General features: G+C 39.2%; 8 protein-coding genes and 1 pseudogene across 15 annotated transcripts; 6 read left to right on the plus strand and 3 right to left on the minus strand.

The window, feature by feature from the left end:
* Window positions 1-16,404: 16,404 nt before the first annotated feature.
* Window positions 16,405-27,715, minus strand: LOC109478223 (neuropeptide Y receptor type 5-like). Its single transcript, XM_019779681.1, has 6 exons — window positions 27,672-27,715; window positions 20,487-21,027; window positions 18,493-18,720; window positions 17,946-18,152; window positions 16,709-16,923; window positions 16,405-16,555 (listed from the first exon to the last, which is right to left on the minus strand). The coding sequence occupies exons 1-6, from the start codon at window positions 27,713-27,715 to the stop codon at window positions 16,405-16,407; spliced, it is 1,386 nt and encodes a 461-aa protein (XP_019635240.1).
* Window positions 27,716-49,183: 21,468 nt separating this feature from the next.
* LOC109478303 (bis(5'-nucleosyl)-tetraphosphatase, symmetrical-like) lies at window positions 49,184-51,407 on the plus strand. Its single transcript, XM_019779783.1, has 2 exons — window positions 49,184-49,397; window positions 50,545-51,407. The coding sequence occupies exons 1-2, from the start codon at window positions 49,304-49,306 to the stop codon at window positions 51,165-51,167; spliced, it is 717 nt and encodes a 238-aa protein (XP_019635342.1). The 5' UTR covers window positions 49,184-49,303; the 3' UTR covers window positions 51,168-51,407.
* A 255-nt stretch (window positions 51,408-51,662) lies between these two features.
* LOC109478299 lies at window positions 51,663-64,802 on the plus strand. 7 transcript variants are annotated; one of them, XM_019779773.1, is made up of 15 exons: window positions 51,663-51,733; window positions 53,549-53,755; window positions 54,017-55,235; window positions 55,414-55,464; window positions 55,836-55,901; window positions 56,334-56,565; window positions 58,049-58,090; window positions 58,735-58,815; window positions 59,277-59,366; window positions 59,493-59,573; window positions 60,374-60,434; window positions 61,700-61,771; window positions 62,343-62,413; window positions 62,627-62,658; window positions 62,960-64,802. In XM_019779773.1, exons 2-15 carry the CDS (start codon window positions 53,602-53,604, stop codon window positions 64,767-64,769), a joined length of 4,062 nt encoding a protein of 1,353 aa, XP_019635332.1. In that variant the 5' UTR covers window positions 51,663-51,733; window positions 53,549-53,601; the 3' UTR covers window positions 64,770-64,802. The 7 variants fall into 7 exon arrangements, with proteins under 7 accessions (XP_019635332.1, XP_019635331.1, XP_019635334.1 ...); XM_019779772.1 differs by having other exon boundaries at window positions 51,665-51,733; window positions 53,525-53,755; XM_019779774.1 differs by having other exon boundaries at window positions 51,707-51,733; window positions 53,544-53,755.
* Window positions 64,803-68,270: 3,468 nt separating this feature from the next.
* LOC109478309 (Werner syndrome ATP-dependent helicase-like) lies at window positions 68,271-86,213 on the minus strand. Its single transcript, XM_019779788.1, has 31 exons — window positions 85,894-86,213; window positions 85,468-85,512; window positions 84,804-84,920; window positions 84,534-84,633; window positions 83,012-83,087; window positions 82,789-82,856; window positions 82,500-82,608; window positions 82,046-82,120; window positions 81,710-81,798; window positions 81,352-81,458; window positions 80,899-81,005; window positions 80,683-80,760; window positions 80,373-80,455; window positions 80,002-80,093; window positions 79,296-79,477; window positions 78,959-79,060; window positions 78,472-78,552; window positions 78,159-78,276; window positions 77,978-78,031; window positions 77,736-77,791; window positions 77,503-77,534; window positions 77,059-77,240; window positions 76,810-76,907; window positions 76,407-76,542; window positions 75,778-75,890; window positions 75,140-75,290; window positions 74,665-74,763; window positions 74,308-74,404; window positions 74,062-74,127; window positions 69,002-69,138; window positions 68,271-68,531 (listed from the first exon to the last, which is right to left on the minus strand). Exons 1-31 carry the CDS (start codon window positions 86,176-86,178, stop codon window positions 68,313-68,315), a joined length of 3,354 nt encoding a protein of 1,117 aa, XP_019635347.1. The 5' UTR covers window positions 86,179-86,213; the 3' UTR covers window positions 68,271-68,312.
* Window positions 83,472-84,509, plus strand: LOC109478305 (annotated as a pseudogene).
* Window positions 86,214-87,261: 1,048 nt separating the features above from the next.
* Window positions 87,262-92,606, plus strand: LOC109478301 (hypoxia-inducible factor 1-alpha inhibitor-like). The gene is made up of 8 exons (XM_019779781.1): window positions 87,262-87,423; window positions 89,576-89,823; window positions 90,197-90,345; window positions 90,681-90,826; window positions 91,305-91,411; window positions 91,641-91,704; window positions 91,994-92,104; window positions 92,303-92,606. Exons 1-8 carry the CDS (start codon window positions 87,307-87,309, stop codon window positions 92,393-92,395), a joined length of 1,035 nt encoding a protein of 344 aa, XP_019635340.1. The 5' UTR covers window positions 87,262-87,306; the 3' UTR covers window positions 92,396-92,606.
* A 2,386-nt stretch (window positions 92,607-94,992) lies between these two features.
* On the minus strand, window positions 94,993-99,868 carry LOC109478304. 2 transcript variants are annotated; one of them, XM_019779785.1, is made up of 5 exons: window positions 99,810-99,868; window positions 98,469-98,756; window positions 97,815-97,931; window positions 96,875-97,027; window positions 96,393-96,500 (listed from the first exon to the last, which is right to left on the minus strand). In XM_019779785.1, exons 2-5 carry the CDS (start codon window positions 98,631-98,633, stop codon window positions 96,393-96,395), a joined length of 543 nt encoding a protein of 180 aa, XP_019635344.1. In that variant the 5' UTR covers window positions 98,634-98,756; window positions 99,810-99,868. The 2 variants fall into 2 exon arrangements, with proteins under 2 accessions (XP_019635343.1, XP_019635344.1); XM_019779784.1 differs by lacking the exon at window positions 99,810-99,868 and having other exon boundaries at window positions 94,993-96,500; window positions 98,469-98,633.
* Window positions 99,869-101,114: 1,246 nt separating this feature from the next.
* LOC109478307 (EF-hand calcium-binding domain-containing protein 6-like) lies at window positions 101,115-112,667 on the plus strand. Its single transcript, XM_019779786.1, has 16 exons — window positions 101,115-101,568; window positions 104,446-104,561; window positions 104,931-105,106; window positions 105,356-105,532; window positions 106,185-106,322; window positions 106,718-106,926; window positions 107,336-107,484; window positions 107,675-107,871; window positions 108,280-108,396; window positions 108,625-108,801; window positions 109,011-109,146; window positions 109,299-109,423; window positions 109,731-109,974; window positions 110,360-110,532; window positions 110,886-111,057; window positions 111,450-112,667. The coding sequence occupies exons 1-16, from the start codon at window positions 101,220-101,222 to the stop codon at window positions 111,711-111,713; spliced, it is 2,919 nt and encodes a 972-aa protein (XP_019635345.1). The 5' UTR covers window positions 101,115-101,219; the 3' UTR covers window positions 111,714-112,667.
* A 1,173-nt stretch (window positions 112,668-113,840) lies between these two features.
* LOC109478302 (mucin-5B-like) lies at window positions 113,841-119,660 on the plus strand. The gene is made up of 7 exons (XM_019779782.1): window positions 113,841-114,053; window positions 115,694-115,843; window positions 116,163-116,395; window positions 116,543-116,652; window positions 117,389-117,583; window positions 118,006-118,164; window positions 118,548-119,660. The coding sequence occupies exons 1-7, from the start codon at window positions 113,996-113,998 to the stop codon at window positions 118,618-118,620; spliced, it is 978 nt and encodes a 325-aa protein (XP_019635341.1). The 5' UTR covers window positions 113,841-113,995; the 3' UTR covers window positions 118,621-119,660.
* Window positions 119,661-144,179: the final 24,519 nt, after the last annotated feature.

Raw genomic sequence — 144,179 nt, forward strand, 5'->3', positions numbered from 1 at the left:
TTCAGGGAGGTCGGTGTTTAACGTGACCTAGCACAGTTAGCTGCCAATGTAAGATTGCAATAGAAGCAATCATCAGCGATGGCAAGAGATGGAAGCAATGGTTGTATGTTAAACGTCTTCCTAGCATTTGGCTTTGAAAGCCATTAGAAGTCCGTATCTGTATCGGTATAGCCGGTATAGCCTTCGGCGTAACACGCCAGCTTCGCAGGCACGCGGCGCGTCAGCAGCTAGCTATATAACACCGACCGACTTGTTACACCCAATCTTTGCACATTAAATTTAAAACTTTTTAGTGATGATGATATGCCCCAACTGTGCTTGATGGCAACAAGTTCCGCTCTACAATAGTTCTTGGAAACCTTGTTGAAGTTCTTGGTTGATAACTCTGATATTTGACGGCATGACTGTTTCTTGCCCTTTTTGGGGCTGGTATCAGATACTAAATGGTTCTTACGTCCACCAGTTTATTAGTCATTTTGAACATTGTCGCGCACAGCAGGATAGGTGGTATATAGCTCTGGATGTGCAGCACGGTAAACACTTACTTCTCGTTCATGTTAGTTGCCAATTTGGTGGAGTAAGCTGTTTCATGAACCAAACACATTTCAACCTTCCAATATGATTCTCTTATCGCTATATGAAAGACACCCCACAGCTCTAAGTGAATTTGCTCTGGATGAACTGATTCGTACTTGGTTTTTGTACTTCTATATATTTTATACATTTTAACGTTATGTCAAAAAACCGTGAATCGCTTGTATCTATCAATAATCTTTGTAAACGTTGGCGGTCTCAGACACTATTTAACCCTTAACCCGGTATGGCACCTGAGTTTCATTGCTTTAAATTGCACGTCTAGGCATGGTTTTGTTGTAGTTAGAAAACTTTTATCACCGTGTCTGAGACATAGAACGTGCGTTGCATGCGCTGTTTCTTTGGGTCAAGGGACATGTATACGCTGCATTATACTCATATACTTGAGCACGCATTATTGTGCATTCATGAAAGTTCACGTTGGATCAAAAGGTTTAACTTTAAACACGCTTTATCATACTTATGTTCCATGGTAATGTAGCATTTTTGATAAATACTTCTACGAACAGAGCACTATGGACTGTTGCCGTCGTTGATATTCTTCATCAATTATTCTATCTTTATAATGCCAGAATCTTCGACTTGCAAACGATGTCAACCAACAGAGAAGAGATTTGTACATTCTAGATAATGCTAGTAAACCCCAAGAGACCCCAAATAACTTCAACCGTTGATAAAAGTAACTTGATACAAGTATAGTTCTGCCTAAGGAGAAGGTGAGCACAGACTCTAATTGCTTAATTATAATGTGGCCTGCGGCTGGATTTACAATTAAACTTTAGAAGAATTGATTTACAGTTTCACTAGCCGCACATTGAGCTACAAGCTTCCTTAGCTCCGGGCGATTTTGTAATTAAGTTACATGTATTTAAGGACACATGCCAGGCTAATAGGGGTCCTTGCACAATTTGAGAACATTTATTAAATGTCAACCTCATATACGTCTACGTTATGTTGCCTTCGAAAACTATATTCCTATGTTGTTTATTCTATGCCATCTCTTACGATCACATTCTCTCTGTTTATTTAACGTTTTTCTCAAATGACAACTATAGAGACATGAGGAAATTAATTTTCCAGTACTTTGTAACGTTAATACAGCGCTGAGCCTTTAGGCTGTCTGTATGTTTCTTGTATTAGGGTTTCTACCAGGATCCTTGTGTAAAGCGATATCGTCAACGTCTGATGTGTAATGAGACTTAGCCCGAGGACAAGCAAAATTAGCTTTATGAATCATGTTAATGTCACAACTATACCACAGCTTGTGCATTAAACTCATCAGTTACGAGAACACCATAGCACTTGTAACTCCGCACAGAACTCTGCGAAATAAGGAACACATTTTAAACTACCAAATAAAATTCCAAATGATACAGGTTTCAATGTGACAATTAAGAAAACTCAGTGTGATTGTGCATTCGTTCTTTGGTTCAAAATGATAGGGTTATAAAAATTGGATTGACTGAACTGGAAAAATATAATACCTAAGTTGGTATCTGGGACATCACATGTCGTTATGTGTGCTGTCCACTGGCCTAAATAGGCATGAATCAGAGGCGAAATACTTGATATCAATCGCTGCCGTCCTCTCTTTGCGTATATTCATTGTAACAGCTTGTATGCACCTCCTTTGAACTAGATTGGTTTGATGTCAGATATCGCGTGTACAAAACATTTCAATTATAAGGATCCACGTTTTAAGGATAAACAGACCCTCTTGTGTCCAAACTGATTATTAGCAGAATATCATATATACAAAGGTAGCGAAATGAGAGTACAAAGGTTTTGATTGGCACTGATTGCTATTGAAAGAACTGGGTACACGTACATGTACATGTCATCATTTGATGCCAGCCCACGCAGTAACAACGGTGTGCCATACGTCATTCTTTAGTGTTACCTGAGCGGGTTTAGCATACATTGGTACAAGAAGGAAAATACCGTATTTCAGATTTACACCATTCAACTTACATTAGATCACAGTAGTAGCCATGTAAATAGCTTGGCAAGTAGAAAGAAGTTGGAAAGTACATAATACGATGAATATATCGTCACACAGTCACAGGTTAAACAATAATTTGATATTGTGTAGCTGTTACATTGTAGTGTTGTATATATTGTAGGTATCAAGAATGACGGTGGATAGTTATGTTGTATCATTATGATGTTGTTTTTTTAATGTACAGGAATCCAGGAAGAGGAACTGTTTTTTTTTTTTTACTAATGGAGTTCTTTTAAGAAACATAAATATAAATATAAGCATGAACCGTATTGAATTCGGTTTACACCATCGTTGAGCATCAATACGTTATACGTTAAGAACATACAAGGGGGATTTTTTTAACGCTTTCGATCTTATACATTTTGCAAGACAGTTTCATTGTATGGCCGATTTTAAATATTTTTCACCAATGTAAGGTGAATTGGACAAAGCATACACCAGAAACTACTCCAATCCTTTATTTTCTATGTCATGGTTAAATTCATCTTTGAATGATTCCTGAGGTTATTTAATTCAAAATATGAGGGGCAGCATATGCCATATCAAATGTATTTCCTGTTTTAAACTATACAATTTTACTGCAGTAGACATGCTGCTAGAAATACTGACCTCTGGATTTTTTTATTTCTGATTTGCCTGCTTCTTTAAGCTTTCCGGAAGGATAGCAACCGTTTAACCTCAATTGATGTATAGCGTGTAATGCTTAGTAATTATCTTAGCAATCAGAACACACAAGCTCTGCTATCATTCTAAAGTGTTCTAAAGTGTGTCGCTGAAGCCTTGGCCAGCGGAAGATGTTGGAAGTATTTTGAAGCACATGAGGCGCCGTGGCCTGAATTCACATCTGTTCACATGTGTTCCTTTTAACAGTAATTGGATGGTGAGGTCCAGCGATATCAAACAAAATGGAGTGTTAACAACGTCGACAGACTGCTGTCACCACCTACTGCTTTACAGGCATCCAATGCGATTTCAGGGCAGCAAAACTGGAAATATTCTGAATAAGGCAATCTTTATGATATTGACACCTACACACTAGCATATTTCAATCAGTATTTCATACTTTGGGTATTTAAAGCTGCAGAAACAAGCCCCAAGATGAGTCCTTCATTTTATAGGTGGTACCCTAAAAATCAGCCCAGGGCCCTTCCAGTAACTATTTTCCGTCAGAATTTGGGGTATTTTTGCTCCATGAATGAGAGTCAATAAACATTGGGATAGTGTGGTTTCAACCCAGTATGTAGATAAGTGACTAGAAAATTGAGCTCAAAAATCGTGTTTCCGAGCCCTAAAAACGGCATCTGATACCTTTAAGTAGAACCCAAGTAGAGATTTGTAATAAAGTATGGACAAAATTAGGTCGGTAGTATCGAAGAAAGAAGTAGAAAGATTTTAGGAGGCATTTTATCCAGTAGAAATACGCCACTGGAATTTTACATCACACTTTCGGGAATCATTTGTCATGTTCCCTCGGTTTATCCAGGCTCAGGAGCGTTTTTTTGCGTAACTAACATCTAACCAGCAGATGTCCAAACATGAATGTTAGACAAGTGATATTTAGATAAGCTACTCATGTTTTACATATTTAGTATCATTCCAAAACGGCTAAGGTTCACAAATCTATATTATAAGTGCCTTCAAGCATCATCACTGAGAAGAGCATCCTCTTTCCGTTTTTTATCGGTGAATAGCCTCTGAGTACAAACCTGTGTACGTACATTACCATCAGCATTCGTTCCTAATCATTGACATTGTGGTCATGGACACGCACGCCGCGACTTTAGTACTACAAATGATGTTTGACGCAAATGTTACCTCCGGGTCTTAGATAAGTAATAAAAGCACAACCTAGCTATAAATCGGTGTTTTAGGTACATGGCAGCTACAATGTATATCAGGGTTATCAGAAGGTAAGCGTGGTTACAGGCTTGCTTTCTAGAAATTACGTTTATCAGCCTGGTTACCAGACCTATTATAGCTCCCGAGTCCTACATCCTCTCTGCAAATAGATGTAGGACTCGGGAGCTATAATAGGTCTGGTAACCAGACTAATGTTAATTTCTACCTTATATGATAGGAATATAGAAAAGGACACGCTAATGCCCTTTTTATGGGCAACCTACCGACAATTTCTATAAGCGGTATTATGGATTGAAAGTTAAATTGCCATGAGCTGTTTCTGGGGAGTCCAAACTTACGTTTTTATATCCGTTCTTTCATACTACCCTAATCTAGCGATGTCAGTATTTGTCATTCATTTAGTGACCACCAGACACATTTGGTTGACGGAAAATGGGTCATTCATTGAAATGCAATTTAATCAGAAGAACGGGACGAATTCTAATGCCTTTGCCTGCAGCTATCTATCAACAGGTACATATCAAAGGGCTATACATATTGATTCTCACGACTCTACAGGTGTCTGTTTATAAATCACAGTTAACTAAGAACAACATTTTATCATCATAATATTGCTAGGACCATAAGCTGTAAAACTTACCTCTATTCCTAAGGTGTTCGCTGGTGAGCAGTATTGGAGACGGTTGTGGGAAGAATGAGGAAGGGTCTACCTCTCTCTCTGGTAATATTTCCCTGAACACGTGACGCATATGTATATGTGTGGGCGGTGACAATACCACAAACTAAGCTACCGTAAAAAGTCCGCCCCATCCCAGAGCCTAATCTGCTTATTCTGCACCATTATTTTCCAACAATACGACAAATTTTACCACGAAAGCACATATAATGACTTTACTGTGCATGGATCATGTAATTCTTGTTCTGCGTGCGTAACGTCTTTTTGTCATAAGCCAGGACCCGCTGTATTTACCTTTACAATGGGTGTAATTTGTGAATAGCATGCTGTATTTGTGAACAGATTTCATCAGTTTTGTTTCTTTATTCAGAAACAAACTGATAAGTACAAATGAAATAAAGTTACAACTTATATTCTCGCAAATCAGTTTGGTTGCAAGATAATTTCCGCTGCAATTTTAATTTTAGGGTAGTAATAACTGGTTCTGCTTTCCCAGTAAAAAGTGAAAATTCTTGGTTCAATATTGGTTCAGAAAAAAAATCAGTATCATTCAGTACATTAAGTCTCTGAGCGGTAGGTGATTACTGCAATCACGCGGTGACAATCTTTGTATACTCTCTATTTCTGATTCCAATTGAGCCGTAGGTGGTAATATGGTTGTTGCAATGATGTGTGCATAATTGAGTGGAGCTAGAAAGTTGAATTGGATCACGTTGTTGCATGGCAGTAGGTTGTTAAGATGTGAGATCATGAATATTCAAGAGATACTTCAATAAAGAGAAATAATTCACTCAGCAATTTCACGGTGACTCTTTGATGACAGAGCCTGATGCTGCAGTATAACAATGACTTTTTTTATTTATTCACATATATTTACTAAGAGTGAATCACAGTTGCTTATATGACACCTTCTACTCAAAAACATAAAACGAGAGTAGAACACAATGAAAAAAATACACACATAATTACAAAATGGTTAAAAGAAAAATGAGTATAAACAAGACAAGTTGGTGATCTTGCAATTATGAGAATCTACCAGTACAGTGATCTTTGACTCAAATTTGATTCTACTCGTATAGAAAGGTAAGACTTCTCCCGAACTATAGTCAATCTTGGTCGGATGATGTTCGGGGGAAGGTTCTGTGTGTGTGACAGTGGAATTAGATGAGAGTTGTGATTCCTCGCAACGCCAACGCACACTAAACTAGGGCTTTAATATATACATGATTTTTACAACGTTTTAGAATATCGCGAGGGAGTTGAGATGTCAACCACGTAAAAATAGCTAAACCTCTAGAAATTTAAATCAATTTTCTATTCTTCGTTTCAACAGAATCACGCCTCCATAACGCCTCCAAAACACTATTATGCTCGTTTTGTTAAAAATATCTTTATGTAGGAATCATATTTGATAGGGTAATACCGGCACACGCTGTGTTTACTAATGATGTCCATGTGGACCTTGTTTACTGATGACCAGCGGGTGTGGATCGCAGACGGCCGGACGTAGGCGCTCTCATGTAGAGACCATAATCATATAGCACGTTAAGAATCCATAATACCTAATAAGGCTATTCAAGTACCAACGTCTGCAGCGTGCTATTGACATTTTTAAAAATTTCATAAACATACAAGTTTTATATTTTCATAATTCTACATGTCTTGCACCTAATAACATTAAAATTTTTGGTGAGTCTCTTTCTTGTGTTAGAATAGAGCTTTTCAACTATGGATTCTAACAAAACAGATGAGCTTTTATTCGGAAATTCAAAATTTATGATATACGTAGATTGTAAATTTCAAATATGGTATAAGAAATTTTGAATTCTATTTCTTGGAACAACCGACGCACATGCTTGTCACCAATTGAAACGAATTGCGACATCACATCTTGCTCAATTATAATTCCATGTGAATATTATAAAGGACAGTTCAATGTTTCTTGCAAAAACTGAGCATGCATATACATGTACATGTCCCTATATGTTGTGTGCTACTAGACTAATATGTCATAAATTGGGACATAACTTGGCACACTTGTTAGGTATTAATATATAATTGCAACTCTAATACTTGAAGGAAAGTGGGCCAAGGACGTACTGCTTCTCGGAATTTTCAGGGTGTTCGACAGATGGTTGGATCAACGCTGTACCAGTTGCATACGATATCTTTTCTGACACAAATTTCAAGACAGATAGACGGGAAACCACACCTAAATAGGCCAATTTTCTTCTTCGCAATCTCCGAAGAGAACTATGCTTCCCGTCTTTTCCACAGACAAACACACTTACCGTCACGAATGTACCAGTCATACCTGACAAATTTTAAAACAAGTCATATAGACAGAAAACCATACGTAATTAGGCGAATTCAACGTTAAAACGAAGCATCATTTTGGTGACATGAATATAAGCATTTTGCTTGAGTGCGTCACCACTATGTATTGTATTTTTTTTGTATAAATGAATAATAAAAAAAGCATTCTGACATAGTGCAATGTACGGGTTTTGTGCACGCAGTATGTTCTGCCAAGGAAATACATTTGTACTAACCTTATATAATACATACATGCGTATGTCTACATTTAAGTTAAATTCAGACAGTTAGCAACATTTTGCAAAAAAATCATTCATATGGTGGACGTCGAGGTAAAATAACCTGAATTATCACAGGTAGTTCAAAAAGCACTATGCAGCATAGACAATAATCTAATTACAGGGTCCTTGGTCATACACATCCGATTTTGCCTCCAGACGGTGAAACGGAGCTTATATAAACAAGCAGAGACATGGCTAATCCCTCTAAGTTAGTACAGTTACCATACCTCTGGGGGAAGGTAAGTAGAGGACATCGACAATGATTGGAGACAGCTGCCATGAAGTGCAATAAAAAAAGAACATAGATCATAGAATACAACCTAGACAGATTGACGCTTTATAGAAAAATCAGCTTAAGTGGAAATGAACCCTTAATTATCTGGTAGTACATGTAGCACAGACAAAATGTCTGGGGTCAGATAACTCACGCTGATCCACTTAAGACTGGATGTTGGGACGTTCCATTCCCATTAGCTTCCCACTACTGATTAACATAAAGGCACTTAAAGGTATCCAGTGCAGTGTTTAGGTATTGGCCTGGCATGCAGTCCTTACAAAGTGAAATTATCACAAAACCTAGTTACATGTTAGATGTCAAGAGACTTCCTCTCGAGCTTTCTGTGGAAAGACAATCTCTCAATTCTTCAGTCGAACTATAGTAAAGAAATAGGGATTTAATTAGAGTGTTATATTCAAGGACATTCGGAAGAGATCTAAGTAAAATGAATGTAATACTCAAATGCGACCTGCTGGTAGCCTAACCGCCTACGTTCTTTTAGTTTTGATCCGGCCTTAGGCCACACCGACTTAATTTTATGGATGACTAGTGAGCTCGGGAGAATAAAAAAAAATTCGACCAAAAATTTAAAAAATGCTACTAAATCACAGCAATAAAACGCTGGTATTGTTAATTTCGGCAATAGTTAGCAACGTATACGACAAGCCAGCACATGCTGGCTTTTTGCGGCATTTATGAATTGGCACTGTACGTAATGTAGAGTTCTTGAGTCGTGGAGCGTCGGAAGCCTGGGTGCCCGGCTCCGTATTGTCGCTAACTACCATGAACTATCCAGGCCTAGAGCTAGGCCAGAGCCTTGGTGGACGTGATCTTTTTTTGAGAGAGAGAGAACAGGCGAAAATCAATGCGCGCGCGGATGTCATCCATAAAATTAAGTCGGTGTGGCCTTAGTAAGAAAAACAAAATCGTACGCTAGCGGCAACAGAGGGTGGCCCTTAGGAATGCTATGATGAAAGATCAAAGCATGATTTTCACTGTTCCTCGTCTCGGCATAATTGGTCTACTTGGTAATGGGAAGTGGAAAGTGGGGAGGGGGGCAAAGGGGCAGGAAACGTGCATTAAGTCTATTCCCATCTCTACCATTGTCACAGCATGCAACTGTAGCATGGATGTATTTATAGGCATGAGATAATTCGTCATTTTCCATTGGAGGCTTTTGATGTCATCCCGGAACATACAAAATACCTTGAGAACGGTACAATTACTCTGCTTGAGGTAACAGAACACAGTTTTCGCCCTATGGGGATTTCTATAGTTAAGCAACCCAGGGTGACTCACTTCGACGCGGTAAAAATTATAGTAGGGTGCACTAGAGAGACACGGCCAAATAATATGTTGAAATATACAGTATAATCTACAAAATAACTGAAAACAAAAATGTTACGATTTTTAACATCGTGACCACCTTTTATTTGGCCACCTGGCGAGGTAAACGGAACTGCAGCCGGCTCACCCTGGAACGCAGTTGCGTAATGCCGCGCATTTATACACGAACAGTGAAATCTTCACCGTAAAAATCATACGGTGTACAAGCCGATACCTTTCTATGCCACACAGCGCAGTTTACTCTTGGCTACCTCTCACATAATTCGCTCTAGCTAGTTTTCGAGACCTTTGTCTACACTACTTTCTATACCCGCGTCATAGACCCGGGGGTCACCCATTAATACTGTGTTCTGCGATCTTAACACTCAGAACTGACGAAAGAGTTTGAAAGCTGAACACTTAACGTAGACTGACCCCAGCTTTACCTGGAGTGGATGGACAACGGTGTGACCCAGGGGATATAGAAATGGAGATGAGAAAAAGTTTGAACATTTGATGGAGGTTGCAACATGAATGATATTCTTGTCGATGTCTATCATTTATCTCTTCCATCTAAGCACAGCGGGATAGCCCCTTTCGCTTTTAAAAGTAGGGTTCCAAGGGGGCAGCATACACAGAACAAATAGGTCACATATACAGTGGTGAGGACAAACAGTTGTATAAAGATCCATTGCGTTAAAATAGAATCATTGACCCTAACTCAATGTCTTTCCAATGTCAACATCACTAAAGGCTTAAGTAGACGTCAGAAGGCAAGTTCACATGAGTCGCGCATTTCAAGGCTACTTATATCATAGATAAACCTGGAGACGGGCAAAGGTCAATATTTCCCGCACAGAAGGCCCATTTTGAGTACCGTTTGGTGAGTGCATCCAAACCAACTGTTAACAGACTTTTCTTGGCATATCTTGCTATTTGCTGGTCTTTTGCTGCTGGAGGGTTTTTTTATTTTTACTTCCTTGAAAAGCAAACTGACCTTTATGCTTGGTTTTGATGCTGGGTAGAGCTCTAGAAGTGATGCTATGTTGTTATGTTCAGGGGGGTCAAAGGTCATTCAGGAAATCCTATGACGAGGTTGTGCCGATACAAAAATAAGAATTTGGGCCTAAAAGGACAATTTGAAGGTCACACTACCCCGTCAATGTGATTTTTCAACAGTTGAACGCACAAGTGGGTGATTTTTGACAGCTCAGTTCTTAGATGTTTACAATATATTCCAATGGTAGCTAGAAATGGTGGTCTGCGCCCAGAATTATATAGAATCATTGAGAAACACTGAGCTCAAGAACCATGACGAAACATTGAGACTCATAGAGAAACCTGGAGAATTATTAAGAACCATGGAGAAGCTTTGAGAATCATAAACATGGAGAACCATGGAGAAACATTGAGAATCATAGGGAAACCTGGAGAATTCTTAAGAATGATGGAGAAACACGGAGAACCACGGAGAAACATTGAGAATCATAGAGAAACCTAAAGAATTATGAAAAATCATGGAGAATCTTGGAAAAACAACATGTAGTGAGATAGATGGCTCATGTTGTTGGTCGTTCTGTAATGCAGTATACTGTTTGGCCTTAGAATTAGCTCAGCATGACTTCCTTTCAAGATAAGCGTCACTGTCAATCAAACGTTAGCCCTCTGAGCGGTCCCACAACCATCAAATACAGAACTAGAGTTCCACGATCTCATACCTTCGCCAAATGATGTTAGCCTTTATGACTAAGAAATTATAGATTAATCCCCCTGATTGTGCAAATAGGATCCTATATTGCATCAATTATATCTGTTGATCATATTCTACACCAGAAGACAGTCTTATCTTATCAATGCATGCCATTATAGCATGTCCTCATAAATTATGCAAATGAGGTCCTTATTTAAATAAGTTATGTTTAATTATGTTCACCTTCACATAACTTTCAAATATCCCATGTATGAAATTCCAGACATTACCAATATGTAATTATAACAGTTTCTCATTAATTATGCAAATTAAGTCTTCATTTGCATAATTGATATCTGCCTGTATTTCTGCCGTTCTGAATTACATGTCACAAGCTTGAATAGTCCTATCATGGAATGCAGCTGATTTATAGAATTTCCTCATTAATTATGCAAATTACATTAATATTTGCATAATTGTAATATCATTATGTCAAGCATCACTTCAGCTACCTACATGCCAAAAATCACGACGATCCATCAATCGGTTCTTGAATTATCTACCTTTAAACATTTTTCAACTAATGCACCTGCAGTTCCAGAGCAAGCTGCTAGGGGGGCCAAACTCATGTCACTTGTTCCCCAGCACCAAAGCTACCTACTATTCAAATTTCGTCAGCCTAGCATGTCTAGATCACGAGATACCAAAACTGGAAGTTCAGCTGCAGTACCATAACAAGCTGCTAGGGGGCCCAAAATCTAATCAGTTCCACGTCTCATCAAGACCTACCCACCTACCAAATATCAAGACAATCCATCCAGGCGTTCTTGAGTTATCGTGCTCACACACACACACACACACACACACACACACACACACACACACACACAGACACACGAACGCCTCTGAAAACATAACCTTCTTGGCGAAGGTAATTAATCCACATAAAGTTGTCACTAAGCTAAGGACTGGATATCACAAATTGACTACAGAATAGGAAGGCACCAGAAAAGTTGTTTGATCATTTAGGCCAGAATTTGTGGAGGATGATTTAAGTAACTGAAGGCAATCATTAACTCTCTACATATGTCACTGAATGTTCTAGTTATAATGATATAGTAGTACCTAATACATTTTTGCATGTTTTGTCGTTTTCGACTGGTGCGACTCTTTTCCAGTCGAGTCCAGACCCAGGCGCTAAATCAAAACTTAGTCCAAATCGCTGTAATGAAACGTTACATGTGATGAAGCTTTTGTTGTTCATTCCATTTATTTAGTACTTAAAAGTATTTTGTTAAAAGAAACGTGCTAACTACTTTTACATGGGATAGCTATACTATATTAGGTAGAAAATTTTATCCCACTATACCGCCAAGAGTTCGTACAACACTCTAAACATTCTATTTAGAAAAATTCATTCTTCATTTCCTTCTGGTAAATTAATGGAAAAGTAGAACGAAAAAAACGGGATATACGAATAGCACACACTTATCCCCATATTGCTAATTAGCACGTTTTTTACAGTCAAATACTTTTCAGTTCTAAAAAATTGGGATAAATAATCAGATCTTTTTAAAAATGTTACATGATTTTTTCACGTGTCTTCCACCTGTAATTGCTGTCCCTTCACCCGTAGTTGTTATAACAAGTTAGACCTTATTTTCAGCATGCCTATTCCTCAGTCCACTTCACTCTGTCTACTTCTATTATATATACCGAGTGGTCAAATATGGAACAGTCACAAGCTATTTCATATTAATTTCTTTGAAGTCACAAAATGGGGCATGACAAAGACTGGACAAACTCTGAGACCAAAACTTAGGGTGGTTATTTCTTAACCTGCCGGAATACAGCAGGTTATTTCCAGGGCTCACGCAGGCCAGATCGTCGGCTCAAGGCTAGGTCTAGCATACCCCCAAAAAAATGCTGCCTCAAGATCAGCCGCCTTGGTATTTAATTTTTGCAGGCAAAATCACCGGGTTTAGTTTAGTTGTCCAGACGAGAAGAGAAGCGTACAGTTCCAAGGAAGCCCACTGTATAGACCTGGTGACCCTGTTGTTATTCTTTGATGTTGACAAGTAGATTATTTGTGGCCATCTTGAATCTTGTGTCTTTTCAAGATTAGGTATTCCTTGTGTTGATTTCCTACATTGCCATGTACCAGTAAAATGCATATAGTATAGCTTCGAGGACGTAATCATGGACTAATTTTTAGTTGACCAGACGTAGTTCGCAAACTGGAGCTATGAAAAGACTAGTTATATGATCTGTAAAGACTGGTATTGTAATCTTTAAAGCTGAATGTGGATCCAAATAAAGTCAAAGTCATTGTACATGTGGAATTTCAGCTGCCTACCGTAGCTAGATATATAGTTCAGTTTCAGAATCATTGATGAAAAGTCTACCGGCAACAGCTAGCTTCATGTACGTATAGGGACATGAACAACCATCTAAGTCTACCTAACTCTGTGATCGTTCGGCTAACCTTGCAGAGACCCCTGGCGAGAACATCGATAATGGCAGTAAGTAACAAGCTTCCCTTTCAACAGTATTTGCAATGCATGACGTCAATGACCATATTATTATGAAGAGGCGGCTCGCATCAAATTAAGACCATCACAGGACGTCGCAGAATATACTGCTCCTGCACTAAACCCTTTTCACGGTTTTCGTTGATTGTTTGGTCAACGTTGCATCAGAATTTTTCCTGTTGCAGACGATATTTTCACTTTCCTACATAACATTTGGAAACTACAACGGAGTGTTAACCTTATATACGCGAGTAAGACCTTTTATGAGACGTTTTGCCGATCAAAGCGCTATGCACAATACATAGTCATCAACCTCTTGTCTTTTATTCCTTTTATTACCGTTAAAATTATGCCTGCTTTTTCTAATAAAAAACGACACCTATCATTTAGACCTAACGTTACTTACGTATATGATCAATTGTGTCATTTAATTTCTTTCGAGAAATAACTTCATTTTAGAGATAACCTTCTGAAAATTGGCAGGGTGACAATGTGGTTATTTCAACCAAGCCATGGAAAATTCTTCAGCGAACTATGCTTGAATGTGACCAAATAAGACCTATATAAACTTTAGTAAGCTAACCTGAAAACCCTAGCTGCAGTGTTGTCATGACAAGATATGATGATGATAACATTTATGTTCCCAATTACTATATAATACATGATAAGTCATAACCCAAACAATATACACATTTGCAGAGAAAAAAAAAACTTTATTCCATTGTTCCAGATAAATATTTTTCTTAGGCTTGATCCGTCAAAAATTCTGCCGTCAGTAAGGCCATACATGTATGTGTGGCTAAAACTGGAGTCATTGGTTGATGATACACCAACGCCCTCTTGCGGTCAAGACTGTAGTTACAGACAGACATGCGTCAGGCCTCAAAGATAAATCCTTAAATCCTATTCAAAGCAATATATAGACTTAAATTGTTTTTTGTACACAATGCACAGCATGATTATAAAGTATCCTTGTCAATATTTCCAAAAGTAGTGATTTTCTTACAGACTGTCACTGAAGCCAAGAATATATCTATAACAAACTGTGCAGAAAAAAATGTATCTACTATTCTTGCGTACTTCTATTGAAACCTACTATTCTATTTCCTTACTAAATACTATTTCTTCATTCTTTATTCAAACAATGGTCAACATACGTTTACATAAACAAAGACAATTATGGACTACCGAATTGTATTGACCTTACATGTACGTAAAAGTACAATGCGGGCACGAACACTATTTGTTAACTGCACATGGTACATATCCATTCATATGCAGCTCACCTACATCTACTTCACACTACAAACCATATTATAGAACAATTATATTGACACAACAAAAGTACCGTGACTTTCGTAAAGTCTTTAACTACATGTAAACATACAGACAGATACGTGGGTATAACAGAAATTAACCTAGTACATGCAAGACAATAGATGAATCAAATTATACTACTAGTACTTATTCTAAGGTCTAAATATTCCTTGATGTATGTACCAATCTGTACATAGTAAGGGTTTCTACCTCCTAGAATAAAATTGAATTTATCTATAGCATTACATATAACAAATTCTGTTTAGCAAGCAGAAAGAAGAGCTTTGTGTGATTATATCGTCATATAGCGGGCAATCCATAATAGATGTTGTTCATCTTCAAACTCATTAGGACAGAATAGACAACAATCTTGTCGCGGTTTTTTTTACATCTTCCTAATTTTTACATTCGATGTATGGCTACAAATTCTCATATTTGTAATATAAAACAGTTTATCTGCATTTCCGGCACAAATCTGCACTACATACCATTCATAGGTAACATCACGTATAGTAAAAGACAACATATTTGTTCTGAGCATCATTTTTAACCGCTGCCTAAAGACGAACACATATGAAGTTTACCTTAACTTTTTTACTTAATTTTTTAATGTTAAAATCAACACTTCACGCCAATGTGAATATTTAGAACGTTGCTTTTTCAATCATTCTGTTACAATAGAAATATCACATCATTTTAATTTTTTACGTCTCAAATAGGTAACGTTATTATATTGGTATCTTACTTAACATAAATACACTTACTATGTAAAGATCAAGTTAACAATATTTAATTTTTATGTACAGTAAATGTATCTTGAGCATACTTTGTTCATTCATTAGCGAATTGCGCTAAATGGCTATTCACAAAAATACTCTCTTAACCTCACAATGCTTATATATACTTTATACAGTCAAAAACATTTTAAGTCATGAAATCCGAAAATCTGTACAAACTAAATATTCTTCACCGTCCTCTGCATTTGCCTTTGAACAGAAAACACATTGTTTTTACTATACTCCTTATGTTATTTGTTATCTATATTTAGGAGATTTTCTCCAGACTACATTAAGTGCCCCTTTTAGGTGACATGGTTCTTTTCTTCAAATCACTAAACTTCAAACTTCAACCTATAGCTATCGCGCTTGCGACAAGTACAATGTTAATGGCTGGAAATCAAAGCCAAAATCGGATTGTCATTTCTATACTTGGTACTTGGCCGATAATGCATTGTGCAATTAGATCCAAGAACTATACAAGAACGTAATCCAATGAAAGTTCTATCTCTGGGTGAACTAAAAATGGCAAAGTATCCTCCATAACCAAACTGCGGTCTCACACTGAAGTTCAAACTGCGTCTCCTACTGAAGTTCAAACCGGGGTCTCACGCTGAAGTTCAAACTGCTGTCTCATACTGAAGTTTAAACTGCGGTCTCACACTTAAGTTCAAACTGCGGTCTCACACTGAAGTTCAAACTGCTGTCTCATACTGAAGTTTAAACTGCGGTTTCACACTTAAGTTCAAACTGCGGTCTCATACTGAAGTTCCGCAGGCTCCTCCGTCCTGATGGACAGAAACCTCGTGGCTAAGCATGGGCTGTGTACCATGGCCGGAAGTTCCTCCAGATGACCCCTCACCCTCACAGTCGGCCTGGGGGATTTGGAGTACGCAACCGACACCAGCGCTACAACAGAAAAATGGGAAGTTTTAGCACTTTTTCTTTACTTCATAACCAAAACGCTAAGCTTAAGGCTTTCGGCAAGAAGGTGCTTGCTCGTGAAATTTCCCAAGACACAGATACACTGAACCATGGCAAACTAGCTGGATATTGACTCACCCTTTTTCACTTTCTTCAATGGATTGTTCGTCCGATGTTGTCTGGCGCTTGTTGGTGAACCTAATCCTGGTTCCCCGGGTAATGGTGACGTTGTTCCCGGACCAGTGGATGGTGACGTTCCGCCCAAATCCGGAGTTCGAGCTCGTCTTCGTCGATGAGGTGCGCAGCCAGCGAGCCCGCGAGAGATGACGGAGGCACAACCATTTAAGATCTGTCTGAGGAAGCGAAACAACAGGGTTCTTAAGATGACATCTACAGGAATCTTACTGAGACAAGATTAGAATGTAGAAAAGTACAGCAGATTTACATTTTTTTATTTGATTTGATTATATGCATGACATTCTCTGGGAACCCCAAAACTGATGCAAGCGTGCGAATAAAAAACCTTTGGCGAAAAAAAGTTGCCTTTAAATTAACATCGCCTTATAAAAGAAAAATAGACTGTGTAACTGTGTACATGTACATATGCATGAACCATTTAAAATATGCCTGAGGATGCAAAACAACAGGGTTCTAATATTGGAAGAATCCTACTGACGTTCAAACTTTTCCTGGCCACATTTTCTAGAGTTAATCCTTTGTTTAGTCAGATCTATAATATCAGGCTGCTTTACAGAAGCTTCCACACATCCCATAATGTATTTTCTGCTTTGAAATAGTGTGAGATAGGCATGCTATTACTGAAGGTGAAAGGGATGTCAAACCAGTTTAGCTCATGCTCACTGAAGAGATACGATTCCATTCATGTTGACAGGAAAGACGGATGATACATATAAACTCACTGTAGCGGGAAATTCCCATATCTCTTTTCTAAGATACAGTGAACACTAGACCATGGCTCAACGCCGCATCTTCAAGTTAAGAAACCCTTATTAGTATTGTGCATCCCATGATGACACGATGAGCGACAACAGCCGGGATTGCTCCACACACACACATTTTTCTGGAACTGTCGCAAGGGTCTGTTTGGCTGCCATTCGGCGCTACCAGTACAGCTCAAGACTACTTTCCCCAACCGAAGTTAGGTACCCATAGACACCTGGGTGGAGTGAGGAAAGTCGTGCAAAGTGCCTTTCCCAAGGGCACAACGTCGGGGCGCTTGTCCAGACATGTCCCGGGTGCAACTCGGGATCGAACGCGGGTCTCGTCGTTTCATAGTCGAACGCTCTACCACTGCCCCACCCGGCGCCACAATCACTGGAAACCGTAGAAAAGAAACTAAACCCAATGCACCCACCCTGAAGGAGTCGTTGAGGAAGCCGTAGATGATGGGGTTGACGAAGCTGTGGGACATGGCCAGCCAATGGGAGCAGAAGAAGAACACCATCACCGTCTGTCGGCTGCTGAGGATGACGTCAGGATAGAAGTCCAGCACGATGCTGAAGATGTGGATGGGCAGCCAGCACACGGCGAACAGGCCCACCAGGATGATGATCATTTTCACCTGATGGAAAATGATACCTTTACATCAGGGCCCAACAACAGCCCACGCTTAATGCTGAGGTCACAGTTCTAAACCAGGGCCCGGCCGGGCAGTCTTAGTCTTATGGAACGAAGTACGATAAAAGAAAACCAGTGCGCGTGAGAAAATGGGCCAAACTCCTGATGAAAAACCCATGAATCCCACCACCATCTGATTGATAAACAACATGACAGATATATGCCAACATTGCGAACATTTGTACACATCTACAACTTTTGATAAACCATTACTGATTAATTGATATGCTAGGACTTAGCCTCCTTTTACTTGGGACTCTGTAGGTCTCTAATATACTACTCACCTTTCTCTTGCAGCGTTCGTGTTTGCGCTCACTGATGTCCTCGAGGCTGTATATGGACGATGGCGAGTGTCTGCCCCACAGTTTGACGCCGATCTTGTAGTACGTGACGGCCAGGATGGACAGCGGCAGGACGTACGTCACACAGGCGAGCACGATGGTGTACCCGATCCGGTAGTTGATTCCGGGCCACAGGATCTCTTCACATCTCTTGTACCACGTGTCGCCACTCTGGACCTAGTACGCAGAGAGGTACATTTGTTTCATGATCATAATAAGTGGGTCAAACCTTACAGACCAGTGAGAGGGGCAGTGTGGCGTAAATGTGTTTGGCTAAATACCAAGAGGTCCCGAGTTCGAATCCTACCCATGTCACACTCCACGTACGTTAAAGAACCCAGGTCATGAAAAAAGTACTACTAGGTGCCCTTTCCTGTGTGAGTGGTTCAAACTTTACAGTCCGGTCTTGTGCAGCTTGTACTTACATGTACAAAACTGGTGTTTTTTTATATTCAAACGTGGTGGGGACACAATCAACTTATATCAATGCCGCCACCAACATAGGCCCAGGGGACAATACAATACTCATTTTCATGTGAAAGAAACTGTTAATGAAAAATTTCCATATCTACGAAGTAATAATCATATGTATCATCGTTACACTATTCTTCATTGCTAGCAATTCTGGCCATAGGCCATGCAGCAGCCCCAGACAACGTATGGATTGATATCGGAAAATGCAGAAGGTACATAATGGAACATGTCGGCATCCAGCGTTTCTCGTAGTTATCCCATTAGTTCAGAAAGAAATCTACAAGTACACGCGACACCGTGATGACAGAGGCGAAAGGAAGTCAGACAACGCGCAGTGATGTGTAAGATTAAACCGTATACGAAATGGCACACGCCATCCGGAAAGAGGGGGAGTGAAGCGCGGTACGTGTAACTAGATTAAAATGACGGAAACAAGTTTTTGCTTACACCAGGACTGTGTGAAAATGGCAGATTCCTCAGGTTTCCACGCAGCAGGTGATCTTTTTTCGGCAGGAATTTTGTGTGTACCACTTGTAGGATAGCCATGCTCTATTCTCCTACGGTTTAAACATCTTTGGCACAAGATATGAGAAGGTGGTGTAATCACGACATTCTCAGTTGCCAGTACTTAGAAATCAGGGTTTACCGTCACAAAACGTAAACCATAATGTCATACAAACATGCACATCTTGAGCCATAAACATAATATATAATATATAGAAATATCCGTAAACATTGCTTCACTAATATTTGCGCACTACACAGCAACTTTCGAAGTATTTACTAGATACACATTGGGTTCTTAGGAACACAACCAAAAGGATTTTATCTGCTTGCATTTTAGAAACTTTCGGATATCTTCCCTTGACTCAATAAAATCTACGTCTGTGTCTGCATCTTTGTGATCAAAATACATGCATTTAGATTTTTGGTAACCAAAGGACGCCGGTGTACCAGATGGGGTTTCTTTCACTGGTTGCTGCAAAGTAACACTAATCAGTCTCTTGTCTTAACAGATGATACTACATCACTTTTAACATGATTAAAAGTGCTGTCCATGACATATCATATGTCACCACATTCTGCCACCCTCCAGATGAAGCCTCAGTGGGCGTCACACCCGTTCATCACACAAACTGAACCCTCGCGCCTGCCATATATGATTGAACTGCTGAACCGCAGTGAGACATTCGTTTGCTCTTGACTATCTGTACCAATTATGCCCCATAGTTGGCCTGTCGAACTTTAACCCTTTTAATTTTTGGAACTATTCTACTTTTTACTAGTATCTGTTCATCTGGCAAAGTTTGTATAGATTGTTCGTATTCTAGTGTTTTACATGTGAAGATGTCTCTTACTGAATTTGTCGTCATGTCACAGCACAATAAAGCAATTCTGGCTGCTATATTTGTGACAATGTCGAAATAATGGGCGGAATTACTTACCTGATACACCCGGCATACGGCAAGCTGCACAGCGGCCAGGGCGAACGACATGATCCAGATGATCGCCACCACTTGTTTGGCCCGGGATTTGCTCATTCGCATCCTCAGCGGGTACATGACAGCTTGGTACCGATCCACTCCGATCGCTACTAAAGTAAAGATACTCACAGACACAGACAGAACTTGAAAGAATCGAACCAGCGGACACATGACGCTTCCAAACAGCCACTGTTGCAGCATCACGTCCGTGAATGTAAAGGGCATGCAGAAGACTGCCATCACTAAGTCCGCTACAGCTAGATTGATGAGGAAAGTCCTCAGCTTAGTCCCCTTGCTCAAGTTCTTAGCCATGACCATAACGACCAGAATGTTTCCGATCAAAGACAAAAGGATGGCCACGGAATACACGACAACGATGGCGATTTGGGATCTGGTGGACAGCACGTATTCAGCAAGATCGAAGTACTCTCGGTAGAGAAGATCTGTGTAGTTCAGCTTCTCTAGTAGAGAACTGTTCTGGAATAGTTCCTCCAAGCGGACATTCATGTTGCTGCTTTCTCTAGGTCACTGTCACCGAGTAAAGAGTGTTGGCGAGTCTCGACATCTTCCTGGAATGACAGAAGAAGGTTATGTGTAGCTTTCCCCTTGGTTGCATTTGTAGAGTGAAACTAACCAATGCAAGTGCGTCGGCGGTAACCAATGTAGGTAAGGCCACAGCAAATAAATCTTATGAATGACGTCCTCCGCAGACTCCAAATTTAATGATACAGGACGAAAAAAAAAACAAGGCGGGCACAAAAATATTCATACATTTTCAACTTTTGTGATCACAAACCTTGTTTTGAGGCGACAAAACATGATATAACAACCAAAACAGGTCTGTCCTTGTAGATGTGTATACATCTCAATTAATAATTGTAGAAGCTATTATTTAAACGCGATGGAACACCTTAGACATGCCATGGAAGCGAGCACTTGTGTCTCAAGTTTGCTGGATCACTGACGGTCTCTGAACCGCTGGACGGACGTTTACAAAATTTCGTCCATTTTTGGCATGTTGTCCACCGTCAGTGACCAACAAAATTTCTATCTTTTTTTGCAAAATCAGTGAAAATTAATGCGCGTGCACGTGATGATGTCATCCATAAAATTTACGTGCAGTGGCCTAAAGAGTGTTTCCATGTTTCGAAATTTTCCTGGAACTGACAGAAAAAGATTTTATGTAGCTTTCATCTCGGGTTCTTTCCAGACAGAGCGGTCCTTCCTTTGAGAAACGTTAGTCGCGTTGGCTTGAACTAATCGATGCAAGTACGCTGGGGCTCGTACGTTGGCGGTAAATAATGTAAGGAAAGATTGTTTCCATGTCTCGAAATCTTTGTAACTGACAGAAAAAAGAATTTATGTAGCTTTCATCTCGGGTTCTTGCCAGACTGAACGATCCTTCCTTTGAGAAACCGTTGTCGCGTTGGCTTGAACTAATCGATGCAAGTACGCTGGGGCTCGTACGTTGGCGGTAAATAATGTAGGGAAAGATTGTTTCCATGTCTCGAAATCTTTGTAACTGACAGAAAAAAGATTTTATGTTGCTTTCATCTCGAGGTCTTTCCAGACTGAGCCGTTCTTCCTGTCAGAAACCTTAGCCGTGAGAACTAATCAATGCACGTACGTCGGCGGTAATACAAAGCGGGTTTCACGGTGAATATAACACGCACAGCCAACATCCTTCCTGTGGCAGTCTTCCGAGCCTCTAGGGTTGAATAAGCTTAAGGTGTCAGTTCTGCATATACATGATAGCGATCTAATGTATGGAACGGAGCAAACCGATACGTCTCGGACAGATAATAATCCACATTACACATGCTTGTGATTTCAGGATGTACGTCAATGCAAGAATTGATGACATTTCGCTTCAGAGCCCATTTTATAAACCGGGAGAGATTAGATCACACCAAGGAGGTTTAAAATCTTGTATTTAACCCCCTTGATAACAGCAAGCACATTTTGAAAAAAAAACACACGAAGTTTCTAAATATTTAGATATTTCTATAGATCTGTCTGTTTTCTTCTTTCTACACACAGACGATCGTTATAACTAATGTGAGAAAAGTACAAAATGTTACCTGATTTAAGCAGAGAAGAACATGTTCTCCACAGCTCCGGATCTCTGTTTTGGCACTGTTTTGTTTTGGCACTGTTCCCTTTTGCACATTGTCCTTACACGCCGCACGGTCTGTCCCCAAGCGACTGCTAGCTTTTCTCGCCAACGCTCGTAGTTCATCAAAATACAAAGCAGGCAGCGAAAACCATTTCTTCTGCTCCCAACCTCTAAGTGGAATTAGACATTTCTGTCAAAGATACATGCCTCTGTCTTCACGCAAACTCAAGTTGTTCAGAATGTTTAGAAAGACGAACAATCTTCTGGCTCCTTATCCTCTGAAGCTTGTGGCTTGTGTGGTGTAGTCCTTCAGGATCTTCGTGAATTATGAGAGAGTAAGCCACGCCTATTAACGAACGTCAGCCAATCAGAACGAAGGTGACATGATGAATGACAGGTACCTTTACGCTATGTATAGGCCCCTTTCAAAATGCGAACTCGCAGCGTTTCTTTTACCAAAATTGATGATCTGTCCACAAACGTTACTCGTATCTCTGCATTCCAGACTAATGTCCGGAAGAACGTACTAAGTATGTTGCAGTCTGGTCAGTGGAGAGTCCTGGAGAAAAAGGAAAAATACGGTCGCATCCACAAGATATAAGTAAGAAGGCGTGCAAATCTTACACCAGTAATGTCTTTTACAAATTAACAAATTAACAGGGTCATTTTAATAAAAGAATAGTCAGATAGAATAGTCAATAGGTCCATACCTTTCAAACCTATAAACACAATGAAAAACAACGCATGTAGTGTCTTTCACATAAATCATTGATCTTATCTGAGCAGCAACGTTCGCAAGTCCCGTGTGGACATGTTTTCTATTCAGATAAGACGACTGTCTGTAAAGTACACGCGTGACTATTCCGCTAAGGCAGCATTGGAAGGTCACAGCAAAACCATTTGTTCAATTATTGAAAGCTTTCATTTTCCGGTGACCAATGAATGTTGTAATAGTTCTCAGTAAACTTAGCACAATATGGGTATAATTTCTTGTTTAACAAGGTTTATGATGTCAAAATTTGAAAATGTAGGAATCTTGCTTTTTGGCTCGCCTTGGTTTTTTTCGCCCTATCGCATTAGATTTGGAGTCTGCGGAGGATATCACCTATAAATTTTATTCGCTGTGGCCTAAGTATGGAGCACATGTTAAGTGTTTTATTGTATTTCAAATTATACTTTCACATCGTGAATCATAAAACCATTATTCCTCCTCAGTAGGCTGTTGCGCAGTTTACTTCCCTCTCTCTTGTTGCGAGCAAGGCTCTAAATCTGTGTCATTGAGAGATAATTATTATTGTAATCTCCCATGAGCTGTTGGATGTAATATAAGTAAGCGGTAGGCTGTCGTCTTCGTTTGTGTCCCATGGCTCAGATCATCGATACTCAGGCATACTGAGAGCGCGTCTCAGAAATATCATTATAAAACCGTAGGAAATACACTAATCTAGATTCATTGCCTCAATAGTGTTTCTTAATGGTCTTCAACTTGTGATATCGAGCTTTACTAAATCCTGAAGCAATGTAAACACGTTCGTAGGCTAACTTTTATATTGGCCTCAACTGTGTAATCATCTATCTTCCCGCTGCGATGCCAAGCGTGTGCAGCATACACATTGGCAAACATGTCACAAATCCGTTCAATGTGGAATCTCGCCAACCACGAAAATTACCCGTGTTGAAAGACATCCCCGCGGATTTACACACTATTTGATGTCTTTGATGGGTTCTCCTAACATAATTCCAAACGAGATATGATCGTAACAGGCAAACAAATGTAATTTTCTTCAGCGCAACTGTCAAAACATATCGTTACTTCTAGACTGCAAATTGTGTAGACATAAGCTTGTTGAAATACTAGTAAATTTCTTCTCTTTTAGGTCAGACAAATGCACTTTACTGTCAATAACCAAGATGTATAGCAGAATTTTATTCGATTTAATCATAGTTACAACATAGAAATCTGGTCCCAAAGGTTATTTTCACTCTCCTATCCCGAAGTTGATAGGAAATAACACAAGGCATGTATTCAGCAGACACCTCGAAGACTGCAGATTAGGTATTGTAGGCTTGTTTTCCAGATTACTAAGTCTGCATTTTAATCTCCCGTGGGTTTAATTTATATACGTAAGTTTAATAAGAAAATTTTGTGTGTCATTGAAACGTCGGCTGTGAATAAAACACCTCGTTGTGTAAAAAGAGTCTCTTTACCCAATGACTTAGGCCACACCAAGTAAATTTTATGGATGACGTCCTTTGGAGACCCTAAATCTAATGCGAGAGGGCGAAAAAAAACAAGAAGGGCCCAAAAAAGCAAGATGCCTAGATTAGAAATATACTAAGAGACGACAAATGTTAGGACACAAATTGAATGAGGTGACACAGTGTAACAAGCAAGAAGTCTTTTATTCATCATCAAAACAGCAATAAATCAGGTGGAACAGCAGTTGTCGTTCTGTCCTGTTCTCGCGCGTTACGGGTTCCACATCAATCTGACGATTTGCAGCACTGTCGTGACTCTTTGGTCATAGTTACAGGAAGCGTAATTTCTTGTTTTTTTTCTAGGAACAGGCCAAAATCAATGCGCGCGCGGACGTCATCCATAAAATTTACTTGGTGTGGCCTTACCAACCTGATGAAACTGTTGAAAGAAAAAAAATGGTCATTAATGGTTTGCTCAACAATCGATTACCGCCACATGTGTAGACGTCTGACAGATATTCCATGGAGTATGCACGCAGGAAGAAATAATGACATCGCAAATGCAAGTACATGTAATGTAAAGTACTTTGACAAAGCGTGTAAGGCGCATTTACTGAAGATGCTTTCTCCGCACTGCCATAACAGGTGTGCCGTGACTTGCTCCATGCGCGTTAAATGAATATTACACCCCTTATCTTTTGAACACAGATGGTACAACACCTTAAAGATGACACCCTCATAAGGTTCAGACACCTATCTTGTGATGTAACAGGCTTTGTCTAATGGGGATACTGATGAGAATAAATCGATACAATTCTTAGAAAAGGACTTAAACCATAACAGTTGCGACGATAGATTTGACAGGTACAATCGGTGCTGTAGTTATTTGTACTTAACATATGCATGTCTTTTTCATCACTGGAGTCATGGTGTAGGTAGGGCTGATCCTTTCATGCCTATTTAATAGGCGCTGGGCTATTTGGAATGCATGGTTAGGACAGAGTGAGTGAGTGAAAGGAGTACGTAAATAGAAATTTAAAACTAGAAAGGTAACATTTGCAAAGCAAATGCATAATGTATATCTTCGCATATGGTCTGCTCTGTTTATTCCTACTCAAACACATTCATATGGTCAGACAAGAGTCTAAATCCCTCCTGTTATAAACTTGCAACATGATGTAACCCAACACCAGTTACCATGGTGAGAGACATGTGGTTCAGGTCATTGACCTTTTTTTTTTAGAAGAAAAGGAAGAAGAAACAGAGCAAAAACAATATGTTTTCTTTCGGTAAACATAATAATATATATTCTATACGTTATGTCCGCCATATATGATTTGTATTTTGAAACAAAAGTTCAAACTTTCAAACTTTCTTCTGTTTGGGTCTGCTTTTTTGATGTTCTACTTTTCGGAATGTCCAGTCTGAATAGTTACATCGGGCGAGGGCCTGTTTTATGTGTTGTATCTCCTGTTGTCTATCTGATTCGTCCGTTACTACTGCATTGCATCTGTCCATCAGTGTCTGGATAACTCCTAGTTTCTGGTGAAGGGGATGGTGTGAGTTGAAATTTAGGCATTGGTCAGTATGTGTCTTCTTTCTGTAAATCAACAGTTTCACTGTGCCGTCTTCCTTTTTCACCAGCAAAGTATCAAGAAAAGGCATGGCGCCGTTCTCTTCTACTTCGTGGGTAAATTTGATGCTGCCTGTGGTGTCAATAGTGTTTAGGTGGTCGGTGAGTTCACGCTCAGTTCCCTTTTTTACTATGCACCAAGTAACATCTAGTGTCAGTGCACAGTAAACCAGTCAGGATTGCCCTGATGAAAATGACAGAAGGTCATCGAAACGTCGGCTTGAAAAGTTATACAAGTTTACATTCAACACCTGGCCTAGGTTGAGGACACGACTTCAGATCAGAGTTTGAGAACCCGTTTTATCTTATTCAGCTTTCAGTGCGCGCGTAGGGATACTTTTGCAATGCATGGCAGTTTGCGGACAGTTGAAGGGGTATCAGGGTCAGGTTAGGTGAAGCCTTCACATGTTAGATTACAGGGTGTGGAAGAGGATATTCCTGCAGTGGATTCATGTTTACGAACTTGTACGGTCACGAACATCTCAAGAGGTGTGTTCTGGACGCAACCCTTGCAGAGATATTTGGCCCCCGACTGTGCCTAGTGTTCCTTTAAGTATATATGTCAAAGCTATGCGTCTAAGCTTTTGAAGTTGCAGAATATAAATCACCACTACTCCTTTTGAAGATGAAAGGAAAACCTTCTCGCTCTTGCATATAGTTTGATTGATTAAGTGCTCTTTTCGGGTATTTTAGTCATACTAAATTGGGCTCTTGGGTACTTGAATGTTTTGGAAAATCACTTTGTTGTTGTCATTTACAATACACGAAGTCCTATCAGTATTCCTGATGTGACCACTAACACTCTACACACAGAGAATGTAGGAATTCTATTTTAAGACAGCACACGAGGGCCGTGGCTTTCAAAATGGACTGTACTATGTATTGACAGCAATATGTTTCGAATGTTTAAGCGTCAATATGTTAATGGTCATTGCGCTTCATAGTTTTCCTTAGTTTTTTTAGGGATCCCAGGATATCTACCTAGATCTGAGATCGAGAATTTCCCCCCTTTTTCTGGTAAACTTAAAAACATGGCGGACACATATACAGTCCAGTGCGCTTGCGCAGGTGGCTACAGCCACCATGCACAGCAGGTCGACAGAAAATACTGCGCATGCGCAAGACCACGATGTTTGGTCAATGTCGCGTCAAAAAAGTTGTCCGTTGCATAAGATATCCTTTCCGACACAATATTTGAACAGAATGTCATTCTTACAGGAACACGACCTTGAACGATGACACATTCTGCAGAAGTGCCATGCTCGTTACGTGACGGGTTTCGCGTTCTGCCTACGTGTTATCATGCGTTAAGTGTAAACAATAAACCGGAACATAATCTCTGTGACGGCCAGTGCATACAGATCATTGTATGAAAGGGTCCAAGATCCCAGAAAATCACGTAATGGCATCATTTCCGTGTGCGGTTTCCTGTCAGATTAACCCTGAATGAACACACCTTGACCTCTAACGAGGTAACTATAGGCTCACTGCACTTCAAGGCTATCTGTCTAATCGCAGCATGATGTTGTGAACACGATTTTGACCCAGCAGGGAACCGGAAAATCTAAACTAATCACAACTGGCTTTGGAAGAATGCATCCGTTATCGGTTGATGAAGTTGAGTACACGTGGGAAAAGGTTTGAGATTGGTTCTGTTGTCAAGTTAGTTGACAGGCTCATAAACTTGGTTATTTTACCATTTTACGCATCGTTGATCTGATTATATGGATTACATCCTCTGGGAACCCCGAAACTGATGTGAGCGTGCGAATAGAAAAAAATTGGCAAAAAAAGTGCCTTTATTATGAAATCTAGGTGGTCATGAAGGTAAAACAAATGACTAAACACACAGAGTAATATTTTATTGGCATGGTGAATAATAGAGTCTTCATTTTCATTCCTTCAGCTTTTCTTCTTGTCCTTTGAAATGGATTTTGGCATTCTGCAACATAAGTATCGTTTTCCAATTCACGGCATATATTTGCTCATTTTGCAACTACTTTGTACGATTTACATCATCGTAGAAAACTTTTTCTGAAACGTTTGACTTTTTCTCTAGAGGCAGTGGGAGATTAATTTTTCGACTCTGAAAAATAAATGGGTTGGGAAACTTAAGACTGCATAAATTACCAGATTTACCTATATTACTAAACTTTCATACATCTGCATGAATTTGCATAGATGAATAAAATTCAATTTGCATGGATTGATCTGGACTACCATCTCCACTACTTTTGGTACGACTCATCTGGGGTTTGAACATACGGTCACCCGAGTACAAAGTAATCACTATACCTCCTGGGTTTTTGCATGTCTGAGTGCATGTCGTGTGGAACGGGTACTGTCGGTATTAGTCACTTTACTTAGTCGCTTCCAATGAGAGTAGACCTTTGCTCCTTAGTTGACTTAAGTGGTTCTTACGTAGGCGTAAAAGCCACGCAATGAAGAGCACTTTACCCCCCGCATCTTCTTCTTAGAAATGATAAAGCAAAGGTATGTCAGCATCCACTTTAAGACTCACCTACGTTCTGCCATTCAAACTTTACCGACCAAGTCAACCTGACGAAGTACCGCAGTTTTATTCGCCCACTTTACTACTTACACACAATTAGAACCCATTCGAACAGACTAATTCATATAACTTTGTTGTTTGCAAAATTATGACGGTTTTTCAGTTTAAGAGACACCTACGCATACTTATTGCCAATTCACTGACAGCTCAAACTTTACAGTTTCAATCTGACAATGTGACTATACTATTCTTACGCCTACTCTATACTTTTCTTGCCGTACCTTTTCTTGCAAAGATTTCTGAATGTTTAAGGCAGTGTAATACGAAACACAGTGTCATAGATGTAAAGAATAAGGTGTCATAACCTTTCTTGGGCCTTAAAGGCATCCAATGCAGTTTTTTGGACTTGGAAACCAGATTTTTCAAAGCCAATATTCTAGTCACTTAACTTCATACTAAGTGGAAAAATCACACCATCCCAATGTATAGTGACTCTCATGGAGCAAAATCACCCAACATGCTGATAGAAAATGGTTATTGGAAGTGCCCTTGGCTGACTTTTAGGGTACCACCCATAAAATGAAGAACTCATCTTGGGGCTTATTTCTGCAGTTTTGAATACCCAAAGTATAAAATACTGAATTAAATGTGCTAGTGTGAAGCAGTATGTGTCAATATCATAAAGATTGCCTTATTCAGAATATTTCCAGTTTTGCTGTTCTGAAATCAGTAGATTCAACTTGATAATCCACCGTGTCTTGGGCCTGGTATTGGACGGCGCAGCCCATCCCTCCACTTCAAGCTAGCTACCAATGTACACCTGAGTTGAATACGGATTGAATGAGGAAAGTCATGCCTTTCCCAAGAAGAAAACGCCCAACCATCAGTTCCTGGAGTCGAACCCTTGACCTATCGATCCCATGTACACCAACCCAATCACTGGGCCATCGGAGCCACTTATACTGTACTGTGAAATGTCGCATACCGTATTGAGTTGTGATTACATGGTCATGGTAATATGAATGCATCAACAGCCAAGACTCTATGAATAATGGAAATATTGCCTTTGGACCAGCAACAGGGCCCCTCATCGACCTAAGTTGTCTGCTATTGACAATCGCACATAACGTATGGTTGTCGCCAAGGTGTCGCCAACGTTGATTGCAGATGAATGATCTTCGGAATGTTAAACTGTGTGCAAACGTCCAAAGGTTTATGCGTGAAAGACATGGATGAGTGTTTGCTTGTCATGTTCATCGTGCTTGATTGATCAACCTATCTGATGGAGTCTAGGCTGATGGAAAACAACATCCATATCTGCCATGATGCTACTGGTTAGGCCATACTGTCTTTATGGATGACATCCTCTGAAGAACCCCAAACAATTCAGAAAAAAATGCTTCGAAACCACAGGAATACAAAGCTGGTATTGTGAATTTGTGGTAGTCCATAGCGACCACAAACCGGCACATGCTTGCCTTTTGGGGCATTTATTGAGTTCTTGAATTCTAGGAGCAGGTTTTTCGAGAACAGGAGAAAATCAATGCGCGCGCGGATGTCATCCATAAAATCAAATCACTGTACGTGGCCGTATGGTCTTTTACTGTCGTGGGAAAGTTACTGAGGCTCGCATTCCACCTACTGAAGACCGTTGTCTGATCGTTGGATGATGTATGACTTCAAAGTTAAATATGACAATTGAAGTAGACGTCTAATTTGAAAGACAATAAAACGAACAGAACTTCTCTTCAGTAAATTCGAAATTAATTTGTTACAATCATTGGCATCTTTTGTCTATCAACGGTCACCACCTTAGTTCGTAACTTTAAAAACTTTTCTATTCAAACTCAAACGTTTCTACCTCTATAAGTCGTTGCAATATGTATATAAATTTGTCGTTCAATGTTATTAAACTAGGTTACGGTGATTAAATGACAATGACAATGAACTTTATTGCATATTCACGCCCTACATGGGCAAAATGCACCACGTTAGATAACTGAGGTACAAGGGTAAAGCGACGGTCACAACTCGCCGTGCGTGCTTTTTGTCCGTACATTTTTGTCGTGGCTACGTCTGCTACGTTTTTTCTGCAAACGTAGGGTGGCCGGCCGAGGGAGTACGTCACTCGCAAGGTGTACGTACGTGGTCTGCACGACACGCCTGGCCGTCAGCGGTTGCGTGCATCGTACGTTGCGCAAGTGGTAAGTGAGTTGTACGTGCTTACAACGTACGATCTCTGTGCGATTGCCACGTTGCCGCGTACAGGCCGTACCTACACGTGCGGCGTGCGCACGATTTCCTTACTCACTCGCACGTTGTAAGTGCGTGCACCTCCTGTTAACTTCATCATCACTAGCCGCCCTGGTGTCTTCCGCGGCCCGTTTCTTTGGACCTTGTCTGGTAGACTTCTTTTGAGCCTTCCTGGGCATCTTGGAGACGAGTTGGCAGTCGCCCGTCAAGTCGTCTTTATATACTGTAGAAATCAGGTGCGTTGCACGTGCGTTGCACGTGCGGTGCACCTAGTATGGTGCACGTGTGTTCTGCGTGGTCATTGAGCAGGTCAACTGGGAAGTGAGGAGTAAGCACGGATGACGCAAGCGCCGTGCGTGGCACTCACGTGCTTCGTGCGCTGTCCGTACAGCAATTGCACGTGAGAATAGTGAAGTTAGACTCACGGAGTCCGTACGTTGCACGCTCATAGGCTGTACGGAGCACGCGCGTCGCACGTGCTCGCACGCACGGGTGGTAAATCCGCAGACCGCACGTAGAAAAAGTATTACATGCACTTAAGGTTCTACGGCGTGTCTGCGTGCTCCCAAATCCGTAGGATTCCGTACGGAGGCGGTACTCACCACGCACGGATGCCGTACGTTTGCCCACGTTTTTGCACGTAGACAGCACGCAGAAGCACGTACGGCGAGTTGTGACCGAGGCTTAAAGGAGGAATAAGTGTTACATCTCTGTGCTACATCTATATCTACAGGATCTCTTCTCTCTTTTTGAAACAAGCATGGACAGATTCACATAAGATTAAAGACATACGCTGAACCACACATGGCACTTGACATGGAAGTCAGTGAGATAACAAGGAGTCAATTCTGCTCGTGAAATGGTTACATATTACCTACTGAGGAGTTCAATAGATTAAATCTAAAATATTTCAATCGATATAAGTAAGCCATATGAAATACCATACCGCATAATGATTGTATTGGAGATAGGTACTGTTTGATAACCTTTGGTTGCATTGCCGCTTCATAGGGTAATGTAAACCCAAGTCACGTCTAACGAACCATACACGCTCAGAAAGTGTGAAGAACTCGTGCATTGGTCACGCCTTTCAAATCTCTGTGCTATGCAATTTAAGAGAACTCAGCTTCAAACTCAATTGGCAGAAAGCCAATATAGCGAGCAGTTAAGAATTTAAAGAGTGACAAGCGCGGCAGATTATACAGCACTTTGAATTCATCACCACCTTTATGTAGTACATTTGCATTAAATCTGGAAAAGGATCTGTGGATTACTTTTCGTTGAGCTTTTCGGTGGTGAAAAAGGTCCCTTTGATGGAGTGTTGCAATCTAAGAGCGATTTAGTTCTAGAGAGGATTGGAGTTGTTTAACAGTGTGTGAAATTCCCTTCTTTAGTGTCCATCTTTGAGTTGACGATTCATGATAGCGAACACAGTGGGTAGAGACAAACGTGCAGTGGGGAGGTAACGAAGCGATCATAGTTGAAAAACGACCTGTGGTTGTATAAGTTCTGAGAAAAGTGAAATGTATTCGTGGTAGTAAAAACGCCTGAGAGAGGAAACACATTTCCGACGCTTGCAGCATATGTTCCATTACTGGCAGATGTAAATCCTTATGACTCCTAATGGAGACAAACTGCATTGGTGACTACTGCGTTTAGATCCTCAGCCCCAAACGACAGATATTTCTTATTCTTTTTGATGCGATTGTAGACAAGGGTACATAAATAAGGTTACCAACGTTACATGCAATGATAGACGTTTATCTGCCAACAAAGATTATAACTGTACTCTTTTTCCGTATGACTCCTAATGGTGAGAAATTGAATTGATGACTATTGCGTTTAGATCCTCAGTCCCAAACGACAGATATTTCTTCTTTGATATGTATAAGATTCACCAATAAGGTTACCGACGTTACATGTATTGATAGACGTTTATCTGCCAACGAAGACTATAACTGTACTCTTTTTCCTTATGACTCCTAATGGTGACAAATAGCATTGATGACTATTGCGTTTAGATCCCCAGCCCCAAACGGCAGATATATCTTATTCATTTTTGATGCGATTGTAGATCAAGGTACATATTATGAGGTTACCAACGTTACATGCAATGATAGACATAGACGTTTATCTGCCAACAAAGACTATAGCTGTACTCTTTTTCCGTATGACTCCTAATGGTGAGAAATTGAATTGGTGACTATTGCGTTTAGATCCTCAGTCCCAAACGACAGATATTTCTTCTTTGATTGAAGATAAAGATTCAGAAATAAGGTTACCGACGTTAGGACAGACGTTTATCTGCTCACAAAGACTATAACTGTACTCTTTTTCCGTATGACTCCTAATAGTGACAAATTACATTGGTGACTATTGCGTTTAGATCTTCAGCCGCAAACGACAGATATTTCTTCTTTGATAAGGTTCAGTAATAAGGTTACCAGCGCTGCATGCTATGATAGACGTTTATCTGCCCACAAAGACTATAAGTGTACTCTTTTATTGAAAACGGGGGGGGGGGGTACATTACATGATTTCACCAGGCAGCGGTAGTTTGCAGAGATATGCCTAACTGTAGGTAAGTAGGCAGGTCTTCTAGCTGCGATAACAGATACTACTGATAAAGCCAGGTATAAATGGGCCCTTTAACTTCCCTCAAGTTAGTAAACACCACAAAAAACACATTTAGTTGCACATATTTTGTTGCAAGATAATTTCAAAACTCTAAAAGAAGAAATGCCTGTTTCTCGTGTATCAGAACCATTGTTGTGGAAATATCCTAGACAAGTTATACATACGTATTTTGTTTGTTTGTTTGTTTGTTTGTATAGTACAGGATATCTATTAGTGTGAATTTCACACTAATCTTCCTGGAGTCCGTAGTCAATAATCAGATAAGTATTTGGACCATCGCACACTGGGGCATGCCCCTACTCTTTTACGAAAGGTGTGGTGGGTTCTTTACGTGGGTTTGAGGTTCTTTAACGTGCGTGGGTGAGGTCCCGTGGCTGTCCAAAACACAGGACCTCCTTTTAACGTCCCTAACCGAAGCTAGGTGCTCATTTTCACCTGAGGTAAGTGAGAAAGTCGTGTAAAATGCCTTTTCCAAGAGCACAAGATCTGTGACAAGGTAGCATTCGAATCTGGAACCTCTTTGTTCAAGGTCGAACACGCTACGGCTACGCCACACGACCCCACCCCAGTATTTTCTAGGGATACAGTTTCCTAAATCAAGATGCCATACGTTGTACCACAAAAAGTTCCTGAGAAACGACGTTCTTACCAATATGGGTGCAATAGTTGCCAAACTACAAGTATGTGACGCTAGAGAAATTGAAGTATATGCATGAACAGATGGAGATTCTCCTCGCTATATATACCTGATTGTGGTCCGGTACCCAGGGGACGTTAGGAAGTGCACATCTGTATTCTTAGCCCCGCGAACATATGAGTCTATATTTAGGACTATCTCGCAACTCGAAGGTAATAACAGTTATGTATGAGTGATGGCCTAGGTAGCTGGTGAGAGTGAATTTGCGTGGGCACGAAACTAAATGTTCAAAAAACATATTGCCTGCTGTACAAGGCTTCGACCTCTGCATGCACTATACGGTTATGTAATTTCTACAGAAAACCCCCTATCTACTGGTATATTTCAACGATAAAACAAGGCTTTTGGACAAGGAATTTTTTTACCTCCAAATTGATAAGAAAAAGACTTGTAGACCTCTGTTCCTTTGTTAGCCTAAAATATCTCATAGCAAGGAGAAAACATATTTTTGATATTTTCATTTGATATGAATCGACAACCGTATATTAAGTAGGCCCTTGGATATACTCTTACCACAGATTTTGAAAGAATAACAGCTGAAATGAAATGCTTCACTAACCTCATGAGTAGATCTGCGTGTTCCCAAAGTACGCATTTAACGCCAATTGCTTTTAACATTTTGGCAGTAAAGCCAAAACTAAAGATCAGCACTTGACGAGAGACCATTACTGTGCGTGTTTAGTTTGAGATAAACGCTCTCCTCAGACCTAATTTACCACCCACCATAAATCTTCAGATTCTGAGGGATATTCTGCTGAGAGAAGTTGTCTCCCAGGACTCAGGTTTAGCTTAACTATTGCAATGATAAATCATATTTTTCGTCTAAGGTTTTTGAACCTGAAAAACTATCTGCTTCACTGTTGTTGTATTTTTTGCAGAAAGTTGCGGCAGCTACAAACTCCAGTGTCTCAAGAAACATAAGTCAGTTTGTTACCACTATCCCCATAGTCTAAAAACCAGGCCGTCAAACCCATGACTTAGCACCCCCCCCCAAGACAGACGTCTTGCTGTTTTGATGCTACTATTAGCAGAATGTTAATGCACTTTAAAATTACCAGGCATCTTCCAGTAGCCTTACGGCTCCAAAAAGGCCATAAGACATTTGTAGCCCATGCCTCTAGTGTATATATGCTACCCTGCTTCAAACTGCCCTATGTGCCCGAGTAAACCAGACTGCCCCAGAGATCGAAGTTCATGCATTTTGAACTTCAGAAGAGAACATGATGAAATTCCCAGACTAAAATGCCACGGCACCGCTAGTTAAGACAAATTGCTCTCTGCCTAGAGTTGGCTCTGGGCTATTACACATGCCTAAACCCAAGACATTAAGTAAGGTACCTGAAACCCTTTGACAAATGAGTCATGTCTACGGATATCTTCATTCGCATTCAAGGCAACATTGCTATATCAATCTTCCTCTTCGTCCTGACACGAACTCGCTCTCTAGGGTGACTTCTTATGACTGTAGACTTGTCTGTAAATTGCTTGAACAAACCATTATTCATCCAGGCGACATATCCGATTAACACCACTTCTGCAGGTAATGTAAGAGTTCTTTAGTGCAAGTTCATGCCCGAGGGCTAATTGCAAACAGACATTGACAAGAACGATGAGTACAGAATGTATTGAGGAGTGGTATAAAACTATTATATGCTAACATGAAGTTCTACGATCTACTTAATATCTAACTTACTATCTCTACTTAAAACTAGAAATAACGTTAATATACAAGATAAAGAGTTGATTATGCAATACATAAACAGGTAAGAGAAACACGGTAACTACTATTCTATTCTATTCCATTATATTCTATTCCACTCTCATCTATTCTATTCGACTATATTCGACCCAAGCTATTAGACGGTATGACTTCTTCTCATGAGGCAATGGGAGATGAATTGTCCGACTCTTTGAAAAATAAATGTAAGTGCAACACAGACATGTTAAACTCATCTGTCAATAACTTTGTCCCCCAGACATGACTATGAGCAGTCCAAGAAGCTTGTCAAAGCGTCAGGATATATTGAAGATATTTTCAAAAGTAGTGTAAAGGAGCACTAACATCGGGGGATGACGTTTTTTGTCAAATCATCAATGTATACATAATTAGCTGACTTTCTGCAGAATTCCACTTGATGTCGGGTGTTTTTAAAACAATATTAGTATCCCTTCCCTCATAATACACACCCTATCCAGGCATTCCCTACGTGTTTACTCAACTTAACCGTGGATATTTTCTGTATAAATGCTTAAGTGCTCCTTTAAACAACACTGTATCGTCCTTTTCCAAAAGAGTAATCAGCACCGAAAAGTTCACTTTTAGAATTGGTGATCAATTGTTACAATATGTCCTGCAAGGCGACACCTTTTCCATGTTCAACTTTTCTGAGGACGATTAAGTGACCACTTACTATGTGCATGCTATGCATGGCTGTCAGTCCTAAGTTTCTAATGAGGTCCAATAACTATAATTCACGTCGCTTATATGTATTTTGCATTTCCATGAATTACAACTTTCCACAAATTCTCACTCCAGCTATGTCATCAAATCCAGTAACATATTACCTGGCTACACCTCTTTGCCTAAGGTACTCTCATGAATTATAACTTTCACCAATTACCTTCTGTACGTCTTGATAGCAGTACTTTGTCAAAAGACTGTTAAAATCTACGTAAATACGAGAAGCTTAGGGTGTTAGCTATTAACACCGTGCTAGAAGGTTCCAAGCTTTAAATACCTTTTAGTACAGTAAATACCTCATGTACGCTTTGATAGCACTACTTTGTCAAAAGACTGCATCACGAGAGAAGTTGTAAATTTTCAAATTTTGCAGACAAAATCATTTTAAAGCTAGAACCTTAAAAGGTAACATTTGCAAATCAAATGCAAAATGTTTACTTTTGCATATGGTCTGTGCTGTTAATTCTTACTCAAACACGTTCATATTTATGGTCCGACAGGAGTCTAAATCCCTCCTGCTATGAAACTGCAACATGATGTAACCTAACACTAGTTACCATTGTGACAGACATTGGTTCAGGTCATTGACCTTATTGGTTTGGAGAAGAAAAGGAAACAGAGCTACAACAATGTTTTCCTTCGGTAAACATGAAAAGGAACAGAAACAGCTTTATGAAAATGACATTTTTGCAATGATACTACGTTCACCCCACAAGAGCCAAAGACACCCACCTAACGATACGCTTATTATGAATTCAATTTCACACTAAATTTCTAGAAATACACATTCTTCTCCAGCCAGCCAACTGCAGTCAAATGACATATTTCCGCCAGACAGTAAATGTCATGTCTAGACTGCTTGGGAGCTAGTTTCGAGGGCTTATTTTCAACCTGTCATTGCTATTTGCGTCCGTAAAGCTGGTCTGTCATCTTGAGAGTCTATATAGTACAAAAGAACGTTTGGTAGTCTATATAGTTAAAAAGAACCTTGTCTAGACAGAAGGATCTGTCTCCTAGCAGCGCTACGACTTGAAAACCTCTTACACATCTCAAAGCTTACTTTGCCCTAATCTCTAGTACTTTAAAAAAACATGAAAGGGGCATTTTCCAAGAAAAGCTGAGTGTAAACCTTTTCTCGTGTTACAGGGTGTCAGGGTGGCAAGAAAACAAGTTTTTCATAGAAAGGAAAAGAATGCTTCACTCTTCCAATGCAAATGGCATAGACTTTGAATTCACTTTCAATGATTATCACGTACATGAGTTGGCTTAGTCGACTTTGCCAATTATTTCTTGTTGTACATAGTTCAATGCACCTCGTGGGCGACACTTAACAGATAGTCTATTTGCTTGGTAAAAGCCCGTCTTTCCATACCGTTCCCTTACAGCTCATCGTTCTATAGCTAGTCTCTGGGCGGCTGCCAGTGTGTCACTATTGCTAGGATGATGGATTGTTCTTCCTTTCTACGACGTACCTTTGAGACACTAAGGTTGTTTTAGAAGCCTGTGTTCTTATTGAGTTACCAATTAATAAATCTATATATCAACCAACCAATCAAAACGTTGCGTGATTTTAAGCCCTATGGACTCTACTACAAGGGGTAAGTCAGTTGGAGATGATATATTTGCCCCGAAATGTAGGCTGTTTTCCCGGATGATTATTGTATTGATTGATTAGCTGGTTATCTTGGAGGCCATCAACCTTTTTAAAGCCCTTCTATCTGAAAGGCATTTCTAATTCCGTAGAGGTGAACACCCATTCATTACCATAGAAGTATTAACAAACTGGCAATCCTCCAGTACTAGTGTAGACAGATGTAGTGTGGGCGTTGAAAGATGTGGAAAGTTTGAAGTGTTTCCCGAGCACGCAGACTACCCATTAGGCCACAGTAAGTAAATTTAATGGATGACATCCTCCACAGGCTTCAAATCTAATGCGATAGGGCGAAAAAAAAACAAGGCGGCCAAAAAACAAGATTCTTACATTTTCAAATTTTGACATCATAAACATTGTAACAGTAAATTTGAAATGATACATTCAATGTACGTTGTGCTGTAAGTTTACTGCCAACTATTATTATTGCCATTGAAACAACTCTGAAAAATAAGTTTTTAAACATTGTACAACTGGTTTTGATTCAATGGGAACTTCACATACACACATATATAAGGTCATATAAAAGGAATAAAACACTTCACTGCATTGAAGTAAAAGACAAAACAATAGAACAGATCCTTGTCTTGTCTCCTCTTTTCATATTCATCTGCTATCCATGTTCCAGCACGGCAACAGACATCTTTGCCCACTTTTTCAACTGTTGACCACCGTCAGAGGGAGACAAAGTTTCTTGTTTTTGTTTTCTTCAAAATCAGGCAAAAAGCAATGCGCCCGTTGATGTTATCCAAAAAAAATTACTTGCAGTGCCCTTACGTGTCACCCACGACGTACATTGATGGTAGGGCTCAGCAAACGTGAACTAATCAGCCACGGGGGTCGTCTCCTAGACATGATGATCATTGGCAGTGAAGTCAGCAAATGGCGCCTCTTGTCCCTGTATGTGTTAGTGCTCAGCTTTTAGCTATAGACTTTCCAAAGTACGCCGCTCACAAATAACTATGACTACAATGATTTGAGTTTTGGGGGTCATTGATGGAAGATGTCATAGTATATCTTGACACCATGAACGTTTAGATGTATACTTTTATTCCAATGTGAGTTTGGGAACTTTTTGAATGACGTGATTTAGTAACATTACACGACAGTATATAAAAATTGGGGACTTGAAAATAATGTTGCGTTTTGAAATAAACGAGGTAAGAGAACTTCAGGTTTATGCAGAATAAAAAAAGTGGCAGCGACGGAGGCTGTCTTCGAATCAGCTTTGACTGATAAAATATTACTAAGGATGTTAGTGTTCATCTTCACCTTGTCCAATGCTCATATCTTTTAGTCATGGACTATGGTAGTTTCCATCACGTTCCTTTCATACGACCCAGTTGTCACTGCAGAGTAGCGCTTGGTTAAGTCTGAATCAATTCCAGACAAGTCGCTTTAAAGTCGTTTTTAAAGTCTACGATCAGATCATAAGGTTATTGGGTCATCGTGTTTTAAATCGGCTACGCTGACGCACTTGAAAGAGAGGTCCAACTTTAGTTTGAATATGAAATTGTCAGCGACTCAGACTGTCTGCAAAACATCCTTAAGCTTGGCGTTATAATGTAAATGAAGTTGCCAGTGTTACGGCAATGGGGGATTAGTTTATAGTCAGGTCGTCTGAAAAGGTGTTAAGCCACAGACTGGATGTGTTTTTCCTTGGTAAGGCCATGCTTATTTGATTATATGGATGACATCCTCTGGGAACCCCCAAAATAATGCGAGCGTGCGAATAAAAAAAGTATGACCAAAAAAATTGCCTTCATTATGAAACCTAGGTGGCCATGAAGATTGAACAAATGACTAAACACACAGAGTCATATTACATTGGCGCATTGCATGGTGAATAATAGACTTTTCATTTTCATTCCTTCACATTTTCTTCTTGTCCTTTAAAATGGATTTTGGTATTTTCGACATACGAATTGTTTGCTCATTTTTAGACACTTTGTACGATTTACAGTATGGTCTTAAACTTTTTTTGTAAACGGACGAAAATTCACGCGGATGCCATCCATTTAATCAAATCAACGTGGCCTAACGATGCCTACGTTCAGACAAAGGTTACAGGGTCATCATATTTACATTAGCCCCACTGGCACTAGCGCTTTTTGAGGTACTTATATCCTATAAAACTCAGCGTCAGACATCATAAACACAGCTTGCATGGCAATAATTTTCAAAGCTGTTTTGCTGATATTATGATTATTACGCTCATGCGTCTTAATTAATATATATAATTAAATACCATTACATTTTCCAAGAGGCTAAAAGGTGTAGAAAGGACTTCGTGTTCAGCTGTTCAAAGAGGCTCTCTGATAGCACGGCAATTAGCCCGGTATTAGACGTAATGGCCTCATTATCACAATCATTCTAGACGTATTACACATCTCCATTGCCGTTGTTATGGAAAACCATGCATCATGATATTGTTGAAGTATTGGCGTAACGTCTGCCTATGATAGTAACTAAGGGCACGGTCACATTTCCAAGCCGGGGCCCGGCCGGGTTGTTTGCGTGAACGAAAAATAAACAACTTGTATTAAGAGCATACACAAATAGTGCTCATGGTTAATTTTCTAAAACTTTTTTTTGTGTTATGCTGTCTTATATCATAATTTTCGTTCCAAACGACTGCCCGGCCGGGCCCCGGGTTGGGAAATGTGACCGCGCCTTAAGTAGGATTAGTTACTGTGGGTGCTGACAAACTACACAATGCTAAAGCTTGTTTTAAACACCGGATTCTAACATTTTCATTGTCGCTGAAATAAAATAAAACATAAACGTTATAACTTATTATACATGAGTGTTTCAATCTCTCAAGTTATTGTTGAACCATTGCCGTTAAGTTCGCTTAGTATAGTGAATATATAAGGTTAATTGGTGATAAACTATACGATACTTTAGCTTGTTTGAGACAACTGCCGTAAATCACTAGATAATAATATCATAATTTCCTCGTTATGTTGTGCAACACCGTCGTCTGTGTGATTATGTCTAGAACATTTAATGTTATCTCTATCAGAAGTCTGAATAAGGGCGTCATAAAAAGTGGATTTAACTAACTGGGGATGTAGTTATAATCTAAACACTGCACAAAAAGTTGGATTTACTTAAGGTAGTAAACTCAGGTTATGTCTACTTTGTATATAGTATCTGGCTTTACAACGGTAGTAAATAAAAGTCAAATCCAGTAATTTCATTCACAACCCTTGTTATGAAGTCCGGAATCACCGTACTTGACTTGTATTTACTACCATTGTAAAGTTCAGTAGTGTCTATTTCAAAAAAAGGAAACACTACTGGCATTTACTGCCATTGGTAAATCAAAGTTGTCGTGCAGTGTTAGTTCAAACAATTCATGCTACGATTTGGTCACAGTTCGTCTTAGCTATATAGATTGTCGTGCAATTTTGATGTCGCATGTAGGTAACAAGACAGATGAATTTGTACGACACATACACAAATATCCCAATAATGCTCTCACACTTTTAAAACTACGACCGGTGCTCGACTATCCAGTTAAATGACTGTTTAGACTGTTGTGTACCCTCACGGCGCTCGCTGCGCGCTCTCACTGCGCGCTCTCACTGCGCTTATTGTTGGATACAGTCGCCGAGGCTCTGAACCTTGGCGATCTCTGGGCGCTTTCTCCACGCTCCGGCAAATTTCAGGTCGCGGAGAGAGCCCGGTGAAAGCGCCGTGCTAGTGAATTGGGGCTTTATAGAAATATGTCGCGATGAAATGCGCTTAAATCATAGGGACGTCAGAGCCGGGAGACATTATTAACATTTTATGTGCCACGACAATGCTGCTGTTTAAAGAATGATACGCCTCTCACCGTAACCTTTTAATTTTCCGGTTGAGGGCAGAAAGAACAACTAGATATTGAGCTGAGTGTGTGTGCATCTATCTAGATCTGAACAACTCACCCGGAATAACAGTCTTTTATGACCGTCGTACCATGCAAGATTTGTTGGGAAGCACGCGGGGGCGGCTGGTTGTATGGCATCAAATTTGACATTCGTAAATCCCAAGGCAATAAGATACAGACACCTGTGCAGGCGTAGTGTGAAATAAAAACAACACTCCGACAGCTAATATAAGCTGAGGGCAAGTGTCAACACAAAGAAAATAAATCTAACGTCCAACGTTGTCTCATACAATTCGTAAACTTGGCCTGCCTTGGCCGGGTGACATTGACTGTACGAGTTATACATACTACAAAAAAAAGAAATGATATATACCTTCATTTGTATTTATTTTTATTTAATTCAAATGCAACAGAACATTAAACTGACTTACAGGCAGCCGGGCTGATATTCGAAAGTCAACAATTATACATACGGAGACAACCGGTAACGTTACATAGATACAATATTTATGCTTACCGAAGGAAAAAAAAATATTGAAATATTGTTTCTGCTCTGTTCCCTCTTCTTCTTCTTCTTCTTCTACTCCAAACCAATAAGGTCAATGACTTGAACTTGACGTCTGTCACCATGGTAACTAGTGTTGGGTTACATTATATTGCAATTTTATAGCAGGAGGGATTTAGACTCCTGTTGGACCATAAATATGAACGTGTTTAAGTAAGAATTAACAGAGCAGGCCATATGCGAAGATAAACATTACGCATTTGCTTTGGAAATGCTACCTTTCTAGTTTCTGATTAAATTATCTTCATTTTTAGTTGACAACGCTGTAGCTGTGGTCGTTTATTGATGGTTTGGCATAGTTTGTTTGTATTTTTTAAACATTGTCTAATATATATGTACAATGCAGAAGCTCAATAAGCACTAAGCCTTATCTTTGAGACGAATAGTTTCCGTCTAGTTGATAAATCGTTAAGACCACGAAGCGCCGGCTGGTGTGTCTACGATAGGTTATTCCCTGAGGAAAGGATACCACCTGGGCGGAAGTAACTATAAGAGACTATCAATCTTGAAGAGCATGGTGTGCTGTTTTACAGTGGGGCACTCAGCACCGTCATTCGTCACCGCAGCTAGTTTACTGCGTTGTCCTCAACGTTGCCCTTAACATCTTTACTACGTTACATTTGGTGGATGTCCCAACTACTAAGTACCTAATACCAGCACAGAAGAGAACAAGAAATAGCCATGCATTCAAGTACCAGAGTTATCAACCAAGGATTAAGGTGCTCAAGAATTCATTCTTTCCTAGAACTATCGCAGAGTGGAACTCACTGTCACCAAGTACAGTAGGGGCATTGTCAATAGATAGCTTTAAACAATGTCTAGAGCTAGAGGTTCAAGGGTAAGGTGTAACAAGTCGATCGGTGTAATATAGCCAGCTGCCGCCGCGCCGCGTGCCTGCGAAGCTGGTGTGTTACGCCGAAAGGCGGTTATACCGGCTATACAGATACATATACATTTGTAAAATTGTCACAAATGTAAAATTACTTGCATGTCATTATAAAACAGATGTTATTGCTTATGCAAATTCGAAGTATAATCATGCACCAATGATTACCCCAACATTTAAATTCATGCCAAACATCACAATCATCCACAACAAACAAACTTTAAAAGTCTCTAGAAACAAATGTGACCTGCACTTCCTTAAAAACTGCTAGGGCGTTCAGACTTATAACACGAACGTCTATCACACTTTGAAAGGAATATTCTTGGGAACAAATAACAATATGCTAGCAAACAGCACTGAGTGTAACGCCGGAGACGCCGACACCATTAGCAGAATAATCAATCTGTTCGTGAGACTTATACTCAATGGTGTTGTGATTGCCTACGGCGACTTCTCTGCCATTCCCCTAACCATTACATACCAATAACTCTTCCAGAGGGTATCGATTCTGCCAAGTGCAGATAACATTGTCCATCTCGCTTCATTTAACTTAACGCATTTTCCCAATTACAAGTGCCATCTCCTCTGGCCCTGAAGTGCCGTGAGTGGAAGTGGATGTCCCGTGCAGATGTCAGGTTCTGGCACGTTATTTCCTCAGGAATTAGCTAGGAGCCATCATTCAATAAGCCACCGAGAATGAAGACTACAGATGGCGCCAGATGAATACTTTGCCTGTACATTTTGATACGGTGGTATCTATGATGGGCTCTGGATTTATAATCGATATCTGTCAGTAAATCTTTGTCAGCAGACCTTTACTATCTATTTACTTCATTATGTTTACCGAAGGAAGGCATATTGTTTTTGCTCTGTTTCTTCTTAGCTTGACAACGCATTTATCATTTTATAAACTTTAGTCTAATATTTAAATAAAAAACAATGTGCGCGTACCTTTGAAGCAGAGTGTAGTTGTTGCAATGAGTGGATACTGAAACTTAGACCGGGGTTCGTGGCGTAACGGCAGAGTGATCGACTCGGAACCAAAATGTCCCGGTTTAGAGTCCCGACATGCCAACAATCTTGTGCCCTTGGGAAAGGAAAGGCGCTTTACACGACTTTCCTCACCTCGCTCAGGTGAAAATGACTATTGTATTGTCCCCTGTGTTGGTGGCGGCATTAATATAGGTTGAAATAACTCGAGTGTGTCTCCTCCACGTCTTGTGATTACATGTTAGAATATAAAAGAAAAAAACTCAGACCGGTAATAGACGACTACACGACAGATCATAGACAGCACTTACGAAACACCCGAATATCTTTGCGCCACTGACGTACAGTTGTGAAGTAAAAGCACCAAGGGATTAAGAAAGATTACTGTGATGACGCACATGTTGACAGGAAAGGGCAAAATTTCGCAACTAGCCGTAGAGTATGCATGTACGTCTGTACGTTTGAAAAGGGACGGACACGCATAATCGGAAATGTGCTGAGAAACCATTACCGGTGGAAGGATAGGATGTTGGGGGCTTACGTTAAGTAACTAATGGCTGGACCCGCGGGCTAACTACACCGCTCGAGATCTGCCTGGGACGAAAATACATCAGCTCATGTTACTTTCATGCTGTGCAGGGGAGACATAGAGATGATATATGAACAGAGAGAGATGGGGAGACTGAGATAGAGTCGCTTGTCAGACCAAACCTAGACTAGAAAGGTACCTTTTGCACAGCAAATGCCGAAGAATGATTCTTAAAAACACATTCATATATAGGTAAGATAGGAGTCTAAATCCCTTCTGCTATAAAACTGCATCTTGTATAATAAGGTTTATGATTTGGCAAAATTTAAAATGTAAGAATCTTGTTTTATTTTTGGCCCGCCTTGTTTTTTGTCGCCCTATCGCATTAGGTTTGGAGTCTGCAGGGAACGTCATCCATGAATTTTTCTTGCTGTGGCCTAATGAAAAAAAAAGGCTGCCTGCACCTTAAGTACTTGATAAGGCCACTTAGCTGAGAGAATGATATCACTAATATATAGCGCCCTGGCCCTGGACGATAACATACTAGCTATACCTGTAAGTCACGTTTTCCAGCTCAAGGTTATCTCGTATTTTAAAGCCGGCAGTTTTTATGACCTGTTGAGCCTCTACGTTACCCTGTAATAACTCACTGGCGTCGGTTTAACTTGATCTGAGATCTGCCCGATGGCAGGATTTTAAGTGAAACTTTTTTTGAAGTGTTAATGTTGCAAGACATGAATAATGTAAAAATACTACACAAAGGCCATGTTGATTTGATTTTATGGATGACATCCGCGCGCGCATGAATTTGAATTTTCGCCCGTTTCCAAAAACAAAAAAAAAAGTTTTCGGACGTACTGTAAACCGTACAAAGTAGGTACAAAATGAGCAAATATATGCCGTCAATTGAAAAAGAAATATTTGAAAAAGATACTTATGTCGCAGAATGCCAAAATACATTTCAAAGGACAAGAAGAAAATGTGAAGGGATGAAAACGAAGAGTCTATTATTCACCATGGCAATAGAATATTACTATTTGTGTTTAGTCATTTGTTCAATCTTCATGGCCACTTAGATTTCATAATGAAGGCCAACTTTTTTTGTCAAACTTTTTTTTTCATTCGCACGCTCGCATCAGTTTTGGGGTTCCCAGAGAATGTCATCCATATAATCTAATCAACATGTAGAAAGCAAACTTTGAAAAGAGGGATACTCGAGCTCTAGCATCTGAAGGTTGAAAGAAATGCCACACGACTCTAGAGAGTATCTACGCCCGAGGAATTCGGGTCTTTGTATTTGTTTTGTCCCCTAGCCTCGTCTGATGATCACATGAAGTATAAGTGTTATTTCCCTCAAATAACTATCAATCACTTTTACTTATAGAGAGCTACAGAAATGTTTTTATTCAAGAGTACGTTTTGTCGTTTGCTTGAACATTACTATGCAGTTTAGAGTGTCCTTTGGCAATGCCATATATTCGCTTTCTGCACTTGCCTCGTAAAAATATCCATTGCGGACAAGAAATTGACCCTTAGCTGGACATTAGTATGTAGTAACGTCCAGGGGTAGTCGGGGCAATGTATGCATCACCTTTAACTTGTTGGGTAGTAAAGACACTCGTTACAGAAGCACCTTACTGTCATTTTTCATCGGGAACATCAACGACAAAAGGACCTTTTGACCGCTCCTTCGTACAGCATGCATGCGGAGTTTATATCCTCTAGCTACTGCTTTAAGATGACACTATGTCGCGGAATGAATGGTTATCTATATGATACAGTCTCAGCTATATGATCGCCTAGCAGTGAACCATATATTGAATCTGTAAGTGAAAACATAACGGTAAGTGACCGATGGACCTCTGTACTACTGATGTGGTCGCATCGGGAGTTCGGGCTTTAGTTGCTCACCCGACGTGCATGTTGCTTGTACTTAGAACAGTTAATAATACGCCTTGGTTCAGTTTTGGGTCGTAAAAATTTTACTTTTTGGGTCGTAAAAACTCTCGTTACAGAAGCACCTTACTATCATTTTTCAACCGAGAACCTCAGCGGCCAAAGGACCTTTTGACCGCTCCTTCGTACAGCATGCATGCGGAGTTTATATCCTCCAGCTACTGCTAGAAGATGACACTATATCGCGGAATGAATGGTTATCTATATGATACAGTCTCAGCTATGATCGCCTGGCAGTGAACCATACATTGTATATTGAATCTGTAACGCTCGTGAAGAGATAACGTTTAGTCACTGACTAACCTCTGCACTACCGAGTGGTCGGGAGTTCGGGCTGTTGCAATTGTTGCTACCCAGAAATGAAATCTGAAGGCAACTTTTCTTCAGCCAAACTTTTTTTATTCGCATGCTCGCATCAGTTTGGGGGTTCCTACAGAATGTCATTCATATAATCAAATCAACATGGCCTAACTTATATTGATCTGAAGATAATATTATATCATATCATGATTTGACGTAAATTTTAGTTAGCTCAAAAACCGCATCAAAGAACATCTGTGGGCAGACAACCTTGAACCATGGAGGTTTATCTCAAATAATATCTCGAGTCCATGCTTGAACCTAGTGGCAAAGATCATCATGCAGGAGAAGTGTGGCCATACCTATGGGCAATTTGAACCTACTGGCCGAGATCAAACAAAATTGAACCTACTGGCTTTAAAGATCCAAGAAGAAATTATTTTTGGGGCCATAGGGGCAGCCTGGTATCCGGTCTTATCGTGGTTGGGGTTTTCCTCGGGGCTGCAGAAGCCTGCCCCAACTACCACGATAAGACTGTATACCAGGCTATAGGGGCACTCAATTTTATGATCCACTATGCCTTGGAGGTGGTATTTAAAGGCAGATCCCATTCCCCTGACTTCCCCACGAAGTCAGGCACTGGGTACTTTATGTATTATAGAAAATGTCTACTCAGGAAAGAATAGGCGAGCCTGTGTCCTCTCCACTCGTGTCCGCAAGCTTAACCATTAGGCCATTGGCGCCACTTTCAACTACAATAAGGTCTACAATAAGTCTAAAATAATAGGTCATCAGTCAGTGGCCACAGAAACTCGTGATTCGGCAAAGTAACCTGGCACCTTTGAGCACTTGTTGACCCACGGAAGATCCCTTGTCTTAAGAGATTTGTCAACTACGATACTGAAGTAGGGATGGCTACAGTAGGTCGGCTGAAAATCCTCAGCCAGTGTTCATGTAGTTTTAATTTTTGGAACAAAGTCAGTTAGCTGTATACAGTATAATACTAGTTGTCACAACATTTATTTTACGCGTTCAGCGCGATCTAGATATCTAGACGATAAACAACTACTCCTATCACGCGGTCAGCCTTCTTAATTGCGATGGTATCGAACACAGGAATACTGAAAGAAGAGGAAGAAAAAGAAACACAACCTGGTGTTTTATTTCATAGAATTATTACCAATGTCATCAGACAGTCGTGGAATGGTGTATTATAAACGTGTGGAGGTTATTTGTAAAATTTACGGCAATCACATGGGGTCCTATTCATTTATGATATAACGGTTCCTATGCGAGCCCCAACTGAAACAAACAAATTTACTATCACAGAAGCTACCAAACATCTGCTTGCTGATGTAAGACTGGGCTTTTCGTGGACCTCCTTGCGGAGGTCAAACAGTACTGCAGGAAACCCGGAAGTTTTCAATATCACACCTGCTTCTGTACCAGGGACCTGGGTCTACATTAATTTTGTACGAGAGAAAATCCAGCTAACTTAGATCAAGCCCTGAACTGCCCCCTTTTAATTTGGGACAGGATGGAGAGACTGCACGTGACAATTGACGAGTCTATCGTAGGGGGACGCAGAGTGTTTGTATTCGGAGATGTACATGGCTGCTATGATGAACTGGGTAATGGGTTGGACATTTTACCAACGTTTGACGCACAAAAACGTCACTTATCTCCCTGTCTCCTTTGTTTGCTCATCCTGCTTTTTCTCAGATGTGACGCAAGAAGTTGGCACTCATTGCCACACCGTTGCGCTTCCTGTGCTTTCATACGTACGAGTATTACGTTAAATAGCTTAGATATTAATTACCAGGTTATTTCCGCCATTTGCAGATCACTTTATAGGTTAATGTCTAGACGGTCCATTGCAATCTCTACAGTACTAATATAAATTTATTATTCCAAGACAAATTTGATGTGTATTACAGTAAGTAATAAGTTATTGGTAGGTTCCCACAACTTTCTGTGTACAGGGCAGTGCACATCTCTGCCCTTGGGCCACAGAGCTATGGAGGCTGATGTATGGGTATGTTGTAATGTTGTATAGCTTATACATAATAATTACTTTTCTCTAGAAGAAGAATAAATCTCCATCCCTATCTGATAATGATATAATTAGGCAGGTGTTAAATAGCTTCCCCTCAGCCTCATTGCCGTTTAAATGCAAATTATGGATCATGAAATATACCCTAACTCTAAACTAGTCAGATAGTTTAATCCATATCTAACAGGTAGTTTGTGATAAATTGTATTTTCAAATGTATGTTGTCAAGCAATTTCTTCTCAGCTTTTACAAATTAAATCAAATCAACTTTATTGCTCAACAACTGACTTATATAATGAATGAAAGACCTTTATTGTACGTTTGTGCTCTAACAAGCTAAGTACAGGTCATGAATAGACAAGGAAAAGCATACAGCAATAATACTTAAACTATACATACTAATGTGAACTACTATTTACATTGTTCGACTTCTTCTCGCTTCTTGACGCAGTTATAGATGTATGAGCATATAGAACTAGTGATACATGATTTGTCAAGTTTCATAAGAAATATGAATTTTTCTGATTCATTTAAATGTCTAAAGTTGGGGAACTTATCTATTATATAAGAATATAGGAAATCTCTCTCATTACTATATAATGTACAATCGACTACGAAATGATACTCATCCTCAATCTTATCTAAATCGCAAAATTGGCAAATCCTTTGCTCTAGAGGAATGCGGTTGATGTCAGATGACCAACAGATGTTTTGTTGTGTTCCAGTTAGCCTACTTGACAGAGCAGAGGAAACTGCACCAGGGAACGTCCTCTACATTTCCGTTGGTGATCTCATCAACCGTGGACCAATGAGTGCCCAGGTGGTCTCCCTCGTCAGGAAGCACGGCATCCTTGCTGTCAGAGGCAACCACGAAGAGAACTTACTCTCAAGCCTTAGTACAAAATGCATGTCTGGGAAAAAAAGACAGCTTGCACAGACGCTGACAACAGAAGACATAAATTTCCTGCAGAACTTGCCATATACCATCACTATTTCTTCACTCAATGCTATCATTGTACATGCAGGCCTCATGCCAGCAGTTCCACTAGCCAAGCAGGATCCGTATGCCCTGACATGTATGAGAAATGTAGTGGAAACTAAGCCTGATGGATACAGGCCTTACAGTGAGACAGATAAGGGTGTAGCATGGGCTTCGGTATGGCCTGGACCTGAGCATGTTTATTATGGTCATGATGCACGGAGGGGAAGGGATGGAATACAGAGACATGAGTATGCTACAGGGTTGGACACAAGATGTGTCAAGGGAGGACAGTTGACTGGGATATTCTTAGATGGAGCAAAGGAGCTGTTAAGTGTGCCAGCTAAGATGAATTATTTTAGTGGATGAATGTTTCACCATATAGCTCTAAAATCACTTTTTATAGCACTATATTGATTTTGACTATGGGTAGGGAATTGAAAATCTGAATTATTGGAATTTATAAACTCTGAATAATGAGTATGGGTCACAATTTTGTGTTCTTTCGTTCTTGACATTTAGAATAAAGAACAAAGAATCATATACTTTATTTTGTTTTCCTACTAAATGTCAGGAACCAGAAATTGTATGAAAATCTATTATGTCATTTCAATGCACAAACTTTTTATTTTTTCAATAAAACTTCAATAAAGTTTCCCTGTGGTGCGATAAGTGACTTATACTGATTGTGTTTTTTCATTTATTTTGTTTCAAGTTACTACTGTATATTCAAAGTACTCTTTGTTTTCATTTTCTTAAATTTAGTAACGTTTCTTGCATACTAAGACATCTAAAGCATAGCACCTCAGAGGTGTCCACCCCTATAACAGCTAGTGGTTCCGTCCAACATGACATGACGTAATGCCTGCGCACCGTTGACAGATTTATCCCGTGAACTGCGCAGATATGGCGGACGGAGAAGGCTGAATCTGCAGGTAAATCTTAAAAAATCACACCCACCTCTCCATTTTACACCGCTCTCTCTGGAAAATGTTGCAAGAAATAATAACTTTGAAGTGTTAAGAATGCATAAAGATATAAAAACAGGAAATTCTGAGCTAAACTAAGCTCTGATGTGTGATACAAAATGGGAGTTTTACGTGGCGATTCGCCGGTTTTGCAGACGACTTTAGCTAACAAATCGGTTGCTTCTTTCTTTCCCAAAAATATTATCCCACGTTGTTCCTAAAACAATTGAACAATTCTCACATGGTTGAATACCTCCGTTAGAAGTATTGACACGTGATGCCAACTCAACAGTCCACATGGCATGACCGGACGCCAGGCAGCCAAGTGCTCAATTCGCCGGAAATATTTTTCTCCTCCCATTTTAATTCTAAAGAAAACATCTCTCCAAACTTAGGATGGGTATCAGATATCAAACGTTTTTGTTATTTCATAACCGTACTAAAGGTGGCACCGTTATGTTTTGGTCAGGTATTTCTCTAATTTCTGACTTGGAGAATCGGAAATATTCTTTGAAGGATGGTGGTGGGAGGGGCAGATGCCGTCATAATCCAATCTCCAAGCAGATGTTACGGTGGAAGATCATAACATTTTCTGACTGCCGGGCATTTTGTCAAGACCATTCCCCGCAAGCAGACGTTGGTGTGGACGATTTTTCGTGTCGACCACTTATTGAAGGGAGAAAATGGTCAACCCGACATCTGCTTGAGGTTAATTAGGCAAATCCACTCACACTGACAGATAGCAGTCAGCTGCCACGCTCCACACAGCTGTAGATAAGGGTATTTGTTGAGACGATTTTCTTGGAAACAACAGGAGGAAAGAATGATAAGCACTTAATAATACAAGAGCACTGTCAGTATCTGTGTCTCAGTGCATTCAAGTCTGTGGGTAAGGGTTAAAGAACCCAACACACTCTTCGAGAAGAGTAAGGATGCACCTTTGCAATGTACGTTTGCCTAAAACTAAAGAGGCAAGCTGTGGATGAAGTCTTGTGTCATAATCAGCCATTGAAGAAGTCTATTGCTTAAAAATTAATAGAAGTTTGAAAATTCAAGGGTGATTTTTTTCAAGACAATAATTCTGCTTAAACCAGACATCCTCAATGGAAAAATTTGTTAAAGAACCATGAGGGTGTTTATATCAATTATTGCATCTAAATTTGAAGTATTCACTGACTATTGTGTATTATTGAGCTGTATTTCAGCTGGTATTTCAAACTCAAAGCCTTTGGCACGTGCAACATTCTGTTTGTATAGGTTTGACCTTTGATCGCCTCGCTATAATATAGCCTGACTCCCAATGTGTGTACAGCCTAATTAAGGCAAACTTATGCCAGAAACTTATACCAGTGACTGACGCCATAATTCACATCTTTTGCAACACAGCAAACCATACAAAGTAAAACATATATCCTCCTTTTGAAATATTTAAATCCAGATGTAACATAAAAAAGGCTGGAGCTTAAACAAAAGAACAAACAAATTATTGAAATATGAATATCTTATGTTACTTGAGCAGATATACTACATTTCTGCAAATCTACCATACTCTGGTGCCTATACATTTCTTCTTCCTCTGTTTTTCCTTTTCCCTGAAAAATCTTCTATACTTCACTCAACCATGTGTGCAAAATAGCTTCAACAAACATGTACTAGACATCTGTAGCATGTAAATGTACTTGTAACTTGTAACTTGAACTTCAAGTTGAAGCTTCTTCTTATCTTACCTTTCCATACTGTGACATTTCATTTATCCAGCAATTCCAATTTTCTGAAGCGCAGGAGGAGATAGACTGTGGATGGGATAATGCACGTGTCAGCACACACATGGTTTCATGGGGCTTTTGGACTTACTCAGAAATATGAGCGGAAAGGAAGACGGTTCAGCAAAGAGGAGTTTTTCTTCGAGAATTCCATCCTTCTCCAAGAGAAGACAGCAACATCAGCAACAACAGCAGCCACAGGCCGGAGTGGAGGAGCCTCTTTTGGGTACGTTATTATCTATATCCTAGACATGGCTCGAAATACTGGGTGCATGTGCATTTTGTAGGAAAGTTTGTGCCAGCAGAATTTAGGACAAGATTGACACATAAGCCCCCTGGCAGCTTTCTACTGTACTGCAATGCAACTTCTATTTATCTATTATTGTATTAACATGTAAACACAATTACATTATGAAAGTGCTAAAAATATATCACTATCAGTCATGTGTTGGAACATTATCTTTTCCCTATACATATATTTCTATAGGGGATGCCAGTAAGACAGATAGTCCCAAGCAGCATTCATCATCAAGAGGTGCCCCGTACAAGCGCAACTTTGGGTTTGGCTTTAGGAAGAGACCACAAAATCTAAAGGAAAAAACAAACCCCAGTGAGATGGTCCAACAGTTGGAAGCGACCATTGCCAAGTCTGGGGGTGCAATGACAAAAGACAATCCAGAAAACAGATCATTAGACATAAAAAATCAACAGAGTGTACCGACTACACAAATTGCAAGACAAGATGCTGTGGACAGAACACCCAATGCTAATAGAACAAGGTGGGGCTTAAAGAAATCTCAGACAGTTGTGACTGATCGCAACAGTAATTTTGCCCTACCTGCGACCCCCGAGGTCAATCGTTCTATCCGCAACATGCCGAAGTCCAAGTCTGAGGAAAGCATCAAATCTACCTCGTCCCAGGAGAGGGCAAAAAGTGGGAGAAGCAGACTTCCCAAATCTCACACAATGAATCCCACCAGACCTAGCCAAGCGCAGCCAGCTTCCGGGACGGGGTCTGCGAGGGTAGTCAAACCCGTGGCCAGGCCGCAAAACCTTGTACGTCCTGGTACGGCGCAGTCCACTATGGAAACGCCACGTGTACGTACTCAGTCAAACGCTAGCACTGCATCAAATGTCAGCTCTGCCAGCTCTACTAGAACACCAAAGAAAACATCTCAGGAAACAACACCGAGGGAGGGTGGCCAGAAAGTAGAGGGAAGAAGTTTAGCAGCCAGTAAAAGTGCTGGTAAAAGTGTAGGTGGACAGAGTAGGGGAGGTACTGAAGGTAGTGTAGCAGACTCAAAGCCTTCTACACCAGGGAGGCAAGAAGCCAAAAGGGATGCCCGTGAAAAAGGGACTTCTGGCACAAGGACTCACAACAGGCAGGATCATTCAGCCAAAAGCCCCAAGAGTCCTGGAGTGATGACTAGTTCTAGACTCAAGCCTGAGTCTCCCCTTACAGCAACTGTGCGTAGAGACAGTTTTGACCTTCAAAACGAGTCAGCGTCGTCCGACCTTGAGTCGGATGACCTCATGTTAGACATGGATTCGTCACACGATGAGAGTTTCGATCAGGGCGACGAAAGGCCGCGGCATCACCGGCGGTGGCACAGTCCACGACGCAACGCAAGAACACCGACTGACGCAGACGGGAGGGAAGACAGCGACACTTTGGAAGAACTAGATACCAGCCAGTCACAGAAAAGGTGAGATTACAGCCATGCACAGGTTTTGACACTGTCATGGCTTTCACTAATTTAAAAGTTTTAGTAATAAAAATAATATAATTATTTGATAAATAAATATTTGAAAGACGTTATATAAGATGATATGTAATCTGCAATCTTTTTTCTTTATTTGTGTGTTGATCTTTTGACCTCCAAGCTCAAGGACTCGACAACAAAGGGTAAAGACACAGGGATGTTCTGAGCAAAAGTAAAGACCTTTTCTCTTCCATGCATGTTTTTATGTTGATGTTTGCAAATCACTTATGATTAAGTCTGATGATAGACTACCTCATGAACACATCGAGCAGTGCCTAGCCTTGATTTTGCCATCATTGATTGCATGTACAGCAGAGTTTAAACTAATCATATTATTTATGTTGTTCAAGCGGGTTAGCATGTATCTTTGGGAGTCCAGCTAATGTTTTATAAATGAAGTAAATGACCATCAATTTTTGCAAAAAAAGTGTTATGTGAAAGCAGCCATAAATCTTAGAATTTATGTCAGTCTATAGCATTTAGTTAATTAAAATCAGACTTAAAATGATGGAAAAATTGTGCTTTAATTTTATTGTTTCCCAGTCAAGTTGGTCAAGACAGAAATGCTGTTGCTACTCCTGAGACTCAGAGACGAAGAAATAGAAGAAGGTCAGAAAGAAGAAGGAGAAATATTACAATTTAAAAGTGTGGAAGTCACTGTTAGAATGGCTGAATATCTCAACACATCTCTGACTCTGAGCCTATTTTTTTTAATATAAATGATAATATGAAGGTTTAAGGCATGACTTTAAAGTCTGGGCCCCCTTGGCATTACTTACCTGTAACTAACATTTTCTCCACAGCACTGATAAAAATGCCTGCTTACACACTTCACAGCTGTCTTCATAATTCAGCAACTGACCCTGGGTTGATGAGCTGTCTTGTCCATTTATTCACTTAGATATACTGGATGAATATCAGCACTACTGATTATACTTCTAGCCTTTGCTGTCTGCATGCTGAATATGTCACTGTTATTCTTATGTAAATCCATGTCATGTATTATGTTACCTTACTTTTCTTGATACTATTGTACTACAGATACAGAAGGAGACAGTACGGAAGGTCGCGGGCCCAGACCACACCCTCAGAAAGCCCACACAGAGACAGGCCCCGTTCTCAGTCCACCCCCATGAAACCTCCCAGGCAGATGACAGCCTGCTTTGACGAAGAAGAAGGAGTCACCATCGACACTTCGTCCTTCAGATACCTTCTTCAAGACATGACGGGCATGAAGACGTGTCTACTGAAGCTGAAGAGAATTCTCCAGGAGGTATGAAAGTCTCTACATCCTAATGAGATTGAAGATGCACAACATTCTATTGTGGAGTGTCCACTATCTGATGATAAACACACAAAGCTGTTCAAACTTCTTTCTTCTTGCTCAACAGAATTTGTTATATTTCATGCTCTAGATAATTCAATTTTATTCTAGATTAGGTAATATTCCCTTACGGTTTACAAATAGGAAAATATACTAGTATCTCAAAGAATGTTTAGACCTTAGAACCTTAATTCATCTATAGTCTTGTACGTACTGTTATACCTAGGAATGTGTCTGTCAGTATGTCTAGTAAGTAAAGACCCTACAAAAGTCGCTGTACTTTTGTTGCATCTATTAAGCTCTTCTTAAACTTCCCTTCAGGCAGTAGATGCTTTCAGACACTGGAAAAATCTCATACCACTTACAGTTACACAAGGGAAAGACTGATAAATACACTGAAAGTTTTTAAAAATACACTTCTTAGAAATCCTCCGGCACAGCTGCCAGTATCATAGCAGCCAAGTTGAGATACAAGCTGAAAGAAAATCCTTTGAAAAGAATGTGCCACAAGTATAGAGTTTGCAAGAGTGATAAGGATAAAACTTGTACTAATCTCAGTTCTTTTGAGCCACCAACAAACGGGATTCAGCTAATACTGTAGCTGTCAATCTTTCCTGACATTTCTACAGAACTTGGTCGCTTCTGCTCGTAAGACATGCATAAGAGTAACACCATATGATGCCTATGAAAGCCATGTGGCGGCTCTATGTGACGCTTTGACATGTAGTGTCAAGGAGGAAAAGGATATACCTATATATAAACTTGATATCAAAGCCAAAAATTTGCACACTAGATATTTCTTTTGCCCTTTGCTACACACAGTGCTAATTCCCTCTAGTCTAAATGCATCTCTTTGATAAGGCCTGGGCTTTTAGTCAACTGAAAGGGGTGTAGGGAATATATGATTATGGCCCAGCTTCAGAGTTGACAATTCCAGGATGCTCATAGATATATGCTAGGATGACATTTTACTGTAATATATTCGGATTATGCTTGATCCAGTCTCATCTTTGTATATTGCACATAAGAGACATTGAAATATCTACAGTGTAGAGTAAACATACCTTGCATTTTGAATTTAGCCTTTATTTCAAGGCTAAGTTACTTTTATAGTAAATAAAAAGTAAACAAAAAAATACACTGTAGCTCTCTAACAAACAGCGTAAAGTTTGGCTACTTATCATAACTTTACATTTTTTTATCCAGTTAATTGAACAGAACCTGTATTGAAAGATATACAAATTATGCAGTGGTATATACATGTGAATGTGGAGTTTGGCATTTTAGATGTAGATGTGTGAAATTTTCTTTTATTGCCATTATCATTGGTAGTATTACAATGTATATAAAAGTTCTTGGTGGATATGTGTTTGAGTAAAGAAACTAGACATTTTCCAATTTTTCGGTACTAAGAACTCCTTGTTTCTAACAGGTGGAGACATCCTCTCCATTCGATCAGACTACAGCTGGAAAGGTAGGACTGATGACTGATCGGGCACATCTGAAAGTAGCATGAATGCTGCATGCTTTTTAACACCTGTGCGAAACCTGTAATGTATTGTGCATAGCACTTCGGCAAAACGTCTCATATATTAAAAAATTTCAAGCTGATGAACCTTTTTTAGCTCCTTAATCTGACACCTGAGTGATAAAACATTGTACAATTGGTTTTCTAACATTGAATTTGAAAATAAAAGCGTCCTCATGTAAGTTTTACTTTGTTAAACTGTATTGTACAAGTTGGACCCCTATATATCACTGAAGTCTAAAAAAAATGTGTATGTGCACTGCCCATTAGGCTTTTACACTAGAGTAACTCATTGACCACTGAAGTGCTCTTCAAATGATTCCAATTGACATTTGGGCATGCAGCTCATCAATAGATTCTTAACTTATTTGATCTTTCAGTCAAAGAAGTCAGATAAGAGAAACCCAAGTTGTTTCTTGTACACTATCCATTTGGTTGAGTGACTTTGATTTACTGGTAGCCTTCGTGTTCTGATAGAAAACACCATCGCCAAATTTTGATTTGAGATGTTGAGTTTGCTTAGAAGCATATAAGTCACTGTTTCTTGGAGAAGTGTTGACTTTGAAGTACGTTTCTTTCTTGTCACTCAGGGATATGCAGACAAGAATCATTTGATGTCGGCAATGTTAGATGGGGCTGTGGGAGAGGTAGAAGGAAAGGACATGAAAAAGGTTTGTGTTCTTGCAAAAATCAATGTCTCCGGTTCTTAGTACATCTGTAGTTAGTTATATAGCTTTTAGGTGTGTGAAGAAAACATTGCCATTGGGCATCATCAAGTGTTGGCCTTCATAAATTATGTGGCCACAGTTTTGCCCAGATGGCGCAAACAACATATCTTGCTTGTAAACCCCAGTAGTGGAGTGCTTGCTACAAAATTTTGCTGTAACTAGTGTAAGGGTGACTGACATTCTTCATTGGGAAATTGTCAACTGAGAAGTCCCTCCTGTATTTTGTATATGCCCTGGGTTTAGGTCCAGACTTACAAGTTTGGACCTGAACCTAAACCTCTGCACTTGAATCCGGACCTGGACCTAAACGCGGGTTTAGATACGCAGTACTGGAATGGTGTTATGCTACATGAAAACGCTTTGTACATACATGTAGCAATCACTTTTTTTTTGTTTTGGCCCAGGAGAATGAAGACCTGAGGCAAGAGCTTGCACAGTTGAGACAACAGCTGACTGAAAAGGACCGTACCATTTCTCTACTCCAGACACAAATGGTACATTCCACATGCAACATCCTGGCTTCAAAAAGCTGTTGTCTTTTGTTTGTTATTAAAAGAATTTTGAAGATTTTAAAAGTATTTAGTCAAAAGTTTGATGTTTTGTTGTTGTTTCTTTTGCAGGAAAAGTACAGCGATGCCAGAGATGGCCATGTCACAAAACGTGGAAAATCAGTTGCAACACAGACAGAACCACAATCAAAGGTACCTGTATCTAGTTTATAGCCCCCCCCCAAATGAATTGTAGGATTTGATAATGCTAATGCATAAGGCATGATCATAAAAGGCGATTAATAACATCCTTGCTCTTTTTCTTGCCAAATGTTGAATAGATTTTAATGACAAGTAGAGAGAAACATGATATAGCTCATATCAAACATTTAGCTAGTATTTTAAATGATCATCAATTTTAAAAAATTGATGATCATTTACAAAAATATATACTAATTGTGCCAGACCATATGTACATTAGTTGTGAAAATGAAAAGTCTTGCAAAAAGCATGCACAAAATTCTAAACCAATTAAAACCCTGGACAATGTACTTAGATGATTTGTCCAATTACGATAAAAAAAAGATACATAATATAGTTGTTACAATGTACTGTAGTCATAGCTTTACTAATCAAGTGCTAGCTTTGCAGTTGATAAGAAAATCAACAACTTTTTCAATTTTTACAATTTATTTTGAAGTTATTCTAATAAATTCAATAGAATCCTTAATCATTTCTTATAGAAATGAGGCATAATTTCTGTTTTCAGATCATATTTCCTTTGACTTGTGTAACATTACTACAGTGTAACAGCAGTTCTATTTCCATCCTGGTCTTTCTCCCTAACAGGTCTGTGTGTAGGGTCTGAGCTGAAGAGCTTAATACATTGTACATGTGGCCGCTCTTCACAATCTTCTGTCCGCATGCTGTCTCTTTCTACTTCCTCTTCTTCCATTAACGTGCAGATCATGCATCATCATCATCCCTTCTAAGAAATGTGCCTTTCTCCACAGCGTTTCCCTTGGAGTAGATCATCCCCGTTAAGCAGATCTCAATCCATGCGAGAACCTAGCCGTGAGTTCTCTTGCAATACTAACCGTTCACTAGGAGCAATCTTGGTTGCAAGGTTTTGTTTTTTTGTTTCTTTTCCCCTCTTTTTTTCTCCCAACAGAGAATTTAATGTACAAGATTCTGCTGTCTTGGTGAATTGTACTAATTGTGCATGCATGGCTTTTGTCTTTCTGTGCTCAACATTTTATGATTGACATCATTTTGTCCTGCTCTTTTCCATTCTTTCAGTCTCTAAAAATTTTTGCTATTATACAAGTGATGCACAATGTGTAAGGTATATGTGTATAGAGCTTTCGTAGCAATCACACCTGGTCCAACTACTAGTGCATATTCTCCAGCCACTCTCACATTTTAACACTGTTTTACTGGTTATAAGGTAAAAATATACCGTCTCTTCATCAATTCACTTCCAATTTGGGATCAAGTTGGCATTGATTCTTTTACTTACATGTACATGTACGTTTGCCCTTTGTTTGTGGTGTAGACTCAACATCTAACTCCCCTCTTACTATTCTGATTTAATGCAAAATTGGTCAAGTAACTGTAATCAAATTACTTTCTTTACAATTGTTAATATATCATATTTTCTAGCTCTATACTCAGTAGTTTATATATTAGGTAAAACTGAGTAATTTCTAGATATTAACATTTTCTGGCCAAGTCCCGATGTAGTGTTAACCACCTGTTTCACAAATCACGATTATTATTACTGTTACAAAACATGTAATCAAAGTTGACCTTAGGTTAATGATTACATAAAAGTACTGCAATTAACCTAAGGTTGGCCAAAAAGCAGTTACTCAAGCAACTGGATATGATTTTGAAAACGTAAGACGTTTCAGCTAGTATCCACTAGCTTTCGTCAGTGACTGACTCAGCTGAAACGTCTTACGTTTTCAAAATCATATCCAGTTGCTTGAGTAACTGCTTTTTGGCGTATCGTATTACCTGGATGTCTAACCTTCATCGACGTAACCTAAGGCTGTTTAATGATTTTTTTCATCGTTTAATTGGACTGAAATGCAAACTCTGGTTTGACAAGGACCCCTTCCAATTCATGCCAACAAATTCTGAGAACTAGCTAATGATGTCTCACAGACCTTTGCCTTGTTCTTGGAAGGAGAACTCAATACACCACTCAGTAAAGTTGCTAGTTCATTTAAAAGTTTTGTATATTGTTTTATATACCTGCCATGCTTGTTGTTTGCTTGAATTTTAAGTTAATTCTTTGAATCGTTTGTAAGAGGCTTTTTCTTTGGCCCTTAAAGCCATTACACCAGGGAGAAAGAGGAGAAATAGGAGACAAAAGAACGGCCAAAAGTTGGAATCAGATACCCAGGGTAGGGACTTGGAAATGATTGGGAATGCAGCATGCCCCCCTCCCCCATACTTTTCCTCATTCCAACAAAGTGTCAACTTGCTCATACAATTTTAATGCTTGTCTATACATGCAAGCCTGTGGTTGGTATAACAGGATTATACATGGACCTGAAATGAAACTTCCTTTCCTTTCCTTTAAAGTTCAAGATGTGCAAATCCAAAAAGATGTGGCTGTCAAAAGCATGCATCCTTCCATACATGTACAGAGTCATGTAAGAGAATGCATTCTGACATATCTTTCCCGTGTGAGAATCTAAAACTGTTAAAGTTTCCTTCCATCACAGCTTCTCTTCTGTTGTAGACCTGTCACAATGATCCTGTTTTCCTTTGCAGCCTATGTTAGATGTTTGTAAGAATACATACATCATGCATACATAGTGTTTGGTGTAGTGTACATGTAGCTCATTCAATACCAAGTAACAAAGACTAAAGCTTTTATGTACATATCTTGTAAAGCATTGTCAACAAATTTAAATCTTTGATAAACCTCTATACTGTCTAATAAACGTTTGGAATAACCACTATCCTTAGGGACACAGCCGAACCAGACTGTTCTCTCCACCCAACGAAGATCAGAAAGAAGATCGGCCCAGAAGTCTCAGGTGCTTTAACCCTTTGAAAATATTTCTTATTTTTAACTTTTGGTTTTCTGACCCAAAATTATTGTTTGTCAGCTTTAAGGCCCTTTAATCATGTGTTAATTTTGTTCCATTGCATTAATGATTTTTTCCAATTTCCTTGTTCACCACAATCTTGATCCTATAACCCATATATCATATGAAAAAAAAATATTACGATAGTTGTTCTTATTGCAGGTTATTTTGGACCCTATTGAGGAGTTATCTGAGTGAGAACCATGCTTACTTGATATGGTGATGGTTAACTGGTTGGTGGTTGTTGGGGTTTTAACATATCAGCACCAACTTCTAAAAGAAAATGTTGCATCCACTTGGAATCATTTATTGTGTAAGGGAAATAATACTAGTATGTTGTTTTGTCCCATGTTTAAGTCTGCAATTAAGAATCTGATGGTCTTTTCCACATAATCTGAGACTTAATTGTGTTTAGGTGAAAAGTTTTTGCAAAAATAAACTAAGAGTAGTCAAGTATTCACCTCCAGACTTTATCATGTTCAACTTTCCTTATAGCCTAAACCTTCTGGTGTCTGATGAAGGGGAGGAAGAGAAGGGAGGCATTCACCATTCATCATCAAGTCAGCAGCATCTCAGTGATACAGAGCAGGCAGTGGACATTCTTTTAGTTCAGCATTCAGATGTAAGCACCCACGGCATAACAGGATCACAGGAGGACAACACTGAAGACATGGACAGGGACAAGGCTGATGAAAAACATGACTTTGATTCACTCACTACTGAAGATTATAACAAAATCAGTGAAAGTATTGCCCCACAGCCAGTTGATAAAGAAAATGTTAGCATTAAGGTCAAAGATGTAACAGCACTAAATGTCAGTCAGGTACCATTGGGGGGAACAAAAGGGGACAAATGTGTGGCAATGTTGTCTTTTGTTGGTGCTGAAGTGACGGCCACTGACCCAGTGACAACCCATGATGATAAAATGCAGATGGCACAGGAAGAAGTGGTGTCAGGTAAAGATCGAGAAAGACAAGAAGCCAACACTACAACGGAGAGCACTAAAGAAAGCTGTATCTTCCCTGTCCTTGGTGCTGAAGATGCAGTCATTGCCACAGCAAGAGAAGATGAAGCAGGGTGCCTCCTTTCTCCAACATGGGTCACCGAAGACGTCAAAAGAAACAAGCAGCAGCAACATGAGTATAAAATTGGTACTACAGATACCAGCACAGAAGAGTCCTTTTCCATTCCTGGTGCTGAAGTTTCGACCAGTTCCGAGCATGAAGTTATTCCTCAGCCTTCAGTGCAAGACATTGAAGACCCCACTCCTCTTAACACAACCTTCTCCATTGAGAAAGATGACGATTCGATGTGTGAAGATCCAGCTCCAGATGTTACTCAGAACATAACTCAGGAAGAAGGGAAAGAAGAGGGTGGTGCCCAGAAGATCACTGCATGCACAGAAGTCCCAAATCAACCAGAAAACAGTGGTGAGAAGAAAAACAAACCCGTGGCAGCAACTTCCAGAAGCAATCAACCACCACTGCAAGGGAAAAGGCAAGAAAAAGTGCTTCCAGAAGACAGTGAAACGTCAAAGGAAAAGAATGGTGGTGTAGACCAAGGCTTGGAGACAATAAGAGAGAGGAGCTTGAGCTTTGCAGGGTTCGGTAGACCAGCTTCAGGTTATCAATGTAGAAATGTGTCATATGCAGATGTCCTCTCCACAGGCACACCATCCAAACAAGGGCCTACACAACCCCTCAGAGAGAGGTCACAAAGTTTTGCTGCATTGAAAGGAACACAAGGGCGAAGGGGCATCCCTATGTACCAGAAGGGTAAGGAAAGGGCAACAACAGAAGGCATTATGGGAAGAAGTCAAAGTTACCAGGGCCTCCAGGAGCAAGGGAGAAGTGGGATTCCCTCCATGAAGAAAGGCACATCTGTAGATGTGAATGCTGATGGGGCTTTAGCAAAAGGGAAGAGTCAGAGCTTGGCAGCATTGAAGTTCAAGGGGCAGAGAGAAAGCAGAATGCCTCTGCCTTCACAGGGTAGAGGTGCGCAAAGGTATACAGGTCAGGCAAGGGAATCCAGCATCCCTGAGATGAGGGGGCGAAGTTTCACCTTCCCAAAGTACAGGAACACTAAGGAGACCACAGAGAAACATAGCAAAAAGCAACCACAACATGCACCAGAACAAGCTGCAGACACCGCTGTCAAGGCAAGTGATGCAGCTCCCTCTACTCCAAGAGGAGGAACTGCAGCACGGGAGTCCAAATTGCCAGTGGGCACGGAACAGAATGCTCCTACACCAAAAGAAAGAAGCAAGGGTAGGATTCCTGTGTTTGGGAAATGGTACAAGCGCTAGATGGTCTGGATATACTCAGTAGAAGTTGGGGGGGAAATTGGTTACATGCAAAATAAAGCTAAAAGATGTACACTGTAGATGCATGCATGTAAAAACTGTTTTAAAACTAGACCATAGACTCCATTATCAGGTTTTGCTTCAATTCCATGTAAGACAAGAGGTTTTTTTTGTCCAGGGTACAATTTATGGTCACCTACTGTGGGTGTCAAAAATATGCCTGGATTATTGTACGAGTCTAAATCCAGTTAGCTAATCTTGAGATTTATACATGTATCAGTGCCAGTTAAACCAAATCAATGGGAAAATTATGCGAAAACAACAAGCTCAGTGACTGTGATATAGTTTTATGGATGTCAATCATGTATAAAGTATTATTAGTGTGGTAAAATGTTGTATCACAAAGGAACCTTTTTGTGATCGGGTGAACTTTTGGGCACTACTGTACACAATCATCGTGGTGAAAGTCAGATGTTTTAATATGTCCCTCATACTTTTTGAGTGAGGTAACTATATTGTATTTTAACATGTGGAACATTAAATATTATGCACAGGGAATATTTAAATGCTAAAATAACCTTGCAGCCCCAAATTGCAACATAAAAAGAGTTGAGGCATATATCTACTGGTAATTATTAAGTGGAACAGTAGCAGGCGTACATGTATATGAAGAGTAGCTTGATAAATTTGCTGCATGTGCAATAACTATAACGTAACCATTGTGTTTTAACAGGAGTGCTTACTGCAGTAAGATATTGAGTCACTGGTAATTGTGGCGTAGAAGGATAAATGTGCTTTGATTGTATGTGAAATATGTTGCAAGTAAAAATCTCAAGTTAAAAAATACTCTGCCCTTTAAAGTATTTGGTTTCACCATGACTGAACACATGGACATGCATGTAGCTTATACTTGTAGCCACACCATTTAAATCATCGGCCGTTGCATGTAGTTGAGGAGTCACACCTTTTGCTTCTTGAAGAAAGAACCCACCACAATTATGCTATACGTAGCTGTTGCCTAAAGTCATGTTCCTACATGTTGACATATTAGACTATTATTACAGTTCTAAATTGACATCAGGGCTAGTTAAACCAGAGAAATTATGTTTATTTTTGGATAGTGACAGAAACTTCTCTAATTATGACAGGTGAAATGTACTGTGAATTATTTACTCTTAACTGTGCGGTGTGGAAAAGGCAGATGCTGCATGCTTTTAACTGTAACAAATATAAACTGTAAGGTGTTTGTGATGATATTATATAGAATGTTGCACTGTCGAGTTGTATTTATGATACAAATAAGGCTAATTATACAAGCAAAGGTGGTCTATTCAACTTTTGTTCTGATTTCAGTGGCCAAATTTAGACATTGCAAAGCTACATGTATAAGAATTCTATGCTTTCAAAAATAATTTTATTAAAGGTACTATAGGTCCTGAAGAAAATTCTAGTATGCAATGTTGTTGTATCACACATTTGTACCAGCCACCTTTGGCTAAAACATCTTCTGGTACCACCAAAAATTAGGGAAACTCAGTGCAGGTTGTTTGTGCGGTTTGGTAAGGCTAAAAACACTATTTAATTGAGCTGAAAAGTGACTATATATCTATATATCAATAACATGAATTTTCTAAAGTATTTTTTATTTTTGTTCCCATGAGAAATCTTACTTTTCACATAGAAAAATTCTATTGTCATAACATAAGAGTTCCCTAAAAGTAAGTGTTCAATGACTGTTATTGGCACATCACATATGCATGTGCCATGTCATTTTAGGTTACTGACAAAATGATGTTGCGGTATAGCTTCAGTGACATGTGACATTGCTTTAAGTCCTGTAGAGACTAATAATAATAGCTTGTGTCAATACAGATCATTAGTTTGAAAAAAAAACTAAAATTGAATGGACTGTGTTCACTGCTAACAGGTGATTTAAAAATTATACTAGTTTGTCCAAAAGGGTTTAATGGTGTCAGCATCACGTTTAACTTTATTTAGTACCAAAAATATGTTGCTAAAAATCTCAAAGAAAATTCTATTTAACTCTGCTTCTAGATGTTGCAAGGATTTTACTATCAGTGTTTTAGTGTACAATCATGAGTTATGATTCATTTATTGTGGAAATGCCTTTACTATGCCGTATCGGTTTGAATGGAAACATATGCAATTTTATTGTCCATGATAGAAATACCCTGTCATTATGTTTAGCGGGTTTATTCCATTATGAGGGAGCCAGGCATTTCAAAGTAAAACACCCATAGCTGTTCCAACTTACTGAACATAATAAAACATTTCGCTATGGTCACAGAATTAAAACTTTAAATTTTCAGTGAAAATCAATGTATTAAGTTGTGGCAAAAAAAAGATGTATTGGTCTCAACATGCAGTAATGTCCCTTAAAATTATCTATAATGAACACAAATAGAACTTGTTGTTGCTGCTCCTGTAAAGAATTATAGACATTCAGTATAATTTCTGCAGACAGCAAGAATTACATTGTAATTCCCTACCAAAGGGAGAGTGGGGTATATAGTGATCTTTTATTCAGTCTGTATTGTTTCTGTTTTCTGCATTGTGACTTTTCGCTTGGGAATGAAATATCCTTTGTGGGTTCACTGGATGGTGTTCAGCACCAAGGATAGGTCTGTAAAGTTACAGTTTGATAACATAGGGGATTTGGGAATTCTATAACAAAAACTGGTTCAAAATTCTGTACATGTAACCTAGAGCTGGCATGCGTTATGTTGTGCCATGTACATGCACATGTACGTGCTGTGAATGTGTACCTTACATGTACTTCGCTCTGAGTACTTCTGAATAAAAGATTTAATTTGATGGAGAAGCGTCTGCCAACCTGTTTACTGAAGCTGAAAATAAGACTTGACATTTGCTCACTTGACATGATCATATAGAGAAGGGCTGTGCTTACAGCTACTAACAAGGCACTAATTGCTTAATGCCTGAACGAGCTTTTAGTGTAAATTATACGAACAGCTGGGGTTGAGAAGAAAGATATCTTTTGATTTGAAGACAAAAGTAGCTTCTTAAAGCTTTGATATTTTTTTGATGTTACTGAATAAACCTCTTAATGCTAATAATAGGCCTTGTCTAATGCTTCAATACCATAATTAATTTGTTTTAATACTAATTGTCTAATTTACTAAATCTAATTGTACATTATACAAATCAACCAGTATTATACAAAGCTTAGAAAAATGCAACAGAATTCTACAACCATGTGGAATGTAGTTCATTTAAGAGCTCACCTCTATGTGTATGCCCTGTGCACAATTATAGACTATGCTCTCAAATCTTAAACAATGTACCTTTCTTTAAAGCCATTCTAAATCACGCTTAATATTGCCCCAATCTTAAATCATTACGATAGAATGGAGTTTCATTTCGAAACACAATTGTTTATCTTTTGGTGAGTAGGATTAACATTTTAGGCTTTGAATTAGTTAGATTAGCAACTTTTATCGAACAATAATCTGACACTGACTGATTTGAAAGGCACTTGAGCACTATCTTTTTTTTTATGTTGGATCACCTGCCAAACAAGCCGCCAGACTTAGATTTTTTACTAGCAGTACTCTTGTATCCCTTCTTGCTGCTGTCCAGCCAAGAGGGTAGCTTCCTTTTAGTTCCCTGTGAGTCTGCAGGCTGGGATGGGGACTGTGTAGACTGGGAGGAACTGGTAAAGCTACTGCTGGCCCGGGGACTAGCAGCATACTGGGACAGGAACTGGGAAGGCGGTACATTTGACTGGAAATAAAAAGAAATGGAATAGGTCATTGAATTTAGGAACAAGGATAGATTTAAACTAGAAAGGTAACAGTTGTAAAGCAAATGCATAATGTTTGGTTTAGCCTAACAAACTACTGCTCTATTTATTGTTACTGAAACAAATTCATATATGGTGACCAGCCTCTCCAACCTTGTCCTGCTACATAATGTAACCCAACACCACGGGGTGCCTGATACAATGGTAGTTACCATGGAGACAGACGTCTGGTTCAGGTAACTGACTTTTTCTTTGGAGAAAAAGAAGAGGAAGAAACAGAGCAAAACAAAATCTTTTCCTTCTGCGAAGGTAGGCATAATAACATGGAATGAATGCAATTCAGCACCAAGGACAGAGATATAAGGAGTGAGCAGAAAATTTGGGGGTAAGTCCCTAATTAATTCCAGTGTTGGAAAGAAAGCTTATTCTCTTTATTTCATATAGTTCCTACCAAGTTGACATCTGTGCTGACATCCTCAGGCTCTGCCATTCCAAACTGTAGCTGCAGGCAGGCGATGACCATCTTAATGTGACCGTAGTCGATATGGTTTGGCAGCACTTCTTTGATGGCTGACAGGCGGCTTACATCTAATGGTGAAATAAGGAATATTTCAGTATCCAATGCGATTTCAGGGCAGCAAAACTGGAAATATTCTGAATCAGGAATCTTTGACATATATTGCTTCACCTTAGCACATTTAAATCAGCATTTCATATTTAGAGCATTTAAAACCAGAAACAAGCCCCAAGATGAGTCCTTTATTTTCTGGGTGGTACCCTAAAAATCAGCCCAGGGCCCTTCCTGGGGGAAAAAACATTTTCCATCAGAATTTTTGGCATGTTTGCTCCATGAGGGTCAATATACATTTGGATAAGTGTGGCTTCAACTCAGTATGTAGATAAATGACTAAAATATTGGCTTTGAAAAATCAGGTTTTCAAGCCATAAAAACTGGACTAAAAAGGGTAAATGGCCTAATTGCTCTTTTCATGCCATAAACTAATAATAGCACTGGGTTGTTAACATGGTTTTTGGCATGGTTATTAAAAGGTAGAGCCTACATCCCACACCCTCTACAATGTGTTCCCTTGTACCTCCAAACCAAAGTTAGGTACCTATTTACACCTAGGTTAAGTGAAGAAAGTCATTCAGTCATCCAGGCTCAAACTCTTGAAGCTAGCAAGACTTAGAAACACCCCCATCTTCTTTTGACCTATTCGTAAAGGATCCTTTACTGTATGGATTTTGTATGCTTCAGTTCAAGAGTTATTACCATGACATCCTCTGAGCACCCTCAATAAGAGTTGTGTAAGTGCTGCACAAATGCAAATAACATTCAGGCTCAAAATCTTAAAACTAGCAAGACTTGGAAATACCCTGCCCATCTTCTTTTGACCTATACGTAACGGATCCTTTACTGTGTGGAATCTATATTGTTTGCTTCAGTTCAAGAGTTATTACCATGACGATTACGTAAGTGCTGCACAAATGCAAATAACATTCAGGCTCAAAATCTTAAAACTAGCAAGACTTGGGAATACCCAGCCCTTCTTCTTTTGACCTATTCGTAATGGATCCTTTACTGTATGGAATCTATATTGTTTGCTTCAGTTCAAGAGTTATTACCATGACATCCTTTTGACACCCCCAATACCGATTACGTAAGTGCTGCACAAATGCAAATAACATTCAGGCTCAAAATCTTACAAACTAAGGACCTTTCCTATAAGGATATTGAATGCTTCAGTTCAAGAGTTATTGCCATGACACCCTCGATAACAGTTATGTAAGCGCCGCACAAAGGCAAGTAACGTCAGAGAGTGGCTACTGACGTCACTGTAATGACAAAAACAGGAAGGATGCCCACACTCCAATTATCCGCGGATGCCAAGATGATTACAAGTGATTATTATCAGTAATTGCTTTCTGGGGCTAACACGGTGAGTGATTGTGAATGTGCCCTCTCCATACAGCTGTCTGCTTATACATTCTCTTCACAAACCTGTGCTCAGAGTCTTCCCATGCAATATTATAATAGTCCAGACCTTAAGTTAGTGGTTGGTTAAGAGAAGTGGGGCCAGTACTAGGCCATGCCTACACATATACAGGGCTCGAAATTCGTTTTTGGGAATAAGTGCATTGGTGCACCCAACTTAAAAAATTGGGTGCACAAAAATTTATAATACATTTAACATCTGTACATACATGGGACGTAAACCTACAAAAATATTTGCCATGGGGTGCACCAGTGGTCCCATAGAAAAAAATTGGGTGCACAGCTCCAAATTTGGGTGCACTAAGGCGCACATACACCAGTATTTCGAGCAATACATGTATTACTTTTCCCTCTAGGCTTTACTGGCATTGATAGCCTACACTACTACTAGTAGTACTAGTAAATGGTTCCTTCTAATTGGGAGATGGGCTTGATCATTATCTAATGGGAAATGGGAATGGAAAACACACTTTGAAACATCTTTCCTCTTGCCACTCAGGTGTAAATGGGCACCTGACTTCAAATTTGAAGAAGAGGGGTTGGTCTCTTGTCCCAATACAATGTGGAAGATATGATGGAATAGCAAGCCACTGCCCATAACACAGCCTCAAGCATGCTATGAGAACTGTGCTCTTTCACCTGTCTTTCACAGTGACTATTAAACAACCAATAAACAAGTGTGGTAGGTTGTTAGGTAAAAAGTGTAAAGGCCATTACTGATACTAATCATTTCTGAGAATGACTAGCATGTTTTGAAACACATGAATTTACTGCATAAATGGCTATCATATAAAAATAAATGATTAATTTTTAGGATAGCAAGTAGCATGCCTAAACATCTATTGGGTCTATTACTACAGTGTTACTGTTACTGCAACAGTAATGATACAAAATTTTGATTGAATTGTGCTTTGCAATATTGGCTAAAGTCCAAGTTGTGCAAAAGGGAAACTGAAGTTATGCAAAAGGAAAACTAAAGTAAAGTTCATCAGTAGCTTTTTTTTAAGCTGTATGGGCTGCATCTTGGGCATGCTATTAGATTAAAAAGTGCCAATTCCTCTTCTTCCACTGCTTTTTTACCTCCACGGCCTACATGTAAGTTAGGAACTACCCAATTTACAATAATACATAAATGGACCTGAGTGGAGTGTGGAAGGTCATGTAAAGTCTATTCAGGACAATGTCTAGCAGGGAATCAAACCAGTGACCTATTGATCCCTTGTCAGTCAGCTTAACCACTTGGCTCTTTGCCTGTCCAAGAAAAATTGCAGTAAAAGGCTGGATAATGTACTAAGAGCATTGTTCTGATGGAATTTAGACAAGAGTGAAATCCACATTTCAAACATGCATTATTCTGACTTGCAAAATGTTTTTGACCCTTTCCGAAATGTCTCTGATGAGAAATAGTATTTGAAGAGAAATACATGTTGTAGGCATCGACAGTTGTATTATTAGCATTCTAAGCATTCAAATATCAAGACATGAAGCCTTATAACAGTCAAGATATGACATCTTTTATGATATTAGGTAGCTTTGATGAAAGTCATGCCTTGTCAATTTTTATAGTCCGCTCCCACCCAAAATCCTGATAACCCCTTAACTTCTTTACTTCAAAAACCCTGCATCATGTTTGCCCTTCATACTTGCAAGGTCACTGAAAGGTCAACTCAAAAGCAAAGATACTTGAATATCAATGCATGGACATGTGCTAAAAAACAACTTTGCCATGTAAAATGAAAGGCTTTAACAAACAAAATAATGCAAGGAAGTAACTCTTAAGACCAGATTTAATGAGAGTTTATGTATGTACTACACAATTATTATCATTGGAAAACATTGATCTGTGGTAATGTAAAATGATGATTAAAAGCATTGTCTTTTCGAGCTAGAAATGCAATAGAGCACTGCATTAACGGAATATATGTCAAGACAAATAGACATTCCCAGCTTTCATATATTTACCTTTGTAACCTTACGGTAACCAATGACCCTTTTCACCACTTATGACTTGCCCTTCTAACCCTGAACAATTCCTCAAAGTCACTTATATATAAGCTGCATTGGTCGATTTTTCAAAGAAACTGTACCAGAACTTTATACAAGGACTACCTTGGCCTTCATGGTCAATTGAAGATCATTCTTAACAACATGCACTTGCCAACAGTTCCGGAATGAATGATGCCCTAGTCTATCCAATCATCTTATATAAGCCCCATAGGTTGATTTTTCAAAAAACTGTACTTTGAACCATGCCTGCATATAAGTCAATTCAAGATAATGGCCAACAGCACCACAGTTCAGGAATGGATAATCTAGCTACAAACTTTATGTCCCAAAGTATTTAGAGTTTTTTGCTACTTTTGCACATATTTGTAAGTTGCACACAGTTCCAGCAGCATGAAAGTAAGGTTAGCCCAAGAAGCAGGGTTGCTAATCACACTTGTTCCAAATTTCCAGTTATTGGCCATCATTTATTAGATGTTACTACTGAGTGTGCATTCTTCTGGCATGCTAGTTAGCAGTGATTTCAAGAGATTTGGATACAGAACAACCCTGAGATCGATAAGGAAAACCTGTAAAACGTCCAGTGACCTTGCACTGTTACCAGTTACATGTTGTTAGTGTTGGGAAGGTTGTGTTCTGCTTGGTCAGTGGAACTAAACCGATAACTGGCAACAGGATAAGATACATGTATCTACTGTGTTTAAGGGAGAGAGAATAAAAACTTATCGGTAGTGCAATACCTGCATCATTGAACCCTAAATCCTTTTAACTTCATGCCATGATTTATTTCTTTACAGAGTATCTGTTGAGGTCAATGCAATGGAGTACTCAAGGAAAATGGGCCAAAGTCGGGAAACTGCAGTACAGAAACCCACAAGTGTGTCCATGCATGCCTGCACACATGCATGCACACGCATGGACACACTTGACTTTATTGGTGTGAAGTTCATTATGTGCATCATCTAAATTTTGCGACATTTGCATGCCACCTGTTGGCCCTGATAAGAACTGCAGACAATGTAAGCACACCACATTTTCAACATTGACAAACTTTAAAACCTAAAAAAAAAAACTTTTTAACACCGCCTAGAGGTGTGATAACTACATAGAAGAACTTTATTGCACGACAAATGCACATGGTACATTGTATGGCAAACTACATAAAGAGAGTAACAACAATAAAATAAGTGTGTTAAATAAGACCTAATGTCGAATAAACCCTAACATATCTATATCATAATCATTCAAACAATAAGGGATATCACAAGTCTTTGATATAGTGTTACAATCGAGTGGGCTAATCACAAGTTACGGTATTTTTTCTAATAGCAAAGCATTCCTTTATATATCTACCTATTTTTGCGTTGTGGGGACCGTTACATGTAAAGATATATGGAATTATAGAAAACACATTTTTTTTTACATCTTGCTGCACACTAAGTTTTTAATGAGCATTCTTTAAAAGAACAAGTAAAATACAGTTACTACACTACAAAAAATACAGTACTCACCTGAGTTGATAGGTGGCTTCCTTATGGCTTTTGTAATCTCATCCCTCATCTGTGCTGTTACTCCAGCTGTATGAAAAAAAAAAGTTGGACAACTAATAGCTTAAATGTGCTTGAATTGCAGGTTAAGATAGGTGTCTGCTATGCCATTGATTAATGATTAATGATCATGATTAATGATAATACACAACCCAAAGGTGATTTTCATTACTCTGTACTGTATCACTGGACAGACAACAAATCACACACCTTTCTCTATATTGACAGGATGACCTGCAGAAATGGCTGTGGCCAGATGGTTGAACACTGTACTAGTCTTGAGGGTCCTCTCTCGTGCTATCTGATCCTGAAAAAAATGTATTCTTAATATGTTAGAGAAAGAAGCTAAGCATATAGTACTGGCTACTTCACCAAGGTGACCATTGAATGTTAATAATAATATAAAACATTACGATAAATGGTTCATTATTCGAAACTATCTCACATAAAGCTAATGCTAAAATTGTTAGTCTTGAAGAATTCGAACTACCATTGGGTGCATGCATTTTGATAACATTACATGAAAATGCAATTAAAAGTACAATTCGACAGGTTTTGTATACTTACCAGTCCCAGGTTATCATGGTGGAACATGGAGTAGGAGGTTTGTACTGTCTCAGTCAGACGTTCACAGTTCTTGCTAGTGGCCATGGTCAATAGATCAGCCTGAAATAAAGATTGTATACGTGAATAGTTTTATCAGGTTGGTAAAGTCAACGAAACGTCAGCTGAATAAAAGACTTGGTCTCTTTACTCAACGACTATACACAGTAGGATACCATAGTACAAAGGTTCAATGCAGCAAACTACTATAAATCCAATTAAAATTAATGCACTGTTTTCCTAATAAATGACAGTCATATCTTTACAGTGGTTTAGAAAATCAAACTCAATCAAGTACAAAGAATATATAACTGTGTATGACTTGGCTGCTTATGAATTAATAATCACTATGATCTCACCAGCTTTGTGTACAAAACTGGTTTGTAAAACTATTTGGCATATAACTATCATAAGATATGAAAATAGAAGTTCCTCTAACCTGTGTGTTTTGTGAGGGAAAGTTGTCCATGTTCAGCTCGCTGTGTTGTCCACAGAAGACCTGGATAGCTGGGAGCATCTTTGGTCCGACCCTCTGAGCACATACATCAGATATCCCATCCATGTTCAGTAGACTGGCCATTGACTTTGGTCTGTCAATTAAAAATCCATATCAATTTCTTTCAGTCAAAATTATAAATATTTCAAATTGATACTTTAAAATTAAATCATGCCCCTACTGACTCTACACTGGTCCTGTCCTTAGTGCTGAACTTACATTCACAAGTTGGTTATCCTCCTAGTAAATTTATATTGACCTTTTCCCTGAACTTACATTCACAATGACTGTCCTCCTACTGACTTCACACTGGTCCTGTCCCTGGTGCTGAACTTACATTCACACTGACTATCCTCCTAGTGACTTCACACTGGTCCTGTCCCTGGTGCTGAACTTACATTCAAACTGACTATCCTCCTACTGACTTCACACTGGTCCTGTCCCTGGTGCTGAACTTACATTCACACTGACTATCCTCCTAGTGACTTCACACTGGTCCTGTCCCTGGTGCTGAACTTAAATCTACTAATGTTTTATTTCTCATTTCAAGTTATATTAGAAAATAGGTATTTAGACAATACCTGATCTTGGCCATATCAGCCAATATCTTGTTGCTGGCCACATAGAAGGGAGGTGCATCCATATCGTGGGCTATCTCATTCCTCACTTGCATCAGCTTTCCATAGAGCTCACCCTGTGAAATTGTATGGAAGAAAAATGCCACTTAGGTCTATATATTTTTACCGCGTTTTAAGTCAGCATTTGAAGAATCTCAGTCCCAGTGTCTTGATTTTTGCAGTGGAGAGTAACGAAAATAAAACCAGGGCTTAAAATCCATTTTTGGTGCACCCAACCTATAGAAAACATGGGTACACAAAAAAAATTTTCAGTGCACCATATAAGAGAAAGTAAGAAGAATATCAGCAAAAACTTTTGTTTCGTTTTCAAAGAAAAGTGTCATGATTTTGACAATGATGACATGATTTTACGATATTTTTCTGACTCTTGGATGTTAAGAATATGCATTTGACATCTTATCTACGAAAATGTTTGGGTAAACTGGTGCAACTACAGAAAAAAAATTAGGTGCACAGCTCCAAATTTGGCTGCAGTAAGGTGCACATGCACTCTGTATTTCAAGCCCTGTAAAACCATAGCAAATATTTTAACACAGACAGTATCTCCATCGATGTGAAGAAAACAAAGAGACCTGTAGCTTCTCTTCTTGAGGAGACCGTGTCTTCTGTGCAGGAGGAGTGCCTGAGATGTTGACCCAGCCTGGCACAGAGCTGGCCACCCAGGAGCTGGTCTGAACTGTGGGCAGGATTCGCCGCACTGACACAGTACTGGGAAGGACAGAGCAGTCATATCTCAATGAATGTAATTCATTTTTAACATATTAAGCTACATCCACAGTAACTAAAAAAAATTCAATATCTTTATAATTGAGAAGGAAACTGCTTGATGAGGGTGATCAATAGTCGACCTGATGATATTTTAAGGAAAAAAAACCTGTTGTTGTTGATGTTATCTGTGCATGTATCTTGAAAATTAAGCAAGTTGACTAAAGGTATCCAAATGATAATCTAAATATATTGGTCTGACTTAAGTACCTTGCAGAAGATGGAGTTGAGGGGGCTCTTGCTGTGCTGTATGGTTTTGCTGAAGTGTATGGTAAAGACCTACTCTCCTTTTCAAATGACAACAGCTCCTGTTCCAAAAAAATGTCAAATATGGAATTAAACAAACAACTGTTCAGAAAACAATCTCTTGATATTGATTCACATACACGAGGATGGATCTTCTTAATGAATTTGTTGTGGTATTTAAATTTATGAGTCAGTGTATGTGTGAAACTCTACCTTGTTGGGTGCGATCTTGAATTCGACTGCCTTGCCGTCAGACATGAGAGCTTTGTTCAGCCAGTTGCGTCCTTTGGTTGACAACACTGTCAGCATGACAGAGAACTTCTGATTCCCAAACCCCCCACCCCTCCCTCCTGCCTTGTTTTCAGTCAACATGTCTTCCTGCTTCAACACTCGAGCTGCAAAAACAAATTATATTTATTATAAAATCAGTTTGTATACATCAAAACTGTACAACACTTCAGTGACTGTATTCCCCAGTGAAGAAAAAACTGACTCAATTTAATAGCAATAAATTAAGTAAACATTTTAACAGTTTTATTGTCCAGTATACATGTAAATGCAATGTTGTGAAACACTGCTGCAAAGATGCTGTCAATACAAATCTTGGTATCATTTAGTTAAAGATACTACAGTCTACAGTTAATTTACTTGACTTACCAAATGCTTTCCACCATTTTTCTGAACGATGCCTAAGAAAATACAAACAAGTGTAAATATATTAATTCATCATATGATTATATAATAATTATTATATATATTTTGTTTAGCAAAAGCATTTTATGATCAACACCCTCACTTATAAATTGTAAACGATTATGAACAATAAAAATACATCATTCTAATAATTTGATTGTCATATCTTTCTGGGAAAATTCATATAAAATCATTACCTGCCACTTCCATATGCCTTCAGTTTGTAGCACCTGTCTGGCAGCTTCTGATTGGTCTGCAAGAAAAAATAATATTTAAATTTGCCAAGTGACCAAATGAAAGATAATTTCCATATCAAAATTTTGATTTTCAAGAGTCTGCCTCACTTTTTTGGTTTTGAGCTATAATTTTGAAATAGGCCACAGATATTAAAGGCAAATGTGCTACAATGTGTAGTACTGTAGATGAAATATATACTTACAGAGCCTACAAGAAGCATAACTGGAACTCCAATGCCGAAACTTTCTCCTGTCACCTAACATAAAAAAAAAAAAATATCGGACAACTTTAACATGTATTTTTCATTTCATTTGTAACCAGGACATTAGCCAGCAAACAGATGTCCAAACCCAAGTTCCAACAATTTGTTTATGTTTCCTTACCTTGACAGCATTGAGCATTAACTGTGCCTCCTTACTATAGTCCACCTGACTGTCCTGGTTCATCTGAGCAGCGGTCAGTACACGAGTGGACAGTCCAGCTCTATTGGCTGCCCTTAACCTGTCAAATCAAAGAGTTAAGTTAAAGAAATCTCATGTTATAAGATATAAAATGTTAGGATCATGAAACTTACAATAAAATGTGACACAGTGACTGTATATCAAACGGTTATGTAAAAACAAATTAATCTTCATATAGGAACAGGACTATAAAAAATAAGTGAAGATGATGATGAACAGTAATACTATGACATACTTCTCAGCACAGTTGTCACAGCACTGGGCTGTCCCACTCACACTGCTCTTGCAGTTCTTGTCAAAATGGGACAGGATCATTCTGAGGAAAAGTTCAAATTACATAATACAATGTCACAGGTAACATTAATTTACATAAAACATCTTTTACTTTTTAGGCACTGTAAAAGAATTTTTTTCAAAATGTACCAGATTGAATATACATTGCCTGTAATCATACCCAGTATTCTTTTGTTGTAAAACCTTTAATAATAAACAACTTGTGGTCAACCTCCTCATCTTCTAAATCAATGTACATGTAAGTAGTTATTAGACTGTAAACTCTCAAACAACTTTCAGGGTCCCCAAGACTGCCAAATTATGGAAACAGTGTAACTGTGTTACCAAGGTACCAAGCAGCATTATCTCAATGTTAACTGCAGAGAGCAACCATTCTTATTGACTACAGTGTGGTAGACAGAAGCCTGTCATGTGTAAGATTCCCCCACCTTCTCCTGCACTTTGTAGTGGCCAGGTATTTCTCCATCTTACTGATCATCTGGGCCTTGTGTTGGCGGAATCTGTCATTCTGGATGTCATTCAGGAAATACCTGTGTCAAAAAATGTGTGAATAGTTCTTCAGTCTGTAAATTAATACATGTAAATCTTCTTATCCTCTCAGATAACACCTTTAAATGTCTACAGACTTAATATATGGTATTATCATGCTGATAAATAAAATTAGTTTAATTTTGAGCTACAATCCATTGAAATGCCAATCGGGACACGAACAGGGCAGTCAGTACCTGCCTGTTTCAATGATGTAAAAATGAGTCAGTGGCTGACCTGTTGGTGAGGAAGTCCTTGGGCGTGTAGAAGACATGACAGGAACTGTTCATCCCATCTCTCCCCGCCCTCCCGATCTCCTGGTAGTATGACTCAATGTCCTTTGGTGCTCCGTAGTGGATGATCCTTCTCACATCATGTTTGTCAATCCCCATCCCAAATGCCACGGTGGCCACGATACACTGTAAAAGGGTTAAGGGAATGCTATTGTTACAGGACTCGAAATACTGGGTGCATGTGCACCTTGGTGCACCTAAATTTGGAGCTGAGCACCCATTTTTTCTCTGGGTGCAGCTGTACACCCAAGTGTACGTATAGATGTTAAATGTATATATAGTTACTGTAGTATACAACATATTCTTAACATCAAGTGTCAGAAAAATAACGAAATCATTGTTGTAGTATGTTTCTTTAGAATTGAAACATAATTAGTTTTTGCTGAGATTCTACATATTTTTATCATATATGATTCACCTTGAACATTTTTGTGCACCCTATTTTTTTAGGTTGGGTGCACCAGATGAGTGTACCTATTCTCAAAAATGAAATTTGAGCCCTGGTTTATGTATCTTTAGGGATTGAGAAAGTTATCAGTTGGTGGGTGGGGAAGATTGACAGGCAGAATGACAGGTACATAGGGCAGACAATTGGTGAACATCAAGGTCTCAATAACTCTGGGAGCCAGCAGGAATTAGTGATAACTTACCTGTAGTTCATCTCTGATGAACCTATGGTGGACGTCCTTTCTCTTCTCATTGGTGAGGCCAGCATGGTAGATCTCACATTTCACACCCATAGCTACATGTACATGTACACAACAATACCATCAACCATTTCAGTATTATTCCTACACAAGCTCAAGTGTCTACATACATTGTATTTATGATTAGATTAACGTGCAATGTCTATTGTAAGAAGAGAGTGTTTTCATTTGTTGGAAAACAGACAAAAGTTATGATTCAGACGTTAAACATAATTATGAAATTCAAAGTAATTGAATTACATTACAAATGCAGATGTTCTTTTTTTTTAATCCCGAGTATAGTAATCTTCTTATACTGTATTTAAGTATCCTACCCTTCAGAGACTGCCCAACATTTTCTGTTTCCTTTCTAGTTGGGCAGTACACGATAGTTGGTCCATCAAACTCATAGTAAAACCTGTAGGGTCAAACAACAGCAATACATACTATAGATGTTGACTGTTACACTGACAAGTTATGCAACGCACTGTATAATGGCAGATAGAAGTTCATTCGCAAATGATTATAATTTTAGTATAATTACATTAATCGTATTTACAGTCACAGTGGTACTAGTACATGAGTGCATGTTTTCAGGTAAGATGTACAATGTATCATCACAAAAAATGTTCAAGTTGAAGTTACCTCCTTGTTTCTCTCATCAGGCTCTTCAGGTCATGCTGTGTGTTAGTCTTGCTCAGCACCTCAAGAAATAGATTCTGCCTGTGGAAGAAAGTGTTTTCATTTGATGTAAAACTAATAGAAGTTATGATTCAGACATTAACATTATTATGAAATTATGACTAACAACTGAAATATGATTAATCTCTATGACATAAAAGAGGTCTCCAATAGTCTTACCTGTCAAAGCTTGTCATGGTGATCTGAGGGTCTCTCAGTCCGAGTGATTGACAGATGTCATTCTTCACCTCAGGTGTGGCAGTGGCCGTCACTGCCATGATAGGCACCTGTCATGTAGAAAAAGTACAAAGTATACTACATGACGAAGAGAATCGTGCTGGGCGCCATCCTGCTGGCGTCGAAAGTCTGGGACGACCAATGTATATTATGTATCTTGCACCATACACGGAAAGTCATGAGAAGATTCCGAGTAAGCTTGACACAGTAAGTGAGTGAGGGAGTATACGATTGCAGTGTGATAAAGTTATTCTTCTTCTATGTTTAATTTGCGTTGGTTCCTTCACTTAATTGTGGTATGATTTACCCCGCCTTGTGAATTTTCCCAAAAACAATGTCAATTGACCAGTCCTGAAAACAAAAAAAATAAACCAACCATACAAAGAAAGTTCTTACTTTAGGTAGCATGTCCCTGATCCTCCCCAGTGTCCTGTAAGATGACCTGAAGTCATGTCCCCACTGGGAAACACAGTGGGCTTCATCTATGGCAATCAGGGTGATACCTGCAAGGAACAAAATTATGTTACATGTGCTCAATTTACAGAAAAAAACCCCCAAAGCTGCAGTATCTGTAATCTTGCAAACTAGAAAAATGCAGGTAGGTACATCTTGGTGATAACATTTTATTCAGCTTTAGTATCGTTCAGAAGTCTAGCCAATTCAAAATCTTATTCTTGATAATGATCAAAACTCTACTTCATTAGAGCTATGACCTACATGTATATACATTTTGTACCCTAAGAAATTTTCGTACCAATTTTCCTGTCCAGGTCCTTGAGAACACTCTCCCCCGCCCCTACAGCAGCATACTCAGGAGTGATGTACACAACACGGTATTCTCCTCTACACAGCCACAGAGAAACATTCAGTAAACATGCAAGCAGTTATTTGAGTACTGGAATACTACATTTGTAATGCATGTTTAAGACTGCTTTATCATGCCACATGTAAGTACACTTTAAAACAAAAGGAATGCCCATCATTACAGTTGTCAAGGAAACAGTAAGTTAGAAATCACAAGAATTACACAAGTCATGTATTTAAGAAAATCTGCTTCCAATTCAGTGACAATATACTGTCAGTTATTTACCTCATCAGACTCCTCATGACATCTGCTGTGTCCTTTTGTGCAGACCCCAGGAAACATGCAGGGATGTTAGCCACTCTGGTAAACAACACAACACAACCCAGTCAACTAGCTTCCTTGTCATACCTCTATAAAAGTCTGATGGCAAATACTAACTGCTAAGAAAGTGGATTCAATTAATATGTAACAAATGAATTTAGTTTTGACCTTATTCTTGAAAAATATTTTAAATATTCCAAAGTCTTACAGTTCTTTTCCCACAATGATATTTAATGTACAAATCATGACCTAGGCCTTTAAGGCTTGAATGAATTGTATAATATTATACAATTTATATTAAGGTCTTTCATCTTTCTGATGATAAGATTTTAATTAGTACGTGGGTACTAAGCTTATTGTAACCACAAGAAATACTAGATGGATAAATAGACCCAGTTTCATCAAGTTCGTAACATACTTAAGCCCAAGGACTTGATCCTCCATGAGAGAGATAAGGGGAGAGATGACCACAGTGGTGCCTCCAGTGTACACAGATGGGAACTGGTAACACAGGCTCTTTCCATAACCTGGGTGATAGAGGGAGGAATGATCAGCGACAAGTTACAAATTCATCCAGAGTACATCGTACATGTAAAAGTACTAGTATGTTGTCCATTTTGAATAAAAGAAGATTCTATAATCTCAAATTAGATTTCCTTTTCAATAAAAAAAAGATTGGTACTTATCATATTAAAACTTTTATTTACCTGTTGCCATGATGCAGCAATTGTCTCTTCTTTCCTCCAGTATAGAACGGACAATTTTCCACTGCATTCTGAAACAAACATAAATCATAAAAATAGTTAAACTAAAAACAGGAATATTCCACAACTTATCAAAATCATTAAATAAAACTGTCAAATCATAATAAATATCATTCTTTTCTAAATGGGCTACTATAAATAACTTAAAAGAGGTAATTCTACTTACGGTCTGAAGTGAGCATGGCCAAAGTATTTCTTCAGTGCATCAATTGTGTCTTTGTCTGGTGGTGGGATGGAAGGATCTGCAAAAAAAATTACAGTGACAGTGTACATGTTAGCGTATCCACTTCTGTCAGCTGAAGACACTGACAAAATATTTATGATAAAATTTAAGTAAAATCTACCCCAGTGTGGGGTGGGGGGGGGGACATAAAATTTAGCCTAGCTACTGTGACTGCCCCATGGCCAAGTGCCACCATCGATATCTGAGCCTAGGCCTTCCAGGCATCTGATGTCACGTGATTATAATCCTAGTTTTGGAGATTTTTGCTACACATCCTCAGTTCTGAAGTGGTTGTTGACTTCCACTTTACAAACAATGCTAACCTACTTCTTGAAGAGTCGTTGACCCCTATGCGAGATGCATGTAGGGAACCAGGATGTATATGTAGAGATTGTTCAGTGTGGGGAAATACGTGGCAAAGGTTTCCTTCCACATCGGGCGGTCAGGAGCAACTCCAGCCACACAGCTGACCAGGACTGACCACTAGAGATGGACATTTGGTTGTCCCTGACATGGCTGTTCCACATACTGGTAATCCTCCCCGTTTCTGCCTTAGATGATGACAACCCTGATGTAAACAATGGAGATGTAAACAACCCTGACGTGATAAACAACCCTGAGGTATCCAGCCCCACAGTGACGCAGCATGACCCTGCAGTCTGTAGGGAGCAGTATGCTCCCTACAGACTGTATGCTCCTCTGCAGCACCTGCGATAAGTTGCAGCTGTTTGGTCTCTCACTGCTGTACCAGGACTGCAGACTGTGTTGCCAGGAGGAGGAAGAGATGGTCTCCCCTGGCGGTTTCCGGGCAGTACTGCAGCTGTGTTTCCAGTGAAAGCTGAAACACCTCCCGGAGCTGAGAGCTTTTCTTCGCGGCCCGGCTGCGGACATGCCCGGGCTCGAAATCCGAGACGTTCGCGGCGCCGATGCAACAATATTCTTACTGGACGCCAGCGGGAACATGTTCCGGGAGTATCCCATCAGCCACTGGACCACAGAGGACATTGAAACCTTCATGTGGGACGTTCTAGCCTAGACTTTTAATGCCCATCGAAAATCTGAATGAAACAAGTTAACTAGTCAGCTACAGCTACATAATACTATATAGAAAGCCAAGTTATAACCTTCTGTAGTAGATTTCTGTGAGGATGTAATTGAATGATAAGACCAGGATAGCCATTAGAAATAGTTGTGAGTCTGTCTGTCTGTACGTGTATTTTCTTGCCTGACCCATGGATGATGACAGTCCAGAAAACCTGGTCACAGGGCTGCTCTGTCTGATGGTACTGGGACTAGATATACCAACAAAGTTGAGTTTGTATGCATGAAACAGACATGTTTAAACAGTACAAAGTGTCCTTCGTACAGAATCATGATGATAATCATTATGATGCCTTCATCATAAAATAAATGTTATATGTATACTGTAGATATTGCTGGGAAATTTGTTGAATTTTTCTCTTACCATTCTCCTCTTCCTCCTCCTCTTCCTCTACATCAGTTTCATCCCCATCATCAACATTGATGACACCGTCCCCGCCATCAGTACACATGGCATCTATCTCCTGTTACATGACCAGGAAGATAATTAGTTTACCTTTTCATATTAGCCAATGATGAATGAAACTGGTAATGATGAAGTAACCCCAAAATGTGATCATAGATTTGACAATAAAAAATATTCAGACTGAATACTATATTGTTACAGTATAGTTTAGTTCATTAGGAAGCAAACCTCCAAGGCCTGGGTGTCAAAATCATCCCCGAAGTCATCACCAAAGTCATCATCCAGTTCTGTAAATGAAGTTGTGATGGCCTCTGCTTCAGCTTTCTCTGCTGATGTCAGCATTAACTGTAAGAATATTACATATTAGGTAGTCATACTAGTCATACTCAACTGATGTGGAGCAAGATAACTTTTTCAAGTAGCTAAGAGTGCAATGTGGCTTTGCTTAATGGCTCAGTGACACATTTTCAGTCAAGCACACAGTGTGTTGGGCTCTTTTATATGCAAAGTTATGATGCCTGTCAGAGGCCACCGTCTATAGCTGCATGCAAGGTATGTAGTCTCCATCAGAAAAGACGAATGCAAATTCCTCCCAATTCCATGAGGGAACTTAACTCTCACTCAATCTGACCCACGTACATTTATTTAGTACATGTATGTACCATACTAACTAATATACCCTTCACACATTACATTCCCTCATTTGTAAATTTAATATTCAGTACTGCAACAATATATCCATGATACTGAGTGACACATAGCCTGGGTGCCAGACCCATAGCACACTGGACACAAAGTATCTCAGTGCTCACTGAGATACTTTATGTCCAGTGATGCGTGTGTTCTATGGGTCTGGCACCCAGGCTAAGCGACACATAAAGAAGACTAGTACCTCATCCCCTTCATTTTGTAGCCGTTCTAGGAACAGATCTTGATCCTGAAAGGAGAAACAAGCCCGAGTCAAACATATATGAAAGATTGATAAATCAAATTCCTAATTGTTACTCATAAATTAGGCCTTAGGAAAAAATGCTGTCTTTTCTGTTTTGGTCTTGCAAAAATTAGGGTAGGTAGGGGTTATCTTTTTTTCCTTTTTTTCTTAATTAGACAAATTGGCAATCTCTATGTTGTATTGATTGTTTCAAACCTAGCAAATTAAATTCACAATAAACCAATTACCACCTGGGTTGAATGAGGAAAAGGACACCACTAAATAGCCAGGAACAGCAGGAATTGAACCCATAATCATAGTTCTCAGACCTGTGTCTGCTAGTGTATACATGGTAGTCACAGCTGTCTGAAGCACCAAAACATTCACCTCTAAGTCGTCTTCATCCATGGTCATGTGAAGAGCATGTTTAGGGCGGCTTTCTACGTTAACTACCGACGACTTTGCCGCAATCTTCTTGCTGCCTCTTCCCGTAACATCACCATTGGTCGATCCACCCTCTGACAACAGTCTGTGCACCTCAGCTAGAGCAGTCGTAGCCTCGTCTAACAGTCTCTCACAAGTCGTGTCTTTTCCTTTCGGTATGGTGGCCCCGCTAGATAGCAGCTTCTGAATAGCAATTGTCTGTTTTTGTACATGTTGAAGTTTGTCCATGTTGTGTTGATGGTCACACTTCTGTAGGGAGTAAAATATCCTGTGGAATAAAGTGGAGTTTATGTTAGAGTTATCTTTGTTTGTTTGTGTGTTGTTCATGTTTGATCTCTTATTCTCAATATATAATATCCTGTAGGCTGTGGCAGGTTAAGAAGCTAGGTTAACACACAAACAAACAGTTATCTTCAATTTTATAAAAAAAAAACTATTTTGTTATTGTAACTAATGTAACAAGTTAAGGTACTGCATATTTGCATAATAATAATAAAAAAGTGTACTTCTTGACTTGCTTTTAGCAGAAAAACAATTGACATGGCAGAAAACTTACAAACTGGCAAGCAACCAACTTTTTACTTTTTCGCATATTTACTCAACCTTAGTAACGTTTAATCATGTGATATTCATAAACCTAAAAGAAATAGCCACACATGGTTTCATAATATCCCCTCCCCTCCCCCAAACTGACAATTTGTTACTTCCTGGCGAGCTGTCTGCTTGAATATATCAGCAGACATCTGCTATAAATGAACGATAGCACAAACCTCAACTCATCAATACTATTTCCGCAGTCATTGAACTCTGAGAGCGATATTTATATTGTTTTCCAGGAAAATGTTACGAAGATATTTCCCGCCAGTAGCCTCAACCTGGGCCTCGACTGGAAATACGAGCTGTCTAAGGTTTTTAATGTTCAGTGCCTTTGAATTCTGATTCAATAACTTTTGTTTTATCTGACAAATATAAAATCCGGTACATACTTGTCGATTTATCGGTAATAGAAAATCAGAGTTTGTGATAATTGTGCGTGATTATCAGATTATGATTTTAGTAAATTAACCAGGTATAAGAAATATTACGGTGGGCAGCTAAAATGTAGTCTCTATATCAGACTTTTTGGTGGGTACTTACATTGTAAGTACTAAATTTTGACCGTATATCAAGTTTTGTTATTTTGTTTACTTTTATTAAAGGTATTTAAGCTGATATGAATCGTAACATTTAATTTTAAGAAATCTGAAGAAAGGAACACAGTTAGCCTATAAGGCAGTACTGCACCACCGTAATGAAGTCTGATACCGAGACTACAGACCAAAGCTTTACACTGCAGACATCAACACAGGCAACAACATGGCTGGTGCAGAGGGCTGGACGTCAGCTCAACTCCGGCAGTATTCCTTCCCGTTAGAGACCATTCCTCGTCTCTCCTGCACGGACCCTGAAGCCGACAGACTCATCAGCGAAGAGGTATGGCGTTAGCGCAACTTCTAGAAGCAATTTTGTGCTGAAATATTCAATCGTCTAGGCCGGTTGTTTCAGTTACAGAAACCGGAAGTAAAATGCAATTGTACTTTACAACGTAGTTATATGTTTGTTGACGTTTTGTGTATCTAGTGTAACGTGTAAGGTAATGTTATCTCTTGGTGTCATGACTCCTGCATGTTTATTTCTATTTGTGTACTGCGGCACGCATAGTCTTCCTCCCGGTTTGTCAATTTGCCAGGCTGTTTTTGCTGTACTTCAAAACGTACATTTAACGTTAACATAATTTTAACGTTCTAAACATCGTGAGATCTACCCCCTTATTTCATGTCTAGGGACATTAGGTTATGAAAGAAAACTTCTAAGAAATTGCTAGACACAGAATCCTACTTGAAGCCTTCTAAAGACGCCGTAGCTAGTAGCTTTCCCCTTTTAATAGAAATTCCCAAAGGCTACACCCCCACTCGTGTTAATGTTTTGTCCCATGAAGTGTGCCAAGGCAAGCGAGGTTACGTCCACAATGTCACGTACACCATACAGACAAGAACCTACCTATAAGAGACACAAAAATCATCGGTTTATGATATAAACAACACTAATTTTGTAAAACACTGCTTAAAGGTTTGATCAAGTAGGTCAGGGTATGCACAAGACGACTACAGTATTATACTACTGGTCATTAGATTTTGTTTAGGAACTGTTTAGAGTAGTCTTAAGGTTTTAGCCTAAGTAGTTTTATTTTTGAACAGGTAGGATAATTATACAGGTAGACATTATCTCTCCATCATTAAGGGACCTGGTTATGACACTTAATGCATTGTCAACATAAATCGTAAGTAAGTAAATTTTAGTTCAATCTCACAAATAATAGATGCATTCGTTGTTTGTTTTAATTTATTTGTTTTAAACAATTTTTGGTCTCTACCTTTACTGACAAGTTACAGTAACTTTTATTACTAAATAATTTTTCAAGGGTGGATTTCTGGTTATGCGTTATTTTTTTTTAAATTCCTACTTCAATAGGTGACATTTTATATCTGCAATGGTGATTATACATTTGTACTTCAACAGTCCTCAGGTGGCTTAAGTGGCGCACGTAGGCACCGTCTCTCCTTATGAATAAAGAGCCTGGTTAATATTTATCAGACATTTATTGGTTCAGTGTCTGCAACCGTTACAAACTTGTTGTAATACTTATAATCTGCCACGTATGTATTTTCTAAATTTTATCCCAATCCAATAAAGGAAAAGACTATTGTTTTTGTTATTTTTACATTAATACGGTATTATACTTTTTTTAAATGACACTCATAATTTCTTACTTCAATGTGCACAACTGGTACAGTGTTGTTGTCTGTCAGTTTGGATTTTAGTCTGTCATGGTTGATGCAACAAAGGAAAAGCACAGCGGTCTTAAAATGATTTTTGGCAATGAACTGCACTATATTTGTAGTCAAGGTCATTGCTATATGCCTGTCTGCAATCGTCATTATAATTTTTTGCAGGTACACGTAGCACGTAGGCAACGTCTCTCCACATGCAGCCATAGTTTAAATATTTATGAGACATTTTTGCTGTCTGCCCAGGAGTTTTGAATAAATTTGGAAATCTTCATTCTGTTCTCTTACAGGTTAACTATATAATAAATATTTCTGGAAATTTATTTTTTGTATTCCATTGTATTCCATCAATACACTCAGTCACTGCTGTCTGAATGGTTTCGTATGTTTCTCAAAAAGTTTAACAGACACATTAACACTGTAATATACTAATCAGGGGTCGAAATAGTGGGTGCATGATTAATATTGCACCTTTGTGCGCCTAAACTTGGAGCTGTGTACCTAATGCTTGACTAAAATTTTTTGTAAGTACCTACGGTAAATTAGTACAATACAAGTACTACCAACAATGGTGTGTCATTATTACTTTTAAATTTTGAAGTTTGAGTTTAGGTACACAAGAGGAGCAATATTCAGGTTTCCTTTGTTAATATCTTACTTTAGTTTATGTTGGGAACCAAAATTATATTATTTAGTGCACCATTTTTTTTTGGTTAGGTGCAGGAGTGCACCTGATTAGAAAAATGTATTGCTGATACTTATAACTTTTTTTAATTGATTGTCGTTGTCTTTTTCAGAAACCCGTGGTACTGACTGACACCCACCTTGTAGACAGTGCTCTGAAATGGGACCTAGACTATCTCCAGGCTAATTTGGGAGCTGGTTTGTGCTCGGTTTACGAGTCAGACAATCACAAATTTATGTACTTTGACGAGAAGAAGGCAAAGGAGAGAAAATACTACACCCCGTGTACCAGGAGAATGGAAATCCCATTTGAACAGTTTGTCAGACAGTTGGAAAGCTCTGAAGAAACAGGAGGAAAAAGGTAATACTAGAAAGGAACTTATTTTTATTGTGTTGCACATTTTCGTGGTACAAACATAATATGGTGTAAACATGATCATGATTGTGACATTTGTTTCTTGAAATGGCACTTGCAACTGTGGGTAGTCATGTGTCTCCATGACATTCAAAGATGATCTAGGCCAGCACCAATTGGTTTTCTTGGTTCTTGATATTCAAGAGTAAGAATTGAATTGCAAAAGGTCAAAATATAAAAGTACAATGTAGCAGACTGTCAAATCTGTACAACTTAATGCAACTACATGGGAATTACCTATTGGACAATGTAATCACTGGTGGTGTTTTAGATGTTTTTTCCTGACACAAGCATTAAAAATCATGCCTATATATCCCAGGGTATATCTGCAGCAGACTCTGAATGATACAGTTGGGAAGAATATCGTGGTGGATTTCCTCCAGTTTAACTGGGACTGGATCAACAAACAGCAACAGAAACAGAACTGGGGACTGCTCACATCCAACCTCTTACTGATTGGCATGGCAGGTAGGCACGGACAACCAATCCAGAGTCTTTTTACATGCTGTTAGCTTGTTTAGAGATTTTAATTATTTTAATTACTGGCTATAGTAGTAGCTATAGTGCTACTTCTTGCAATCACTCAAACATTCATCTCAACAAAGACCACAGCAATTAAGTATTAATTTTATGGATGTGGTAGCATAGTATCACCAGTGGTAGCAATTCAGTATCAATATAGTGGGAGCATAGTACTGTATCACAACTATGGAATTTGTAATGTTCAAACAGATATTGGAAAAAAGCATTAAAAAGCTGTTGTCATTTTTATTATCGATACAATGTATATTATATTTTTGCAGGTAATGTCACACCAGTGCACTATGATGAACAACAGAACTTCTTTGCACAAGTGAAGGGATACAAGCGATGCATCCTGTTTGCACCTGAACAGATTGAATGCTTGTATCCCTACCCAGTACACCACCCATGTGACAGACAAAGCCAGGTATGCATTGTACATTGTATTTCATTTGTTCATTGGATTTCATTCATTCAGCAACAGCATGCAAGCATCATATACTATGACTGTCCATCAATGATTGTGTTGTTTGTTTAAAGTTAGAACTTTAGATGCAACACAAAGAAGTTTTCTCACCTAGAGCTTTCGACCAGTCATTCTGGTCTTCCTTATAGTAGACTGACTCAGTGAGGTTTCACATGATTTCTTTGAAGTATGACATCAACAAGGGGGCCGACATTGTCTGCCAGATACCTTTGACCCAGTGTTGACGTCACACTTCAAAGAAGCCATGTGACAAGCCTCACTGGGTCAGTCTACTGAGGCAGACCAGAGTGACTGGTCAAAAGCTCTAGGTGAGAGAACTTCTTTTTGTCAGATGACTCAGATCTAAAGTTTTAACTTTTAACACGTAACTACCAACACAGATGAACTTTCATGATAGATTGTGTTGTTTGTTATCTAGGTTGACTTTGACAAACCAGACTACAGCAGATTTCCTAAGTTCAGGTATGCGTCAGGTGTGGAAGCCGTGGTAGGACCAGGAGATGTCCTGTACATTCCCATGTACTGGTAAGAAACAGGCCCAGTGTAACTTGCCAAAACATACCCTTCTAAGAATGTGACCACTTGGTATTTTCTATTCATGGGGTACAATCTGGCTTGTTACACTAACTCATTATCAACTTTCAATGTTAGGCCAAAACAGTTTCTTGGTTTTTGAATTAATATACAGCTTATTTTTTTTTTTTAATTTAAAAAGAAAAAAAGTAAGTTAAGGTGTTTTTTTTTCTTTTATAAGGTGGCACCACATTGAGTCCTTGCTAGAAGGAGGGCATACCACATCTGTCAATTTCTGGTACAAGGTGAGAAACAGCCACAGTGATTTTATTGTTAGGCCACACAATTTTGATTTACCAACTTACAACATTGCTGTGTATATTGTTGCATTTCTGATAGATTTAGTATTCGATTCGGTATTGGATAACTGTAAAGTAATATTTCAGTACTTTACATTATAGGTTTCCTGTCATCATATTGTCTGAACTTTTACCATGATTGTTGTTCTTATACTTGCTATGAGAGTTGATACACTACTGTTGATAAATTTCTGCATCCTCATTAGGCCTGTATTTTTAACCCTTGTCCTACCAGGCTGGTCCCACACCCAGAAACATTGTGTACCCCCTGAAACCTGTGCAGAAGATGGCCATCATGAGAAACATTGAGAAAATGCTGGTTGAAGCACTAGGAGATTACAGAGAAGTAAAATCACCTTGTTCCTTACAATTTGGTGTTTTTCTTTTTATGACAGTAAATGATATCTGCAAAACAGATCCGAAGATCTGAGATGCACTCTGATTAGATACACTCTAAGAAGTTACTTGCAGTGAATTTTTGATTTTGGGTAATATAACGTCCTTGGTTAGAGTAATCTCCAATATTTCTGATTTTATTTTTCAGGTTGGACCTTTAATAAACACCATGATCCAAGGTCGCTACACTCTAATGGACACCTCAGAGGTCAATGGTAATAAGGTCATGTACACTGACTGAACTGTGAATGTAGAGAGAAACTGTGTACAAATTACGCTGCTAAGCAATAATCTACGTTGTACAAAATGTTTATGCCCATGGTCTGGTGGGGTAAAATATTGTTTTACATTTTTAAACCTGTCCTGTTTTACCAATATTGTTTTTTTTTTAATTCAGAATGGCAGTATCTTTGCATTAATATAATTGAAAAACTTAATTTTAGACAGAAACTGCAAGTCAGCAATTGCATTTTTTTCTTTGCTTGAAATAATGCAATTGATTTTCGTAAAAGTTTTTAGTTCAACCCAGTTAATCAAAAAGAAGATCAATAAAGCCAAACCACACTTTTCTTCCTTTTATATTGCTGCAAGAATATAAAAAGTGAAATTTGTGAATGGTTAAACCTATTTCTGTTTGTGTTATTGCTGATAATAAGTTTTAGTATATTGTTTTGTAGACCTCAGGTTTTTTATTTTTATGTCAATTTTGTTTGCCTTGTAAAGGCTTCATTTTAACCCACCTTTACCCATGGAACTGGCTACATTGCATCTTTAGTGCTGTTGCTACACATTGGATTATATCCTTTTATGTGTACTAAGTAGAAAACTGTGGAAAAATATTAGCAATCAGCAATATAACTGTAAGTTAGCCGCAGTGACTGTTGCAGTTAGGGTGACTGTTACGTTAGGGCTAATGTAAAAGACTGCAAGCAAGAGAAGCCCTGCAACAGTCGCCGCGGCTAACTGTAAGTCAGAGTTACATCTGATTTATGTACTTACAGTGCATGATCAACAGATATGTTCTTGTAAAAATAAACCCTCTCAGAGGGAAAGAGAAAGAGTTAATTCCATTTATGCAGGCTTTTTGCCTATTTTTTACAGCTTTTGTATTTTGTACCAAGCATTCAATTTAGATATGCTCAAAGCAGGATAGTATTAAGCTCCTTAGTGTTAATAGCCATGTTTAAAGTCACCAGCTGACTTTGGTGTGTTGTACTTTTAAAACATACCACTTTAGTTTGCTGTTTGAAAGTTCATATTTTAAGGAACCGTGAAATTATTTTTGAGCCATTATGCAAAAAGAGATTTAAATTTGATTGCCTTATTAATGTAGTCATTCGCCTCTGCAATGAACAGTGATGTAACATTTGATGGAGTTAGTATTCAGACAGAAAAACACCCCCCCCCCTGAAAACTAGTACTTTGATGTACATGACTTGTACGATGTATACTACTAGACTGTGTTTGAAAGAAAACAACAGACGAAGCAAATTGAACAGCCTAGCATGATATCACACTTCCAACATATCAATGCTGCTTTTTTTAAATCTATTAAAATTCTGAAGCAGAATTTATTTCCTGCAAAACTTTACAGAGCCTTATTACCATACACTAAGTACCTTCTTTCAATGTAAGAATTTACATTCAGCAGGTCAATAAGGTATAATAATCATTATGCTTGTATCCGTCTGTACAATATGAAGTTTCCAAAATTATACTTTTTCATTGTCCACAGCCTATAGAGCATCTTGTTCCTTGAAATAGTCAAGTTCAGCAGGTACAGCAAATATTACTTTGAAATTATTACAGTGAAACTGTAACAGTAATTATACATTATCGAAGGTATTGTAAGATGTAAAAGATGTGAAAATGATTTAAAAGTCATTCTGGCATCATCGATTACAAAAATTCAGCTTTATGAAACAAAATGTGTGACTGTATTAAATATTAAGAGTCCTTTCAATTAATAAGTGTATATCACATTATTAAGCAATAAATTTTTACCTCAATATTTAATATACTTATCAATGGGTATCCATGCATACATGTACATGTGAAGTGAATATTAAGTAATTTTTTTTTCAAATCTACAATGTGAAATTGTGGTTTTTGGTGTGAAAACAGAAAAAATATTCATTGTTAATTTTTCAAGGGATATTGTTAATATTGATTACTGTTTACATCTCCAAACTGCACTGCAAAAACATTTATATGTTGTAGACAAAAATATACAGAAAAATGTTGGTCGATTTTAAATGAAAATGTTATACCATTGATGAAGGTACATTAAAGTATTGTTGCAAAACAGAAGTCAAACACCTGGATGATATGACAGGTTGGAGACTTTCGTACATGTGATACTAGTTCTGCCAGTTTCAGATCAATGACAATTGCCATAAGGCCACACCGATTTAATTTTATGGATGACATCTGCTCTCTCCTTGATTTTCACTTCAGTGAGTGTTCTCCAAAAAAAATCACCTCCAAGACACTGACCTGGGTGCCATCCTCCGTAGGAAGCCGGCAGTAACTACGGAGGATGGCACCCAGGCTGCTGAGTTCCACGGAACTCAGTACATTAAAAAAGGTTGAATGCTGCAAAAGGCCAGCATGAGCTGGCTTGTCGTAAAAGGCGCTATGTACTACTGCATTTCACAATACTAGCTATGTATTCCTGTGATTTAGCAGCATTTTTTTTTTATTCGCCTGCATAAACTACATGTAGTTTGGGTGTCTTCAGAGGATGTCATCTATAAAATGAAGGTATGGCTTTATCAATAATTTGGTCTTCAGAGACTCATTCACAGTCAATGGAACACCTGTCAGAGACCTTATCGTGTTTTTTAGTTTATCAACGAGCCGTTACGTTACTAAGTCTTGTTGTGGGACTTGAACAGTCTACTGGGCATGTTAAAAGGAATAAAATGTTGCTTGTGAATTTTGATGTTATGTTATCCTTGATGCTGCTGTAATTTCTTTTTATTAAGGGTAACATTTTTTCGACAATCTGGTTAATTCCAAAATAAATTCAACAGGAAATTCATAAGTTGCCCTTGAGAATTGTATAATAACATAAGACATAGTGATTTTTTATTCACATGCAGGTATGCTATTATAGTTGCATTCATCCAAAAAGCTAAATACATCATAATCTTATTACACCTACATGTAACAGCACATCAAATTATGACTGCTCCATTGTTAAAAGCAGCCAGGGGCTATCCAATGTCTTTGGAATTCCATACCTGGATGGGTAGTATTAAGCTAAGAGATTTCCTAGCTACCAATAATCTTATTCTGTTTGATGTGCATTACACAATTCATATTCAGTCATAACAAAATTAATAGACAAAGTTCATGCATGTATATGTCAGCAACTATAATATCACTTACTCCCTATCTCTTATAAATAACACACACAATATATATATATATAAATAACATAAAAAAGTGTTAACTATTTACAGAAAAAAAAATGCACTGCAAAAAAATACAAACTTAAAACATTGCATATGAAAATGCTACAACTTTGATGAGCCACCAGTTATACAGCATTGCAGTAGAGGCATATAGCAAACGCCATCCTCCATAAATAAATATTACTTCACGCTTACTATAATAATATACTAACCATGTATTATTATAATACTTAGTAATACATGACTATAGTTCTGGATATCAATAACAATGGAAACAGACAACAAAGCATGTACATGTACATTATTATAGATATTGCTGGCACATAAAATTACATGCTTCTTTATTGTACAAGGCACTGCTCTATATACTCTTGTATTTATCACAAAGCCAGAATGTTATGTAGGCTTCAAATCAAGTCAATTCATAATTTCTTACACTATTAGATCTTCTTACATGTAGTCTGATCAATTCTCTTGAGCAAATTTATAGTAGAGGAGACATGAAGGGTTACATGTACATGTATCACCACTTGCTGTACCATCTTTTACCTGAAGCTAAGGGTGTAGCACACCACACAATTATTATCATTAAGTGGCCGTTATTTGCAATAGGTACATTCAAGGTACGTGCCTTTCTTATCTACTTTATTAATACTTTAATTTTGTTTGTTACCATGTAAAACATTTACAGCAAACACTTATATACAATTATGATACTGATAACACGTTGCACATTCAATCTGATATATATAGCAGACATACATGAACCCACACTTTGTCTTGCATTTTGGCATGCATGGAGGGATTCCAACACTTTATTTATATGCCGAACACATTGCCTTCTCCCTGAAGGTTCCCTCGTAGAGTGAGAAGTGCGCCAGTCACCCGCTGATCCAAAGTGTACTTGAATATCTGGTAAAATGTGCCCTGCAGAAATAAAGTAATTAGTTTATTGCTAAAAGTCACAAATCTTGTGCCCTTTGTGCACTTTCATCACTTCACTCAGGTGGAAATAAGTACTGGTACCTAGCTTTGGTTAGGGACGTCCCTCGGATAGGACGTTAAATGGAGGTCCCGTGTTTGCGGAGAGCCACACCCCACGCATGTTGAAGATCTTATCGAAAAGAATAGAGGTCCTTCCCGGTGTGAGTGGTTCAAACCTTATAGTCTGTACTGACTATACAAAACTGGTGTGTTACTCTGAGTAAAGGTAGTTTACTGGCTATGCAAAACAAACAAACAATTTCAAGTTTTACATTATTTTCCTAAAACATATATTTAGAGGATTAGGAGCAACTTACAAAGAAGAAGTAGCTTCTTCTCTGAGTGAACATCTTCCACGACAAACGTGTCCTGTCGTCTCCCTCGTCTTTGAAGGTCATGACAATCCGAGGCTGGTGGGCAAAGAAGTCTGACTCAAACGCCAGCTTCTGGTTTTCAACATAGGCTACAATCTGGGACAGGCAGAGGAGAAATGAAGGTCATATTGGTAAAGTTACATATATTGATTGTTCAGATTACAATGTACTAGACCTTGTTGTTACAGCAATTAAGTGTTTACCAAAGAAAAACATTGTTTCTGCTACATTTCCTCTTCTACTTCAAACCAAAAAGGGCAATGACCTGAACCAGAGTGTCTGTTACCATGGTAACTAGTGTTGGGTTACATCATGTCTTGTGATTCAACTGAAATATTGGTGATGTGCTTTGGCTGGCTGGTTGGATGGCCTTGATAGACTAAGCTTCCTTCTAATTGTTTTTTCCAGGAGACCTGTCATATTGATCTCAATTGAGGAACTGGCCATTGTATCTGAACCAGTTATCTGATGTCTATGTCTGATTGATTGATTCATTAATTGTTACCCTGCACATTAATGATTTTTTTCTTACATGGTTAGCCCTTTGTAATACTATTACCCATTGGTAACAATAGACAGCCCTGACTGTATGTCTACATACATTTGTCAATCATAATTACAACAAACATTTTTAGTTGCAAATATACATTGTGCCATCTTACAACAAATGTTATAAAAAAAATCAACAAAACACTGTAAATCATAAAACACTGAATTGGATCACATATATATACCCACCTGCAGTCTGCATTTTGCAGAGACATTTCTAATATTCGAAAGTTAAGCAACCTGCAATTTTGCAGACAGAAAAAAAATCTGGCTTGGGGCTCAATGGTGTTGGCCTCTGTGGCCACTGAAAAAAAGGATTTCTACCACTGTTTACCTTAAAGTTTTCGTTCAGCTCCCCGATGATAGGAACCCAGTAGGCTCCGATAAACCTCTTTCCTGGCTTCATGTTGGAATGTTCCACTTCCTGCATCCATACCAGACCTGGGTACCACTGAAAACATGATTGTGAGCAAACAGACCTTAGTTTTATAAGATGAAAATATCACAGATTCTGAAATACCTAACAATGAGTGTAACCTTAGATGTGAATTTTACATGTTGCCATCTGTTAATTTTGGTGGTAAATTGTCTTCATTGTACACTATGACTATATGAGGATTTACAAAAATATAGGCTAGAGGCCAAGATCACTCTACACCCCCATAAGATTTGGGTATTTTGTCATTTTTGATTAGCACTTTTGCATGTTGGGTACTAGTATTTATAATGTTTAGATATTGATGTCCTTTTGTGATTTTTGTATCTATTATGCATAAAGATTAAATGTTCAAACATCTGTGTCATTACACTTTAATTTAATACAGCAATGTCCAAACAGAAGATTTTTTACCAATAGATACTACTAGTACTAGTGTTAGTACTGTTAGTAACTTATGACTTGTAAAAATTACACCTCTAAAAAAACAATAAGCAAATAAACAATGAATCGTACTTACTACCAAATACATGTACATGGATGGAGACTTACCGATGGGTATGTCCTGAGATTGGACACATAGCCAAAGACTTCTGACCGGTTCTTCTTGATGACCACATCTTTGGACACCACTAACGGGTCATTGCTCAGTTCTATTTGTGCAAAAATTGCTGCGATGGTTGACACGATAGCCACAGCAATCAGTTTTCCCATCATCTTGTTGGTGTATTCTTCCGTGATCCACAAGTTATTTTTAGAATTCTTAGGATAGAATCCTGTTTCTTAATTTTCACTAAAAACTGTCCAAAGAGTTACAACATGATCATCTAATACCCAGTCCTGTAGAGAGAAAAGAAATCTATCTTTTAATTTTCTTCTGTCAATCAGTATATTGTGATTAATGATAATTCTCTTAGCTTGCATACATGTAAACTTGTGCAATACCTTAATACCCTTAATTTCTTTTCCAAAATCTCAAAACAAATTATATAATAATAATATTCTTGCTGCATGAGGGTTTTTTAACCCCAGCACCCATTATTGAAATGTACATGTGCAAGATGTTTTGCATTTGAACAAAATAATAAATATATAATTGCATGGGTACTATATAATATTATACAGCTAGTATATCAATTTCTTCTGCTTCATATATATTTGCCCCATAGAAATTGGCATTCAGCCAGTCATCTAAAAATATGATCCACAAAAGTTCTATTAATATATGCTTGTCTCAAGCAAGGAACTTCTAACGTTACAACCAAAATAACTTTTTAAATAATGCAATTATAATCATAAACGTATTGCTGTCATATGTCGTTCTTGTAGTAGTATGTTGTTGTTTTTTGGTTGGCTGTAGTGTAACATATTTCATAACACCGAGTATTCTTGGGTGTCGCTGTATCTACACTATATACAGTGATATAATATATAATATATAAAATGATGATATGAAACATACACGAGAACAACAAGCTATAGAAATATAATGATGTATCCCGCAGGTGCAAATATATATAAAATGGATAAATATTCAAGAGACATCTAAACGACCAGGAAACTCAAAGGAACGGCCCAAAACTTGGTTTATTCAACTGAACCATTCATAACGTCCTTGGTTTTAAAACGTATCACGCTTCCCAACATCTAAATTAGGCATTTTGAGTAAACTGGTCGATCGTCAAACAAAGAGAACGTAAAATACGACGGAAACTATGACCGGCCACCCTTAATGTACCGCATATAACCTTCAGCAAAAACACGAGGATTGACTCTGGGCAACTTACAAAGAAAATATCAAGGACCCGTGTTTATTTTCCATCCCAGGTTACATTTTAGAGGGTAAAATAAGGTGTGAGATGTACAAAAACGAACAATTATCTGTCAACTTACCTCACCTGAGAGCAATTTCCGCCATTTTGCGGAGGTCAAAGGTTACAGAAATGTATGAGAATATAGCCTCTAATTTCGCGCCAGCCGATTCGCAACATTCAACACAGTTTGCGAAGAATCCGACAAATTTTTAGTAGTAGGGTATGAAACAATATCACAAAAGTATATTTTACAAAAATTTATATAAAAACAAGAAAATGTTGTGATGAAAATGATTGTCAAGTGACTTTGTTGAACAATCAAGGGTAAATCTTTAGCATGTTATTCCACTCCACAGATTCGGTTTTACAATGCACCTGTTTATTGCACACGATTCTGTCCTGCACGCAACAACTTTTATATTGATCCGAGATTTTAAAAAATTTCTTCGATTTTTCTTCCAGGGTTTTTATCTTATTCTTTTCTTAAATGTTTGCAAGTACATGTCGTTAAATAAAATGATAACAGTGAGAGAATAAATTCATTGTCGATTTAATGATATGCGCTGATAGTACAAATGTATAATTAGAAACCTTATTACACATTTCTACGGTCAAGACTGCCCAACTGTCACATACATGTATAGTATATGTGGTCAGTTCACAATATACAAATTAACATATATTAAGTATCTAGCCTTGTCATGTTTACATGTACTACTCTGTCTTCATATTACATGTACTAGTACATGTATTTTCAGTCAGCCATATCGGCATATTTGCCATAAACTTGTTTATGAAGAAACTTTGCCATTTTTAGTGAATGCCTAAAAGATTATGAACGCCTACGGTAAAGGTCTTTACTGTGACTTATCCGATGTCTCAGTGCTCAGACTGGGTACTACATGTACAAACATGAGTTTTTAGTCCATCCGTCTGTACAGTTCTTAATAAGTGATGTGTGTACTGCCAAAGCTTTTGAAAGAAAACCTGTATAAATAATATACACCGGGTTCGTGAGTAGTTTAGGCTATAAGGGATGAAGTGTTTGGTTGAAAACAAAGACTACACAAAGAAGTAAGTAACAACATTGTCTGCCAGGTTTGTTCCACTGTCATTTATTAGTAAATAACGGCGTTTCGTTGACAAAAAATGTTGTGAAGTCGAGGGGAAACATTGACCGCAAACAGATTTATTTCGTTAAATACTCGCGGGTGAAGTTGTGATCTCTCTGTAAACAAAGCCCGTGAACCAATCAGAGACCAGGTGAAGTGACCCTACTAGTCCTACCTGTCTACCCCCCAGGTGTCTCACCTTTCGGGAGTACAATAGGACCTCAGAGAAGTGTAAACAACTCGACCTCAGGCGACCAATTAGCAACTCTAAAGCCGCGTGGTTGGTTACTAAGGAGACCAGAGTTGTTTGACAACGGGGGACACGAGACTGGGACCGGAACAACAAAAAACTCTGTGTAGTAAGTTCTCGATCCAAGATGGCCCAGGCAGGTGTTTCTCGCCCTGCATCACAAATGAGCATAGGCTCGGCTCGTGTCGGGCTTACTCTGCCGGAGATTCAGCACCCGATCTCTCGACTTGGCGACCCCGATAAAATCTCCGTCCGCGGCGTCTCGAGGCAAGGCGGCCGCGGGGAGTTGGAAGACCCGGCGCCGCAGAGGCCCCTGGCTTCCGAGAAGGATTACACCGCTCACAGGGTCCGTACGGCCGACAAAACTCACCGCGCTAAGAAGGAAGCCCTCCCGCCTATGAAGTATGAGTCCATCCCTGAAGGAGTCGAAGTGGTGGAAGCTACGGACCCGAACAAAGCTCGTCTACCTGTGTTCGGTGAGTCAAAAACTTTCACGTACTTTTCTCAGGGCACTTCTGAACACTGCACAAGTGACTGACCCGACAACAGGTGTTTGAACCCACTTTTCATTCAAACTGAAGTTCGCTTTTCCGTCAAGTTGAAGCAATATCTTCGTGTGAGACTAGCAGTCCGATGTGAATGTTTATAATCAGGATCTTTAGAGTCCATTTCTTCTAAGATACGAGCACCTATTGAAGTAAAATAAGCTTAGTCTCAATTGTCACAACTAATTATGTATATATTTTACATAAAATCGCCTTATCTGTGCCCTTGAAGCCACTTCATTTAACCGAGCTGAATTTATCGCACCTTCAAGAACTTTTGTTCCTCTGAATTACGATTCTTGTAATCGGTTTATATCCCAATACCCTCCCTACAACATAATGAATCAAGTGTTGAGGACGGCTTTATTTGCCGAACCGTAAACAAATCACCCCGGCCAGTAAACAAATCGTTCTTTCGTATAGACACGTATTATCAGTAAAAATAGCAATGTTTCCAAGGCATTTACCCCTGTACTAATTTGTATACCGCATCCGTGAACAATCGATCTAATTAAAAAGACTTTTATTACTTTGTTGAGGTAAGGGGGATTTTATAGGTCACACATGTATACACCCGCGGCCATGTTGTCTTAGATACCAAAAACACTCCGTCGTTTGCTTCCACCGATTCTTCAACACCTGTCGCTATTCAAAACTTTCCTTCATCACAAATCTCCCAGACCGACAATTTAGTCTCGTTACACACAACTTAGTGGTCATTACGCTGTGACTTATGAGTGGGGGCCTTAAAAGCATGTCGCAATCAACAGGTTGCCATAACGTTGAGAGCTTGATATACAATCCAAATGGCGGACTTGAGTGCTGAAAGTGCACTTACACCTGGTCTTATGTACACTGTTATTACACAGCAACCAGTAACCGGAAGGTTTACTACGTCGTTTTGAATTGAGGAGAGAATACGGGATTTGTTTAGTACCCCTATTTTTACCATTGCAGCTAAACCTCACTGCTTTAAACGCAAACCATTTTGTTTATTTTAGGTGCTTAGTACTCATTTTACCTTCCCTATGCCCTTTAGCCCCTACTTAACAAACTGTGCGTGTGTACATATGGGGAACAGATAAGAAATGGCGTGGTCGTGACCGCACATGTATGTTCTGCTTAGGACGTGTACTGATTTTAGATCACCGGGTTCCAGAACTATCGATGTGAGGAAACCCTACACGCTTGGTCGCACTTTCTCCATTCATTCTCAGTCGCGTTGAAAGCTCTTGAATGGATCATGGAAGCAGGGCTGTTGTTTCACCTAGAAACTGTCCTCTTTAAGTACATTTCTTCATGCGGCGCTGCGTTTGCAGTCATTCGAAAGAGCAAACAGAAAACATCGCATACTTTTAGGCTTAACAATTGTATACTGCTCCTAGGCACACTCAGTGTTATCGAACGAAGCCAACAATAAGATTCGTATTTCAACACTCAAAATATTTGGCCGTCTTTTGTGACTGTTTACTTTATTACAATGCAAGTCGAGTGGAACGCTAGGATCCTTTAATCTGCTAAATCTTCAAAGACCATACCTAACATACAACTTAGCAACACCGATATATCGTGTTGACAAATTTGTAGGGATAGGAAGCTATTCATTAAACAGAACTCATCGTAGATTAAGTACTAAAATCCACTCTAAATTTTGAAGGTTTTATTCCTGTAAATGTTTATACTGGACACATCCAAACCCAATGTTATTACCGACGTTAACTTCTACAGGTGGTATATTCTATATGGACATGATTTTCTGTAGGAAGAACATTCTAGTATGACTCAACACTTTAAAAGTGGATGACATGCTGTTTTCACAATGACGTCCGCACCAAGACACACATGGATACTGTACATAGTTAGAACAAACCTGACCGCCTGAACAAACATCTCCTACCTGATTCCACTCCTCTCGGGTTGCACATATTCAATGAGACTCTCTCTTAAACACTTCAATACGGACTAGACGTTTAGTTTGCGCGGGGTTAAAGATGGCAGACACCGTTTCAAGACAAAAGAATCGCGTGACTAGTACGTCGGTAGACACAGAATCACTCACTTTCTAATAACAATGCATGGCTTCAATCCGTATCAGCAACACATTGTCATCATATTTTCTATCTCTGTATGGGTTTAATTAGATTGTAAAACGTTAAATAGGCCATAGGTAACGCTTGATGCATCGACAAAGGAACGTTGATAAGTTATCAGAAAGGTTGTTGATTAAATTCTTACAGGATTGTACTTTGTTGACATTATGTACAACTGATGTTAGTAATGGAATTCATTTCTTTGATAAGAGCGAGCAGACAGTCTTATTGCATACTGTGGTAGCTGCCTTCAAGGAACCAGAGCATATATTATAACATATGACCTGGGTATTATCAAACTATACACGTACAGACGTAATCACAGGGATAGGCGTATCAATTCTAAGCATGTTCATCTTAAAATGCGTTTTCAACAGCAATAAAATATAAAAGATACAAATTGTAAATAGATGATACAAATAGATGCTAATTGGAAAATAATTCTGACAGGGATAAATACATATTCCAAAAAGCAGTTACTCAAGCAACTGGATATGATTTTGAAATCATATCCAGTTGCTTGAGTGACTGCTTTTTGGCGTATCGTATTACCTGGATGTCTAACCTTCATCGACGTATAAATACATATTATTTTAGAATATAGGAACCGAAATTTTCTTGTTGTTGGCTGAAAGGTCTATATACTGTTCACACATTGCAAATATTGATAGATTTTAGGAAATCACTTTTATCATTTTTATATTTCCCCAATGCCCAGGTTCGCGTGCAGACATGGCTAGCCGCGCAGAGAGCCGTGTGAGTGTGGGGAGTCAGGGCAGCGTCAGGAGCGTCCTGTCCCGTCCTTCTACCAGACTCCGCCTGGAGATAGACGAGGTTAGTCAACTACAAACTCAGACTATTTTAAAACAGCTGTACTTGCTTTTGGGGTCCTATTGTTTGCGTGTAACATTTTCAATATTGTTGTTTAAACTTGTCAGGCACGTTTAGTGTTTTTCACTCACAGGTCAACAGATTTGGCAGGTAGCTATAACTTTAAATATATACTAAGCTTTCCTAAGCAAGAATACCAAAATAGTAATGTACAGGCTTAAGAGAACAATAGTTGTAGTTTTTCTAATACGTGCCGTTAACTGGGAGTTTATATCACATGAAACCACTCTCTAATGCATTCATAGAACAAGCTCTTCGCGTGTATAAATGCTAGAGTGTAGACTTACACTATAAGCGTTTTTATTTGCTCAGCTGGAAATGCTATTGCGGGAGAAAATGAAGGCCGGGTTCTACACCATGAGGCAGGCTTTCAAAGCGAACGACCCTGAAGGGAAGGGAATAGTCTCCAAGGAGGCGCTGCTGCACATTCTGACGTCATTCCTGGGCCGACCAATCACGACCAAGCAACTGAATCATCTACTTGCAAGGTACTTAATGAAGTTACGATTGTTGCTTACACTTTATACTTCTTAGCAGTGGAAACCTGTGACATGGCATGAATAAAAGACAAGCTAAAGTGTACACAGTAAGGAAAATGTATTGACTGTGCTTATTGCAACATTACAGACGTTGCTATAGCTATATCTCGTTAGTCTTTACATTGTTTGGCCGGTGTATAAACAGTTACTTTTATTGATATCTCTAATTCTCTTTGTTAATGGTTTTCTTATTTCTAGGTTGGGCCTTGCCAACAAGAGCGTGATCAAGTTTGATGAGTTCTATGCCGTGTTCCGGGAATCCGTGTCCTCAGAGTACCCCCGGTGGCTGGACCCCGTACAGCGCCACTTCCAGGACAAAATCACCATGTCTTCCACCGCAGTCCACACACAACTCAAGGAGAAAGCTAAAATGAAGTACGTAATACGAAAACTACCATACCTAACACAGCATGACTAGCTAGCCCATACCTTTTTACACACAAGTTTCAATAGACTCAGTCAGTAGGCTAGTGGGCATATCTTTTTCCTCTTGATTTTAATAAAGATCTTAATAAATCCCTTGTCCTGCTGTGCGCAACATATGTCGCGCGGCACATACAGTACCATCTATATAACACCCTGTATAGGTACAATTTGGGGGTATTTCTCGTGCAACGCATCACACCGCAGCGAAACGCAACGAATGCGGAAGTAACTATGCCACTGCAGGGCAAAAAAAATTAGGGGGTCTATGATCTAATTAAGACATGAAAATATTGAAAAATATTGTGCCAGGAATGCCAGCAGGACAAGGGTTAAGTTGTTACCAGCCCCCATTCTGAATGCAGAAACATAAAAATGAAGCGTTTGAAATACAGTATATCGCATCATGCTGTTGCAGCACTTCGGCTAAAGCTGCGTAACGTTCTTGAAATGTATGAGCTGATATTTGAAGAATTTGCCCCCTACTGTTACGGTATTGTGTATGACCAAAGGTTTATAGAAACAAAGATAGGCACCGTCCTATATAGCATATGGTCTGCAAAAGACCTATTTTTAAGTCACTAAATGAATGGTTTCTTTACAGGTTCCTGGACCTTGGTGACCTGATTCCACAGAGCAACCCGGGCGGTTCACTCCGTATCCTTCCGCCAGAGTTCCGTAACATCCTGCAGAGAATGGGCTTCTTCCTGGAGGACGATGAGTTCGGCAAGCTGTGGAAAAAGTATGTTCCTTTCTTTTTCTTCAACAACTTTTGTTGAATGTCACTTGTCACTCAAGATGGACGTCTGACAAAATGTTTTGCCTGATGTCTGTTTGCAGCGGATTTCTCTGGCACTGCAGTAGAAGGAAAACATATCGTTTTTGCTCTGTTTTCGTTTTTTTCTCTTCTTCTCCAAACCAATAAGGTCAATGACCTGATCCAGACGTCTGTCACCATGGTCACTAGTGTTGGGTAGCATCATGTTGTCATTTTATAGCAGGAGGGAATTAGACTCCTGTCCATATATGCATGTGTTTGAGTAAGAATTAACAGAGTAAACAATATGCGCAGGTAAACGTTATGCATATGTTTTGCCAATGTTACTTATTCACCCTTCTGGTCTTCTTTGTCTTAAGATATGATCCAGACGACCTTGGCGTCATCAAAGGTGACTACCTGATGAAGAAACTCGGCATCACCTTCAGAGAGAGCACGGCGAGTACGAAGAGGTCCCCGCGGGAGGAGACCGATGTGAGCCTGCCGCCCACCCCTGCCCCGGCCGCTGTTCCCGCCATCCAGCCGTCCAAAAGTCCCGTCCCCGCCGAAGAGAAAGCTGGTACTCCACGTAAGTGGTATAGTTGATTTTTGGCGACGCCTTAGGGGTAGAGCAATTGTGTAGTAATTTATGGTTGTCCAATGAAAGGAAACGACTAAAAGTGTCCATCGTTGGTCATCATGAATTAGATCCTTTTTGTACAAAGTTTGAACTTTATTCATCAATAGCGGTGGCACAATCGGTCACACCGCGCGCAGAAAACAAATTTAAAAAATTGTTAAAATATTAGGAAACAAACACTAATTGTTAAAATATTAGGAAACAAACACTAAAAACTAAGCAATGATCATCAGGTGTGTAGGTTTAAAGGTTTCCGGAAGTCGATACCTACCGCTGTCATAGCTTCCTTAATATAGCACAGCCAGATACTACGTAAAGTATGATGTGTCATTTACCTTCATCACTTTCTTTTGAATAGCACCGTCCACAAGAAGGTCCCTGACGAAAGCAGACGTCGAGAGGAAGACATCACTTGACATTGAGAACTGGCTGAAGAACAAGTTCAGAGAAGGCTTCAAGAACATGAAGAGTGAATTCGCCAAGTACGATCCTAAGAAGGAAGGAAAGGTAAATACGTTTTCCACAAGACTTGTTGAAAATTGAATCTCATAGATCATTATCTAAAAAAGAGGATAATGCAAAGATTTAGACTATATAATAATGCTAGCGCTGTTTTCGACCAGGGCTACCCTTTTTATTATTAGTTGACTGTCGGTGTGATTCTAGTCTCTAATTTCCATTCTGCAACCTTCTTTAGGTGAGCCGAGATGATTTCAGCAAAGTTCTGGCGAAGTTTGGCCTCCAGCTAAAGGAAGATGCACAGTTGGACCAGTTCTTTGCTCGTGTGGGGCTCGGACCGAGCGACGCCCTGTCTTACCGGTACTTCCTCCAGCGTTACCAGGACCGCAGTGAGGCTGGCATGCCCCATCAGATTCTGTCTGACGAGAAGCACAGGTTAGTGGGGCAACAATTACGTTCGACGAACCCTGATCCTTAACCTAACTGACCTTCTGCTTTTTATAATCTGTGTTCTGATTCTCATTTTCTTTGGGTAGACTGTCATGTGTCACCTGTTTATAGGGTATACAGTATAGACCCCGCTCACGCACATAAAAAAATGGGTCAGGATTCTGCATGCTGCAGAGTCGATCCGGATTGAAATTCGTCAATCCGGGTCGTTTCATGCAGTGTGAACGCTCCAATCCGGATTGATTTTCTCCGATTCGAATCCAAAAGTAATCCACCTCGAGGAGGTAGACACTTGCGGCGGATCCGGATCGGACGTGTCCGCAAGTGTGAACGCAAGGTGTCTTATGGTACATCGCCAAAATTACAATTACACTTCTCTCTTGTTTATTACAGATTCAACCGTAGCGAGGGTGCAGGTAGCGTGGCAGCCTACTCAACAGCCACCGGTGCAGAGGCCAAGCTGATGAACATGTTCCAGTCTGAGTTCTTGGCGCTACTTGGAACATTCCAGTAAGTAACATTCGTACATTGTGATTATCAGGCTCTGTTCAGTACATATCTTGCATGTGTGGTCTTAACTGTATCTTGCAATGTAGTTACTATTTGTAACTAACATGTATAACATCTAGAATTTGGAATAAGAGATGTTGGTTTGCTCCCCTACCAGCCTTTATTTAACTACAGAATTATGTTTGTTGGGAATATGCTTAATGACTAAATGTTCTTGCTCATTCACAGTAAAATTGACAAGCGAGGAACAGACCTGATCACACAACAGGAGTTCCGAGCGGCGATTGAGAGCAGGTTCGGCATCGAAGTGTCAGATCAGGACTTTGAGATCCTCCTGGACAGGGTTCCACTCAACAACGACGGTCTGGTCAAATATCCCGAGTTTATGGCGCAGTTTGACACCAGGTTTGTAGAATACTATGACCGTTTTGTGTGTTACCTAGAAAAACATTTTTGGCATGGTATTTTCAACTGTGTCCTGTTGCTTAATTCTTTCATAATCTAAAATTATCTAAAAAAATTTTGACTGCTAACACCAAAATTCAAAGGTTGCCCTGAACGTGTACTTCTCTGATTATGAAGTATTAAATATGATATTCGTTTACATTCTACAGAGGGGCGGCACCAAGCTTGTTCGACGCAAAGTCCACAAAAACAGCGGTCACCAAGAAGAAGCCAAAGGAAGAAAAGAAGCCCAAGTTGCCAGACCCAGTAGAGCTCGAGTACGAAAAGGGAAGAACCGCTGAACAGGTAAGAATACTTCACTGTTTCCTATCTCAAACCCACAATCAATAATCAATAAACTAAAAAAAGGTGTATGTATATTGTTAGTCTTCAGAAGTATCTACTTTTAATTGCAATGCTTTAACAGGGTGTTAACATATTGTATTTCTCTGTCGCAGCTCTTCGTGGTTATCAAGAAGCTGATCACTGAACGGTTCCACGATGTGGAAGAGGCTTTCTACGAGTTGGACGAGAACAACACCAAACGTCTGACTCAGGACATGATGTTCGATCTCGTCAACAGGTACGGCATGTGTCATTTCAAAACTCAATCCAGAGGATATAGCAAAAATATGGATAGATAGTCATCTAGAATTCTAAGAGGAGATAGGATGGGCCATGGAACATGCCTTGCAATTTGGTACTATTTAACTATGTGTTTAAATATGATTGTTTCTTAGAAATGGTGGTTAAGCTTGGCGTCTACAATTGGATAAAAGTGTCAGGAATTCATTATCACTCGCTGCCTCAGTAAAATAGTTTATTGGTTCTAACTAAGATGGGTTTATGTGTTACGCGCAAAGTCCAACACCATATTCCTATGACTACAGATTCAATCTCCACCCCAAAATCACGCGTGGCGAGGTACGGCGGCTGTGGGACACTTTCATCACCAACGTGGACAAGACGCTCGACTATCTCCAGTTCGTCCGCCATTTCGGCTACTCTGCCAAGTCTGCTTCCTTCCCCAACGCTAAGATCTCCCCTCCCAAACGTGGCGACAACGACTGCATGATCCGCTCCAGGAAACTCAACTGTGCGGCCGACATGCTGGAAGACAACCTGCGGGCTAAGGTTAGTACACGTTGAAAAGATTGCAGCCGTCTTAGTGTCAGCACTGGACCTTTAATTTCGTGTATACATGTGTATCATACATTTACACGTTAAAGTGATATGGCCATGACGTTGTAATGACGAACTTGTCTGCCTGTGTATTTGTGCATGTGTCCCCTCCCTCTGACTCTCATTGTCGTTATCTATATTCCAGTTACTCTGTGTCTTCTCCTGTAATGTTTCCTTGATTCCCAGTACTTTCAATGCTGTGTGACCAGGCATTCTAAGTAAAGTATGTAGGACTGAGAACGTCGCAAATAAGTACAGGTAAAGGGTGACGGGTAAATTCTGCGATCTTTGAAAACTGTTCTCTATGCTCATCATCACCTCTGTACTCCGTTGCCAGGTTGACTACATGTGGGATGAACTGCGGAAGGAGTTTCTGGAGATGGACGTGTACCACACCGGGTTCGTCAGCCGTGAGGAGTTCCACGACGTGCTGACGGAACTGTGCGTACAGCTGTCTGAGTACGAGAAACACGTCCTGGCTGACAAGTTCTCCACCAGGGGAGACGGAAGGTAAACTTCGCATGATCTTTTAGAAAAAAGTGTTTCTCGGCAGCATTTTCTTTTTATATTTACCGATGGAAACCACATGTTTCCTCGTCTTCTTCTTCTCCAAACAAATAAGGTCAATGACCTGATCCAGACGTCTGTCACCATGGTAACTAGTGTTGGGTTACATCATGTTGCAATTTTATAGTAGGAGGGATTTAGACTCCTGTCACCATATATATTTGAGTGTTTGAGTAAGAGTTAACAGAGTAGATCATATGCAAAGGTACACATTATGCATTTCTATAAAGCAGCATTTCACCTGTAATGAATAATGGTACCCATATGAGATAATGAGATATGTTTGTATTCCACAGAGTGTCATACATTGAGTTCCTGAAGCCGTTTGCCCTGCGGAAGACAACCTTCCGACACGGTAACAACATGCTGAACCTGCTGCAGCATCCGCAGGCAGAACTGCCCATGAAGGACGTGGTGGACGATCCCAACAAGGGTCTGGGAGGGATCACGGCGAGACTAAGGCAAAAGGTATGATAGCAAACGTTTTACAAAACAAGTTTAAACTGCATTTTCCAACATAGCAAATTGGACTTACCCAAATTTTCGACTGTACAACTCCAGTCTTTGTCAAGTAATGAGCAATCCCCTGCTTCCGTGACGTCACGCAGATTACACACGTGCCTCCTTGAGGCAGTGGATCATAGGTTGCTGAAAGTCTGTGGCGCCCCCCGTCTCTGTTGTGGGAGGGTTGCAATGCCCTGATGTAGATGACCCCTTTCTCGTGTAAACTATGAGTGATACCAATTTTGAAATCTTTTACCTACATTGTAAGTCATTTGTATTTCATACTGTTTTATTGTTGGTTCTACCATTCACTTCTCGTATTTTTAACAAAAAACGACTGTTTCTTTCTTCTACAGCTGGCGGGAGATTGGAAGTACCTTCGCCGCGCGTTTAAGAAGCTGGACAGCGACAATACCGGCTACCTGTCCCTGCCAGAGTTCCGCTCCGTCCTGCGGCTCAGTAACCTCATTCTAGACGAGGACGAAGTCTACCACGTCATGTCCAAGTTCGACGAAAACATGGAGGGAAAGATCCCCTACAACAGGTTCTTAGAAGACACGTTGAGAAAGAAGCTAGACTCGCCGAGAAAATCGGTGTCACCCAGGAAGTCCACGGCATAGATAGAAAAGAGCTCCGTCCCTAGGGCGTCACCAAAACTGACCATAAATTTCACTGATCGAAAGAATTGAGCTGTTTTGATTCATTCTAGAATAATAGAGAAAAAACGTAAACGATTTTATATCATAAGTTATCCTGTTTGTAATTATTAGGTTTTATACCTTTACACGGTTGAGATTGATAATTGCATTGCAAAGTGTATCTTCTTCATTATTCATTATTATTCTGTTCATCTTATGTAGTTCTGTCTAGAAGACGATGTAAACACTAAAGATTTATAACGATGAGATTTTGATACAGAATTTAAAGGGTAAGGGTTAATTTGTTTCTTATGATTAGCATATTTTTTCATCTCATAAGACATCATGTGGAATGTAACTTTTGTACAGCCTTTTCCAGTTTCTCATACTATATAATACTTAAATAGACTTCTTTATTACTAAACGTACGACCTCTCGAATCTAAGAACTTTTTACTTGCCATGGGCTTTCTATAATATTTCTGATGCCTGTACTTTTTCGTCTAGTGTTCATTTTGTACCAATAGTAGTTTGAAATATTATTTTTATGACAAGCTGGCGATCGTGTACACTATCGAGATTAATGAGTTTAACGTTTTGATTGATTGTAACTATGTTATACCATGCGTTATAGATTCTATATGCATTGTCATACTGCTTCCTAGGTATGCTATTAGGATTCTGCTGAGACATGGTGGTTGTGTAATAGATGTAAGGGTAAATGAAGCTATAAGGCATTGTAGCATTAAGCTGCTTATTATGCACTTTAGATAGAAAACGACAGTTTGGTCTGAATGAGTCTTGGAGTGACACTGAAGACTCCGTCCTATCCATCCATGAGGCATGATGCTGCTATTAGTACTGAACAGAAGAGACAAGCCTTTTTGTGGTGATGGAACATGTGAAATAAATGACACTGTGTATGCACTACATTTGTCTTTTACTTAGCTATAGTTTAACAGTTTTCTAAGTAGAACGTAGTACTACAAATTATCATACTGGATTTATATCTATTAGTTTTAAAAAGAATCCTGTCTTGGTTGGCTGATTTGAGAACTGAAGTCATGAACCGAACAATGCTTTGTTGATGATTCGATTAGACTTGAGTAGAATCAAGAATTTATCTTTTTCACCCGCGATAGTTTACTCCTTTTGTCTTCCCTTGGGGACTAAACTTCAGAATCGTATTTTATCTATTTGTCCAATTTTGTCGAGTTTTTATCGACAGGGATGTGCAAAGTAGCGAATAGACACATCCACTATACTACAGTATGTTAAGACGAAGATGTCTTCAGTACCTTTACTGAAGACGACGCGTGTTCCATACGTATCATAGCACGAGCGGTACGCTAAGTGTATTGCGAATACTGTTTTCTTACCTTTAAAAGACAAGAAAAATTGGAGTAACTCCGCCGAAGTCTATCTGGCATTACCACAATCATTGACGGTTCTGCTATGCTGTAGCAATCCGCTGGGGGGCGCTCCCGACAGGTAGTTCATGAGATGGAAGTACGGTCAAGTAACCAATGACGTCAGGTCTAGTAACACCACCTGTATCAATACTTCGAAGGTAGTTGTGATCAACGCGACCGACTCTTGGATCGACCCGATGGGCTCTTAATATTTCAAGGACCAAAGAGGTCCCAAATATGTTCTCGTGGCACCGAATGATGTGACCATTTCCCATACTCAAGTAGCCGCGTGTGGGCGAGAATAAACCACAAAGAATAACGGGACGTGACTGGCAGTCTTGTGATGTTATCAACACCAACACATAAGTACCCAACCTGGCCGCAGGCCAGGTGAGGTAAGGTCGTATCCTGGGCGGAACTCTCATCAAAAAGTTACATTTTAACTTTCGATTTACGAGGTGTGCCTTAGACTCAACATCAGTTTTTTTTTGTTGGAATTCATCTGTTGCTGATTGTGTGTTATTATATAATTATTTAACGTTAGTAGCTTTATGAAGGCCGCCAGAGCCTCGATAACTTTTAAAAAAATGTATAAATAATCAGAAGATAGAACATGATAAACATACAACCACCAGCGACGAAACCTGATTTAGAGGCTAGTTTTACACACTGTTCCCAGTTTCGCATGTAAACAAACCGTAGGTGGCGACTTCGGTGTGTGCGTTGCGTTGTTGACAAAAATTTATATTCTCGTCGGGTGACGCCTTTTTTGAGAGAAGCTATTGCCTTAAAGTTTTATATAATCCATTTTGTGATTCTGAAGTTCTCATCTCTTAGAAGGCAGAATACAAGGATGGCGGGGAGTAAGAACTTAGTTTTGGTGTTCGCAGTGACGATGTTGTTTTGGTCAGGTAAGGCCATGTGTTACTGTTACTAGTACTTCCTCCTATGTTGCTTGTTCTACAGACATGTGTTAACAGTAATCCTTTTCGCCTTCTGTCTAAAGTTTATAAAGTCATTCTTATGAAACTAGATAGGCCATTCTTTATTAATAGTGGTTACGTTACATCGTAATATTCATTGTGTCCAAGCGTAAAATGGTAGTAGCTGTTACATAACCATGTAAACAGAGCTACTGTATTCTGATCGCGATCGCAAGACTTCTACTGAAAGGGAGGGTAATGAATTTTACTATGGGCTTTACGTTTTTATTTAATTATTATTACCAGAAGCAAGCAAAGTACCAACCTGTTTTTGAAGTGCGTAAAAGAAGTTATCTATTCAGAATTAAGCAAATTTTGTTGTTGGAATTTCATGTTGTATGGCTATCTGTACGTTTAATCGTGTACACAATTTCCCTTGTTATATCACTGAAGTGTATAATATGGTTTTTACGTGAAGACGAAGTTAACTAAAGTTTTATCAGCCAGCACCAACTGAAGTGCCAAAAACTGTTTGCATAATCCTCTTGTTACCAAAACAGGTAGATCTAAGAAAGGATGTTTGTATGAAAACATAGTTCAAAGTTGAGTACGTAACATTTAAGCTAACTTTCAAACAATCTATGATTGTTACTGTTGGACAATATATACGGTTCATATTTGGCGCTACATTTGTTCATATATGCCTTAAATGCACACCGTTTGGATATACATCTGCTACTGTTTAACTCTGTGTAAGTGATAACAATAAATTCACAGATAACTACTAGAAGAGTGAAAGAATTCGGAGCTAGACTACAACTTGAAATTCACACTGTATACAACTGATGATGAAGGCCTAATGGTCGGCCTTGTGTTAGATCGGCAAATCGTATTTTTTTTAAATGCCTTTGAAAAAGGGAACCATTTTGAAAGAAGTTCCCTAGTTCACAAGTTATTTATGGCCGTAATAAGTGGAAGACACGTCAGCTGAAAAGTACTTCTTTCATATCTCTCTGAGGGTGATATAAGTTATATAACTGTTAGCTTAGGTGCAGGCATGTTTATAAAGGTTCGTTGTTTGACTGTTCCCTACTTAACCTGGTGCCTCAGAGTTCATGCTGGGAGGTCAACATTCTCAAGGTTAAAAGTATCACTTTGTTTGCGCACGCCTATCAACGTTTTTGCCTGTTACTGACGAAAGGTATTTCGGAAAGAAAACGTAGTGTCTTAAATGGCAACGCATAAATTCATACGGTTACTGTGAAGTTGAAAATATCAGTTAATTATGTTTACCGGATCTCGAGGAAATTATGTTTACGGGAGGAAAACATCTTGTTTTTGCCCCCATTTCTTCTTCTTCTCCTTCTCCAAACTAATAAGATTAATGCCCTGAACTAGACGTCTGTTACCATGGTAACTGGTGTTGGGTTACATCATGTTGCAATTTTACAGCAGGAGGGATTTAGACTCCTGTCTGACCATATACGTATATGAATGTGTTTGAGTAAGAAGTAACAGAGTAGACCATATCCAAAGGTAAACATTATGCATTTGCCTTGCAAATGTTACTTTTCTAGTTTATAACTTATTATATATTTTCTAACTGCATTGTGCATTTGTCTGATTAGTGAACGTAGAGGCTACTTCAAGTGCGCCCCCTGCTACGACAACGGGAATGACAACGTCAGAACGTACTGCTGCAGCGACTTCAACGGCAATGGTTGGCCCGGCAACCGTTCCCATGGCGACAAGTGACGCTCCATCCACAGCAGATGGAGGTACAACCGCGCCTTTGGTTACAACCGTGATCTCTATAGTTACCATAAGAGTTAATCTGTGTTTACTTGGTAGTAATCATAGTAAACACAGAGTCGGTGGACAATATAAATTCTTTGGCACTTTTGATAAATTGCTTACGTCACGTATCCGTAAAGTCTCATTTGAATAAGGTCACGTGTCTGTAACCGTTACTCTCGCGAGATTACATGTTGAAGTGATTGGTCATTGTTTATCCTAATGAAGACGACAGTGGTCATTAAACTTTTGTTTAATCTTTGTGTTTAAATAAAGTTTAACATTTTACTATGATCTCTTTAGTTACATCAAGTGTAGCAACGCCTACAACAATCGTGGGAAGCACAGTGGCCCATGGTACCACTCCAATTAATATGATGGGCACTTCAACTGCATCCAGCACTCTCAACCTTGACAGTTCTGTGGGCAGTGACACTGTTACTCCAACAGGGGGCGCTCCAGCACAGGACACGACGTCAGTCACCCCTCAGTCTGCTTTTGAGAACTCTCTTCAAGTTGCCACGAAAGTCGAGCAGGTTTGCCAGATTTCTTAACCTCCACTACTTCAAGATGTTTCTAACAGGAAACGGTAGTCTAGTTAAATTTATGAAATTGCGCCTGCAAAAATGTACTATATTTGATAGACACCAACAGAATATTCATTATTGGCCAATTTATTTCAGTGGGACGAGGTGGAACTTGCTCTGTTCCAAGCGATTGTGACGTATGGCACCAACCGGTACTGCAATCAAGGGGGCGCTTCCTGCTTCGGTCTCGGCAGCGTCAAAATCACGTAAGCGACTTAATGACTGGAATCATTATGTTTTGTTTTGTATTCGATGAATCATCTCCTGTGAAACACCTTTATTTATAAACAATCAAATGATAATGATCGTTGACTGTGAGGAAGTGTGAAATTAAAAAGGTTATGTGTGAAAAATGCATTTGGGAAAAAAACAACTTGATTAAGGCATTATTGTTTTCGGAAAAAGGTGCCACGCATGTTTAAAAGCAAAATGCATCAATACTACAGTTGTTGTCGCACAGCCAAAAGAATCTACCAGCCGGCGCCAAAGTTTTAGTAGCTTTAAGCCTTCAGTAGATACAACCATGATTGCCTAGGGGAAGGAAGCAGACGGACTACAGAAACAATGGCCAGTAAATCCCTTTAGTAGTGCAGGGAAGAGCTGTATCATCTATTTGTGGATACCAGGCTTATGCAACTATTCTCGGATGAAATTTGTTTTCAAATCCATGTAGATTTCATTATATGGATGGCATCCGCGCGCGCATGAAGTTTCGTCCGTTTCCAAAAAGAAAGTTTTCGACCATACTGTAAAGCGTACAGAATGAGCGAATACATGTCGTATTTTGCAAATATAGTATTGGAAAACGATACTAATGTCATAGAATGCCGAACCTAATTCAGGAAAAGAAGAAAATGTGAATACATGAAAATGAAGAGTCTATTATTATTCCACAAATGTTACCTTTCTAGTTATGTAAGTTTTATCTTCATCCTTTTTAAGGCCAGAAGACGTGGTGATCATAGGGACGCCTATTACAAGCCGCGGCACCACCACCTTTAATTTCTTCATCCGCCGACCGGTCACTTCACCAGGTGCCATGATTGTACCACTACACCTGGACAATCTTACTGCAATTATTGAAGAAATCAGCGACAGGCTCATTGGTGCTTTAGCAGACCCGGACTTGACCATCACGTAATGTTCTTCATCTCCTCTATCTACAAAAGCCAATAAGATTACAATAAAGCATAGTTGAAAAAATCTATTTAGACCGACGACCTCTGATAGTTACTGTACAAGTGTAGGTAGCTAGGTAGATGCATAACAGTCGTATGTGCCTTACAAGCATATGGTGTGGATGGGTTGACGGAAATTCTTGTCCGGATACATATAAGGATGAAACAAACAAACATAGGAACATGTTTTCTGTGTATAAGATGGCAGAAGATTTGGAACAGCAATAACGTTACACTGAATGAAGCTCAATGCTGTGATACCACACCACAGAACGTTTCATGCTAAACATTCTATTTTCGAACAGTTATTTCAATCCATCGGTTTTATTACATATGATAATCAGCTTTGTGTATGTCCACCTCTTCTCCACTATGTTGCAGCTTGTCTGCCAGTATGGACCCCGTCGTGACACCGTCCTATACCGCCACCCGCCCGCCTGACGAGGGCTTCGAACCCTGGATGATAGCGTTCGTCGTCACCATGGCTGTGATTGTGGTTCTCGGTTTGGCCATGTTCATCTACAGCAAGATCAAAGCGAGGTACGTTGTCTATGCGCCATCCTACAATAACGAATGCGCATGTGCGGTGGAGATGCATTGTGGGTCGGAACTTCGACATTGACCACGATGCATTTCGACTACATGTACTCGTAACTGTGAACGTTATCAAGAGGTTTGACATGACAATGAATGAGGTATAGGTCTGTTTAGGAAGTGTAAGGAAAATAAGCTTAAAAAATCAGCTCGAAATTGAAAAAATCTATAGACAACTAAAATGCGCCTTTCAACACTGTCTACCTCTAAATAAATATATTGCAATAAAATGGGGAATATGCTGATCAAAGACCGCAGAACAAAAGGCCCCACGCCTTAGGCGTCACCAAAAGTAAAACGAATGATCAAGAAATTTGTCTTCCTAACAGGAGAAACAAACAGATGGCAGACTTCGAGATGGAGAGAAACGGTGGCGCCGGCGGTGGCTTGGAAAATCTTTAGTTCCATCAACCAAAATAGCATCGCTTGCTGTAGGAAAGTTGCAGTCGCCTGCGAACCAGCCAACCCATGATGATAGCAACTCTCATCTACAACTATTGAATTGAGAGAACATGTGTACTGCCTGATATCATGTACATTATTCCATTATGCTGTGTTCCTATTCTCGGATGATTCGACGTCAAATGTAATGACTTCGTTAGCATTACGTTTTCACGAAAACTTAATACTGAGTGACAAGATAAAGAAGCATTTATCATACCTAATCCTATTTTGTTATTACCTGAGCGAAAGTATGAACAGAATATCTAATTGGTAGTCATGTAGCAAAACCCTGCCACAATCAACAACCTTGAGATTGAAATACAAACCCATTGCAATGCCAGAGCTCATCGATGAGACTTACATGATTAGTATCTTTCACGACTTAAACTCTGGACCTTCGTATCACACTTAACTGTTATCACATTGAACTGTTGAACTATTATGGATCAAAGGGCACATTGAACCTGGCCATAAAGATGATAACTGATAGACATCTAGATCATATCAGTCAAATGTAATATCGCAAAGTTGACTGTAAATGTGGTAACTGTAGTTCAAGCACGTGGGCATACACAAGCGTATGGCTTATCTGAAGGAAAGAGTTAACTCTAAGTCGAAGATGTCTTTGCACAGCGGTATCAGCATGCAGAAATATTATCTTATCATCCCTATCTCCGCTGAATCAGCTAGGTACATCCTAGTGAATAGGGGTAAGATTATAAGGTTACAGGTGAACGTTCTACATAAGGCTCGTGTTGAGTGATAGGTCGCTTGAGGGTAATATCTTCACACAAATCTTCTTTTCCAGCACCGAAGGCGCCAGTTTGTGAGCACAAACCATTAAAGTATCGGCAGGAACAAGACCAGCGCTGTAGTTGCCGCCAGATCTCATCAAGAAAAGGTGAAGATTAGTAGTGAAGGAAGCAAAATGTAGCCTCCTTGCGGTTACACGAATCAGTAGAAGTTTGACAAATAGCGTGGAATATTGCTCGGAAGGGTTAGAAGAAAAGTTTTGCGGCTGGTCGCTATATTTTACTCAATATTGCTTGTACTCTTGTCCCGTAAGTCGTGTTATGGGTAAGCAAGGGGGTTAGGTTTATGAGAAGACTTATTGTTAGGTTTACACCGTGTTTCTGGGATTTCGCTGCTAGTAATGATAATTTACAACTTGCTAAAAAAGTTCAGAAACCTAACTTTGGTCAGCGATATCTCATTGTTACTTGCATCGTATGATATATCATTGGAGAGATTATTTTTATCTTTTAAAATGATGCCGGTATGACCCTGGCATTTTTTGCCAGTGCTGACATAATTTTGATGATAAAACATCATAAAACAGATATATAAGTTATAAACTAAGAACACAACACACTTTGTTTCCAGAGGGAAAATATACGTGCTCAAAATGCACTCTTTTAAAATAGGTCAGCAGAAACATTTTCTCAAATTGCCATCTTATGCATCTTATAAGTTTTGATACAGAGATCTTGTCCACATATGTCAAAGGTCTTCGGCAATGTTGCCATAATATATAAGGCGTGAATGATATAAATGTAACTGATAAGCCCATAAGGTCAGAAATAACAGCAATGGAAATGTGCTATCGTAAGATTTGTGGGGATATGAGAGATATGATCAGCAGATAACCTTCGGTTAAGCTACAGAAGCGAGACCTTTTGGAACATGTCAAGATGTACAAATGCTAACTGAAAATCGATGGATAACCCAACTCAAGCGCTCTCAGGTAGAAAAATCCATCTCCCTTTTCCGAGTAAAGCTACATCCAGAACTGCACTTCCAAGAAACCCACTTGATGATCGTCTTTATCTCACGAATCAAGGACTCAACGACTTCAAGGTCACTAATTTAAATGTAAAGGTCATTTTCTGCTACGAAAGTTAGTCAAAAGTCAACAAGAGTAAAGTTCAATTCACTTACACTAAAGATCACACTTTAAAAAACACATGTATACGTGATGTTCAAAATGCCATTCAAACATTGCAAATTCCTAACAAGTGATCTCGGATACGTGTTTAATGGTTATTATATCCTCTGTATCGTTCTGCAAATATTTAAAAGGTAGAAAAGCGAGCGGGATAGAAGTAAGTACAGGAAGTACAAGTTGTTTATTATACACTTTGAAGATTGGTGGAGCACTACGTTTAAATGCTTTTCAAATCCATGAAAGGTCAATACGTAAAGCAACTGAAGGTACACGCATGATCTGGACTGAAATTTCCTAGTTTGAGTTGATATCGGTTCAGATTGTGTTCAGAATAACGATCACAGAGTGTAAGCGTGTGGTAAGTAAAAGTAAAGTGAGTGATGGAGGTGGACAACATGCTTATCACCCATTCTTACGACTTACCTCTTACTCTTATCTATATCCTTGCCGTAAATCTACTTTATATAAAAGTCTATTGATTGCATTTGGTCAATGTAAGATGTCAAAGTGCAGATTCTGCCAGTACCAATAAAAGACCACCTGATTACGAGCTGGATTGAAGTTTTCCTGCTTGCATTGATATATCGATTCAGTTTGAACCATTGTATTGCGGATGACGATCACTTGGTGTAGACCTTTTTTTAAAATAGCGTTAGTTGGAAGACCATCCTCATGATTTATATCAATATCTTTGCAAAATATGGATAAGACGACGTAGATTGGTGTATTTTGAAGACAGAAGGTGATAGAATCTAGTATGCATTAAATGACAACTTCTTCATACATTGACTTTGAGAGTCATGCAATTCGAAGATTTGTACAATGTCACTTTACGAAAAAGTACTAAGTTTTCCGCTAAATTATGACCGAGATAAGCAGTAATAAGCAATGTTTCAAATGGGTTGAGCAGACATGAATTTCATTTCTCATAGCGAAGAAGATATAAAAAACCTTGGGAAAACTTCACATATGCTGCACTGGTACCCATTAATTCTGTTTCATTTTAAGGGTTGCAAATATGTATCTTAGATTATTGTAGTTACTAGTTGTAGATTATATTCTCTGCTTAGCACACAGCCTTTGAGAAAGAGTATGGGAGTCAAATACACATACACCACCACCAGTGGACTAGCCTCCTACCTTAGTGATTGCACTGCTGTTTGGCCCGGGGCTATCGAAAACGGAGATAGGCGTCACTTGATGAGGTAAGGCTCTTTAACTTTTTAACAATGGAAGAAGTACAAATTCCTTCAGAATTAACATAGAGTGTTGCCCGGAGTGCATCCACGGACTAATTCAATTTTTGGGCTATCCAGGGAATCGAGGGATGGGTTAACAATGATGAATTTCGACAGAAGAGCACGCAAGCAGCCGAGCCTTAAGGGCAGTACCAATTTATATTCAGGACCAGTGTGACCAAGTACTGAATCAGCAAGATGTATAGTACTGGAACAGGCCCTGTGGGATAGACCAGTGTTGAGTGAAGCCCATTATTTACAACTGTAGACAAAGTGGCACATAGAGAAGACCATCAAAACTCCCCAGGCAGTGATGCTTCAAGAAGTTAGCATCAAGCCTGTTGCCAACAAAGTGCTCATGATGGCATATTAGTCATTTTCTTTGACATATGGAATACATAAAACGCTGTTGATAATCCTGAGACGGAAAGAGACCGTGGTTTCATAATCCAAGAGCTATACAAAGTTTTGCCCTACCAGGCTTCATAACAGCTTTTTTTTATCTTTCTCAAAGTACCCATTATATAACGTGGGCAGTTGGTCATTTTTGCTAAACATGAAAGATGCAGACACGTAAACCATGGCTGTGGTGCCCAGAAGCTATTGAAACGACTGAGTAGTTTGCCTTTAAAACATGATATCGTGACACAACAAACTTTTTTCTTCATAGTTTATGCAATGGATGCGTTGGCAAAGACCAGCACCTTCACATAGGGTCTATATATCTCAGATTCTTCTTGCTGTCCTATGTACCTACACACTGAAGCACCTTTGGACACAGACAGACGCTGATGCATGCAACCCGAGCCTTCTCCTGATACCGTTTAGCGGCTTTAGCCATAACTCTAAGCGAGATATGATAAAGGTTCGTCCTTCACTCCATGTGTCATGTGATAAAGGTCTCGGGGACAGATATAATGCCAACCAGTGGTTCACTGCTGTTGGTGACCCTTATTTACTGCAGGCACCTCTACCGAATAGGTGATGACCCGTTTCCCCAAAAGCAGCGCCATTGACTCAGGACGCTATGATCTTCAAGCGTATCGGTGAGGGCATGGGCGCAAACGTGCTTTTGCATTTGGATTTAGTTGAGCACAATATGCAATACGAGGCTCTCCCACCTTGTTTTATTGCCAGGTCCTAACCCCATAATTAGAAATTTGACTACTGTAAACCAGCGCCTTGTTCATCAGAAGCTGGAAAAGTAAGAAAAGGTAAACTAACGGCCATCACAGGGCAACCTTCGTGACATTGACGAGTCTTTTACATCTGGCATAATTATGTACAGGAATAGTTTTGAGGAAGAACCACAGAAAATCCTAAGATATGAATGGTATAAATTTAGGTAACCTAAATTTACCGAAACCTACCGAAACTGCATGTTCTATAAGCTTGTATAATAAGTATGTGTATGTATATTTTCACATGCTTCTTTAACCAAGATTATACATTAAATCAGGACATGTATCAATCACCATATCTTGGTTAAAAATTATTATTATCTGACCCCAAACGCACAAAAACATCCATAAGAATGCATTTCATATGAGAAGGCTATAGGAGAAGACATCAACTACGAAAAACGTACATTTCGTTTAATATCAAAACTTTAAACAGGATATTTAGGCAGATATATGTTCACTCGTGCTACTACGCATTTCTGATAATCAAAGTACTATGACGGTCTCGTCCAGGGATGGCCCAAAACGCTGAGAGCGAGAGGAAGGGCCGCTGAAGCAGGCCACTCAGTTGCCCGCGAAGACCTCAACAGGTGCACGTACCAAGTAAGTACTCTGGCAGATATATAGACCCACCATGCATCAGCTCTGCTCTACCAATCGCGCGCCATCTTGTCTAGATCTATACGTCACGTATTAGGATAAATTGCCTGCAGGATATAGTGTCCTAATAGCTAGAAGCTATTGAATGAATTCATTGAAGTCATCAGCTTGCCTTTGAAATATGAGGTAGCGGCACAAAAACTAATTGCACAATTGTGCATTTCAAAATGGCGTCCTCTTTATTGTTTATGCAATGTCTGTAGTGTCTTGCCGAAGACGTATGATCCATAACTCTTGCTGTCTCTTCTTGCTGTCCCATGTATCTACATACTGATGCACCTTTAGCTTTGGACACAGACGGACGCTAATGCAACCTGAGCTTCCTCTGATACTTTTAGCCATACATAATTCTAAGCGAGATATGATAAAGGTTCGTCCTTCACTCTATGTGCCATTTGATAAAGGTCTAGGAGACAGATATAATGCCAAACCAGTGGTTCACAACTGTTGGTGACCCTTATTTACTGCAGGCACCTCTCCAGAATAACTCTAAGCGAGACGTAATAAAGGTGCGTCATTCACTCAAAGTGCCATGTGATAAAGGTCTCGGGGACAGATATAATGCCAACCAGTGGTTCACTGCTGTTGGTGACTCTTATTTACTGCAGGCACCTCTACAGAATAAGTGATGACCCGTTTCCCTAGATGCAGCGCCCTTGACTCAGGGCGCCATGACCTTCAAGGATATCGGTGAAGGTATGGACGCAAACGTGCTGCTGCATTTCCATCGTTCGGGCATATAGCGTAGTTATAGATACTAATAAGTGTATTATATGTAGAAAGAAGTATCCGTAAGACAAACACCCTCGCAACATCCCGAACACAGCTATTTCATTTCGATCTAATTGAGCAAAATCTGCAACCTCATTTTAGTGTCAGCTCGTAACCCCGTAGCAATTGTAAACCAGCGCCGTGTTCAACAGAGGGGCGGAGAAAAGTAAGAAAAAGTAAAGTAATGGCCATCACAGGAAACCTTTGTGAAAATTGACAAGTATTTGACATCTGACTTGATTATGTACAGAAAATCGTAATGCGATCTCAATGCCATGAGGGTATAAATTTAAGTAACCTACAAAAACGTATGGTCTAACGTCCCTTGTAGAAGGCGTTCAACGGCGCGCTACTAAATTCATCTTAGGAGCCCAAGCTAACAACCAAACCTACAAGGACAGACTGGTAGCCTTGGGTCTGTTGCCCCTGTCATTCAGGCGTGAGGTTAGCGATGTTATGATGTTTGTCAAATCAAGGTCAATCGCCCTAAAGTATGTCTCTTTTCCGTCCCGACCTTCTCGATACTCCAGATCACACATGCTCACCCCATTCAGAGCGAAAACATCTGCCTTCAGCTATTCCTATTTCCCACGACTTGTCACAGTCTGGAATAATCTGGGCCCAGATCTTCGTAACCTGGGAGTCCTAGCCAATCAGCTGCCCAACATTTCAGCTTTCAAGCGTCAACTTGTTAAAGTGTCATTTACCAGATTCAATGAGCACTTCAGTCCTGACGCTCCGTGCTCTTGGTCGTCCGCATGTGGGTGCGCCTCCTGTATGGCTTTAAGACGCCACTAGTATTAATATGGTTTTCAACATTGTTCCAATGTATATATTGTATTATTGATTGTTCGATATTGTATTACATGTATGTGTATTATTGTTATGTATTATTGTAATGTTTGGGAGGACAACTAGCAAAGGTGTATATTCACCTGTTTTGTCCTCCCATCCAGTTGTCTGGAAAATTCTAATAAATAAATAAATAAATAAATAAATAAACTACATGTTCTATAATTCTGTATGTATTTTTCATATGCTCCCCTATTTAATATAATATACTTAAATGTAACATGACTCAACTAACATATCTTGGTTGAAAAGCTGACATAAACGCACAAAAACAATCCTTAAGGATATTTTACAATAATGGAGACTAGGAGAAGACATACTCGTGAAGGAAATAACAACTACGAAAAACACACATTTTTGTCAACAGTGCAATTTTTAAAAACATCTTTAGGCAGAAGTATATTCTATTCAGTCGTGCCACTGCACATTTTTAACCTATGATCGACATACTATGACGGCCTAAAACGCTGAAAGGTAGAGGAAGAAACACAGGCGCATGCCAATCAGTCGACGTCACCTGAGACCCAAACAGGTACAAGTAGAAAGTAAGTACTCTCAGACTGGCAGATGTATAGACCGATGCACCAGCTCTGCTTTACCAATGGCCTTCCTGTCTATACGACACGTACATAGGATAACGTCGATGGTGCACAGAAACTATTAAGTGAATTCATTGAACTCATCAGTTTGCCTTTGAAATTCGATATGAGGTAGTGGCACCATCAAATTCTTCATTGTTTATGCAATGTGAGTACAAATGTAGATTCTTGCCGAAGACATAGGACCTAAAACTCAGATTCTTCTCGCTGTCCCATGTAAGTACACACTAATGCACCTTTAGACACAGACAGACGCTAATGCAACGTAAGCCTTCTCCTGATACCTTTTAGTCATCCATAACTCTAAGCGAGACGTGATGAAGGTTCGTCCTTTACTCTATGTGCCATGTGATAAAGGTTCGGGGGACAAATATAATGCCAACCAGTGGTTCACTGCTGTTGGTGACCCCTATCTAATGCAGGCGCCTCTGCAGAATAGGTGATGACCTGTTTCCCCAGATGCAGCGGCCTTGACTCAGGGCGCCATGACCTTCAAGGGTATAGGTGAGGGTTTGGACGCAAACGTGGTGTTGAATTTGTATCCTTCGGGCATATGATGTAGTTATAAATAGTAATACGTGTATTATGTACAAAGGAAGATAAACAAAAGTATTATGTACAAAGGAAGATAAACAAAAGTATTCTTAAGATAAACGCCCTTGCAACACCAAATTCTCACAGCTATTTCATTTCTATCCAAAAAGCTGAAAGCGAGAGGAAGAAACACTAGCGCATGCCAATCAGTCGACGTCACCTGAGGAGACCCAAACAGGTACAAGTCGAAAGTAAGTAGTCTGGCAGATGTCTAGACCATTGTACCAACTCTACTCTACCAATCGCCTTCCTGTCTATACGTCACGTAGATAGGATAACGTCGATGGTGCACAGAAACTATTAAGTGAATTCATTGAAGTCATCAGTTTCCCTTGGAAATATGAGGTAGTGGCACATCAAATTCCTCAAATTCCGCAATGTGTGTAGATTCTTGCCGACGACATAGGATCTATAACTCAGATTCTTCTCCTTGCTGTCTAATGTACCTACAGAGTAAAGCATTTTTTAGACACAGGCAGCAGCTAAGATTTCTCCTGATACGTTTTAGCCATCCATAACTCTAAGCGAGATGTGATAAAGGTTCGTTCTTCACTCCATGCGTCATATGATAAGGGTCTTAGGGGACAGATATTATGCCAACCAGTGGTTCACTGCTGTTGGTGACCCTTATTCACTGCAGGCACCTCTACAGAATAAATAGATGTGATAAAGGTTCGTCCTTCACTCTATGTGTCATGTGATAAAGGTCTATGGGACAGATATAATGCCAACCAGTGGTTCACTGCTGTTGGTGACCCTTATTTACTGCAGGCACCTCTACAGAATAACTCTAAGAGAGATGTGATAAAGGTTAGTCCATGTGGCATGTGATAAGGTCCGGGGGGGGGGGGGCAAATATAATGCCAACCGTTGGTTCACTGCTGTTGTTGCCCCTTATGTACTGCAGGCACCTCTACAGAATAGATGATGAACGGTTTCCCCAGATGCAGCGGCCTTGACTCAGGACGCCATGACCTTCAAGGGTATCCGTGAAATTTTGGACACTGTATTTGTTTGGGGCATACAATATAGTTTATAATTAGTAACAAACGTATAATGCGCAAATTCCTTTTCGCCTTCCCCATCACAACTACTCCGTTTGGATCTAGCGGAGCAAAATCTGATCCCTCTCTGACCTCGTTTTGGTGCCAGCTCACGCCCGTTCTCGCCAGACCGTGCTCTCGCGAGAGTACATTTCAAAATGGTGTTCGTAACTGGAAATTTAGCCACTGTGAACTAATTAACATAGCTCGTTCTTTTCCACATGTTCTTGACACCTGATTATGTGCAGGAAAAGTATAATATTTCTTTTCTAGATTTAATACTTGTTTGCCTCTATCTAAGCAATATATGTGCCAGCTCATACTGAAGAATGTGTTGTATTACCGTTATACTAGGGCCCAAAATGATGAATGCGTCTCGTGTGCATATATGACGTCAATCGAAGTTATAACGTTATTCGTTATCTTGACATGTTCAAGAGTTGTCAGTTGACAATACACTGGGCGCCAAACACGTAGTACGCCAATCATCTTTCAATAGATGCTGCCTAAAGGTGTTGGCTTGTTAGTAGGTCGTCGACCCGTACTCGTAATGAAACTAGATTCTGATATGTATGTGCATGCCGTGAAATGAAAGACTCCTTGTAACTAAAATCTACCTCTACTAAATCTATTTTTTTTTACTTTTTTGAAAAATAGTTAACTAAGAAACAAATCTGTTTCCAAGAGAATGTACTAACTTCCTATTGGCTTTAATATTAGGATGTCCTCGAATAGAAGCAATCCGGTAATATTCCATATCATGACAACAGATTATAATGAAAGTCGACGACTGCAAATCCTATATTTTCTGCAAGCATATAAAACTAGAGCTTGATAAATCTCCATTACTCTACTCGTATATAGAGCCTGTATTTCCCGACATATTCATTAGTAAACAGCTTCAAGCTTGATCGATTGCTGTTCTTTACGCATTCTGTTAAGCATGGTGAGATCAAACCGTGCATTATCCATGCCACTTCTTGACATGTTGATGAAATGTTACAGGATACCCTGCTTGAGATGGTTATCCCATACGTTATTCTACTGGTCCCCGTGGTGCGGGCATTCCCTAATAATAACCCACGGTACGAGCACACTCATTAAACGGCACTGCTGGAGCGATCAACACACAGTCAGTCCTCCTGATGTCAATCTGCTTCACAGCAGGTAACTAGTGCTAGCCTATAATAAAAACGATTTTCAGCCAAGTGATGGGCTGTTGCATTCGGTTAATGAATGAAAGACCTTTATTGCACATTTATGCTCTTTCGAGCTAAGTACAGGTCGTGAAGACAAACTAAATAACACTATTGTTTACAGGATCGACTTCTTCTCGATTCTTAAAACAATTGTAGATGAATGAACATATAGAACTTACAAAACACGGCTTGTCTAATTTCATAAGATATATAAATTTGTCTAAACTATTCAAATATTTAAAACTAGGAAACTTATTTTGAATACAGTTAAAAAGAATATTTCGCTCGCTATTGTATAGAGAGCAATCTACAACAAAATGACACTCGTCTTCTATCTTGTCTAAATCACAATATCGGCCAATTCTTTGCTGCAAAGGAATGTGGTTGTGTCATTATTCTCTGCTTTGTGTAATGGCAGGATGCTGACATGTGCATAACTCGAATTCTGCTTCTAGTTTAATGGTTTTATTTATGTGGGCAGGTAACGAGAGCGAGCCTATAATAAATATGATTTTCAGCCAAGTGATTGGCTGTTGCATTTGGTTATTTCTCTTCCTTCTATAATGGCAGGATTCTGACATGTGCATAACGTGAGTTTTACTTCTAGTTTACTTTTTTATTGATTTGGACAGGTACATACCATCAAGGCACTGCATGCGCATGTGGTAGAAGAATGTTTTAAATGTTTTTAACGAAGATGCAATGTATGATACGTATTCTCAAACCTGAGTACTATAATATATATGATATAGTATTGTTGTAAGTATAACTAACAAACGACCGATTTCTTCTTTTTCTGAATTTCAAGATCTCGAGTGACAGTGGTCACTATGTTTTTATCTATTTTTAAAACTAAAGATGGTGTCTATTTATGAAAAAATAGATTATGTTGTCAGGATTTATACCTCTCTCAAAGTAGCAGTATCTTATCATTTTAACTTACTAAATACTAAATCACCCTCTCTGGGATAATATGAACGGCATATTGCTTTCAGGACTATTTGAATCAATCTTTGCTCGGCTAACATACAAGGCGTTGATAGTCCCTTTGGTAGCGTGTAGGTGGAAACAAAGGGACTGTTTCCCTCGTTGGAATCGCTCATGTTCAAACTTCGTAAGGTTATCCATCATCCATAAATGTAAAAGACTTGTTAGTTTACGCCACAGGAGGCGCCAGACACGCCAAAGCCCAATTCTGTTGCAATCAGAGTTTCGATCGGCTTGTTAGTAGGTTGTTGAACTGCGCTTCGTATAGCGTGCGGTTATTGACACCCTGAAAATGAATTGCCTCTAATGATCACATGTAAGAAGCAGAACTAACCCTGTTGTCCATTCTGATTCACCTATACTAGAATCATTGAATTTCATTGACGTACAAAGCTCTTTATTATTTAAAACTGCATTATACTTCAAAAGGCCTGAGGGCAGACTTGGTGACTACGTTGGATTAACTATCCATTCCATGTGAATGTGAAAATGATTACTCCGCTCAATTTTGCCGTTTGAGGGGATTATGATAAGTCAGTTGGGACGTGAAAAAACAACATATCTTGGTTGCAAATCTGACCCAAACGCACAGAAGCAACTGTAAGGTTGTGTTACATACGAAGAGGCTGTAGGATAGGCTATACCTTCTTTGATAGTTAACGTACATGACGAAAAGTACAAAAAACTCACACTAGAATTTTGGATAACATATTTGAGAAAAAATGTGTTCAATGGCAAGCGAGACAAAGGAACACTGGCGCAGGTCACTCATAATCAGTCACCTTACGAGACATCAACTAGTACATGACATTGTACAAATTAATTACAGTGGCAGATGTAAAGGTCCACAAGATCTTTCTATACGTAACGTACGTACTAGATAATGTCTATGCTGCCCAGAAGCTATTGAATGATTATCTTGACTACACATTTGTTAGCTTATAATCGACGGGCTGGGCAAGATCCTCAGAAATTACACATAACGCCGAGAGCGAGGAACACTGTTGCGGGCCTTGTACACAGTCACCTGAGGAGACCTCAACAAGTACAATGCAAAAGAATTACTGTGGTAGATGTATAGGCTCCCCATGCAACAGCTCTATCTATCATCTGGTCTATACATCCATCATGTTAGTTAGGTATAGGATTTGCAAACCATTGACTATCATTTATATTTCGGCCATGTACTCAGTGACTTGAGGAGACCTCAACAAGTACAATGCAAATTAATTACTACATTTTGTTCCCAGAAAAAGCCATATGGGACCACTATATAACAGTTTCACCTCCAACAAAATCTCACTTCTACTGTATCAATGTCATTCCAATGTGTGAAAAGATCCACATAGCTCCCTACAGTACGTCGGCGATGGCATGTTGTTAATTTCCAGCAGCTGCTATATAACGCAAGGGTAAAGCTAATTCAAATGAAAGGCAGCTTTTGTGTCAAAGCGACAACGATGAAATAGTTTTTCTCAATACATTTTAATTTTCTGTGTGATTAGCTATTCTTTTTATAATCAAAGACGTAACAAACGAAGCTTTTAGCCTTACACTTCAATACGGAAACTATGATGTATACAATAATCAAAGTTAAAATTCTTATTTCAGATTCTCGGCTTCTCTTTGATTATGCAAAAAACTATATTGAAAAGCTCATGACTTTTTTCTCTCTCTGAAATCGTACAGTAAGTGGAAGCACAAATAGGAAGTCATTTCTCTAGAGTGAAAAATTATTCCGCAAAATTGTATTTTAAGTTTCAAACAGGGTATAAAAACAATTCATCAAACGAGTATCTTTATCACGATATTTTATGTTTGATGCATTAACTACATTAGGAGGTGCCTTATTATTTGTAAGATATCTGGCATTTGATAATCCTTATGTAATACTTATTTGATAAAAAGTACATTGTGTAGGCGGTTAGGTGCACATATGTCTGCCGTCCCCTGTTGCTGATTACATGATCTGCTGATTGCAGATTGACTGATTACATGAGAGCGTCTAAGCCACCTCAAAAGAACGCATCCGTACGTACGTGTACGTGTCTTGCATTTATATTTAAAACTAGTTGCAAAATGTGGACTTCCATGTAACTGTATCTGTATCTGTATAGACAGGATGCGGCGGGGCGGCATCTGGCTACATTACACCCAACGACTTGTTAGAAAACATCTAACTCTAAACATTTAAAGTTATGGCATCACTGTACTTGATGTCTGCGATATTTCTAGGAAAGAATGAGTTTTTGAACACCTCATGGCTACTTCATGTTCTTTTCTGAGCTGGTATTATGTACTTAGTGTTTGGTACGTCCACCAGTTTATTACTAATATTAGTCATTTTGTACATCATGCATTGTCTGGACATTTTTCTTCTGTCTTGCAGTGACACCCACTGTAGGTTTCCAACTCTGACCGTATGCGAGACATAACCTGGAACGAACTATAAATTTCTTAGGTAACGCCGTATAGCTCTGGCATAAGTGCATGCCAATCAACATTACGTTGTATTTGGACGTTCGAGCAAAGAAAATCGAACTTTCGACCTTGTCATCCCAGCTGGAATTGCAAATCCACCCGACCACAACAAGCTGCCAGTTTCAATAACATCATACGGAAATATGTAGAATTCACGTGTCATAAAAATTTGTAACATGGGTCGATGCGTCTAGCAAGGTTCATAACTTTGAATTACTCTTGGCCAACTTCATTTATGAGGAATATCCCTACACATATGTTCTAACTGCGATATTTCACTCAGGGTGAGTCACTTTTACAGACTTAACTAACTCTATTCATAGAGAAAAAAAAGAATAAATCACGGAAAATAACTCACTTAGGATGTCATCATTTTGTGGATGAAGTCACCAGATAGTGTGTTGATTGAGCATGATGCATCAACAGTAGGCTTTAAGCATCGTAAATATCGGGCAGTATGGAATCGAATCCGTCATCAACTAAAATCAATGGCAAACATCAATAAAAGACATACATATGATCATACCTTTGTCGTTATTTAGAAGAACGATGATAATCATTCTATAAAAGGAACGTTACTCATGGAATTAAAATGACTTCCTTCCTTTAGTCTGATATATACCGTAACCACCAAACAGCAACTTGTGGAGTCGTGTGGCGTAGTGCGTGGTAGCGTGTGCGGCTCAGACCCAAGATGCCCCGGGTTCAAATCCTGCCCGATGTCACCGATCGTACGCCCCTGGGAACGGCACTTTAAACAACTTTCCTCACTTAACTACACACTTCACTCAGGTGTATAACTACACACTTCACTCAGGTGTACCTAGCTTCGGTTAGAGACGTCCCTCGGATAGGACGTTAAATGGAGGTCCCGTGTTTGGGGAGAGTTACACCTCACGCACCTTAAAGAACCCACCACATTTATCGAAAAGAGTAGAGGACCTTCCCGGCGTGAGTGGTTCAAACCTTACAGTATCGTCTCAGGTTTTACATCTTGAAGAGGTGATAGTCACCTGTTATATCAATCCTCCCACAACAAATGTGGATCTTCATAAACATTAACATATTACAGCTTGTACTAGGTTAAATTTAAGTTACATTTTTTTGCCTGTTTTTGAGTGGAGAAACACGGACCGAATACACATTTGACAAGAATACTGTTCACCCCTGCGAAAGTGCAGTGGTATGACCCGCTGTGCGTCATGAGTCGTATAATACGCACGGGAAATTCTGCTTCACGCCACAACTCAGCCTCAAGGTGCTGATATAGCGGCTGCTGGCCAAGGTGCTGAAACCCCTGCTGCTGTGACCGCATGATCTCAACAGGCAGAAAGGTACAGTTTAAAGGCATCCATTGCAGTTTTTAGGGCTTGGAAACCAGATTTTTCAAGTCAATATTCTAGTCACTTATCTACATACTAAGCTGAAACAGCACTATCACAATGTATATTAACATTCATGGAGCAAAAGTGCCCCACATTCTGACGAAAAACGGTTACTAGGAGGAACTGGTTTGATTTTTAGGGCACCACCCAGAAAATAAAGGACTAATCTTGAAGTTTTGAATACCGAAATTACAAAATATTGTTTAAGTGCGCTAATGTGGGGCAGTATGTGTCAATATCATACCGGTTGCTTTATTCAGAATATTTCCAGTTTTGCCGCCCTAAACTTGCATTGGATGCCCTAAAACGACAGTTTTTAATCACAGGCAAATATACATACGCTCTTTCAAAATCATCATCATATTTGCTGGCTTGTCTAACCCTTTGCTTATTGATATAATATTACAATTTTTTTCTTATAGGGCACAGGCTGAGGTACAGAAAACGGGACAAGTCAGCTAACTGGTAAAATTGTTACCTTACATGTACCTTTTTGCATGATATTGATACATGTATACCTGAAGTATAAAATGAATATGTATCATCAAGATGCATGGAGTGTAAATATAATGAGGTTTTTCCATGAAAATTCTTTCTTGATATTGGAATATTGTGTTTTTCTTTGAAATATGTGTGGTATATGTATATAAGCTCTGAAGCGCGCGGAGGATTCAAATAATTCGACGATATCTTCCATTCATTGAATGCTCACAATTCTTCAGTAGATAGTCATTTGCATATTGCATATTGGCGCCTCAAATGCTGCTTCGCGTTTAATTGCTTAGCGTTTAAGGTAATCTGTCAATCAATCCTACAACTTTTTTTCTTGCAACAAAGTGGAGGGGAGCTATAATTATTCTTTAAGCACATCTATTAAATAAATGTATTTTTCTGTAAAACCGTCTGTGAATTGAATTATTAGAGTTTTGGATGCTATGATGTTTATTGTTACTGCATACTCCGTTGTTATAGAATGTTGATATTGAGTTTATATTTAGTTTGTGTTGAAACAAAGCTTGAACTCTACAAGTAAATACAATATATTTTCTCCTTTGATTATACAAGAATATAAACTTCTTTACACACGAATGACGAAGAAGAATTCTATAACAGGCACAGTAATGAATATCTTTAAAAACACACAAAATACTGCAATTAGCAATTCATACCTTCATTGTATATGGTTTAAAATCATCAACGTCAGAAACAAACCGATAATATGACAATAAAGGGTAATCTATCTAAGTATCTTTCTATTTGATAGCAAACGCTGTTAAGGTGCAGAATAACTTTTGTGTTAGCATAAAGCTTGTTTGAATATGAGATTTATGATTGATATACTGATGCCATTTAAAACAAGCTGAGATATGCAAAGATCAAGCATACATGCATCATCACCATGAGAACCAATAGGCCTTTTGTAAATGTCTAGCAGAAACTGTAAAACATACCATGGCATTTATTGTTCTGTTTGCCTACATTAGCCTTTTGGGCTGACATTTAACAAAACCTATCGGTGTATCACAAAAGATATCAGGCACTGTCATTCCAATGCGATGAGGTTAAACGCATGCAGCCTTGTAGTGAAGTGCAGACGTATATAGGATACTTTGCACACATTTTTATAGATTGGTATCGCTGATGGATTCAGTTTCCTTTTGACAACTTAGGAATCATCTGAGCTTAAGTTGGAAGGATATCCTTGAGATCTGTACATGCCATTCTTGGAGAAAAATGGTTTGTTCAGTGTTTCTCAAATATCTTGTAAACTACCTTTATCTTTTATGGTAAAAGTGGTTGCGAGAATATAAGTTATGCCTAACTTGATTTCGTAGTTACTTTGTGTCCTTTCATTTGTTTGTTCTTTTAATAAAAATGAGGACCATTTTGAACTTTACCTTGGTCTCTCAAACAGTAACCTGCCTTCCAAAATCATGAATATCGAACCGTGCCTTCAAGGGTTATGTCGCATAGACTCCTACACTATAGCAAAGTGATTTCATAGCCTTCTCAAAAAATTGCCAAGCCTCTGCAAGGACCCAGGCACATTTGTCGTACGAATGCCATACGAAGCTGAGGGTAGTATTTGAATAGCCAGTATGTTTCGTACAAACGTCAGCTGCCCTGTCACGGAAAAGTGCTGTATTTCCTTGCCAATGGTTGGTTCTGCCATTCACAATTCTACGATCGCAACATAAAAATCGTGGGGTCGTGTGGCAGAACGACAGAGCGTTTGGCTCTGAACCAGGAGGTCCCTGCCATGCCAACGATCTAGCGATCTTGGAAAAGGCACAGGAATTTCTTTTTACTCGGGTGAAAATGAATATGTCTGTTGTACGTTCATTCGTTTGTCTGCGTTCATGGCGGCAGAAGTATAAGTTAGGAAAACTTGAGTGTGCCGTCGTCTTGTCTGTAATAAATGTTGGAATAAAAAGGATGGAGATCGCATGGTGGTCTACAACGTAATGTAACCACGCCGTAACTTAACACAAAAACTGGAACCCGAATCTTGACAACAGTGGAAAAGTGACTTAGTGTTGGCCTTTAGTCTATGTATATCGATCATTGTCTTTATCTCAATCGCTCAACGTTTCGCTTTGAATCATTAAATCGGTATGAAAAGGATTTAATGTTGCAATTGCTCATATTTTGGACGCGCCTCATCCTTCATAACGTAGTAAACCATTACCAATGTTAGGACTGTCACTGCTCTGATGACCCACAGGACCGAAAGTCGATAAATCTATTCTGAATCTTTCATATCGCGACGCATAAAATGTAGTCCGTACTATAGTGCACAGCGTTGGCCCATAGCTCAAACACAGCTTCTTCCCAAATACACTAAGAGCTTGAATACATTTACGACGTAAGACGTAAGACTTCTGAATTTTTCACAGACTTTATTAATAGCTTCGCACTGATTTGTCTTGCTCTGAATTTGTGGTTATCTCCATACCAATTTATGTACACCCAAGGGCAATCAACGTTTATACAACTGTAAGGCAAGACATATATTGTTGAATAATCTGCAGAAGTACAATCAATCATTTCGTTATTTCCCAAGTGCTAGACACGGATTCATTGAACAAAACATCATTTATGTGTAGATTTATTTTAAGATATCTGAAATATATGCTCGGCAGGGTGGCATTTCATCAATTGATTGCCTCATTTTGTCTGTTGCACGTTGTGTGAATTGTCGGCACAAATAATAAATAATATGGCAATTAAATACTTTGTGCAGACCTACAGCTTTATGTCTTGACCCCACAGCTCGTATTTCGCTGTACCTCCACTGCGTATGAAGACATATAACATTATATTCACTCGCGTTTTAGTACTTTTATTTTAAAAACTGTGCTAACTTAAACAATAGCCAGGGTTATAACATTAAAATAGCACTCCTGTCAACACAGTCATTAGTTTTCAGCAACTGCAAGGTTCTAGCTTCAAGTAGAAGTCCTGATGGTGGATAGACGATGCCGGTATACTCTTGTTTTGACTGGACGTTGTTGTCATTTATCAGGCCGGCCACGTTGACTGTTCCAGATGTGTACTGCAGTGTGTATAAAAGTTCTGCCGGGCGGCGAAGTGAGTTCTAGAGACTGGCACAGTACTAGTGAGTGCATGTTTTCCAGTGGAGAGACTTCGTCTATATACGTTAACGCGAAGAAAGAGATATTTCCAGAAGAAAAGCCTTTTGGCAAGTGCAAGTAGTACACAAAGGTCCAATTTCATCTGATATTCGAGCAACAATATGCGATCTGATATTTGAGCAATAATATATCGTTGCATCAGATAGATATGCCAATGTGATCCAGCTATAAGATATTTGGTTGAATGATTTTAAACGATTGCAGCATGATGATTGAATCATTCAGTTAGGAGGATCTGAAGGATAACGAGGAAATCGAAACGGCACTTTATCATTGAAGATGTAAAAATGCGAGATCCAAACCGGTCGATACGAAAGTGTTGAAGTCTTCGTGCCTCAAAGAGATGTTCTTCTGGCTCGATATCAGACTGTACTTTTAGTTGGCTCGAATACCCATACTATTTAGATAGGTGGTCGATTTATAGATTCAAGCACAAAATGGGATCAAAGCAAACACCAAAATATTTCACTTTCATTATGAGAAAGTCAATTTAAAAATCCGTTTTCAGCCCCTTACCGTGCGAGAAATAATATATGATACTTGACGTACACCTCCGCTTGCCTGTGTGCTCGTTTCTTTGGTTGGTTGGTTGGTTGGTTAGTTGGGACTCAGCGTAGGTATTGTTTTATACTTACGCTAGAGCTAAATCATAGAGAACCTCAGTATCTGGCATAATATCTAATGAGAAAGTCCAAAAAGTTTGCTTATTCTTTGGTTCTATCATTTTGGTACATTTGTTCATCAGACGTTCTGATGTCTATTCAAATCTACTCAGAGGTGCAGGTTGCGTTTGTTCCTTCTCCTTGGTTTCCCTTTGAAATTGATTCGCTTGCCCATCACAGCAAGCTTATGTACAAGGCATACTTTAGTGGGAAGCTTCTAAATTTTCACCGGCTAGCCGACCGTTTATCGTTTTCCCGAAGTTACAGCAGCGACGCATGATTAACTTGACAACCAGTCATCGCTAGCTGTTACTTACCATCCATCTCAAGAGGACAATTTATCTTTGGTGATTTCAACTGTCGTTGTGCAGCATCTTCTAATTAAATTATCCTTCTAGATAAAAATGCATCTAAAACCGTCAATATTCCCTTAAACTAACAGCTTTCATATCATATGCATAATACTTTCGTAAATTAGAATATATCATAGCAAAAAGGATGAATGGAATAAAAAAACATATTGGTAAATTGGAGGAAAATAGCTTAAGCGTTTTAATATAGTAGTCGACATGATACAGATTCTGTTTTTTCATTCATTGCCTGTGAAAATTAATAAAAAGAATTATTTAAAAATGGACAATATATGTGTTTTTGTAAGGAACTATGTGCTTTATACAGCATTAGTTCGAATGCAAGACGTCGTATTTATTCATCACTACGCATAAAGTATGTACTAGTCTATCTACTACTATTATATGTACTGATCTTGTGCATCATTGGTCATATGGCGAGTTTTCCAAGGTTCAAAAAGTGAACTAAAGGTACACTAAATCTTTTTATGCTTTAACATTGCCTAGTAGGCGTCATGGCTCTGGCTTACATTTACCTTGCCCTTCTTTACATCATTAAATTTGTCTAGATGACTTAGCACTAGAGACGCTCTTTGAAATCACCTTTACCACCGTCTATAGGGTATTAGTCAACTACTGATGCGTAGTGCGAATGCATGCGGGGTTTCTCAAAGAATGTCGCCTTTCCAAAACGTGATTTTCTTTCTTTTAACCCAATAACCTTAAGAGGATGCCCGAACGACCTTGCAGCAATAAGGGTCAAAACTATGTCCTGACAAGAAAAAGGTCTGGACTAAACTCAATTTTTCTGGGTTCAACTGACTACGGGGAAAATATGAAATGACGTAGTTCTTTTACCAACTCTAATGCACTGCTGTTCTGATGAAAGGTTATTGCCTAACTGACGGCCTTTGGCCATCTTGGCAACGGTACAATCGTCAAAACGTTTCATGTCAGATCTCTAGAAAGTTTGCATCACTTTATCAATGTATTAATGGTAGGAAAAAAGCATCAACTAATTCCCATAGCACAGATGGAAAGCGCCCTGGCCTCCTTTAAACACCTCTTGGCAAGAAAGAATTAAGGGTTGCACTCATCCTTTTGGATGGAGCGTAATGTCGATGTTGCTAGCCTCACCTCTACATATAGAATAACTCAACAGTCAGATCGAGAAGAAAAGTGTCACGGTGTGGTTGACTGGCGGGCCGTGGTAAATTCACATTGCACCACCACATATGAAAAAAAACCTCCATGCTTCACCTTAAGTCAATCTACTGATTTACGCCAAAGCTGCAATATAGTAGATACATTGGTGAAGGTTAGACATTCAGGTAATAAGATACGCCAGAAAGCAGTTACTCAAGCAACTGGATATGCTTTTGCAAACGGTCAGACGTTTCAGGTAGCATCCACTACCTTTTGTCAGTGACACCAGAGACTGCAGGAGAAATGCAGGTTTATAAGTACGAACTATTGATTAGATTAGATTAGAGCTAGAATGTATCTAGATTAGATACACTCAATCAAAAAGCTGATGACAGTAGCTATGACCTCTGTGATTGACCAATGGACATCTGGTGGTGGAATCGACCTTGTTCTGATTGATAATAATAGCAACTAAATGCATAGGAACTATCTTAGTGCTGCGTTGGCAACCTACCAAACATATGGGGTTCTTTTAAATGTATCAGAAAGACTCGTAATACTCTTCGGAAACAATTCTCTATGGGTTTAGCTTGGCATTTGGCTTGTTTGATTTAACTCCGGCTCTTGGAAGGTCTCCATCGAAGCTTTTATGCCGTCAGAAAGTGTACGCCACGGATAACATGCCCTCAGCGAGTAGGAAGTCTCAATCACAAAGAGAACCCTTTCATGTATCGTCCGTTTCCCCAGCTTACAACGACACAGCTGATCCCCCCGATGATGAAAGGATTCTTAGATATAGCGTATAGAAAGCTCAAAGAAATCTGCGGCTTGGAACAAACAGCACTTTCATCTATACATCAGTGAGAAGAATCAGCGAGGTGGCCGACAACAAGACAAACGCTCGTATCATATTTTGAAAAAAAAACACACACACACACACACACTACAACTTCCCTTCTTTGAGTTACTCCTCATTTTAGTGCGTAAGGTCAATAAAAGTATGAATCTGAGCTAATAGCTAGCAGAGAGACATAAAAGGGGGGATAGAGAGGAAGAAATAGGCTGATACTATAGCTGAATGAACTCGGAAAGATATGGAGGCTCATGGCAACACCAGAAGCCTGGTTTATTAAAACATCATTGTCATTGTCATTAAATTTAAGCAACTGAAGTAACTGGTTAGTGTAGGAGCAAAGCGCCATCACGACATTCCCTGCTACGTGCATGGTGAGCATATTAAAGTAAGTAGCTACCTAATGACGTCTAGCACAGAGACACAGTGCGATAAATACATTGCAGATATCAGCATTGATCGTATTCGAACAAATTCATTAATCGTATTTAAACGTTTCAGAATGCAACTTACAATACGTTGCAGATATTCAGCTTGTTAATGAAGAGGTACCAGCATCAATTGTACGCAAATGTTTTAAAATGCAACTTGTAGTACATTACAGATATGCATCATTGTAATGAAGAGCTACCGGCATCAATCGTATTCAAACGTTTCAGAATGTAACTTGTAATTCAAACTGTGCTGGATAAACCCTATATCCATTTTCAAGGACCATCTAAAAGTTGAACTTCAGAGACAGGAACCGAAATGCCTCTTTTCATCATTGATAAACCTTTACGAGAAAGCTTTTAGTAGACAAGACGTTCCCATCTGAGCTTACGTTAAAATCAGGGTATCTTAAGGGGGTGTTCAATTACCCAATCTTGTATTTTCAAGGGCAAAGGGTCATCGCTAAAAGGGTTAAAGACGTCGATGCTATGAAGCAGAGATTTTGATTAAGTTCCCACTGGGCTCATCTTTGTGCCTTACAGACATGCTCGCAGTGTGCGAAGGTGAAGCTGTTAGATCGTACAGGCTGATCCTTCGGGAGCCATTCAGTAGATAATACCTTCCGGCTTTCTGATGTTAAAACTAATTATAGTTAAAGTGCAGCATTCCTGTGTGTTATATGTATATCTGAGAGGCATCCATACGGAGAATGTGGCCTAGGTACTGGAGTCTCATACGACGGATAGGTGACATCAGGTTGTAGTCTGGATTTGTTGCTGTATCCCGAAAGTGTCGCTTAGTTATGACATACCGACATCTGCTGTTGAAACCATTGATCATCATGTTGACGTCCTGTGTTAAGTCCCATGCCTCACAGCTATGTGTAAAGGTTGAACAAATAGAGGATTTGTATAGGGGTATTTTGATTGTATGTAGGAGTCTGTGGTCCCTCCATATTGTAGGCTGGATGTTATAAAACATAACTCTCCTACTTTCAATGGATACCGCAAGACTTTACAAATTGTTTTCGGAGCCTTCTCGAGTAATCCATGTACATTGCCGGTGCCACATTTGGAAGATCTCCTTAAAAAACTATGAGGACTAGTTAATCAAATAACTGCCTGAGATAGCAACACTGCATATTTCATTCGATTCCCAAGTGAATATTGAAAAAATCCCAAACTAGACAATCATTTGCCTATCATTACAACCACAACCAACTTGAACAAAGTACTGCCTCGAGGTCATGATATACTAAATTCCATACCAAATTCATACTAAAAGGGGAAAAAATAGCATTTTCTCTTGCGTGCGAATCGTAAAGTTCCTACGTCTAAAATCGATAACTTGTGGCGTCAAACCAGTGAGATTCAAAGTAGCCACGGGCAGTAAGATAAACTTTAGACCTCATTTCCTCTGGAAATTCAAGGACAAGTAGATTACATGGGTAGAATCGACCTTTACGTATAATTGCGTGTTATCAACTAATTAAGCTGTTGAGTAGTGTAATTCGTCACTGCCCAACCACAGCGAGCAACTTTGTAATCAATTCCTTTATTTGGGGTCAGGGGGTGGATACAGTCCGTTGTAATATATTAGCCACGCTTGGCAAACCAATCTTAGTGCAACCAAAACAGTTGAGAAGCGATAGCAGTACAACCTGCCTCACTGGATACCGCAGGATATAGATTTTGATCACACACGGGAGAGATATCAAGGCAAACGATGCTATAATTACTTTTATTAGTTTCATTAATACCCAATTTCAGTAACTTTATCAAAATATCCCCGTTCAAAAGACATAATAGGTTATTAGGATGGTGAGGATATAGAGACCCACAATGCTGTTCCAACTGTAGATTTAAATCACAAAATAGTTGAGCTGGGCAACAAGCTTATGATTATAATGAATCCGCTACAGATCAAGACCTATTGGGCTCCCGTGGAAATCAGCACAGACCTGCTGAAGGGACCACCTATGTGTCCTCAATATAAATAAATGAATAAATTGGGACATTGATTGCGATCTGGTAATGGGGATAAAAAGCCAAGGCTCATTATTTGCTAAATACAAGGACCAGAGTGGAGAGATCGTGCGATTGATCGTGCAAATTAAATATATTTGACGAGAACAGGCAATCCATGCAAATGAAACATAGAAGACTGCAAGCGAAGACTAATTGAAGGCCACATGCAGAAGCAGCAGCAGACGAATTAGATAACGCACTGATGGAATGAAGATGTAGTTAGAGATTGGAGCTCGTCTAAGAAAGACAATTGACATCAGAAAATTGATGATTGATGTAGAAAAAAAACGTCGATGCTTTCGATAAAGTACTGTTTGTTAAGCTTACCTTACAACAATGCAATGATTGAAAAAAATGAGAACAGTATAGGAGATGACAATGGTGGATGTCAGTTTCAGGGTTAGAACAACCTCTGAAGGGCAGCTTACATAACTACTTGTCGGTACATCGTAATTAATCTGTATGACCTCAAGACCCTGAAAATGATACACATGACCCAAAAGGCTAACGACGCGGGTAAAGCACAAAGCAGCTTAAATCAGCTTGTGACTGTCACCGCAAGAGTGTAAAGAGAAGCCATGCCTTCAAATATCAGAGTTATACAAGATTTGAGGTTTTCAAAAAGTCATACTTTCCAAGATTTACTGTACAGTGGAACTCGTTGCCACACAGCACAGTTGGGGCATCATCACAAGAAAGCTTTAAACAACTACTGCAATTAAATGTGCAAAGATTAAGTGTAACAAGTCGTTCGGTGTTATATAGCTAGCTGCCGCCGCGCCGCGTGCCTGCGAAGCTGGTGTGTTACGCCGAAGGGCGGGTATACGGGCTATACCGATACAGATGCAGAGGTAATGTTGTGCAAGTGACACCAGATCATGAGGACACGAACATAATCCAAGCTAGGTACAAGAAGACTTTACCATAAATCTGTTTGTCCACGCTTATATCCCTCTGTTTTAGTATACACAGACGATCGCTATATATCAAGGAGACAACGGTAGGCTAAAAGGGCACAAGCAAGATCAAAACCTGAAGTATCTAGGCATAGGGAAAGGATTTGGCCTTGAACCCACTTTTGATCTGATAATACAATTGTAGGAATCAAACGATTCCAGTGATTAGTAAGGTTGGAAACATCGATCAGTGACGGAAGCTGCCTCACGATGACTGAACTGGTAACCAGGTAAATTTGTTTTAACAAGGGAAGGCTGCTTTGTGATCAAAGACTACTTGCTCTTTGCTTGATGAAATGGAAGCTTACCAGGCTCTGAACGATCTGCATTTCAAAAGAAATCAGTACTCGGCAGCAGCTGCTCTCAGAGCTTACCGCAGACCTTGAAAGCTATGTCAGTCACGACTGTCCAGAGAACTAGGAAGAAAGACCTTCTCTTTAAACTGTCGAGGCAGCACAGCTCAGGAAGCTTAAGGAATAATGGAGAGGCCTTGAAAAAAA

The sequence above is a fragment of the Branchiostoma belcheri genome, unplaced genomic scaffold, assembly GCF_001625305.1.
Source record: "Branchiostoma belcheri isolate BF01 breed outbred unplaced genomic scaffold, Haploidv18h27 scaffold43, whole genome shotgun sequence".
Taxonomy (NCBI): Eukaryota; Metazoa; Chordata; class Leptocardii; order Amphioxiformes; family Branchiostomatidae; genus Branchiostoma; species Branchiostoma belcheri.

Bases quoted from the DNA above. Each gene is read 5' to 3' on its own strand.
- LOC109478223 (XM_019779681.1), bottom strand. From the start codon at position 27,715: ATGGCACTTCTGCAGAATGTGTCATCGTTCAAGGTCGTGTTCCT. The intron at 18,721-20,486 runs GTATGCCGGGTG...TACTAGGTCCAG, and splicing joins TGGCCGCTGTGCAGCTTGCC to AGTGGCGACACGTGGTACAA. The intron at 16,556-16,708 runs GTGAGTCAATAT...TTTCTGTTGTAG, and splicing joins ATTGAAGAAAGTGAAAAAGG to CGCTGGTGTCGGTTGCGTAC.
- LOC109478303 (XM_019779783.1), top strand. From the start codon at position 49,304: ATGGAGAGACTGCACGTGACAATTGACGAGTCTATCGTAGGGGGACGC. The intron at 49,398-50,544 runs GTAATGGGTTGG...GTTGTGTTCCAG, and splicing joins TGGCTGCTATGATGAACTGG to TTAGCCTACTTGACAGAGCA.
- LOC109478299 (XM_019779773.1), top strand. From the start codon at position 53,602: ATGGGGCTTTTGGACTTACTCAGAAATATGAGCGGAAAGGAAGACGGT. The intron at 58,091-58,734 runs GTAGGACTGATG...CTTGTCACTCAG, and splicing joins ATCAGACTACAGCTGGAAAG to GGATATGCAGACAAGAATCA. The intron at 58,816-59,276 runs GTTTGTGTTCTT...GTTTTGGCCCAG, and splicing joins AAGGAAAGGACATGAAAAAG to GAGAATGAAGACCTGAGGCA.
- LOC109478309 (XM_019779788.1), bottom strand. From the start codon at position 86,178: ATGGACAAACTTCAACATGTACAAAAACAGACAATTGCTATTCAGAAG. The intron at 80,456-80,682 runs GTAACTTCAACT...TTGACCCTACAG, and splicing joins CTGATGAGAGAAACAAGGAG to GTTTTACTATGAGTTTGATG. The intron at 68,532-69,001 runs GTAGGAACTATA...TTTTATTTCCAG, and splicing joins TCAGCACAGATGTCAACTTG to TCAAATGTACCGCCTTCCCA.
- LOC109478301 (XM_019779781.1), top strand. From the start codon at position 87,307: ATGGCTGGTGCAGAGGGCTGGACGTCAGCTCAACTCCGGCAGTATTCC. The intron at 87,424-89,575 runs GTATGGCGTTAG...TGTCTTTTTCAG, and splicing joins ACAGACTCATCAGCGAAGAG to AAACCCGTGGTACTGACTGA. The intron at 91,412-91,640 runs GTAAGAAACAGG...TTCTTTTATAAG, and splicing joins CTGTACATTCCCATGTACTG to GTGGCACCACATTGAGTCCT.
- LOC109478304 (XM_019779784.1), bottom strand. From the start codon at position 98,633: ATGATGGGAAAACTGATTGCTGTGGCTATCGTGTCAACCATCGCAGCA. The intron at 97,932-98,468 runs GTAAGTCTCCAT...TCATGTTTTCAG, and splicing joins ATCTCAGGACATACCCATCG to TGGTACCCAGGTCTGGTATG. The intron at 96,501-96,874 runs GTAAGTTGCTCC...TTATTTCTGCAG, and splicing joins GAAGAAGCTACTTCTTCTTT to GGCACATTTTACCAGATATT.
- LOC109478307 (XM_019779786.1), top strand. From the start codon at position 101,220: ATGGCCCAGGCAGGTGTTTCTCGCCCTGCATCACAAATGAGCATAGGC. The intron at 101,569-104,445 runs GTGAGTCAAAAA...CCCAATGCCCAG, and splicing joins AGCTCGTCTACCTGTGTTCG to GTTCGCGTGCAGACATGGCT. The intron at 106,927-107,335 runs GTAAGTGGTATA...TCTTTTGAATAG, and splicing joins AGAGAAAGCTGGTACTCCAC to CACCGTCCACAAGAAGGTCC.
- LOC109478302 (XM_019779782.1), top strand. From the start codon at position 113,996: ATGGCGGGGAGTAAGAACTTAGTTTTGGTGTTCGCAGTGACGATGTTG. The intron at 116,396-116,542 runs GTTTGCCAGATT...AATTTATTTCAG, and splicing joins TTGCCACGAAAGTCGAGCAG to TGGGACGAGGTGGAACTTGC. The intron at 118,165-118,547 runs GTACGTTGTCTA...TCTTCCTAACAG, and splicing joins TACAGCAAGATCAAAGCGAG to GAGAAACAAACAGATGGCAG.